This window comes from the organism of the source record quoted next, unplaced genomic scaffold, assembly GCF_019419815.1.
Source record: "Pyrus x bretschneideri cultivar Hongxiangsu unplaced genomic scaffold, Pyrus_bretschneideri_v1 Contig3, whole genome shotgun sequence".
Classification (NCBI taxonomy): Eukaryota; Viridiplantae; Streptophyta; class Magnoliopsida; order Rosales; family Rosaceae; genus Pyrus; species Pyrus x bretschneideri.
Window position 1 is genome coordinate 7049772 of NW_025999612.1, and position 141255 is coordinate 7191026.

Sequence of the window (141255 nt, forward strand, 5' to 3'; positions counted from 1 at the left end):
TATCCAAACTGAAGATGCTCGCCGGGTGCTTCCACAGTGCTGTTTATCCAAACTGAAGGTGTGTCGGCAGGAAAAGAAAAGGAAAAATCTCAAGGTGTTTGAGAGGTTTTGCGCAGGGCAATTGTATGCTGATTTGAAGGGACTTTTCTGTTGCATGATTTCTTGTATTTATAGCACCCCATTCCTTGAGACCAATTCGCATTCTGATTTGGATTGGGAGTCCTTGTCCCATTTTGACTCTAACTCGAACAAACCTACTCCCACTGGGATTCTGAATTTTCCTTCTTTTCGAGGCTTTATTCCTTGTCGGCCGAGAATCCTGGTTGCACCAGGACTTCCTCGACCTTTTCTATTTATCCGGACTACTTAGGATAGGATTTGGCCGACCCTGCCAAACTGGCCCGGGATTTATTATTCGGCCCACAGTATTTGTCATCACCTTGGGCCGAGCACATCCTGCTGCTCAGCCCAACAACAATATTTTGGGCCCAAACAACTCGTCACAAATGCATTTTTCTTTCTAATTATATAAAATTTGGAGTACCAAATGAGATTTTTAAAGTGCTAATGAAAACTCCCTTTATTATTGACGTTCAAGTTTATATTTTGCTTAACATTTGAACTAAGGTCAAGCAAGTTGAAGTTCTCAACATTTTTTTAACGGTTTACAAGCACATAGTATTATTTAATATGGGAAGTTTTTTTAGCATCCTCGCACACCTCTCCCTTTTTTCATAGTGACGAATTTTCAAACTTAAGAAGTGAACAATACTTAGTAATTATTGATTAACACTTGTACGTTTATATGAAGAAACAACATTGGATTTATCGTTTTAGTAATAATTTGTGTTTTTTAGGAGAAATTGAGTGAGACTGAGGAGAAAGATGGAGGAGTTGAACAAGGATGAAGATGCTCACGGGGTACAAATTGAGTGACGTGTAGCATGTGTGACTAGTAAGCTTCACACACAGAGCAATATGTTTTAATACATGAAGAAATTTGATATTTTACCATAAAATCAATTAACAATGTAATGAGTGGTTCAACTCCATATAAAAATATGAAAAGTTTAGTAAACTTTTGACGCGAGAGATTTCTTATATTGCTCACACAAGAACAATATGTTGCACTGATAAACGAAAATTAAAATTTATTTCAAGTGCTAAATATACCAAGAACAAAGTATCTCTTGACTACAAGTTCTTAAGTGAAAAAATTGGGACTAATTGTTGAAAAGGAAATTATCATTATTAAGAGAAAAATAATTTCCACACATTACTTTTTTATGCACCCTCATATTTATTTATAATATTTTGAATGAATTTAAGCAAATAAGAACCAATAAATAGAAATTTACACAACGAAGATTATAAACAAAATCACTTTTCATCTCAGAAATTACTACTCACGCCAGAATTTGTCAATTTATCGAGTTGCTCTTCTAGTAGCACATCAAAAATAAACAATGTCCATTAAAGACGAATATCCAGAAATAATTGCATTATCAAACCAAAAGCTAGGTCATGCACGCTACAGCGCGGTTGATTAGGAAGTGGACTTCGCGAGCATTACGGGGGGCCAGCGGCAGTTACTAGATCATTGCATAATGCAAAACAGTGCAAGAAAACTGTTAAACGCAGTGCCCCAATGTAAGGAGGGATTTTTCAGTGTGATCGTCATAGAGGATGGTACATTACGTGTCGTTATATAAATAATAAGATATATGTGTTAAAAACTTAATAACTTAAAAAAAAAAAATTTTCAACATTTACATAAAAACATGTGATGTATCACCCGTGTTTTCGTCACAACTAAAAATTTCTCTAATGGAAGTCATTGACTTTCTCCTTCTTAAAATAATGCAGAGAGAGAGAGAGAGAGAGATGTTGGAGTTTGTACCGTCTCGATTTTCTGTATATATATAAACAGACGCGTCTATGCAATTAAGCCTGACTGCCTCTGAGTTATCTAAAACATCCTTCTCTTCAATCCCAACGTCATATATCCTCTCTTCTTCGGTTCAGCTCTGTTATTGTGCAATCCAATCCTCCTCTTCCTTCTTCATCTTCTTTTGACCAGTTGCAGTCCTTTTCAAATCGTCTGCACTTTTCTGCTGTTTTGTTGCTCCGGTTTTGAACCTGGATCCTTCCTTTTTCACCATTCTTCCTTAAAGAAAACCTCAAAAAAATCATTCCCAGCATGTAATCCAGACTTTAAATCACATCCCACAAAACCCCTTTCTCAGAAAAACAAAAAACAAAAAAATTAGTTTGATTGCTTTTTGTATGAAAAACTAGAGTTATCCTTGTAGTGGGTACTCTGGATTTCTTCATTTCTTCTATCCCTTAACAAAAAAATTATAAAAAAAACCTTCGAAATATGTAACTTTCATCCTTCCAAAACCCAATTCCCAACCCAAAAAGCCAAAAAAACAAAAAAACAAATTAGGTAAATTTTATTTCAGTATGTACTATCCATAGCCATACTGTCGTCCCCCACTCTGGCCACTACCAAGATTCTCGTGTAGAATTTTTTTTATAAAAATCGTCAAATTATGTAACTCCGAGCTCTCATTCCCAGAACCCAATTCTCAAAAACCAAAAAAAAAAAAAAAAAAAAAATCTATTGTGTTTTATCCTTTTTCTTTGTCTTGATTTTGGAGGCTAGAAATGGCGGAATCTGAGCCGGTGACGCCGTCGGCGTCGGCGCCGGCGACACCTGGAACGCCACTGCCACTGTTTTCAGGGCCCAGAGTGGATTCGCTATCGTATGAGCGTAAGTCAATGCCGCGAACCAAGTGCTTCCCTGTGAATGCTACTGCGTGGGGTCACTCCCCCACGTGCTTCAACGAGTTCCCTACTCCGACTGTCTCCCTCACCCGCAAGGTATGCATTACATATTGCAACCCCCACAACCAATCCTTTTACTATGCACCATGTTTTTGACATTTGTGGCTGTCATATGATTGAGAGTTTTATTCGAGTTTAGGTTCGTTTGGTGTCCAGGATAGAACAAAGAGTAACCAATTGAAACAGACCTCTACCTTCGGTTTTTTGTTTAGTACATATAATTAAAAATTAAACCCCCACTTTAATACGATAAACCATCTAATTTAGTTCCTGTCAACCTTAATTTAGTCGGTTGCTAAGTTATACTTGAACGAATAATAGTATGAAAATAAAATTATAAGTGTCTCAATTTAAATATTGTCACCTCTATTGGTGTTTAAAACTTGACAAAATGAATTTCATATCGAAAGAAAATATTTTGATATTGCTTTGGTGCATTATTGTTGGTGCTTTAACAGTGACGTATTTACAGTTGCAGTCATGAAGTTGAAAATATTCAAAAAGCTGGATATATTATTATTTTGTTAGAAAAAGATAATAATTTGTCTATAAACTAATAAATAAACACATGCTTGGCCGAAAAAGATTTTGTCCGTACTCAATTATAAATAGAAGAAACAAATTGGTTAGGGTTTGATTCCTATATATTGATACACATTAAAAACGAAATCTTTTCACCTGCTTTACATATATTTTAGCAAAAACCGCCCTTTTAATCGATTTATTTTTTGGCCGTGGTCCTTAAGCAACTTGGTCGGTTCTTAACAAACCTCTATAATTTATCCCAAAAAAAAAAAAAAAAAAAAACTCTATAATTTGAGTAAAGTATGGGGATTAAAATAAATCCAGGACGGCTAGTCCGAAAGGATATACTTTTGAAGAAGTTAATTTATCCAACAAAAAAAAGAACTTAATTTCATATTAGGCGTGTGGTCTACCTTCTACCTGTATTTCTTTTTAAATAATAGGAAAAGAAGAAAAAGGCAAACTGCATATGTATAATATATGCCGTTCTCAATTGTCATCATCCTAATGTCAAACTTATTTTCTTTCCCGAAAATATGCATATAAGAATTCATGTGTAGGCTTTTCAACACGATCGATAATGCTACTCAAACACTTTCAATTGCTTTACGCTTTATTGCATGTCTATTAACTAATATCCATTCATTGTGCTTTGAGAACTTTTTAAGGTTTCAACAATTGAAAATGCATTTTTGATGGTGGGCATTAACTACCAAAGAAAGTTAAAAAGTATTCCCAACAAGAAAATCTCATCGGGCCAAAGCTTTGTGCGTTACACATTTAAAAAATGCATGCACTTTATTAGCCACTAGGGTTAGCTCAGTGGTGAGGATGGACCGCGTGATGAATAAATTTTGAAGATTTTAGAGTTGAATTAGCGGTTCATAATTAATCATATTTATATTGTCCACAAAAAGTTTCTATTCAATTAGAAGTGAAACTATGCAATATAAGTTGTAATTTATCTTGTGAAGTTTCAGAAAAAAAGATTCCATTATCCAACACATGAATTACGTTCAGAGTTCAAATTCCTCCGATGTAGCAAAGAAAATGTGTATGCTAAGTGAGGCACGTTAAATACTTTAGCATACCAATTTAGAAAAAAAACTCGTTGAACTGATAAAATTAGAGAAACCAGTCTAAACCAATTAACAATGAGTGGAGAAGTTCGTAGCGGTTAGTTATATACCGTTACACAAAACTTTAATTTCCTGATGTAGGATAATAACTAGTTTTGATCAACATTATGTAGCTTGGAGCTGAGTTCGTAGGAACCTTCATCTTGATGTTTGCAGCAAGTGCTGGACCAATCGTGAACCAAAAGTACAACGGAGCAGAGAGCTTGATCGGAAATGCAGCATGCGCAGGGCTTGGCGTGATGATCGTGATTCTCTCCACTGGCCACATCTCTGGTGCGCATCTGAACCCATCTCTCACCATTGCATTTGCCGCCCTGCGACACTTCCCGTGGGTCCAAGTCCCAGCCTACATCGCAGCTCAGGTTTCTGCCTCCATTTGCGCCTCGTTTGCTCTCAAAGGGATTTTCCATCCGTACATGTCCGGCGGAGTCACGGTGCCTACTGTGAGTACTGGCCAGGCTTTTGGACTTGAGTTCATCATCACTTTTAATCTGTTGTTCGTTGTCACTGCTGTTGCAACTGACACTCGAGCGGTATGTAAATATATCAACCTCACATAAATTTGATTGTTCATATCTCAGATTCTTCTTAACTAATTTCAAATATATTCTTTCTAATGCGCTTGGGATTTGATGACATGCAGTTGGGAGAGTTGGCTGGTTTAGCAGTTGGGGCTACTGTCATGCTAAACATTCTTATTGCAGGGTTAGTACTTCATATCTATCTCTCTCTCTCTCATTTTATCCTTACTGCTATTTATCTACTATTGGACTGCTTTGTGATTTAGTTATAATTAGGGAAAATAATTTAAGTTTTAATTTTATGTTCTCATTTAAAAAAAGAATAAAACTGAAAACGGAAGAAGAAAAAAAATTGCAAATGGCCTTTTATTATAGTGGTGGAAAGATGTTGAGTCTGACATGATGACGTGGATTCAAACGCCGTCGGTGGCTAATTTAACAAAATCTATCGTTTGACCCAAAAAAAAAAAAAATTGACAAAAATTGAGAGCTTGTTTAGTAAACGTTTTCAACTTTTTAAATTTTGTGAAAACTGAACAATTATCAACAAGATTTAAGTTTATCTATTTATACTTGTGCATATGATTCACTACTCGGCAAAATTCGACTTCTGACATCGAAGTATCTTGGTTGTGCAAAAGCGTTTTTTTTTTTTTTCCTACGAATTCAAACATATAATTGTGGGTGGGTGACTTTTTCTTATTTTTATCAAATTGTAATAATCGTCTGCAAAGTTTGTTATTTCTTATTTTCAATATAATGCTCCACATAATTACTCTTCTTTCGTGATAAGGTTAATGGTGTATGTGTATTAGATCAATTTGTCATTGTATTTGCCTATCTGCATCAAACTATATCTTCTTCGTAAATTGACGTGGTTTAAACTATCGTATTGTCTAAAAGATTATTTTGAGTATTCTCAATTATGCTCGAGTATCGTCAAATTAGCACCCTATAAGACAACAAAGTTTTCCCATCATTGACTAGCTGAAAAATAAAAGCAAACTAAAGAAATCCTTGTTTATGCTTAAATTTTTTGTCTTAATTTAATTATTATGTTTCCCAATTACAATGGGCATTTATTCAAAACAAATAAAATGGTAGACAAATAAATATAGACTTATCACAATGTACTTCGAAAAGTGACTCATCCCTACATAATAATAATGGAAATCATATCTAACGTATACACATATCCCTGATTCAAACAAAGTTAAGCTTGTCATTTGCTTGTTTTTGTTGGGTTGGAGGGTGGGCAAGTTGGTAGCTCCCACAGCAATCAATACAGTTTCATGTACAATCATCATCCTCATGTTGGCATAACGTCACATAATTGAAAGGGAAAAAAAACGATGGTGGTGTGCGGTTTTTGTTATCATCTTAGCATTTCCCTCCTACACGCAAAGTTTAAAGATAAAAGATTCCAAGCGGAATATAGTACTGAAAATTATGGTTTTGTTTTGGCGTTGGCAGGCCATCTAGCGGTGGTTCAATGAACCCGGTGCGCACTCTCGGTCCTGCTGTCGCCGCCGGAAACTATACGAAGTTGTGGATATACCTGGTGGCTCCTACCCTTGGAGCTCTCGCCGGGGCGGCCACCTACACAGCTGTGAAGCTCCGGGAAGATGAGGTGGATGCACCTGTGCGCGAGGCCAGGAGCTTCCGTCGCTAGAGCTATACAAAGGCATGAATACGTAGGACAATAATCTCTTGTCATACAGTTTTTCATGTTATGTTATTCAGTTATTAATTTAGATTATTAATAAGATGAAAATCTTATTAATTTTCTTTATTATGCAATAACAATATGATAACATAACATACGAAAACGATGGCAAAACATATTACCTTAAGTATGCTAGTCCCTTGCATGGTGTATACCATATGATATGACGTGATAAGATAGCTTAAGATAAGTTTGATAAAGAATAAGGGCAGTGCGGGAGATATATGTAAGATGTGATAGAAAGTCTTACGCCTGGCCCATTTGGCTTTTCACTGTAAAGAAGTGTGTGATATCATCTCTCGCAAGGTCATTGTCCGATCGGATGGTCCTGCGAGAAGACTTCGGATGGGATCTGTTTGTTTGATTTGTGTTCTTCTGTTTTCTTTTCTTTTCTGCGTTCGGAAAGTGACTTTATGTAAAACTGCATGCAGTATGACGAATGGTTTAATAAATAAATAAAAGTAAAGTATAAAAAACTACTTTAATTATTAATGTCACGATACTTTTATATTTTATCTTTTAAAATTAACAATGTCATACCTCATCTTTAGAATTTGTGTCAATGTTATACCTTTCGTTAGTTTGGCCATTTATTTCTCAATTAAATGTTGACGTGGCTTGATCCAGAATCCTTTTTTTAATAAAATATTATTAAAAACTAAAAAAATCATTTAATATTTTTTAAAATATTAAATAATAAGAAAAGTAAATAAAATAAAATAAAAAAAACTTAAGTCAGTTCGTCCTTCCCCCCTCCATCTTCCCCTCTCCTGCAACCCAAAAAAGAAGAAGAAGAAAAAAAAAAAAACCCAAACCAATCCATTGTCCCCTCCCCCCCAACAACCAAACCTGCAACCAGAAAGAAGAAGAGGGGGAAGAAGAAGAAGAAAAAAAAAAAAAAAAAAACCCAACCCAACCAGTTGCCCGCCCCCCCCCCCCCCAAAAACCAGAAAAAAGAAAAGAAGAAGAATTAAAAAAAAAAAAAAAAAAAAAAAAAAAGAACTAATTCGTCCCAGAAGAAGAAGAAGAAGAGGAAGAAGGAAAAAAAAAAAAACCCAGTTCATCCTCCCCCACACCCCCCCCCCCCAGCGCACCCACCCTCTTCCTTCTACACCCATTCCCCCAAGGTTCTCAACCTTCGGAATCAGCTTGGCGAAGGTTTTCTGATTCCACCTCAACGGGAAACCAGAAAGAAGGAAAGAAGAGGAAGAAGAAGAAGAAAAAAAAAAAACCCAACCCAACCCAGATCCAACACCCCTCCCCCAAGCCCAAAAGAAGAAGAAGAAGAATTTAAAAAAAAAAAAAAAAAAAAAAAAGGGAACCCAATTCGTCGAAAGAAGAAGAAGAAGAGAGAGAAGGAAAAAAAAAAAAAAAAAAAACCCAGTTCGTCCTCCCCCCCCGGCACACCCACCCTCTTCCCTCTACACCCATTCCCCCTAGGTTCTCAACCTTCGGAATCGGCCTAGCGAAGGTTTTCTAATTCCACCTCAACGAGATTTGGGTTTTTTTTCTTTTTGGGTTGCAGGTAGTGGGTGCGAGGTTGGGTGCAGAGGGTGGGTGCGAAGGTGGGGAGGTTAGGTGCGGGGAGAAGAGGGGGTGGGGAGCGGGGAAGACAAATTGGTTTTTTTTTTTTTTTTTCTATTCATTTTTCTGGGTTGCAGTTGCAAGAAGGGGGAAGAAGATGAAGATGGGGAGAAGAGAGAGAAAAGGGGGGGAGGCAAGGGGACGAACTGAGTGTTAGTTTTTTTTTAATTATTTTTAATTATTTTAATATTTAAAAAATATTAAATGATTTTTTTTTTAAATAATTTTTTAATAGAAAATGAGTCCCGGATCAAGCTACATTAGCATTTAACTGAGAAATTCACGCCAAGTTAACGGAAGGTATAACATTGACACAAATTCGTAAGATGAGGTATGCCATTGTCAATTTTAAAAGATGAGGTATGAAAGTGTCATGACACCAATAATTGAGATAATTTTTTGTAATTTACCCAATAAATAAAGTTTGTGTGATAAAATGGACTTTGATCTGCTGCGTAGTTTAATTTGGTACATGCATGGCTGGATCTGCCGACCATATCAATTATACTAATTTAGGTTACGTGGAGAGGTTTGGCGGTATACGCACCCGAGTATGAGAGAGATGCAGGTAACGTTACCAGATGAGGAAGTTTAATATTACAAGTGTATATAATCAAAAATAATTTTTAGAAGAGAATTCCAGAATGATGTGATTTAATATTATTCTAATTAAAGTTCAAGGCAAGTGCCTCTTTATTATAATGGTGGAAAATTGTTATGCCTTACATGAATTGCGTAAGTTCAAATCCCGTCGGTGATTAATTTAACATGTAACTTACTAACGCAATTGCTAGAATAAAACAAATAAAATTAAAATTCGAGAGGTCTTTTGTTGTTTGTCCAAGGGTGATCGTGGTTGACCGGTTAGTGAATGTGTTAAGGGTGATGGTGTTGGTACGGTGGAGTTGCTAGTAGAGATGGTAAATCAATTTATTAAGTTGTTTGTAGGTATTCATTAAGATTTATTTAATTTAATTTTATACTATTATCATCACTATCAATCTCATCTTTATTCTATAATGATATCAAATTAAACGAATCTTAACCAGTACTCATTAACAACCTAATAATTAATTTGCCACCTCTAGTTACTAGTGATAAAGTGATAGGATGGGGGTGATGGTGGTGTTTGCGGTCAATCATATGATTGTTTTTAATGCTATTATTATTATGTTTTTGTACTACAATTTTATACCATATTAGGTGACATCTGATATGGAAAGCCATATCATTTAAATTAATCAAAATTTAACTTCAATTAGAAACCATTTAATAAACCAATAATTAAGAAAAAACTGGCTAATTAAATGATAATTGTGATATTTTTCAATTATGATTCTTCCGCTAGTCATATCCACCACAATCTAAATCTATTCTCATACGGCTCCCTTACTTGAATTATTGGTAAGCATCTATCATTATTTTTTATTAAATTTCTTTTTTAAGTCTGTTTAATTCTTCTTCTTCTATCGATTACCAAAACCTTTTTTGTTCACAGAAAGAATGACAATGGGCATTGAAGAAGAACCCCATAAATTGAAGGACACAAAACACGTTATGATTATTAGAAGCGCAATTATTTTTATTAGAACAATTGTAAATTTGATTTTCCACGTCTGTTCATCATGTTCACATTGTGGTGTTATATATATATTCACTATTTGATGAGCTGTATACTTTTGTTGGGTTCATTTTTTAATATATTGATAAATTTTTCGGGTTCTTCTTTTATATATTAATATGTTATCCAAAGTTTTCATTGCCCTATGCAACTTAGTTCCTCAATAAAGCACTACATATCTTATCCATGGTAACCAAATCAAGAGATTTTTTTTATCACGTTCAGATTAAGCTTTTTATCACTTTCAAATTAGGCTTTTTGATCACTTTAAGTCAAATTAGGCTTTTTTTTAATCACTTTTAGATTAAGCAACAAACTTAATTAAAGTAAGTCTACTTGCCATGGAAAGCATTTTCCTAATACAAGAAGACAACTTCATCTGAACTTTATCCACCACATATTGAAAAGTTGCACTATTGACCCTTTTATGCAATAAAGGAACTCCAAGATACGTCCCAAGCGAGATAGCTACATTCGAGCGACATATCTGGTTGATTTTACGAGCCACTCTTCTCCTAGTATTCAGAGAAACAACAAACTTTGGCAAGTGGTCATTTATCACAGTGGTGGAAAGGTGTTGAGCTCTTGCATGATGACGTGAGTTTGAATTCCATCTGTGACTAATTTAACAAAATCTATTATCTGACAAAAAAAAAAAACTTTGACTTATCAAAATTTACCAATTCACCAGAAGAAGCGCATAACTTAGCAATGCACGAGTTGACAATCTTTGATGGTGAAACAGTAGCTTTAGTAAAAACAAGAAAATAATTTGCAAAAAACAGGTGGGAAATACGAGGACCTCTTCTTAAGACTTCTAGTAGGTTTCCATTTTTATTATTAACTTCATAGGTAATCAAATGACTTAGCTTCTTCATACAAAGAACAAAAAGGTAAGGAGAAAGAGGATGTCCCTATCTTATACCACACCCTAGTTGAAACGCATTAGTAAGTTCACCATTAAAGATAGCTCTGAAATTGATGGAATTTATACAACTCAAGATGAGCTCGAATAAACTTCCATTAATACCAATTTCAAAAAGAATACGATCAACAAAGCCCCACAATAATATGTTATAAGCATTAGACAAATCAATTTTTCAAGCCAAGAAGCCATTTTTTCCTTTAGCAAGCTTAAATTTATGTACAACTTCTTGAGCTAAAGCACCAACCAGAAACAAAATTGAATTGATTTGGGTAATAATTTTCTCCATTATAGGCCGCAACTTGCAAACCAGAAGTTTGGCAACTACTTTATACATTTTAGTACATAAACTGGTGGGCCTAATTTGATTCAAAAAAATTGGATTAGGAACTTTAGGTAATAAAGTGCTAAGCGTTTCCTATATGCCAGGAGGAATTTTGATATGCTGAAAAAAATATTGAACATAAGTGATAATGCCGTTAGCACTATGATCTCTAAACTTTAACAACTTGAGCATTAAGATCTCTAACTTCTTCCTCCAACAATGGAGGGAAAAAACTTAGGCATTACGATCTAACTTCTGTTAGTAAACAAATCTTTGAAATAATTAACCACCACAGCTTTCAGATCCTGTTGACCCTACACCAGAATCATTTTCAAGTCCTTTCAACCTGCTTTTCCTCCTTCTAAGATCATCTCCAATGGTGACCTAAAACCTAAAAATATTTAACTAGAAAAATTGTTTCAAAAAACCCAAAAAGAGTTGTTTTTGTGTCTTAGGGTACCTTCCAACACAATGATGAGGATTTGGTTTTAATTGCATGACTATTAAAGAATGTTGTAAACATAGCTGGAAGTTAATTTATGCTTTGGTTTATGCTTGGTTATGGTTATAGCTTATGAATTCACATGTAATTACAAAGAGAAAATCTGTTTTTGTAACATGCTTGAACAAAGGAACTTAAACTAAAGCTACATCCTTGTGAGACTTGAGCCTATAACGTTCTTTGGAGAGTATAAATCTGTGATTTCTTGTTTTCTAAAGTCATTGCATGATCTCATCATTCTTTGCTTGGTTGCTACTTGGAATGCATTTCATTATAGTTCCAAATACTAGAACTCATGCCCAATTCATTCAAAGCATGATATTGATTGCATAACATACAATAAGATGAAGTTGTTAGTCAAGCCAAAGCCAAAAAGCCTATCCCTTTTCACATGTATTGTAGGATTACCCCTTTTGAGCCTTTTCAAGATTATTTTCTTTGTTAACCACATTATCCTCACCTAGCCTAGATAAGGACTTTCCATACCCTTGTTCTTAAAGGATAGTGAAGCATGACTTAGAATGAACTCCTTTTGATCAATATATTGCAGAAAATAAGTGTGGGGGAAGATAATAGGGCACGGCCAAAGAATGAAATAAAAAAAAATAAAAAATAAAAAGAAAGAAAAAAAAAATTCGTGGAAAAATAAAAAGAAAATAGAAAAGTGTTGAAAAGAAAGAAAAAGAGTTGAAAAATAAGTGAGAATGATCTCACAAGTATTGGTTATTGAAGGAAGGGTCCAAAAGAGTGAATTTGACCCTAGTTGTTGCATGAATCTTCCCTTGTGTTTAAAAGTTGATTTCTGCCATTAAAAGTGAGTTTAAGTGTCAATTTCATTACTTCGCTTCCTATTACTTTAAGAACCTTTGTTTTACTTTACCTTTCTTTGTTAAACCATTACCCTTAGCCCCGTTACAACCCTCAACTTCTATCTTAATGTTATGTGTTCAATTTGTGGAGTTTGAATTTGGTATGAGCATATGGAATCACTGGTTCTCATTCTAAGTAGTAGCATTCCATTCATGAGATCATATTCATGTCATTGTCGTAAATCCAGAAAATGCTTTCTTTGATATAACATATGTGAGTGTTAGAATTCATATTTACATCAATCTCCTCACATATACCTAGTGTAGGGTGTGGAGTTAGAAAATCTGTGTGAAAATTGAGTGCATTCTAGTAAGGAATTGAGGGAATTCTCTAAGGCATGTTACTACATTCAAAATGTTGTTTTAATTGATTAAATGTGAAATAATAAGTGGTAACTATGATTAAGTGTTTGTTGAAGTGTAAAGTAAGCTAAATATCGTGGGAATGATGTTCTATATTGTGTCATGTTCGTTTGAAATCCCTGAGATACATGTTGGAAGGTTTAGATTGTGTTTTGTTTTTGGTTTCTTTTGTTTTGTTTTGCTCGAGGACTAGCAAAAGCTAAGTATGGGGGAATTTGATAGGAGCATATTTAGGCGACTTACTTAGCTTGTTTTCGTGCATTTATATTGTGAATTCAGAGTTGTTTTAGTAGTTTAAGCCATTTTCGTGTGTTTTTAGGTTCATATGGCTAAGGAAGCAAAAAGATGCATTTTGGAGCATTCTAGAGCACTTTTGGGCCAAGATTGGATAGTGCAAGCATGGAGGCATGAGGATGGACGAATTTGAAGGCTTGAATTCAGTTAGGGAGCTGCAAGGGGGCCTAAAAACCTTATTTCTAGAAGGCTTTATCTATTCACACATGGTGCCTAATTTTTGCCTAATTTCTGTATTGGAAGAACTAGCCGTCCTACCTTGTCTCCTAGCCATCCTAGCTTGTCACTAGCCGTCCTACCTTGTCTCCTAGCCGTCATAGCTTGTCAACTAGCCGTCCTACCTTGTCTCCTAGCCGTCCTAGCTTGTCACAAGCCGTCCTAGCTTGTCTCCTAGCCGTCCTACCTTGTCTCCTAACTTGTCACAAGCTCATATCTGATTACCCTAGGGTTTTAAGTGCTTATATATACTCATATTAACCCCTAGATCAGATCATTCCCATTCATACACAATTCACACACCATAAATTCATTGCCGTGTCTCCTTTACAATCCAAACACCATCCTTCCATTTCCACCACTCCCCAAACCATTCACACCATCACACAACCATTCCTTAGACCTTGTGCAGCAACAAAGAGGAAGAGAAGAGGGCCTAAACGTTCATACAATTCAAGTTTGAGTTGTTGGAATGTTTAGGTGTTTCTTTTCCTTTGATTTCAATGTTTAATTTCAATTCTCTTTGTTTTGTACGTATGAGGAACTAAACCCCCCCTTGGCTAGGGGGGATTCGAAATATATGTTTATGCTTGCAATATGATTTGATTACTTCTAATTACGTTTCATAAGTTGTGAATTCAATTTGTTTAACTGTTTGATTGATAACTTATTTATGTATGTTTATTGAGAGTGCACGCTTAATTTTCATGCATGAATATGACGCTAGAATATAAGTGAGTTTCACCTAATAGTTATGAACTTATATTCACAAGTAGTGGAGGTTGCTTATAAACAATCGCGTTAAATGAATTCTTGGCAAGAGTATCATGCATTCATAGTTACAATTGCCTCGTCAACACTTATAATTTTCATAGAGCATAATGATCTCTCATTGTATCTCTTCTATGCATTCATGTTGAGAACCATTGGAGAATGATTTGAATTGTCGCATGCATCATCCAATTCAATAACATAAGGAAAATTTGAGAGTTAATTAGTGCATCACGGTTAACTTGGGGTGTTGAGCATCATGGTTTATTGAAAAGCAATTGGAAATCGTTTTATATGCAAGTGTAACATGTGTGGAGATGAACCCCTTAGCTAGCCATCCCATCCATTCTATTCCATCAAATTCGTTTTACAATCTGTTTTGTTTCCAAGTTTCTGTTTTAATTTCAAATTCATCCAAAACCAATCCCCCTTTACTTTATTGTCCAAATTAGTTAGAAAATGTCTTAGTTTGTGTTTATAAGTGTTTTGATTCAATTTGGTGCACAAATTCGTCCAAATTCACCAAGGTGCTCAAAACTACCCAGAAAGTGTTTTTAAGGCAGTTTTGAGTGTTTTGGGTGATGTTTGAGTCTTTTGGTTTGTTTTAGTATTTTAAGCGTTTAGTTTCGCATTCTTTGAGTCTAGTTTAGTGTTTTAAACTTTATTTTACGTTTTTGAGTCAGTTTCCAAGTGATTTGCAATCCCTCCTAATGCCCGGTCCAGAACGATCCCTACTTACATACTTACTACAATTGATAAAAAGAGGGTTTAATTTGTGCGCGTATAATTCTCGCATCAGGTGATAGTCTTGAGATGAATCGTCATCTTGAAATATACTCCTTGTGGCATCCCTTCGTAAAATGTCCTTTTACTTACCACGTAAGTATTTCTTCCTCTCTAGAGTGTATTTGTCAAGGTCCTCCATCATCAAATTAATTTTGAATCTTTCTTGCTCCCTATCCCCTTGTTCCTTCATGGCCAAATGCATTTTGGCCGATTCTTCTTGCCGAGAGATATAGTTTTCATTCATTCTTACAATTTCACTAGCAATTGTGCACGTATTGGATCTTGGGACTTCTCTTTTCTCTTTGCTTCCTTTTGCTTATCTCTACCCAGGGGCCTTGCAAAAGAAGTTGGGGTCATTTGTTCAACACCTTCATTGTCGGCAAAATTCACACCTTCATTGACATCATTTGGGGGTGGGGCTTCACTATGAAATAATCTTCCCCATTGTTGGTTCGCATCAGTTCCCCACCTCGGACAATTCTTGAGGATGTTCTAAGCATGATGCAACTTAAAAGCTTGATTTTTTGGTGTAGTTCTTCTTGTCTTGTAAATTGACATTGCTTTGTCACCCTATGCAACAAATACATAAAAATAATTAGTTGCAAAATACTATTATGCACATGACAAATAAAATATCAACAAAGAAACTCACAATTTCTGAGGTACCCCTTCCACTAGGCATGTCAACCATGACTCTCTCCAATCTTCCCTTCCACAAAGTGCATGCTTTGTTGATAATCTTCCACCGATCATAAACACCAACTTCCCTTTGACCAGTGTTGGAGTTTTCATGGAACTTATCAACGATTTTACCCCACAAAACCTTTCTATTTTGATTCGTGCTGAAGGCACCATTTTCGCTAATAGAAATCCATGCCAAACATAAAGCATTACCTTCGTCAAAGGTCCAATTGCGACCTTTAACATGCTCTTTTGCCATCTTGAAAATTTTGGAAATGAGAAGAAATGGTAGAAAGAAAAATTGGAAGAATTGTAGGAGAAAAATGAGTTTTGTGTGGATGTTTGAACAAATACATAGGTATTATAGAGTTTATGGTTGAATTTTAAGTTAAATAATTTTTTAAAATTATTTTAGCCGTTGCATTTAAATTTGAACGGTTAGATATTTTTTTTTACCGTTAGATTTGATTATATTCGATCTAAGCCGTTGGATTAGATTTGATTATATTCGATCTAAGCCGTTGGATTCAATAAATATATAAATATAAAATAAAAAAAATTTGAACGTGGACTGTTGGATTAACCAACGGTCCAATTAAACTGGTCGTTGGATGAAGAAAAGTAGTTGTTGGGCTACAGTGATGCTGACACGCAAGGGGGATAGCCCCACGTGGGTGAGCCTCGGCTGGAAAAGTCTCTGGTGCGTTCAGTGCGTTGGGAGACTGGGTTTTGGGGTGTGGGCTTCACATCCCACCTTTTACTCTTATCCGTGGGTCTCACTTGAATTTGTGGGCTAAATTGTGGCCGGTATTTGCCTTCCTTTTGGGTTTTAGGTTTTAGGCTTAGTTTAGGTTTTGGGTTGGAGTGGATTTTTTGGGCCGGGGGGGGGGGGGGAGGGAGGTAAAATTTAGGTTTAGGTCACCATTGTAGATGGTTTAGGTCACCATTCTAGATGGTCTAATAGGAGTAGACAAATGAAAGAATTTGGTGTTTCTATGCCATCTTTAAGCTTACAAACTCTGGATATTTTTTAATTACAAAAACATGCTTCCTAATCATTTAAGATTAATAATCTTGAAACAACTCATCTTCTAAAGCAATGAGAAATTGAGAATTTTCCACATTCAAAGCTTTTTGGATACCTTGGATTTGAGCAAAAAAGAAAAATTTCTTATGAAAAAATATTCCCAAAGATCTCCTAATTCCACTTTTGAAGAACCTCTTTAAACGCATTGAGTTTGAAAGCAATATTATGGTTATTGGTATACCAATTAGCATGCACATGTTCTTCGAAACTCTCATGTTGCAGCAACATGGCCTCAAATCCAAAAGGTTTGAGAGTAGCTCAAGAAACTTTGTTTAATAACAACTGATTAATAGAGAATTGTGATCAGAGCTAAGCTTGGGTAAATGCTTCACAAAAGTATCAGGAAAAACAACTTTCCAAGAAGGATTACAAATAGCCTTGTCAATACGCTGAATAATAACCTCATTGAAATACCTCTTCTGACCTAAGTGTACTTACTGCCCATAAAACCCATATCAATCACACCAGCAAAAAAAGTCTGGCTACAAATTGGATTACCTCCATATCTTTCATCTACAGATAGAACATAGTTGAAATCTCCAGCTACTAACCAAGCAGTGTAGTATTATCATGGATAAGATCTAATGTTTTTCATAAATATTTCCCCTTAGAGATATCTAACTACCGTAAACAGTTAAGAAAATCTAAGAGTCTTAATTGAATGCACTCGAATTTCTAACGATTTTAATAAACTACCTGACATATGAGGCAATCATGTCATCAGCGCAGGCAATATTGCACCCATCATCAACCTAACCTTCACCAATCCGAACAATTGATGGGATCATCATGCTTGGAGGACAAAACCACCTCACTAACTTCCATATCTCCCTGGTCTAAACCTACATCCTGATCTCTTACCCCATCCAATAAAAAATCTCAAGGCAAAATGAAATTTTCAAGTGCCAGTATTAGAGAGAATGGCCCAGGTTTTAATCCAAAATATCAAATTTGGAACCCGCAGTTTCTCTGCAGCAGCTGTGAGTCAAGTGTGACCCTAACATTGATCAAGTAGGAAACTCCAACCCCATCCTCTACAGATCTCTTGTCGATGCTTAGTTCTTTCCTTTTCTTTGGTGTTCGGTTCTTTGACGGCGGTGGTGGTGGCGGCGGCGGCACATCTAGCGGCAAAGAGAGAGTTTATGTTGCAAGGGTTTGTTTTTCAATTTTGGGCTTTAATCTATGTATTGGGCTTTTTAATTTGCGGTTTGGTGGGTCTATTTTTCTGTGCTTAATATTGTAATTGGGCCACTTCTCGTACCTTTGAACAAAAAAGAACCACCAATTAATGGGCCGAGTGTAAATCTCTAACCTGAGATCCAGTTCCGTTATCCATGTCCAGTATGGGTAAGGGCGTTACCGCGTTAAAATAAGGAAACAAATTTTGGAGGGAAATGAAAAGCGGAAGACAAACGATTCTTCAATCTTTTTGGTCCTCTCCAAACTCCAATCCAGTCCAGCAACTCTGATTTTTTCCAATTTTCCAGATTTATTTCCATTGATATTCTTGCCATGGCAGATTCGTCATCCGATTACGGCCATGATTTTACCACCAATAACATCAGCGACGGAGGAGAAGTGAAACGGTGCCCTATTCACCGCAAGCGACCGAGACCGCCGAGAAGCAAAGCGACTACGGCTGTTTCGGTCCACGTGAAGCAGCTCGACTTGCCTCTCACGTGTCCGGCAACCGGTTCTCCGGTCGATTCAATTCGTCTCCACCCGGATCGCCCTTACACGATCGGGCGGAGCTATCGTGGTTGTCATTTCGTCTTCGCCGATCGCCGTGTGGGTAAGAAACATTGCCAGATTATTTATAATTCTTTTGATCGGAAACTGTATGTTATCGACGGCGCATTGATTTCGGTTCCTCAATTTAGGAATCGATTGGATTTGGAAGAGTGTTGTAATGTTAGGGTTTCTTTGAATGGGGTTTTTGTGAATGGGATTAGGGTTAGGGAAGGCGTGGCGGTGGAGTTGTCGGATGGAGACCGGGTCTCACTCGGTTGCTCAACTGAGAATTGTTGTAATCCGATTCGGATTGGATTTGTTGTTAATAAGATTGTTTGTGAGCACCAAATTGTACAGAGTTTTGATAACCCCAAAGGATCCGGTAAACCTTTATGTGTATCATGTCCAAGGGGACGTAAGAGGGTTTTTGCTTCCCGGGCTGAGGGTTCTCCATCTTCAATCGTTGGAAGAGCAAACTTTCTCTTAAGTGAGTGCAGGCACATTTTGCTTAGCAATGACCCTATATCGTATATTCGAAAATGTTGTGGATATTCTTTTGAGAATGGATTTATACAAAGTAATGATATAGGAGGATCTCCGGGTCTCGATACTGATAGGCTTCCGCTTAACAGGGAAAAATCATTGTTGTGTCAAACCTCACCCATAGATTGCAGTGTGAAAACTAAAATTTTGTTCACTTCAGTCATACCTCGGTGTGAAAATGTAGTGGCTTCAGAACCAAATGGTGACATCTTACATAGACAAGACAATGCTCAAGTTCCCTCTGAGACTGCTGTTGCTGATGGGAATCTTGAGACATCATCTTTCAAGTTTACGGGTAAGGAAGACCCTCCTAATTGTGATGGTATTGTCAAGAACAAAACCTGGTGCAGAAATGTTGCTTCACAACCTGGCAAGAACTTTTACTTGAATCGCCTTTCTTTTATGGGCCACAACTCTTCAACTTCAAGTCAAGATTCCGTTATTTCCTTGCCCGAGCTTCTTTATCCTGTGCAGAGTATTTCACAGATGTTTATTGCAACATTTACAAGTGACATTTTATGGTAGGTTAACCATATGTTTTGTCATACTTTATTGTTGGCATGCCTATCTACGAATTGTTTATGCATCCTCCTTGTAGTTTCTCATTCCATTTGGCTTTTCCATCTTATTATTTTATATTTAGCTCATATGTTTCACCGCCTCAAGTACTCTTTTCAATCCTAACTGTCCAAGGGTGGTGTATTGATAGGTTTTTGTCATCCTGTGAGATTCCTAGCCATCTGCCAGTTACAATTGCTTGTCATAATACTGAAAGATGTTGGAGTTCAAGCCCTGATAAAAGAACATCTTCATCTTATCCAGATTTTCCGAACTTACTTTTAGTGTGAGTAATTTTTCATTTATCTCATTCGTTAATGGGGCACTTGTATTGTGCACAAGACCTTTATTTTTATTTAACAATATTCATTTTTATGGTTTTCATTGTAATAGGCATCCCCCATTTCCCGAGGCCATAGCTTTTGGTAATGACCGCAAGAGACATGGAATTGCTTGCCATCATCCAAAATTGTTGGTCCTAAAAAGAGATGATAGTATTCGTGTCATCATTACCTCTGCAAATTTAGTGTCAACGCAGGTGCTTGTGTAGTTTGAAGTCCTGTTATTCGTATTCTACTCTATTTATGTTATTTACATTTCCTATTTGCAAAATGTCAATTCTAATTTATTTAAGAACTTTGGGAATAATGTAATTGCAACTTGGAATGCATGTACGATTGATTTGGATTAATGATGAAATGTCTGGAAAATTCTATGGAATATGCAAAGTTTTGTATCTTAATGATACAAAAGCTATTGATGATGGATAAGTACACACTCTTATATTTATTAACTGAACATTTTGTTACAATTTCTGCCATGTCATTTTCTGCACAGATTACTAATTGTTTCTTATAACTTAGCAGTGGAATGCAGTGACCAATACTGTTTGGTGGCAAGATTTCCCTCGGAGAAGCGCACCTGATTATACGTCCCTTTTTACTCAATTCCACGATGGGGAAACGAATCAAGACTCAAAAACAGATTTTGCTTCTCAGCTGGCTGGATTTATGGCAACACTACTGACTGATGTACCTAGTCAGGCCCAGTGGATTGTTGAGTTGGCAAAATATGATTTTGGAGGTGCAACTGGACATTTAGTTGCTTCTGTTCCTGGAGTTCATTCTTATAAAACTCCCTTTATGTTGGATTCCAGGCACTTTGGGCGTGTAAGTGCTTTCATTTGTGATGTGTGCAGTCCAACATCTATATATATATATATATATATGTTTTTTTTTTTTTTTTTTTTTTTTTTGAATAGGAAGGCTGATGTGCAAATGTCAACACCACCTTAACATTTTCTTATCCAGAACTATAGACATTTGTCTTTTTATATGATTATTCTCTTCGAATGTGACCCAGAAACTCAGTTGATCCATGGGCATTAGATAGTAATGTGTTTCAGTGTTTTTCTCTTAAGTCAAACTTCCACCTCTCCCTCCTAAAGTGAGTGCAAGCTCGTTTCTGTGATTTTCATTTTGTCTATGTCCAAATAATGAGTTTTCATAATTTATTTTACCCTATGGGCAGGGAATTCATTAAATGCCCACTTTCCAAACATTCAAAAAAGTTCTAAAAATTTTGGTGGTTGCATTTCATCAGTATCAATTGCAAAGACTTCATATGTTTTTTTCAATGGCTGCTTGGTCAAACTAGGTTTCTAATTCTGTCGCTAATTTTCATGTCAGGCTGATCATGGTGCGTCATCTGGTGCAAAATTCCTTGGATCTGTTGAAGCATCTGTAGTTGGTCTAAGCTACCTCTTTCGCAATGCAAAAGACTCAAATGGTGCAAAGCTTAAGAAACTGGCTTCATTCCTGAGGAAATCATGTGAACATGCAAAAGCGTTATCAATTGTTTTAACAAGAAACACAAATGTTCCTGCAGATGCAAATGCAGTGAATATTCTTGTTCCTGACTCCAATGAGGGAGGTAAATTCACATTGCTTTAAAAAAAGTCACTTTTAAGAATATCTTTATATACTTTTGATATCAGGTGTTTGCATAATATAATTATAAAATTGTGTGAATGGGGGTCGTTCCTCTCTTATTGCATGCAGGACGATTATTCTATTTGTCTGTTGTCAATCCTCTAAATATATGAATGTGGTTAAGTTGTGACCGTTAATGCTGTCAGTTACCTAAGTAGAGTAACTTCTTTGTTTGTTGCAGCAGACTCTGTTCAACTTGGCTTCTTGCCTAGACATGTTGCAAAGTGGGTCTCTCCACTGTGGGATATCGGACTCTTCAGCTTCTCTGGTTATATCTGTCCTAAAGAAGCTCTTGCAGCAGCTTTAGGAGGAGGAAACAACAAGAAAGTGCAACTGATACTGCATGTGTCACAGGTATTTTATTCTGCATTATTGAAATGATTTTTGGAGTCATGAATTGGAGCTTACTCTAAATGGTAGCATGAAGTGTGTATTTTGGAATGTGCATTTATTATAAACATAATGCTGCTTTTTGCAGGGACCGAAGTTTGAGGATATATCAAAGATAATAGAATCTCAACATATTTTTGCATTATGCTCTTTGATTGCTGCCATTCAAAGGTGCACAGGCCTCTGGCGACTTCAGGAGGTAACGGCTCTGATATTCTTAGTTGTCAAATTTCTGAATAGTTTATACTTTGTTGATTATGAATATATCGTATACTTCCTCACTAGATCTGTTTTGGACAAACAGTCAAAGTGACCCCAGCATTTCACTTGTTTATAACTGATGCTGTTCAGTGACTTTCTAGTTTATGTTGTTATTGCAGTATCTTACGGAATATTTCTTGTTATCAGGTTTTAGGTCAGTATAAATGGCCTGAATCACTTGACTCTGATTTTGTTTATGGTGAGTGTATCTTATCTTGCGCAATCTTAATCTATTTAAGAAATTGGAAGATATATATCATTAATGAAAAGAGGAACTCCAAAGACATGTTCTGATTTTTCAGTTGGATGTTTTTTTAAGGCGCATCCTCAATTGGGTCAATCAATGCCAAATTTTTAGCTGCATTTTCAGTAGCTGCAGGAAAGAAATCATTGGAATTCGAGTCTGAAGAGTCCGATCCAGAGGTAATTACACACTCTGTCCTTTTATAGAAATTCTCGAAGAGTTTATGTCATGTTTATTGATTTAACTCTGGAGTTATCTATACTCTTAACAGTGGGGCTGTTGGAGTGCTAGTCAAGAATCAAAAAGTCCATCCATTAAAATTGTTTTTCCAACCATAAAAAGAGTGAAGGATGCATGCAATGGAATCTTTCCTTCAAAACGCATTCTTTGCTTCTCTGAGGTATGGTGATCTTTCAGCTTCTTGCAATATCGTTTTTATCTTAGATTTCTGGATTATTATCTGCATTGGTTTAGCACTTTTTGTCTTCAAGTTTTGAATATTGTGAATCCTTAACTGTAGGTTGGGAATTTCTCTTTTTTCAGTGATAGGATTTAGCCCTTACATCGTATTATTTGTTGACAATGTAACAATTTTTTTATTTACGTAGAAAACATGGCAAAGGCTGAGGACTATAGACATACTTCATGATGCAATTCCTCACCCCTACGATAGAGTAGGACATCCAATGCACAGCAAGGTATGAATTTATTGCAAGAGGCATCTGGCATCTTGTCTTACACTGCCACATGGATAATATTGTAGCATCTTATCTGCATCACATTTCTAATATATGCAGGTGGCACGGAGACGCTTTCACTCAAAGATAGACGGATCTTCATTTGGTTGGGTTTATTGCGGTTCCCACAATTTCAGTGCAGCGGCCTGGGGACGACCAATCAATAGTCCATTTGGTTTAAACATGAACAGACTAGGGAAAGCCAACTCTACTTTGGGTCAGATGCTTCATATTTGCAATTATGAACTTGGGATCATTTTCACCTTTCCCCCAACGGAAACAGATGGTAGCGCCAACAAAAATAGCGTAAAATTGGATAATATTGTTTTGCCATTCGTTGTGCCTGCTCCAAAATACAGGCGAGGAGACAGGCCAGCAACGGGGAAGGCTATGAGGGAGGCATTAGCCGAACTTACTGAACAAGAGAGACAAAGACTTTTAGAAGAGGCTACAACTGAGCAAATTATGGAAGAGATTCCAGACGAGGATGAAGTAGTTGAGGCGGATGATTATGTTGCAGAAGAGAAGGAAGAGGAGAAGGCTTACGCCAAGATACTTTGGAGCCAAGTTGACTCATCCGAGAGCAGTTGAATCTCTATTTGGAGTGAAAGCTTTCACCCGGAGCAGAAAGAGTTAAGCACCGCAGCTGCTTATTTTTGCAAGATAGAAATCTTGCCGTGCATCTCTCATTAAGACATGCACTGTCCCATCGTCCTGCTTAAACCGTTGATCTCACGAAGTAGATTTGGTGCGTCATGTCTTCGGAGGAAATAAAAACAGAAACTCGCCAACTCAGCATCCTCCAAAGTGGTAACGACATCCATCCTCTAGCATTTTTTACCTTGATCAATTTGCTGCTGGCCTGCTAGTAACTTTATTTTCATGTCTTTTGTGTTTCAGGAGAAAAACTTGTGTGGGGCTTTACTTGCCACTGGACATTATTGAGTGGCACTACAATTCAATCAAAACTTACCACATGGCAAATCTTAAATATAATCTTTTATATTTAAAACTCTTATAATTATTTTTCCTACTAATTAATATATATGATAAAATTTAATTAGTGGTTCATTTTTTTTCCCTCTTCTCTCTCTTCTTTTAATTTCTTCCCAAACTTTCTCTATTGTCTTCTTTCCTACTTTGTGTTTTTTCTTTCTTCATAAAAATATGGTCACAAGGGCAACAAAATGGAGGCAGATGTTTATGCTTGAATCATAGCACAACGGATGTGGGATTTCATTTCTTACTATAAATGTAATAATTCGGTTTACTACGAAAGCATTTATACTTGAATAACAATATTTGAATCAAGTATTATGACAATAGCTAATTTAAGGAACATAACAAATACGAGTTATCAATTTCCAAATGTCTCGTTGAAATGCACTTTGGTCAAAATGATCGATGCTACAAAAAAAAAAGAAAAAAAGATTACATATCCATATTTTACACAAAATACTGTTTCACAACTATTTTGTTTTTTATCATTGTAAAGCAGACATCTAATTTAACTCCAGAATCGTGGAAACAGTATTTTGCCTCTTCTTGATGTTGTGGGAGACTGCCTAACTATGGTGCTTCTTCATAATTGATTGCTCCAAAAGATACTTGATTTATTACAAAAAACTCAGTTACTTAGCAGAGCGTTAAAAGGCATTCCAATTTAAACACTCAAATGCATATCTAAGAGGAAAAAAAAAATTAACTATTAGATTAATCTTATAGTGTATAATAATTAGTAAAAAAATAATTATGGGAGCTTTAAATATATAAAATATATAAGATTGGCCCTATGGTGAGTTTTGAGTGGGTTGTGGTGCCACTCAGGAAAGTCCAGTGGCAAGCAAAGCCCCGCATCAGTTTTTCTCGTGTTTCAGGCCCTGGAAAGTCAGCTGGATTATAAATGCAGCAGGGCTGCATTTTTCAGGGCTCAAAATTGATATGTAACAGAAATATATGTACAAACCAAACTTTTATATGATGGAAGGGAAGTTTGGCAAACTTAATCTCATGACATTTCCAATTCAACCCTAACCCAACGCAACAAAATCTGCATTCTTTGAGGGATGAAATTGGTATTTAGCAGGTCCCAGTGTATGAAATACAAGAACCAACCTTCGTAACATGCTGGAAAGGAGAGTTGGGCAAGTGTTTGTCCTTAATACGGAAAATTTTTAGGTGTACCGGGTACACCAAAAAAATTTGGTGTACCCTCACTCATTAGAATTTTTTTGGTATACAAAAAGTGAGGGTGCACCAAATTTTTTTGGTGTACCCTCACCATTATGAGTGAGGGTACACCGAAAAATTGCTCCCTTAATACAGACTGACCTCCACACATGCCCAATTGAAAAGAGAGATTTTGGTTGTGATCGTAACACCGTCACGTAAGTGGTGGATATCAACTTGTATTCTAATATATTTTGTTAACTAAAGGGGTGTAATATCTATACATTTCTTTTTCCTTCTCACATCCTTATAATTATCGATCATCGTATTAAGTGAATTGAAGAATATTAAATGATAGAAATTATATACCCTAAAGCATAAAGCTCATCATCTACCCATATATGGACATGTGGATAGTACTCCATGACGGTTTCATAGTCAAACAGACAGTTAATCCTGCATTTTAAAATTAAAATTGCTACGTAATAGTGTACGATTGACTTAAAATACACGTTCTTTTCTCTGGGTATGTATGTGCCAAGTCAGCCCCCGAAACTGTGAGAAAGAAAAATAAAAAACTGTAGTTGTTTTCTTTAATCCGGACAAAAGAAAGAGTCGTAGGAGGAGGATTAAAAGCAACAATCGCAACGTGTACAAAGAGCAAAGGTTGACGTGTCGGCCTATTCTACTCATACCTTTCGTCCCCCTTTCTCTTTCCTTTCCTTGGAGTCTCTCTCTCATCAAGGTTTAAACTTGAAACCTATTTACTTTTCTACTATTTTGCAAAAAAAATGGGAAGCAAGCGAAAAAATGGTACTTTTGGGGACTTGTCAAAAGTGGTTCTGTTCTGTCCTCACCCAATTTCCTTAACGTATTTGGCAATTGAACGGTGGAAGGTTCCGACTTCAAACTAAAACGTGACTTTGCTCTTCCAATCATGAGCTACTCTTTTGTTTTGGCCGGCAGGCAGGCAGCGTTCAAATGCTTACTTTCTAGTCAGCCGTATGTTCCCTTGTTCAAATTGGGTACACCGCACACATGTTAATTGACTCCTGAATTGGAATGATTTTTATGTACGACTAATCACATGCAAATGATAACTTAGGTGATCTTGGTTTTGTGTTTGATTATACAGATATTTGACCTGTGTCAGACATTAAAGTCTCTCATAATCTATGATAAGATTGATCAAATAAATTAAGGTAAAAATATTCTTGAGCTCATTTAGTCAAAACCACACTAGTATTCGAAATCTCCATACTCTTTTTCTTTGCAATTTGTTAGACTAGATACGTTCATAAATTTTAGTTTAAGATGCATTGATTAATGATTGGGAGAGAGTATAAAAATAAAAGAGAAGAAGGAAGAAGTCTTTGCTTTTGCTTGGAAATGAAGAGATCTCTTGGACGTGGTTAAACGATAGCATCAATCAAAACACCTTTCTTTCGTCTTCAGCTTAACAAATTTATCGTTTTATACGATTTTTTGATCCAATAATCCTCCATTTATTCTTTACACTATTTTTTCGAAGCAAACCCAAACCTTCCCACCTTCCTCTCTCTCTCTCTCTCTCTCTCTCTCTCTAGAAGTCAGAGCTCAGGAGAATGCAAGTGTCTTCGTCGTCCTCCTCCTCTGTGTTGATTCCTTCACTTCAATGGCGGACTCCATCTCTAAATTCTTCTACTTCTAATTGTTGCTGCACTCAATTCTTCCGTTATGATCGCAGAAGTAGCGGCGGCGGCAGCCAAGTCTTCTCTCTCTACCCAATTCGCCTCACCAACCCGTCACCACATTTTGCTTCTTCTTTCCTCTCCCCCTTCAAAGCTCGCACCTTTCCCACCGGCCCCACCGCCCGGCGAAAAATCAAGCTCCGGATCGTCGCCGCCGTCTTCGAGCGGTTTACGGAGCGAGCAATCAAAGCCGTCATCTTTTCCCAAAGAGAAGCCAGAGCTCTTGGCAGAAACATGGTGTTTACCCAGCACCTGCTTCTGGGTCTGATCGCCGAGGAGGAGCAGCACCGCCATCTTCATCCGAATTCCCACGGCTTTCTCGGCTCGGGCATCTCTATAGACCAGGCCCGGGAAGCTGTTGGCGCCATTTGGCACCACCATAATCAAAGTCAGACTTCTGCTTCTGCAGAAGTTGATCCTTCCAGCCGAGCTGCTTCTGCTTCCGCCACCGATGTCCCCTTCTCAATTAGCACAAAGCGGGTGCTTGAGGCGGCGTTGGAGTATTCGAGGGCTAGAGCTCACAATTTCATTGCGCCGGAGCACATTGCCATTGGTTTGTTCACCGCTGATGATGGAAGTGCTGGTCAGGTCCTCAAAAGGTACTTTTTTGTCCTCAATTTTGTTTTTCTAATCTTGGTAATTGGGTTGATAAGCTATGAATTTCCTTTGTTCGAAATGTAGTGTGGAACATATGATTTCAAAACTTTGGTAGAAAGAAATATGATGTGCCTATACTTGTTTACTATGCCTAGTCCTCTATATTCTCCATGTGTTCATGTTATGAATGGTGGGAATTGGTTATTTTCTTGTCGATAACTACGTTAAGCATTTTTCATGCTTCGACGAGTTTGCAATTGCATGGTACATAACCGGAAAGTTGTACCTTGTAATGAAATTGTGTGACCTGAGAGAGAGGGATAGAGAGCATATGACATCTGTACGGGCTGCATTTACATGATTTCATATATGGGGACGAGGTTTAAGGTGCGAAAGTGTATATGAGTTTCCATTCTGAAGCTAATAAATGAATGCGATTTCAGACTGGGGGTAGATGTAAACCAGTTGTTAGCCGAGGCAGCCTCGAGGCTTCAAGTAGAGCTTGTCAAAGATGGTAGAGAACCATCTGGGGGATTTCAAAAATCCCCTTCCAAAAAATCAACTGCTTCTGGGAAAAAGAAAGGTAAGAAGTAGGTTTGCTCGTCTCTATTGTTTAGTTTTTTGCTACAAAATCAGAGGGAATTGCCCTATAATTCCTCTGTCCTCTCAGACAAAAGTGCTTTGGACCAATTCTGCGTGGATCTTACTGCCCGTGCTAGTGAGGGACTCGTTGATCCTGTTATTGGCCGAGACACTGAAGTTCAGAGAATTATTCAGATACTTTGTCGCAGAAGTAAAAATAACCCCATTCTTCTCGGTGAAAGTGGGGTTGGAAAGACAGCCATTGTTGAAGGACTGGCGATTAGTATTGCACAGGCGGATGTCCCTGCTTTTCTCCTGGTGTGTTCTTACAAATGATTTATATTCCTCTAGCTCATCTAACTGATCTAGCTCATCTAGCTCTACACTCTCATCCCAATTCAGTTGCTTATACATAAAATAATGTAGCTGCATATTAATAATTTGATTAGCTTTATTTTTCCACAGGAAAAACGTGTAATGTCCTTGGATATAGCACTATTAATGGCTGGTTCAAAGGAGAGGGGAGAATTGGAGGCGCGTATTACCACATTGTTAAGTGACATACAAAAAGCAGGTGAGTAAACTTTTTTCAGTTATTTATATAAGAAAATAATCAATTCCTGTCTGCTCATTCATGATGTGCTTGCATTGCAGGAAACATTATTCTTTTTATTGATGAAGTACATACCCTTATTGAGTCTGGAACAGTTGGACAAAGAAATAAGGGGTCTAGTCTTGACATTGCCAATCTAATAAAACCTCCCCTTGGGAGGGGTCAATTACAGGTTATTTGTCTACTTCCCCTTCATTCAATCTTGTTCTGTATGTAATTTTAGTGACCGTCCTCATGTATTGGCATGGCATCTTGTCGTAAATTTTAAATATAGTTAGTGAAGGCATCACTGACACTTAATTGGAAGCCATTAGTCATCTATATGATCAGTTGTTAACTGGTCTTCGCAATATAGGACATTGACCTATGTTGTTATGCTTAGTGCTCAGACTTATGGGGTTATCTTAGTGCTGGACCCAGAGATCCTTTGAATAAATGTCTTAATGCACTGAAGAGAAAGTCTAAATTGTATGCTAGAAGGGATTTAGGCATGAGATTGCAAGATTGCTAAGAACTAATAGTGAGAGATAACTTGTTGATAATGATGCTTGCACCCAAAGCCAAGCAGATTTAAGCATTTGATTGACGCTAGTTCTTATTACCAAATATAATTACTAATGTTGAACTGAAGTCAAGTTCCTTTTCTCTTTGGATTATGATGTAATTGTCTTAACCTTCCCAAGTAGATATAATAATTCAAAGGTACATTTTCGTTTCTTGTTCTTATTTCAGTCAGTGATGTTGGAAAGTGACTCAGTACACTTTCTAAGTTTCTAGGGCTATTATCTCATTCATTCATGCATTATTGCTCTGAGTAGCTGAAGCTATTTTATCACATGAATCTTGTTATACAAAGATAGGAAGTCCAGATTTTTTGTGATCCCACCGTAGTTTTCTTTATTGTTACGTGGAAATGGAATCCAAATCAGTTATGTTGGAGCAATGCCCTGATTTTGTGTTTAAGATCTGTGCTTGTTTTCTAAGTTCTCTTAGTATAAGTTGCATTAACATTCTGTTGTTTGCAGTGTATTGCAGCCACAACTGCAGATGAATACAGGTTGCACCTTGAAAAGGATAAAGCATTTGCACGAAGATTACAACCTGTTTGGATTAATGAACCAAGCCAGGTATTTTTCAAAATGAATTTTCATCTTACTGTATGTGAAGTGATCGGTCATTACACAACCTGGAATTGAAATGATATAAATTTTTTTAGGATGATGCAGTTAGGATACTACTAGGTCTACGTGAGAAATATGAGGCCCATCACAACTGCAGATATGAACCAGAAGCCATTATTGCAGCTGTGTATCTATCAGCAAGATATATATCTGATAGATATCTACCTGATAAAGCTATTGATCTCATTGATGAAGCGGGAAGTAGAGCTCGTATGGATGCCTTTAAGAGGAAAAGAGAACAGCAAATTTGTATACTTTCAAAGTCACCTGATGACTATTGGCAAGAAATTCGGACAGTTCAGGCGATGCATGAAGTGGTACTGACATTGCTCCTGTTTTCTGTTATATACTTATTGTGTTTAGTGATCCTCGTATGTTGCTAATGTTGTGACTACAATATAAGCAGGTCCTAGCGACTGAACTGAAAAACGGCGACGCTTCTAGTGTGAATGATATCAGAGAACCCTCCTCTTCATCTTCCACATCTGATCATGAGTATGATCTTTGGCCCTGAAAACATATCTGGAGGATAATGCAGTTGGCCTTTCCTGAGGTCACAGAATGATTTTTAACTGGATTTCTTGCGAATGTATTTTTCAGACCTACAGTGGTGGGACCAGAGGATATAGCAGTAGTTGCCTCACTATGGTCAGGAGTCCCTCTTCAGCAGCTCACTGCTGATGACAGAATGCTTCTGGTCGGTCTTGATGAGAAGCTTAGGAAACGGGTTGTTGGTCAAGAAGAGGCTGTTGCTGCCATTTCTCGAGCTGTTAAGAGATCCCGGGTTGGACTGAAGGATCCTGACAGACCCATGGCAACGCTGCTCTTTTGTGGTCCGACCGGGGTTGGAAAAACTGAATTAACAAAAGCTTTGGCTGCATCTTATTTTGGATCGGTAAGTCTTCACTCTTTATAAGAGAAGGTACTCTTTCTGCATTGAGTAATTGCTAAGATTAAAAGTATAATGGAACCTTGATGCATTAGGAGCTCGATGAGGCATAGGCATACATCCAATCAAAATATTTTATGTGATTCTTGATGTTATTGTTACAGGAGGAAGCCATGCTACGGTTTGACATGAGTGAATATATGGAGCGCCATTCTGTTAGCAAATTAATAGGGTCACCCCCAGGTTATGTTGGCTATGGAGCTGGGGGCACTCTAACCGAAGCTATTAGAAGACGACCTTTTACAGTGGTTGTGTTTGATGAAATAGAGAAAGCCCATCCAGATATCTTCAACATCCTTCTCCAAATTTTTGAAGATGGCCACCTGACTGATGCTCAGGTTTGTTACCTTTGGCTTTAAGTTACTTGGGTACTTAGCTCTGTACAAGGAAACTGTCGCTTGGTTGCTCCATAGTATTTTTTTGGTTGCTCTAACTTTTTAAGTTTTGTGATCGCTTTCTTTCTTACTACAGTCTTTGATTATTGACTCATTTTGTCGACAATGTGGGTTTGATAGGGACGGAGAGTGTCATTTAAGAATGCGTTGGTAGTGATGACGTCTAATGTTGGGTCCACTATCATTGCTAAGGGCAGAGGAAGCTCCATTGGTTTCTTGCTTGCAGATGATGAGGTAACTTCATATGCCGGACTAAAAGCAACTGTAATGGAAGAACTCAAGACATATTTTCGTCCAGAGTTGCTGAATCGGATAGACGAAGTAGTTGTATTCCATCCCCTTCAAAGGGCTCAGGTATGCCATCTTACATTGATTTTAGGAATTCCAGTCCCTTAAAAGTAGAAATTCATCACCTTAATCCATCATCTCTCTAGGGTTAGGCGTTTCCATAACGCAGTTTGTCTCCTCAAACTCCGCATCTTTGAATTTTTGTAACCTCCGGTGTTGATCCTCACCGGCCTTGTAACCTCCTGCTTGATATTGTATTTACATTCTAATCTTTGTATCATTTTTTTACGCTAGATGCTCGAGATTGTAAACTTAATGCTACAAGAGCTGAAGAAGAGGCTAATGTCTCTGGGAATGGGACTGGAGGTGTCTGAATCAGTCAAGGGCCTCGTATGTGAGCAAGGCTACGACCGGTTTTATGGCGCCCGCCCGCTTAGGAGGGCGATTACGTCAATCATTGAAGATCCGTTGAGCGAAGCGCTTCTCGCCGGAGGTTACAAGCCCGGTGACACTGTCGTTATCGACGTGGATGCTACCGGAAACCCGTTCATAAGAAATGGATCAGATCAGAGTGTCCGGTTGTCTAATAGCAGTGTACAACATCCATCTTGTAGTTAATCAAAGTTTTGTTTAAGTTCTCAGGTGATTAATTAATTGTATATTGTAAATCATTAATTCTTGAAGCATTGGACTCAGATTAATTATTTTTAAATACAAATTGGCACGCTGCCGCCTTTAACTTTCTCACTTTAGTACAATTATTATTGCTTAATATTGTTTTAATATTAACAGTAATTAAGCAAAACAATTCAGGTTGGCCCACTGATAAATAGAAGGGGAAAAAAAAAAAAAAAAACACTGTATGGGCCTAACTGAGGCCAGCATGACACATTGGAGGATAATTCATGGTCGATTTTTAGTGCAAGTATGCTAGCATCAGTTGCGTTTGTGCACATGACCTTAGAGCAAGTTGATTCCTAAAAAAATGCTCCAGCATTTATCCTATTTAATTCACTTAGTGAATAGTGATAGATGCCAATGAACAGTAATAGATCAAATGCATCTCCATCCTTAACAAAAAAAATTATTAATTTTTGATATAATTAATAATATTTTTGGAGTCAAATGTCAATGCAGAGGAGGAGAAAAATTAGACCCTTTAAAAGTATAAATGCTACAAAAACCCAAAGAAGCTCGGAGAAGCTTGACGCCAAGCCCACCGTCCCCGTGTCAGAAAAGCTCGGAGAGCCCGGAATCAACCTCCTCAAGTAGTTCGCTAATGTCGACTGCTCCTACAATCTTAGCTGCGAGGAGCTCTGCACCAAGATCTAGCTTTGTGACGAGATCACCCGCAGGTGTCTGAATCCAAGGTCACCCGCAAGGTGTTTGAGTCCTCCGGCGGGAGGTTGAAGGTTGTGGGAAGAGCTGGCGTCGGCATTAACAACGTGGATGGCTCGGCTAACGTCAGATGGCCCGGTTGTTGGGTCTGTCAATTCTAGGCTGGTCTTTTGCCTGGCTTGAGCTGGGTGCCAGCCTATTAGGCTGGGGTGGAGTGATTTGCCTGGGGGCCAGCTGTTTTGGGTGCTGGGTGCTAGGCAATCCACTCCCGGTGGACTTGCTCTTGGCTCACCTATCAGTGAAAAAGACATGCTCTAGAGGTCACAACTATCAACGGCTAAGCTAGTGACAACGCTAAAATTAATGATTGATATGGCCTCTAAAATATACCACGTGACACTCGAAACTCGTTTTTGTCTCATTCCTCCAACCCTGTAAAAAATTCTGCTAAATCTCAAGTGGCAAGAGTTAACCTACGGATGTTGCTCATGTAAAATCTGCCTTTTTTTCCTTCATCTCCATTCAATTATCACGAACGTCCTTCCAATCAATCAAGATCTCAACTTTTTTTTAATCCATCTGTTAATTTATGATTTAGTAGATAAATTTGTTTGGTTTGATCTTACAAAATTTTCCTCTTTTGGATTTATTTACAAGTAGGTAAATTTTATACCTACCTCTACATTTTTCAAATCCTTATATTCTTATATATCTCTAAGATCGTATGCGGTCCAATATCTTAATGGATAGACTATTATATTTTTTACATGTCCCGATTTCAAAACTCCCTCTTCCCTAAATTAATATAAGACTTTTGAAATTTCCCCTCCACTTAATAATAGTAAATTTAAAATATATGTCTCAGATCAGGCAAATAAAATATCAGTGCCAAGGGATCAGAATTAAAAGTAAAATAAAAACCATGTGGGGTTTGAATTATGTACTTGTTGTGTTCTTATTTATGCACCTAATTTAATGTTGACTCTCCCTTAATTTAATTAGTATTAATCCTAATTTTTTGGTATATGTTTTTAGGAATTGTTATTGGCACTCCAAAAATCTCATTCTACACTCCAAATTTTCTATATTTGGAAAGAAAAATACACTTACGAGGAATGTAGAATGAGATTTTTGAAATGCCAATAACACTTCCCATGTTTTTAAGCCATCTGCACAAACGTTATTCCCTTTGTTTTTAAATGATGAGCTGCCCTGGAGTAGTTGGCCTTTGTCTCTATAATATTTTTTTTTTTGGGTCATGGGGGAAGAGTAAGGAGTATACATTGCACCTACACATTGAACAATCATCAATGAGTGAGGGAAAAAATATATATCATGTCCCTTGGCAATACGGCTTACAGGTGTTATCCTTTCACTTGTAAGTGAACAGTTTTAGATTCAACTCTTATGGATGATGAGTTTGATATTAAATTGTTATTACCAATGTTTAAAATATTTACGAAATTGTTAATATTTTTGTCGAAATATCTAAAAAATCAATGACTGATATGAAAAGGGGGCTAAAATGAAAACTTCAACCTATATCGACAAGATGTAAGAAAATACTGATTCACTATAGAAAATTTTTTCAAACCCATTACAGATTTTGAACTTCTAATTTTTTTTTTTGAGAAATTTTATCTCTAATTTTGACTAAATCTGAATGAGTTGATATACCCACCAATTGTAAATTTCCATAAATTCCGTCTAATGCAACCAATATCGATACTTTTATAAATTTGTATATCAATATTTCCACCTATATCGATTTTCAAACACATATTATGACCGATAGCTTACTTCAAACCCGCATCCTTTAGTGTACATTATCATTTTAATATCAAATGTTTATTAGCTATCTACGTATTATGCGTAGGGAGTGCCATATGGGCCTAAAACCAAGCTCAACGGGCCTCATGCAACCAATTACTTTAACATTCCACTTAGTCACAAGTCATCTGAAATATATATTTTAACACTGCCACTGCAAATATTTATCTTTGACTTTTGCAACTTTTATTTTTCTTTTGTCTCAAGTAAAACAAAATTGGGATAACAGATGTCATTTGCTTTCATATATGTTCACTGTTTGTTGTGATGAGGGTGAGTGGTATTTTTGTTTTGTTTTGTTGTTGATTTTATTACTGGTTTAAAAGTCTTCATCTAGTGCTATTTAAATTTCGCTTAGGCGCTAGACAGATGATTACTGCCATGATTAATCTTCAAACGTTTAAAAAACAAAAAAGAGCGTTTAGACTATTTAGGTGCCCGCCTAGACTACCTAGGTTGCAACTCTCACTTAGACAAAAAACAGATAATTTCTATTTTTCATTTTACTTTTTCAATAAATTGTAAGAGACTTGTTGGATACTTTGATGAACACTCATTATATGTTGGTTCCCCATGTTTTCAATATAATCTAGTACTTTATAATTTATATGTCATTCTATTTCGTAGTTTATGTATCTCAATACAATTTGTATTTTATAAATTATAAGTAGACATGTATTTATATGTTATATAATAAATTTAATTAAATTAAAAAAAAAGGCCTAAGCCTTTGCCTAAGCCCGGCTTAGATGTGTCACGCCCCGGACCCGGGATCGGCAATAAAAACTCAAACCCGAATCCGAAACGTGAGTTAAGTACAAAATTAAATAAAAGGAAAGTGAAACTGGGTGAGAAAATATGAAATTCGTCTTATAAAAATAATTCATGATTCCTTACAAGACTAAAATAAATAAACAAATTCTAGCCTCACAGTTAATCCGATCTCATCCTATCTACCCTTTTTGACTGTTTAGTTCATAAACCTGCATAACAACAGAGGGGTGAGCTTCAATAGCTCAGTAGGGACATAACCTTATCATCCCAATTTCCCCTTTTGTTAGTCATCTTGCCAAATTACCCTCAAAGAAACTGTGCGCTGTGGGCTCGCCTGAGACTTGGTACCTACTAAGAGTTTGGCTTAACTACACAAAAGATCATTTCCAATTCCTTCTCACCACTGAAACTCCAACCACACGACCAATTATGAATGATTCACAAATACTTTCATTTATCATTCACATATACCATAGTATATTCTCAACCAATAGCATTTCACCAATAATTCCATAACCAATAACAAGTAAACACGCAAGAGCAGTATTTGTCCAATTAGCAACCCAGATCACATTAATCAACCAACAAGATTGATAATAATAATATAATGCTTCACGAAATTTAATAAAGCCAATCTCCGTAAAGGTCTGCTGTATTTGCCCTACCTGGATTTCAAAGCATTGCTTTGAGATAATAACACAAGAAACCACAACTGTGATAAGCTCCTATTCACAAGTATAAGAAAATTACCAAATGCCTTATATGAATTTTAATACTAATCAACACACTTAAGACTCATTAGTTCCACGCCGCGCCACTCAATTCAAAAGTCATTTGGTTGACTATAATGTTGTACAAAATAGTTTCGTATATAGCAAACATGTATAGTGCTTATTCAAAAGTCTTTTGCCTTCAAAACCATTCAAGTAATATGTATAAATTAAACTGTACATAAAATCATTTACCAACATGCTTATTTATTTAACAATAGACATACATCCATACATATACATATATATGCAGTACATGCTTTGACTCTTCTCTTTACAATAGAGTAGCATCTAAGTCTCCTAAAGTTCAATGCCTTTCCAAGAATAGGAATCAACATGGTATTGTTATGTAACATGCGAAATACAGAACATAAGAGGCTATCACTAAAGAACAACATGACTAGAAAGACTTTTCTATAAAACTAATCAGTAGTATGAATGAATTCAAATACACATGCATAACGATGCCCAACAGCCCCTTTTTAGTTTAGATACAAACATTTATAATTTATTAATAACATACAGAGATATGAGACAAATAACTAAGACGAAAACCTAGAAAGGAAAACTCTTTAAACCTGAGAGAGAGTAGACCCCGATAGAAAACGTTTCATCTAGCCAACGAAAACCGAAGCAATAACATTCTATTTATAGGAGAGGAAAGTCGGCATAGAGGAAGGTGAGATTAGACCAAGCAAACTTACACCTGCCTAAAAGCTATTGATAAGAATGATGTAAAAGCCCTTTAATTGGCTATGGTTTTGGTCCAATTAGAATAGAACAAACAACTTAATAAAATAATGTCAAAAGGAAAGAAAATGAATAATATGAATATATAGTTCAAATACTACTGTAATGGTGTACTGAACTTATTTGGTTCAAAATAGTAGTAATTAGAGTATAGAAAAATGAAATAAAAGAATTAACGATTAAATAAGAAATAATACAAAACGATATGAAATTAATAAGTATATACAACACATAATTATATATAATTATTTTGGAAAATATAGGTCCTCACAAGACGCCTAAGTGCTAGCACCTACTTGCTGCTGGCTAGCGCTTAGGTCCTGCTTTTTCTTATATTATACTCTAAATTATTGTAACTTGGGTATAGAAGTGCAGGCAAACTAACCTATCCCATATTCACCAGATTCACGTTTGCTTTGAAAAGAAGTTTATAGATGAAGAAAATGTTAAAAAGAAAAAAGAGTGATTAGAGATAACTTGCTTGGATGTGGATTTTGCTCGGGGTAAAGAAGGGCGGGCACACTGACCTATCCCAGATATACTATTTTCACATTTTCTTTGAAAAGAGGTTTACATATAAAGAAAATGTGTAAAAAAAAATAAAAAATAAAATAAAATAAAGTGATTAAAGATAACTTTGGATGAGGATTTGGCTCGGGGTATAGAAGAGTGGATACTTTGACCTATCTCAAATTCACCAGACTCATGTTTGCTTTGAAAAGAGGTTTATAGATAAAGAAAACGTAAAAAAAAATAAATAAATAAAAAAAAATGAGTGACTAAAGATAACTTACGTGGATGAGAATTTGAGTTGGAGTATAAAAGGACGGACACATTGACCTATCCCAGATTCATGAGATTCACGTTTACCATAGAGGTTTATAGATAAAGAGAAAGTAAAAAAAAGAAAAAACAATGATTAAAGATTGTAACTTTCTCAGCACCATCCAGACTATTCTAATAGACATCACACAAGTCATAATATCAGAATTTGTAGTGTTAGTTGTTTACGCACACAAATGATAGGCAGCCATCGACTGTTACAAAATTTATAAAAGTCTCACACTAATAGATTATTAAAAGATTATTTCGTACTTGCGCGACTGATGGTAACAAAACTCGTAGATAGAATATACTTTCTTTGAAGTGGGAATGATTTGACCTACTCTATAAATAATATAAACATCACATGCATACACTCCAACCACTAAGCCACAGAAAGAAATGAAAGAAACAGAAAATAATTAACAACCCTATTGGACTCTTCTCTACACTGCCAGCCTTTCCTTCTTTGTTCTAAGCAAAGAAACACACCAAAATTGTCAGCCATAAAATTTCTTCCTCACAGAAACTCGTTTGGTTACTGAGAAAATGGGAACAAATGAGGCTGGAGGAGTTCATTACCACTCGGATACAGAGATCATCGATGGTAATGAAAAAATGGCGAATTACAGCGGTCCGCTGAGTGGACCTCTCAGCGGACCACTGAACAAAAAAAGATCAGGCACAAAGAAGAATGCCAAGTTCAACACACCGGAGCCAATCTCTGCTACCAAGCCTGGCATTAGTTCAAATGATGAAGAATCTTATGTCGAGGTCACTCTGGACGTCCGAGATGATTCTGTGGCGGTTCACAGCGTAAAACCTGCCGATCATCCTCATCATGAAGATCACGAAGATCATGTTGAGCTGCTGGGAAAAGGGTTGGAGAAGAGCCCATCTTCGCTTAGCTCCTCGGTTGTTCGAAATGCTTCATTTCATATCAAGCGCCTGGCCTCGTTTTCAAAACAAGCAGTAGTAGCAGCAGTGCCTCATCATCATCCGCGAAGGCGGTTTGATCGAACACAGTCAGCGGCTGCCCCTGCATTGAAGGGCCTCAAGTTCATCAGCAAGACTGATGGGAATGAGTGGCCTGAAGTTGAGAAGAGGTTCTGCAAGCTCACTGCTTCCACCAATGGCCTGCTTCCCCGTGCACTTTTCGGGGAATGTATAGGTACTGATAGCAGCTTTTCCTAATGCTACTTCAATTTCTGTTTACATTTCTTATGCTTGATGTTTTGGAAATCTCTACGTAGGAATGAACAAGGAATCGAAAGAGTTTGCAGGGAAGCTTTTTGATGCGCTTGCTCGAAAGCTCGACATCAAAGGCGATTCTATCAATGAGGATCAGCTGAAAGAGTTATGGGATCAAATCTCTGAGCAGGGATTTGACTCCAGGCTTCAAACTTTCTTTGACATGTAAATTACTTAATGCTCATCCCAGTTTTTTTTCTTTTCGAGAGTTCCTGAAGCAATCGCTAAAATTAAAAACTATAAACGGAATGGTTATCAAACGAACTCTGAATTTCTCTATTCTTTCTCATCTTTTAAACATGAAAAATTTCAGGGTTGATAAAGATGCAGATGGAAGAATCACCATAGAGGAAGTCAAAGAGGTATGGCAGAAAGAATCACCAAAAGTTAAATTAATTTCATGTGATTTTTGTGTCAGTCTCTCAGGACATTTTCGAAATTAATTTTTTTAATCCGAGATGCAGATTATTAGCTTCAGTGCTTCTGCCAACAAGCTCTCAAACATCCAAAAACAAGCAGATGAGTATGCAGCATTGATCATGGAAGAGTTAGATCCAGACAATCTCGGATACATCATGGTAAATAGTTTTTTCATTTTATTCACATTCTAATTATTCGAATCTTAACTGCCGAAGGGAGGATTCGAACTTAGGGACGGAGAGGGGAGCACACAACTCTAGCCAGAGTTCTTAATTTTAAAATTCTCAAGTCCTTGGTTCATTTGATGATGGTGATGAATGTGGGAACAGATAGACAGCCTCGAAACGCTCTTGTTGGAAGGACCGGAGGAGACTGCAGCTGCGGCAAGAGGAAAAGACAGCCGAAACCTAAGCAGAATGCTGAGCCAGAAGCTCAAGCCTACAAGAGAGCATCCACTAATAAGATGTTATAACAATACAAAATACTTCTTGCAAGACAATTGGAAGAGGGTTTGGGTAATGATCCTGTGGCTCGGAATCATGTTAGGCCTATTCGTGTACAAATTTATGCAGTATCGAAACAAGGCAGCGTACGAAGTAATGGGACACTGCGTCTGCATGGCGAAAGGTGCAGCGGAGACACTCAAATTCAACATGGCGCTCATTCTCCTCCCGGTCTGCCGGAACACCATAACCTTGCTCCGAAACAAGACCAAACTAGGAGGCGTTGTCCCCTTCGACGACAATCTCAATTTCCACAAGGTGATAGCTGTGGGGATTGGGATTGGAGTTGGGATACATGCAGTCTACCATATGGCCTGCGACTTCCCGAGGCTCATTCATGCGAACAGCGATGACTACGAGCTGATGAAGCCATTTTTCGGGGAGGTGCAGCCTTCAAGTTACTGGTATTTCGTGAAATCTTTGGAGGGAGTGAGTGGGATTGTCATGGTGGTTTTGATGGCGGTTGCATTCACATTGGCTGCTCCTTGTTTCAGAAGAGGTAAAGTTAACCTGCCTAAGCCTCTGAATAAGCTCGCTGGGTTCAATGCCTTTTGGTATTCCCACCACCTTTTCGTCATAGTCTATGTCCTGCTGATTATCCATGGAGTTCACCTGTATCTGACCAAGAAATGGTACCAGAAAACAGTAAGAAACCTTCTTAACTACCTCATGTTTCCAATAAAAACAACCCTGCAACGTTGATGTCACTGTGACAGTATCTCAAGCTAATCACGAACTGTCATGTGAGAACGTTAAACGTAATTAGTTTGGAATACCGTCACAGTGATATCACTGTTGTAGATAAGCTTCTCTCCATACTTCACCTTTTTACTGTTGTATCAATTTGTCCGATGACGTTCATACTGTAATAATTGGCGTTTTGCATAAAGAATTTCTAAATGATTAATGTATGATTTGTTTTGTTGTAACACTTATTTCACGATCATGGCATTGACAGACATGGATGTACCTAGCTGTTCCACTCACACTCTATGCTGGTGAAAGATTAGTTAGGGCACTCAGATCCAGCATCAAGCCTGTTCAGATTCTAAAGGTAAGCAACTTTATATATATTGGAGAAAATACCACCAAATGATTAACATAAAAATTAACAAAAATGATATTTATAGATCTGATTATTATTTGTTTAATTATGGTGAAGGTGGCTCTCTATCCTGGTAATGTCTTGGCACTTCATTTGTCCAAGCCTCAAGGCTTCAGATACCATAGTGGGCAATACATGTTTGTTAATTGTGCTGCTGTGTCGCCATTTGAATGGTAATTAACCTTAATCATTGTTTTAACATATGAATAAATTAAATTGTCATGCATATGATTGTGCCACATTTTTAATCATATAGCTACGAACTAAGTGGAATTAGGTTTACGATTTTGATTAATAGTCTGACAATATAACATTATGATCCTTACATGTCTTTTTCTCACGCACTTATCTATTTTCTTGTGTTGTTAATGTACAAAAGGCACCCGTTTTCCATCACCTCGGCCCCCGGAGATGACCACCTCAGTGTTCATATCCGGATCGTCGGAGATTGGACCCGACAACTTAAAACGGTGTTCTCACAGGTGCGTCTGCGATCACAAACTTAATTACATACATTGCAAGTGTAGCTAGATTTTCCTTAAAGAACAAATATTAACATGTATAACATAATTGTATATAGATATAACTAAGTCCCATATTCCAATTATTAATCTCATGGGATGTTAATCTTGTTGTGCTGATTTGTTTAGGTATGCCAACCACCTCCTAGTGGGAAAAGTGGACTTCTCACAGCTGACCACATGCAAGGAGCTGACAACTTGATGTGAGTAACAATAACTTTAAGGATTAATTAGCTGGTAATGCTCCACTAAATCATGAGTTTAGTAACATCTCTTAATGGGTAAAAGCAAGGTTGTCAAAATCGTTAGCCGCTACGCAGTAGTCGGGCTGCAGGCACAGGCCTAGCATCTAGGTAGCTTAAGTAGCTTAGATGGTTCTTTGAATTTTAATTTTCAAACGTCTAAAGATTAATCAAGGTCGTCATCAGCTGTCTAACCCCTAGGCGCAGCCTAGGAGGTATTAGGTGAAGATTTTTAGAACAATAGGTAAAAAGAAAGCAAAAAAAAAACTCTAGTAGGACAAATTGTAGGACAAATTTGGTCATTGGTAGACAAAATATTCACAATTGCATGTACTAGTAGGACAAATTGTAGGACAAAAGAAGAAAAAGTAGTTAATCTTGATTGGTTGTGCTTAAAGAAAATAAGATAAACGCCTAAACATGGACGTGGTCGATCATTTTCCCTGATCTGCTGTTCATACATTTTTTTACTTGTCACATACTGTATTAATTTTCAGACGTCAGATCAGATAAATTGAAAAATATCAAAAAATAAAAGTTAATAAGAGACGTGTGAGAAGTAAAATAAATGTGTATGAATAGCACACCGTCTCCCTAAAGTAGAAGACCAGGTGACTTAATTTTTCGTTCTTTTTTATTTCCTTTTCTCATGATAAAGTTGCTTTGTGTCTATTTTGACAACGACTAATAATGGAAAGAAAATTTGTCTACCTTATGGGATGCTGGTTGGCCTGTATCTTAAGCTAATTAGCACTATTGTCGTTGAAAAATGCCAAGAATATTCTTTCAAAGTTTAACGTTTTATGGACTCTGCCTCCTCACAGTTTAACATTAATTTTTGTATCAACATTTTAAAATACTATGCAAAAAACACGAGGTAGTAGAAAGTTCATAGGAAGTCATACTTTTGAAAAAGTCTTCTTAGCATTTCTCTTGTTTGTTTTAATTTTCTCATATGGGAAATGCTAAGGAGTCTCTCTCAAAAGTAGAACTCTCTATAGACTCTCTGGCAATTCATGTTTTTGGCACAATATTTTATAGTGTTAGCATGAGAACTGTATCACCACAATGTGCCAAAAACAAGAGTTGACGAAAAGTCAATAAAAAAACCTCACTTTAAAAAAAATCTTCTTAACATTTATCTTCTCATATTACACTATGCGATTAACTTTAGAATATCGCAACTTCACATTTTAAAGTAAAGTTCTAATAATGAGGCTCATTTTTCTTCTTTCTTGATGTTAGTGGGAAGTGATTGGTGTGATGATTTATTTTATTTTTTTTTTTAAAAACAGATTTCCAAGAGTGTTGATAGATGGACCCTATGGAGCACCAGCTCAGGAATACAAGACCTATGAAGTGGTGTTGTTGGTAGGGCTAGGGATTGGGGCGACCCCAATGATTAGCATTTTGAAGGACATAGTGAACAATATCAAGGCCATGGAGGAAGAGGAGGAGGACAATGCTTTAGAAAATGATGGTGGTGGTGGTGACGGTGGCACCAAGTTACCACACAAATCATCAAAAACACATACTGGATCGGCCTTTACGAGACATCATAATTTTCAGATCAAGAGGGCGTATTTTTATTGGGTGACACGGGAACAGGACTCCTTTGATTGGTTCAAAGGAGCGATGAATGAGGTGGCGGAATTGGACCACAACAGGGTGATTGAATTTCACAATTATTGCACTAGTGTGTATGAAGAAGGTGATGCACGTTCTGCCCTCATTGCCATGCTTCAGTCTTTGAGTCATGCAAAGAATGGTGTCGACATTGTCTCCGGCACACGTGTGAAATCGCACTTTGCCAAGCCAAACTGGCGTGAGGTCTACAAGCGGATTGCACTCGATCACACCGATGCTACAGTTGGTGAGTTCCCTTCCCCCTACCGCAAAACTTCATCACAAAACAAATTTTGAAAAAAAAAAAACAAATTTTAATTTCCCTAACATGGGAGGAATTTATGTCTCGTGTCATGAAAATTGTTTTTATAATATGATTTATAATTGTAGTGTCATAGTGACAGTATTTTAAATCAATAAGTTTTATACTTTCTCACGTAATAATACATAATTGACTTATAATGTTGTCACTATGACATCTAGTCATGTGGAAGTTATACTCCACTAAGAGCATCTCCAAATGAGATGTCAAATCCTAGGTGGAGATGCCACTGTCCATATTTGATATAAAAAAATCCTTCCAATCAAAGTGTTATTTGCTGACTGGATTTCAAGTCTTTGTGATTAGGAGTCAAATTTGACATCAACGTCAAATTTATTTTTAACTAATTTTAATGGTGGGTTCCTTATTCCACTAACATTTACAAATTTTGTTTAAACAGTTTTTTTAAAGATAACAATCATTTAAGGCTCTATATTAATAAGAAAATAGCATTTGACAACTCAGTTAGAGAAGTACAAAATTTGACATAAGACTTCAGATGGGATTTAGGAATGATTAATACACCAAATATTCCTCAGAAAATAACATATCAAAGTTACAAACTACATTAGTAACCACATCTTTTTATAGGATAAAGTTTCTCGTAAAGCATAACTTTTTTTAAGTGTGAATAACAGTTCTCTTTGTTTTAATGTGTTACACATGTTAGCTTTCCTAGCACCTTCTACTATCACATTTATGTCGTCGTTAAAGAAAGTCATTGGTTGGATAATATTCTAGGGGGTGGGGCTTTTGTTGTTGAGGATGATAGAACGTGGATGACCATCAACACTCAAAAACAATATCAATGTCTTAATCATGTTCAATTATTTAATCAAAAGGGGTTGTTTTTGTGTCGTGCAGGGGTGTTCTACTGCGGGCCACCGGCCCTTACCGAAAAGCTACGCCAGCTGTCCCTCGACTTCTCTCACAAAACCTCCACCCGATTTGAGTTCCACAAAGAAAACTTCTGATAACACAAGTCTGTCCACCACATTATATATATAATTATAATTATACAAGTTAATTACAGGTTGGATTGAAGAGATGTGCAAACCATGTTGTACAATGATGTAATCGTCGTAATTATCTCAACTCTTCTTTATGTCTCATTATCATGTGAGATGAGAGAGAATGAGAGAAGATAATATTTTGTAATAATAGAATCTCTCAGGTTTGAAGAGAAATTCTTGGGTACGGCTGACGCAGCAACACACTCATTAGGATTTGAGACTCACATGTAAGGTCACGTATTGTTAGGATGTTGCCGTGTGCAGCAGCCGCATCTTGAATTCTCCCGTGTTGTAGCATAAAGTTTGTATTCGAGTTATTTTCTTTTTCCTTAACTTCTACATAGAAGAGAATGCGGATGTATTTTTAAGTCATATATGATAATCATATAAGGTTGTGTTTGGTCAAGAAGATAATTTCCCAAGGGAACTTCTCAGTGTAATGGCAAGCTTGTAATTTCACAAGCTTCTGGTACTTATACGACTCACAAGTTTAAACGGCTAGTTTGGCGGTCATGTGTTATTTATGCTTCCTTTTTAGCCTCTGGAAATTTGGTTTCATTAGTTGGCTACCAGTTATGGGTTGGTTTGGAGCAGAAATAGGCTGGGATGGGATCAAAGGCCTCTTTACCTCAACAATCGGATTCTTTGTGCCGCCGGCATTGTTTGTGAGAATCGGAGACACTGATTCTCTTTTGAACTGTCTCGGCACCTCGAGTCTCTCTAGAATTCTTGATGTTTTCGCGTCAAGTTGCCGGTTACCATCTGGTGGCGATAGGACAGATTGATCTAGCTTCGGTTTGGAAGTGCAAACTGGAGAATGTAGCTCGGAGACTTCATTGACGATCAGCTTCTCCCACTCTTCTGTAATGCAAGCAGATGCTTTGTCTTCTATGGCTGTCGGATCAAAGTGTGAGGTTTCGTTTCTGATGATTGGAAGATCTATTGTTGAATTTGACTGTGCAACCACTTCTGGAAGTTTTGGTTCGGTTGCGTTTGACTCATAGGTTTTCTCTTCAAATCCAGGGGCTATTGACCTGAAATATTCACATCAAAAAGCAATTAACAGATGGAACTTTCACCATTAGTTCTTGTATAGGTGCTAAACAACCTGAATAACACTAGTGAATAGAAAATCAGTCCTAGACATGTGCCTAAATAACAATATCGATGAAAATGAGGCCATCCTTGTACACAAAAACCTTGAGTCGGATCATGAAAAGGTAGACCGTGACTAGATATCTCGAATGATAACAAAAGAAAAAACGAAACATTCATGCTGAGTAACAAAATCCATATTTTCAACATTCTCTTCCTCTACCGTTTATAAAACATGAAACGGGCGTGCTGAGTAACAAGAGCCAATTGATGCCTGTATATCTGTACGATTATTTCTATATGTTATGTAGGCTCAAGGTGGATGAAGAGAACAATCACCCCAACTGTAAGCTCTCCTGTACGAGCAAGTTTAAATTCTGATGGAAGCCCCTCTCGTGCAGCAGGGGATTATAGTCTCTAACATCAATCTGCAAAAATATTTGAGAATGAAGGGCAGAATCACTGCATCATGCAACAATCTAAGCATTGAAATGCATGCACATAACTCCATTTTATAGACGTTCTGTGATATAAAGTCACTAATCTAACTCATGAATCTGGTAAAATATATTGATCTCTTCACCAACACTCTGCATTAACATATTTAAGATATTGAAAACAACAAATAATTCCTGGGAAATTTTGGTTCAAATTGTAGCTTACAGCATGCAGTTCTTTGTGGTCTAGACTAATTGGGAAACTCGACAACCTTGTCAAACTAGTTATTTAAAGAAATTGATTCACATCGCTTACTCATGAGAAGGATTAAAAGAAAAGGATTCTCCCAGAATTTTCCAGAAGAATGCAAGCAGAAATATGGTTCATACCTTTGACAAAGATTCTTTAATTGAGTTGTCAATCTCCTTACGTACTGAAGAAATAGTTGTTAATTGGTTGAGATTGGGAATGTGCAAAACTTCCTCTGATCCGGCAATGCGCTGCAAATAATATAATAATGGTTAACAGAGATACAAGACATAGCAGAGTAGAGAAAATAAATGCACAATAATTAGCCAATGCATATAATCCATGCTACATGGAACTAAAACTAGACCAAGCTGGAAGCACAGAAACAATGACATAGACAGCACAAAGATAATTGTTGCGTAAAGAATTTTAGTATTTCAGGAACTTAAAGAGAGATATTCACTCTGAGAAGCATCGGCCCGTTGCCCGAAGGTTGAAGAATATAATAGCAGTGCAACGTGGCCTCTGTCATACTTTCTACATTACAATTTGAAGAGCATAACAGACACTGGTCCATTGAATGTAGTGCACTGCAAATCCCACGGAAAACTGCAAATTTGTAGCCTGGTTAGGAGAAAAGAACAAAATGTGAACATAGATAAGAGTTACTGATGCATTCAGAGAATCCCTGCAAGTCCTAGTATTGGACTTCCTCAAAGTCTCTGAATTAGGTTGTCCTGGATTAATGTTTCAGCAACTCTTACTGGTATACAAGCGACAAACCAAAAAAATCAAAGGAGGCCTTCAACGCACGTTGAGTATTCAATTCTGACTGATCAATTTCATCCGGACTAGTTTCTATCTCATGAAAAGTTGATGGAATCACAACATAGGAAGCTCCCATTATAACACCTGTGATAAAAAGCCCAAGAAAGGGGTAGTTAATCAATGCTGACACCAAAAACTGAAAGGACCGATCAATTCTTTAGTGACTCCTGGTAAGCTCAGAAGGAACTAATAAATGTCAGCTCCAAGCTTAACATTTACCTTCGCTTAGAGACCCCATGTTAGTCCTCTCAATGACATTGAAGTCAATTGGCGAAGAAGCACGCTTGAGCTTCATAGAGCTTGGGAATGAGGGCAGTAAAAGGATTGTTTTTACTCCAACTTTCACAGAATTTTCAATCACATCACATCTTCCAAGATTACAGCCTGTGACCGAACAAGAAAGTTCCTCGCTTCTATTTCTAACAGCATCTTCCAGCGAAATGCCATGACATCTGCATGTCTATAAGCAGTACACCTATAATCAAGATCTTAATTGTAGACGTAAATTGTGAAGTTGTAATAAATGAAAATAGAAGAACGGAGGAGTATATCATGTAACAAGAAAGCATGATGTCTTCCATATTGCTTCTATGCAGGGAGGATAGAGCAACTCTAAATTAAGTTAACTACTCAGATTTTAACCAAGCAGCTTTCTAATTAAGTGATAGAAGTTGCTTGGAATAACAAAACAAACCATACAGTGCAGATATCATTGTACCATGCTCACGATTTTACGACTATTAACACAATCTTCTTGAAGCAATAATAACCCACACATAATCAACCTAACATAATCCAGGACAGAAATTATAAATACGAACCAAATTCCTCTGTATCCATCATGACAGCTATTTCAGTTAGCTTTTGGATCTCTAGAAAATGAAAACCAGATATTACTCTACTTGTGAGAAATATCAGTGTCTCAGGCCAGATGATGATGCCGTAACAACTCTTAGCAGTTTTCACTTTAACACCGCAAATCATAACATAAGATTTTAAATGATGCTCACTAGTCAGTACATAAGTTATGATGGCAAATATGACCACAAAAATCCACCACCCACGAAGGTTTTTCAGCCAACATGGATGATTCACACGTAGAGGAACTACAAAGTTGACAGAGGAGTATTACATATGGTACCTGACAGGGATAGAAACCATCGATAATTGGATTGACAGATATATACAAGTTGCAGGATATCTGGTTCACAGAGCCCACAAGATTGTTCTTGAAGTTAAAACGAGCTTGCAGTGGTTCTTCAACGTCATCCTTTAAATCCTGTAACCATCGGTTTACCAGGCCATGCAATACTTTGACATCTGCAAGTTTTGTTATTAGTAAGCACAAACTAACCCCAGCTTTTGGCCTTGAACGGCTACAATGATTCCAGTCTCTTAGACTGTAACGACAACTATTAACATACATAGAGAGAATTAGTGAAATGGAAAGAGCACTTGAAGGAAGTAAATGGCCATCTGTTTATGCTCTCACGCACATGAAAGATTTTTTTTTCATTAATCAAAGTTGGCTGTCCTAGTATCCTACATACAGAGATGAAGGATAGGAGTGGAAAACCTGGGAGATATGCTTGAAATGAGCAATTATCAAGATCAGAGATACATGTTTGAAAATTGTTGATATTCTCTTTTGTATTGCTCAGATGGGATGATCTTTGCTCAAACAGCACAAAATCGACAGAAACACACTTTTCGGCCGCAGCCTGTGGAAAAAGAAGTCAACACCAAAAGAAAATCATGCCATGAGAAGCAAGGTGCAGAAGTAAGCACGGCGAAAAAAAAAGGGAAAACACTGAAGATAAGTAAGCAATGAAGGGCTAACCGTGAGAGTTTTTTGCATGACGAAGTCGACATCTCGAGGCAAGCAGGAGGTTATGACAATCACTTTTCTCATGATATCTTTACCTCCCCAGTGGTACAAAACTTGATCACTTAGGACACTGGAAAGTTTCACATCTGCAAAAAATTAAACAGAAATTAACAAAATGAGCGTGAAGAAGAAAACAATGGATGCCAGAGATTACCCGAATCGTCAATCTGAGGCCGAAATCCCTGTGCAGGCAAGTTGTTAACCGCATGGTGGAAGTCGCGGAGATTGAAGTTTCCGCTCGGACTCGGTGTATATACGATCTTCATCTGCAAAAACGATATATTCAATCGCTCTCAGCCTCTCGGCCTCTCATGGACAATAAAACAAACAGGTAGCCTGCATTACGAATTCACATACCTCATCGGACAAGGAAATCGGATTTTGAAAAACGTAGCACAGGCCAATCCGATCTCTGAGCGACTCCGATATGCCCCACGGCGCCGGCGATGAAATGGCGTACAAATTCGCAAGCTGCAACAGCGACTAGAAAAATTGACCGGAAAAACCCATGCGATTCGTGAGTCGATCGATTTCGAAACAGCAATTTGTATGGATAATTTGTACGAATTGTTGCAATTTGTAGAGAAATTAAACAGTGTTAATTGAACTGAATTGCTTCTTACCTGCTTCAAGTCTCTGAGAAACGGAGGCGGTAAGCTTCGCAGGTCCAGAACAAAGCACAACTCCACCATTGCGCTTCGTCGTCTTCGTCTTCGATCGGTCTCGGAAAGCTCGACAGGTTTGGCGCGAAATAGCTAACAAATGACTGTTTGGATTCTGGGAGTAGAAAATTGGGCCCCAAAATGCATGTGCTGTGGACTTAAGTAAACGACGTGCCGTGGAATGAGAAAGGTGCAAAATTGGCACCCAAAGCTAAGAAAAAATAGGTCAAAGTTCATTTAGACGTACGATTAGGGTTGGTTTGATAGGTGTTTCAAAAGATTGAAAGTGTTTTTTATTAATATATTTTTTAAACCAATTTTTAGTAAAAATGCAAAAAATCGTGGAAAAGCACTTGAAGTGCTTCTTGCAAGAATGACGTAGTAATAGGAAACACTTCAAGTATTTTTGGGTTAGCTTAAAGATTTTGAAGTCAGGGGCAGTGATGTTGTTTGGATCCATCGACGAAAATTGCTTGCTTTTCGGGCGGGGATGTAGGAAAAGTGTCAACTTATTAGGTTGTTAATAGATATCCATTAAACCCCGTTTAGTTTGATTTAGCTTTACACCACCATCACTACTATCAATCTCACATTTATATTACAATGATATCAAATTAAACGGGTCTTAATGGGTACCCATTAACAATTCAATGAGTTGATTTGTCACCTCCAGTTATCGGAATCCGCATAGCAGATTTTGGTGCAGAAACAGATGATAGATAGAAAATCAATCGAGCAGGAACAATATGAACTCATCTTGAGGGTGTGTGTGTATAGGTAATGTTTTTTGAAGTAAAAAAAAATTTGCAAGCTTAGAGTTCACTGCTGCATTTGAAATGGATTATGTTGTAAGAAGTGCATTTGCTTAAAGGACAATTATATTTTTGGTTTTCAACGAGGGGTCTGAGATATTTGCTTTTTAGCTCCTAGGTCGGCAGAGAACATTCCATCATGGACCCTACTCGGACAGAAATTTGAGACATAATCCTATGTTTGTTTGATGTGTTTCCTGAATCTGCACGTCTTCCTTGCTATTACAGGAAAGGGAAATGGCTGCACCAGTGCTTTAGACAGCGACATGGAGAAAATTTTGAAGAAAATATGTGCTGTGAATTATTAGCGGCTCTTTTTCCATTTGATGGGGCCCCGACAATGATATATAGAGCAATTTTCGTGTGAATATTTGGAGGAGTTCTTCGGTCCAAACGCCAGAAACAAGTGGTTGTCCGACCAATGACTCATCGGGTGGCACACGCTAGACATGGGTCATGTGATATACGGAGGAAGATTTTCTATCTTCCTAATTTCTCTACCCTTCCATGTCTTCTATTTGAACGGTCAAGGTTAAACTACGTCAACATCTTATATTAAATTTTTTATAAAAACAATAAGACAAAAAACAATGTGTGAGAGGAGGGGATGGAAGAGGATGGGAATAGGAGGATGGACAATCCTCCTCCGTGATATACACCCAGTTACGTGCTATAATTTGTCCTTGCCTTGCATTTCTAACATATAACCGGTTGTATATACATCTCGTTTTGTGAAATGTGCAATGTGATGAGAGACATACAAACAGGAAGATTTACAACCGATTACGCCCCAGAATTTCCCATCCTAAAGGGAGAATCTGTATAATAACCGATTTTGCATCCCGTTGCACCTAATCTCTGGCCATGATATGCAAGGGAGTATACAACCGAGGATAGCAAAGAATCTCTCCTCTCGTAGACCATACCTGTTAGGATCATACTCTGCTCTAAAAGTTCAAAGATATTTGCAAAGGATATTGGCACTTACTCTAGGAAGACAATTAAATCAAAAAAATTCAATAAACATCATCAACAATTGAAATCATGAGCAGTATCAATTACTTCAGTAGCAAGAAAACTGAATATTCGTGGATTTAGAATCCAAAATCCCCAGAGGAAAAATGATAAAAGGAGAGCTCCCCTTAGGATACTGCTTCTCTCTTAGCTGTTATTAGCATAAAATGCTTCTTCTTTTTCAGAGTTGTAGACATGACATGCCTCGGGTCAAGTACTAGGACCGGTGACAATTTCTGAGATCATCCTTATCAAGGAGCAGAGCCCGCCCAAGAAGTTATGGTCGATTACACCTTTCCCGTCGATCACATGAGCAAAATCAACAAGTTTCATTTGAGCACCTTGTTTCTTCCCTTGCAGCAACGATTCCTTGTCGTAAACCATCATAACTGAACAAGAGTAGAAATGGTAAATGGTCTGCTCCTCAAACCACGACTTCAGTACCAGCAACTGTGCCAATATCCCATTAGGACCACCATAGACAGTTGATGCAAAACAACAATCTGGTTTGATATCTGAATCGGTAGATGGGTTAGAAGATACAAATTTCCTAAGAGTTAACTTTGTCTCGTCAACACTACCCCTCTGAATAACCGTCCTGTCTGGCTTCCAAACTCCAGTTTCTTTGTTTCCATGCACTTGGAGTCCAGATATCCTGAACCCCAGTTCCAGGCTTGCAGTTTCTCTATCTTTCTTAAGACACCTTTGGAGATAATCTTCAGCAGCTTGTGGGTACCATGTTCTGGCACCAATTTTAGCGTCCAAAATACATGGATTGATCCGGCTTGAGACAATATCTTCCAAGGCCAGGTGAGGAGACAGGCCAGAACCATCAGACGCCTCTAAAAGCTTAGTGCCATGAAATACAGGGAAGAACTTGCGGATGTGGTCAGGAATCCTAGTGTCAGTAGAGAATGCTCTATAGAATGCTAACTCTTGGGATCCGCGCTGGTCACTTTGAAGAGGCTTGTAAAAGTGCCCTGAATCATCCACAAGAGGGCCAAGCTTTCCACCACCGGCTTGGTGGCCAGCAACTTGATGATCTGGGACCTTAAACATAGTCTAGAAAATGAAGAGAATTATCAGATACATTCAAATGTTTTTCTGCAGGCAATATTCAATTAACGTATAAGAATTTGCTGACGCTATAACATGCAGAATCAACATAGTGCCCTTGTGAATCAAAGAATTAAAACTTTATTGACAATTAAAAACAATGAGTATATCAATCACAAACTTCTCATCACCACGAATTGAGATGGCAAACTTCAATGCTCCTAAATAAAGTCAAGCAAATTTGTCTAAGTAGATGCCTGGCTTCAAAACAACAAAACAAGCAAATTCATTTGGGAATGCTTTCAAAATGGCTAAAAGCTCTTTTGATGAAAATGTTTTTGGAATCAATCCTTAGTAAAAATACAAGTAAATCTAGTGCTTCTGGAACCAAAAAACATTTTCTCTAAAAGCATTTTCAGTCATTTTAAAAGCACTTCCAAACGATCTCTAACTCAGCCAATATATGAGTTTTCCGTTGCGCTAAAACTCACCAACTTAGCACATTCAACTCAAGGATAACTAATACTTTCTTAGTTCCTATAGAAAAGTAAATTCAGAATGATAGCAAGATGTGTACCAGAGCCAATTAGAACCCCTGCGATTATAATCCAGTACCGCAAGTTTCTAGCAGATGGAACCAAAGCTTCTGACACCAAACACAAAAATAGCAACATCAAAAGGATTCCAAAAGCATTTAACATACAAAATACATCCAATTTCTAAGAAAATTTCAGATGGGTTTATACAAAAACCAATAAAAATACAGTCTTAAAGCAAAGAAAGCAAATTTAGAGTACCAAGAGCCAGATTTTGCTATGGAATCAGAGAAAACTGAGATGCATTGGAATATCTACAAATCTAATCCAAGATTGCAAACCAAAACCCTAAATTTTTCAGAGAAATTTGGACAGAAAAATTGTAGAGAGAAAGCAAGAGGAGAGATATACCTGGCTCTGGCTGTAATTGCTGTTGCCAGCGATGAATGCTTGGCAGAGAAGCCTTCACCTTGGACTCGCTTTTGATTGCTGTTGCCACTAGAGAGAAACCTCTCTCTTCAAAACAACGGAATAAAAAAAGGATGAACTATTCTGTTGACTTCAAAACGAAGCTAAAGGTAAAGGGGAAAGTGATTTTATTGGATCCAAAGCTCAAGTGAAAGGGGAAAGTGCTTTTATTGGACACTGGATTGGCTTCTTCATTTGGAAGAGAATCCTACCTTCTTCGAAATTACAATTTAATACGAATAAATGCTAGGCAGATTAATTTTTCAGATCAAATTTATGAATTGTGTATGTATTTGTGTACGTTGTTATGCAAATACGGATTTTTTTCTGGTGTGTCAATCGGCCCGGGCGACCTCCCGGGCCGCTCCACCACCATAGAATACTACCCCTCACGGTTTTTTTTTGCGAGCAACTTCAGGATCATGGGATTGTTTAGCCCCCTTCCGATTCGGAGTTCCATGGACCCAAGCAGTGAGCTCCCAAAAGGCCTCGTGCTAAAATTATAGGTCTCGTGCGATGTTGGATTCAAGGTGGGCTTATATATAAATTAACTAAAAAATTATATAATAATCAATATAAAAGAACAACAATATAATATAAACTATTCTCAAAATCATAATCCTAACCAATAAATTCAAGGACCATATAAATAATTAACCTACTAATTAAATCAAGAATAAGTAAATAAAGGGCTTAAGAACGTACCAAAGGTGACCTTCATTGGAAAATTGCACCGGAAAGTCAAGAATTGCGGAGATAGAGATTTAATTGTGTATTAGAAGAACTTTATTAATCTTTTCTTGAGTAAGAAGCACAGAAGCTAAATTACATAGAGTAAATGGTCTTTTTCTTTAAAGAATAGAATAAAGGACGACTGGAGATAGAACTAATTTATCATTTTTAGCAGAAAACGTATTATTTACTATCTCTCCTCTACTAAATATACATTAAATAATAATCTGTATTCAAATTAAGTAGGCTATAAGCATGAGTTTACAAAAGAATAGATCTATTCACAAACCCATTTTACTTTTAACATAGCCTTATTAATATTTTGTAGTGATCATCTTCAATTCATTCGATCCGAACAACCAGCAATTAAGAAAGGTGTGTAAGAAGTAAAAATGAGTGTATAAATAGCACTACCCTTATAGAAAACCTCCTTGGGCTACAACTCACCTTAGCCTTGTGGGTGGCTACACCATTACTTAAATAATAATTCAATTATCAACATTCACATTATATGAATTTTATACACCATTACTTAAATAATAATTCAATTATCAACATTCACATTATATGAATTGTAAAATTCGATTTAAATATCCATCTAACATGTGCAAAAAAAAAAACTCATAAAAAAATGCACACAAAAACGATGTACACACATGTCAAGGGACATTTTATTGTTTAACAAAAGAAAATAGTACTTTTATGAATATTGTAACACAATTCACGTGTTGTACCATTTGTGATAATAATGATGGACGATACTCTTAATATATCATATGACTAGAATATAGTAATTCAAAAATAAATACATATGTTATAATTTGAGTAGAATTATATAGTCTCTTGACGTGTTTCAGTTACATAAAAAAACTATTCTACATGTCAAACTTTAACTGGGGGAAACATTAGAGATTTATCCAAAGAAAGAAGCTTATTATCGTCCATGTTTATTTAACCATGCACCGATGCACCCCCATTTACCCACCCTATTTTCCGGAATAGGATCCTCTCTCGAGCAAATGCTCATGATCCTCATGACCAATCAACACGGGCTGTTGGATTTTGATCCAACGGTTACAAATAGGGGGCCCTTCTAAAAGTTATAATAATTGTAGCCGTTGGATCAAAATCTAACACCCCGTGTTGGTTGGTCATGAGGATCCCGAGCATTTGCTCAGGAGAGGATCCTATTCCCTATTTTCCCAATGCACAGTGTGAAAGTTGTCATAGCTAAACAACCTTACTAAAAATTGGGAATTACCTTTAGGGGGTCTATATAGAAAATGATTGGAATTATATTAAAAGAGAGGGTCACGTGGCTTTTTTAAAGAGAGAACATGTTCTTTTAATTGTCTTGGCGCAAAACTACGTCGTTTGGCCAAATCAATTAAAAATAAAACAAACTTCTTCTTCTTCATTATCTATCTGCAGTCTACATAGCCTGTAGCTGCCGTTGCATACCTCTCCTCTACCACATGCCTAGACTGTGGGGTGGTACTCGAAGGTCCTCACAGCCGCTTCTTCAAACTTTCAGAGGGTCTCGGGACCCACCAGGTCCCTGAATGGATCTGTCTCTATTCCCCGTATAAATTTCATAAACAAAACCGTCAATTTCTTAATATTTATTATAATATCATTCTCATAAAAATAAAATAAAAATCATTCGAATCGAAAGTTGTTTATTCATTCAAGTTTATCAAATAAATGAACATTCTTCAGGGAATCCTTTACCTTTCACTGGCCTTTTGATTTATGTAGGGAGAGAAACCTTTCTCTTTATTTGACTTGAAAACAAAGCTAAGGTTAAAATGCTTATTGGACATTGGATTGGCTTCTTCCTTTTGGAAGAGATTCCCACATTCGAAATCACAATCCAATATCAATATGTGCCAAAAAAAAAGTAAAAAAAATCGTAAAACAACCCTGATTAACTGTCAAATCAAATAAATTAGAGAGTTTTATGGCAAAGAAAGAACAAGAATGTATGAATAACACTTTACTTTATGAATATCGAAGCACAACTAACTTATTGTATTATTTATGATATTAATACAAAAACAAATACATGTATCATAATGACATGTTCAATTTCATAATCAAAACCGTTTAACTTCATAATCTTTATTAGAAGATCATTCTTACAAACAAAAAAATTATTCGAAGTGAAGTTCATTTGGTCATTAATGTATATGATAAATTTAAATGACCAAACGAACTATAATTAAAATGTTTTTGTAAGAAATTATCTTATAATGAAATTTAAGGATATTATAAGATATGATCTCAAAATGTTCTCCATATAAATTTATAAACATAATCTTTTTTTCTTTATCTTTATATATAAGATCATTCTTACAAGAAATCATTCGAATTGAGTTCGTTCATTCATTCAAGTTAATCAAATAAATGAACGGTTTTTCATGAATATGTTACTTAGTACTTACACCATTGATGTATATGATCAATTTGAATGACTTAACGAACCCTATTTTGAATTAATCTTTTGTAAGAATGATCTTATATTGAAGATTAAGAAATTAAATGGTTCCAATTATAAAATTTCTCCAAAAAAAAAATACGTTATTTAAAAATAGTAGACTGAACTCATACAACAATACATAATTGATTTAAAATACAAATTATATAATAATATTCTCGGTGTAGGCAAACTTCTTCAACAGCCACATGTTTTTCTGTAGTGGCTAAAAGAATAAACAGGGTAAAGCCCTCATCTTTTGTGCATTTTCAATCTTTGTTTAGTCCTTAACCTTTAAAAAAATATGGCTTAGTCCTTCAAAAAATATGCCATAGATGGTTTAAATCCGACGGCAACCTTGAAATATTCTTGGGTTGACTTCATTTTACACCACAAGTTTGGTGGTCATTTGTAAAATGATCCACGAAGTTTTGATTTTTGCATTTTACACTACATGATTTTTGAATTGTACTAACTTAACATTTTCTCTAATTTTATGTCTAATTGACATAGACCAGGCCTTGATTTTAACACTCTTTCACTGTTAATTTTAATGTTTTTGTACTTTACTCTTTTAATGCTTTTATAAAATTAATAGTCAATGTCTTAAATATGAATCAAATCTACGTTACATAGTACTTGGATGTTTAATTAGATAGTGATACTGAGAAATGTTAAACTGGTGAAATTACGTGGTGTAAAATGCAAAAATTGAAACCCCGTAACTCATTTTTTAAATGACCTAAAATATTGTGGTGTAAAGTGCAATTCTACGACTATTCATTCTTTTTGTTTGAACATTGAAGAGGGAGCGGTTAGTCAGCATCTTCATCTTATACAAAGTCAGCACAGCATGTGCGCAGGCACAGCACCAGAGTGATAGACCGGCCGTCGCCGTCCGCTCTGCCTGCAAATTTGAGCCTAGAAAAACGATATCACGGCAAGCTAGGAAAGAGACACTAAACCATGATGCTCAAGAACAAGTTTCTTCCATCAGTTAGGGGGTGGTGGCCCCACAGTGGCATCATCGCCGTCGTCGTGTTTGTAGTTCTCATCTGTTGCTGCCGCCCTGTAGCTACTTCAGATGTTAAAAATATGGTAACTCTCTCTCTCTCTTAAACCGTAGATATTCATCGTAAATACTTGGCGGTGACCGGTACCATCACTATTAATGCAACACAAATCTTGAATTTAAACTCATTTCGCGGTTATTATATTAACGCGGTGGTGATCGCCACTTAAGGATGGTGGGCGAAAATGAATGCTATCTTTTCTTGTGTTCTTAAGTTTTCTTTTTGTGTTTCCGACATTACTTTGGCACATATATCAAATTGTGATTTGCACAACGCGGGGACCAGATTCTCAACGTTCGTATTCATATGCATGTTTAATTGGGATATTTTTTTATTTCATTCGATTAGGAGAGTGATCACAAGGATGGTGTGTGTTGGACGAGAGTTGGTCAACCTTGCCCCCTCAAATGCGCATTTGAGTTGTTTGACACCAAATTCTTGAATAACACAAAGGTAATCACTTCTGGTGCATTTTATGGATTAGTAGAATTTTAGATTAGTTATCTTAATCATTACGTTTAAACCATTTTTTCTATACAATTTTAGATGCTGGAGATTGTGAGGGGTCAAAAGGAGTTTAACCTCCCCATAATCACAGCTAATAGAAAATTAGTTGCTTCTGAGGATGGAGGTTTGCGTAACCCGTCTTATTTGGTATTCAATTCTGGATGGGGCAGGGAACAGTCTCAGCATGCCACTAAAAAGTTCAATTATCCTTCTCTTTCCGGCATCAAAAAACCGAGAAGTGAAGAAGATATCGCCTTTATGAGTGTAAGTCTTTTGCTATTGGGCTGTCACAATGGCGGTATCCCAACCTAACCACACACTGCCGTGCGTTTTAACTTTCGTCACATATGGCAGTGAATGATTGACTTGAGATAGCGCCATTTTTGCATAGACACTAAAACGCATCTGTAACTTTGTGAGTGTTTTCAGGTTCTTGAATTAGGAGAGCTCATTAGAACAAAGCAAATTACGTCGAAGGAGCTTACGAGAATTTTTCTGAAAAGACTTAAAAGGTAACAGATCAGCTCTAAAAACACTTGCTTTGTTATAGTATTCAGGACCTGTCATTTTAACAATTCATCGTCGGAAAATTAGGTACAATCATGTTCTTGAGGCTGTGGTGACATATACAGAAGAGTTAGCATACAAGCAAGCAAAAGAGGCTGATCAATTGCTTGCCAAAGGAGTGTATTTGGGTATATACTTTTCTTGTTAGACCTCAAATGCTTGTACTCCGGATAGTTTGGTAAGGAACGCTACTCGGTTCCTTATAGTTACTGAAGTAACTTACAAAAACAGCTAAACGAAAAGTTTCTATACATGTATCAAACTGTGATATTGTCTGTGAGGAGCCGAGTATTTTTCTTTCGTTAAAGTTAATTTAGATAAGGCGTGTTCCCACCTTCGGGGCATCGCCTATTTTGTCCACACAAATGTCCTTGTACAAGAGTAGAGAGTTTACAATTGCTTTCTTTGCAGGTCCTCTGCATGGGATTCCTTATGGATTGAAGGATATAATTGCAGTACCGCACTACAAAACAACGTGGGGTTCCGGTAGTTTCAAAAATCAAGTTCTTGACATTGAAGCTTGGGTTTACAAGAGGTTGTGAAGAAGTATGAGCATTGTAGATTGCAGTAACTTAAATTGCATTTTGCTTATTGGTTGGTCTCTGCTGAATATAGGCTGAAGGCTGCAGGGGCAGTTCTCGTCGCGAAGCTTGTTTCCGGATCACTTGCATATGATGACATCTGGTTTGGTGGTCGAACAAGGAACCCTTGGAATATCGAGGAGTTCTCCACAGGTTCATCAGCCGGCCCTGCCGCCTGCACTTCAGCAGGTACAGCTCAAACTTTCTGCCCTCGGAATTTTCGTTCATTCCTTATGCACTTCTACTTTATTAAGGGTCTTTGCTTAGCTGAGTTAACTCATTCTTGAAAGAGTGGTGATTTTCGCACCATATTTTTAATAATCTGCACTTCAAAATTGTATATATACTAAATTCACGAGCCTTTCAAAATATGAGAGAATAACAAGAGATCCTTCACAGGTATGGTTCCATTCGCAATCGGATCAGAAACAGCTGGATCTGTGACCTACCCTGCTGCACGCTGTGGCGTGACAGCATTGCGCCCAACGTTTGGCACTACTGGGCGAACTGGTGTAATGAGCATATCGGAAAGCTTGGTACTTTAATCTTCTTTCTTCATGTCCTTCTGTGATGCAGTAAAGATAAATTGTGGAAATTATAGCTCTTATGTATTTAACAGGACAAGCTTGGACCTTTCTGTCGAAGCGCTGCAGACTGTGCCATTGTTCTGGATGCCATTAGAGGAAAGGACCCAGATGATCTTTCGTCGAGAGACATTCCTCTTGGCGATCCGTTTTCGGTTGACATTAAAAAACTTACAGTTGGATATTTAGAAGATGCTGAGATGGAGGTCAGTAAACTTAGTTGGATTTTAACAATAGACCGGCCCCTAACCCTCAATTATTAACATTAGGCTAGCGATTTTAACACTCCTCGTTTAACTTCCTGCATTTCACCTGTAAGTGCAAAAAATTGTAAAACATTCAGTTAGAAGTGCGGGTGGAGAAATAAGGACTACCAAAATCGCTAGCCTTAACATAATGTATCCGTTATCAGCTCCTGTTTTTTCAACTATTTTATGTGGAGCTTAAAATGGAGAGCGTTTTACAGGTTGTTCATATTCTTGCATCAGAAGGTGTAAAAATGATCCCTTTCAAGCTTAACTACACAGTTGATTCTGTTCAAGGCATCCTAAATTTTACCATGGACGTCGACATGTTGGCTCACTTTGATGAATGGCAACGCTCCCGCCATGATGATGTTTACGAAGCTCAAGAACAATGGCCTACTGAACTCCGCCGTGCACGTGTAATTCCTGCAGTTGATTATGTACAAGCTCAAAGAGCAAGGGGGATGTTAATCCGCGAAGTAAAAGAAAGTTTTACCGTGGATGCGTTCATTGGCAATGCAACTGATTGGGAGAGAGTTTGTTTGGGAAATCTTGTTGGTATACCTGTAATTGTTGTTCCAACAGGGTTTAAAAGCATATCAAATCCACCTCATAGCAACCATACTCGAAGAAGAACCACGATCACCACCGGCATTTATGCTCCTCCTGAGCGTGACCATATTGTAAGCTCGAATCAACTAAAATCTAAAAACAAAATGATCAAATGTGTCCTTAACTATTTGATAACATTTTTTTTGGTCATATGCAGGCTCTAGCACTAGCTATGGCTTTCCAATCCGTCACCAATCACCACAAGCAACGGCCTCCGATCGATAATCTTGGACCAAGTGATCCAATCCAATGTCTTCCCAAATGATTGCATCCCAAGGACAACTTTTCTGCAACGGATGCCATTGTAGCGAAATACCAAGAAAACCACGCATTGCCATGCCCCTGATCACCATAAGTGTGTGTGATTGTGTTAGAATAGCGTCACAATGACTCCCGTTGTAAGTAGGTTTCTCTCCGTCCTTAGAGGAACTGGAACTGCAGCCTCAGTACTATTCTGGTTATGTAATATTGAGTCGACATTCGATATATACGTGGACAATGAAATCGAGATTGAGATGTAAACAAAATGAACGGAACCCATACATTTCATGATATGCATAAGCAAATAAGATGTTACATAAGCTTGATATATTAAAGCTGGATCTGTGGTCTTCAGTTCAGGGTGTAGAGTAGGGCTACACGTACGTGTCGTTGCTCATTTCCTGACAGTTTAAGCTCGTCTACCCTCCACTTGTCGTTGCTCATTCCCTGACAGTTTAAACTTTGTCGCCGAGCGTGACAGCCTGCACGAGAAGATCTCGTTGTTCTTCGAGCAGGGAGCTCTTCTTGTTTTCGAGGGAGTGTATTTGATTCTGGTGAAAAAGCATACGATCTCGTATGAGAAATGGATCGATGGCAGGCATATGTTCCCAGAACGCACCTAGATTTTGCTCGTGTTGGAGCTTCTCATCTTCCACCTGCCCTATTTCTTGCTCAATTCTTCCAAGCCTGCCAGTAACCTCCATGGCTACTCAAAGCAGCACTTTCTTGCGTTGTTTTGCCGACTCAAATCCGTCCACAAACTTTCCTGTTGCCTTTTATGACTTGGTACCATATATCTGTATGCTGACGTATTTCAGCCGTTTATAAGCTTTAATTACACTACATCAGCAACTATTTTGTTTTTTGGGAAGGAGCTTATTAAACAATAATTTGAAGGCGTGGAGGATGCGCATGCACCCTTAATAGTGACGTGACTCGTCTAGAAGGAGAAATTTTTAGTTGTGATGGGAATACAAGTGGTACACCACATGTTTTAATAGGAATGGTGGGAAATTCTATTTTTTAAGTTATTAACTTTTTATCACACATATCCCACCATTTGTTTAGTGACGCGTGATGTATCACCCTGTGTACCGGTCACATTGAAAAATATCTTGTCTAGAAGAGAGTTTGGAGCGTCTTACAATTAATGTGGAGAAAAAAATAATCGAGAAAAGTATTGAGGTAACAAATGGATTCTTGGGTAAAAAAGATACAATCATCTTCGAGGGACATCAGAACTCCTACGCGTAAGCAGTGGATAATCACAACTCAATCAAGGTCAAAAGTAATCAAAATAGTTATTTATTCAAAACTTATTTCATCAATCTTCATCAAATTATCCCCACAAGGTAACCTTCAATTATTCATTCAAAATAGAATTAATTACCTAAATTAATTGATTAATTAATTTTCTAATTGATTACAAGATATTATTTTGACTTATTTCTTGCAATTACATGCAAAAACCACCATAAGTGGTCGGACCCCTTTTTCTCCAAATAGGGGCCGGCCACACCCTTATAAATACCACTTCATTTCTCCAAAAACCTAATTCCAACTCTCATGCAAAATTCTCCAAATTTCTCTAAACACCTTTCCCTCAAATTCTAACTTTGGCATTGGAGATTCTTCGGCTAAAGCCCCTCCCATTCATCGTGGGCGCATGAGGCTTTTGGCCTTGACCTAATGTGTTAATTGTTTTGCAAGTGCAATTCCGTCCAAGAAGAAGAAGACGGAAATTTGTATCCACAAATTGGTGCTTTCATTAAGAGCTTGAGTCACACACTCGCAAAAGATTCTTGCATTCAAGGTTTTTCGTTTTCTTGTTCATTTGTAGATTTTTCATACGTTTTTGTTCCTAGAATTTTTTTTCTTAAAAATTCTTCGAATAAACGTAAAAGAAGAGTACAATGACGAGAAATTTGAAAACCTTAACGAATGAAAATTCCAACGTTCAAGAATTAGGACCACGACGATCCACAAAGCTCAACACGACGATCAATGTAGCAGCACCACCCCCACGGGGCACCACCGTGGCAACCACCTCGGTGGCCACCATGGAAGCCACTGTCGGCAAAGTCCACTATGCCACAACCACGGCCTAAGCAGTGCCATTTAAGCCCACACAGGCTTGAGCCACTCAAGCCTAACACGAGCCCAACAGGTTGCCAAGCTGATCCCTAGCCTTGCACCCATGTGCGCTGCACGCCGAGTAGCCCATTCCTGTGACCTTCCAAGCAACCCAAAACGGTCCAAGACCAATCCAACCATCTCGACTCCAAGATCTCTACACATGCTGCCCTTTCCTGCGAGCAGCCCAAAATGTGTGGGGGCATTTGTGGAGCCAAAAATAATTGAGAAAAATATGGAGGCGACACATGGATTCTTGGGCAAAAAAGACAAAATTACCCTCGAGGGACACTGGAACTCTTACACGCAAGCAGCGGACAATCACGACTCAAACAAGGTCAAAAGTTATCAAAATATGTATTTATTCAAAACTTATTTCATCCATCCTCATCAAATCCTACCCACAAGGTAACCTTCAATTATTCATTCAAAATGGGATTAATTACCTAAACTAATTGATTAATTTCCTAATTGATTGCAAGATATTATTTTGACATAATATCTTTCAATTACATCCAAAAATCACCATAAGTGGCCAGACCCCTTTTCTCCAAATAGGGGTTAGCCACACCCCTATAAATACCACCTCATTTCTCCAAAAACCTAATTCCAACTCTCTTGCAAAATTCTCCAAATTTCTCTAAACACTTATCCTTCAAATTCTAACTTTGGCATCAGAGGTTTTTCGGCCAAAGCCGCCACCTACCCCCCACCCCCCCCCATCCAATTCATCGTGGGCACGTGAGGCTTTTAGCCTTGACTTAAAGTGTTAATTGTTTTGTAGGTGCAATTTCGTCCAAGAATAAGAAGTCAGAAATTTGCATCCACAATTAATATGAAAAAAGGAAGGAGAATTGAGAAAATAGAATTAGAAGGTCGTTAGCATCTTTATTATAGCAAGATGAAAATGAAGGATAAAAAAAATAGAATTAGAAGATTGTTAGCACATCTGTTACAGCAAGATGAAAATGGAGAATCGAAAAAATAGAATTAGAAGGTCATTAGCATCCCATTAATTGGATCATTTTGTTATGATTCTTGACTTAAGTATATGTTTAGTTTTTACTCCTGTTGTCATGAGTATTAAACTTTTTACGATTCCTAATTTCCTTTATGTTTGTTAATACAAGATATCGACAAATTAAATTAATTAGGGAAAGTAGTTGATGCAACTCATATTTCTGCTTTTGCCGCTTTCTTAATTTGAGTCTTTTTGTAAATAAGTAAACATGTTATTGACTAATCTGATTCTTTAACATTGCGATATTCTTTAACGATCTAATTTCTCCCTTAATGTAGAGAGGATTTTATTTGGAAGTGCTTTTACAATGACTAAAAGTGTTTTTGATGAAATATTTTTTAAACCAGTTCTCAGTAAAAAAAATCCAATGGATGTTGAAGAAGCATTTAAGTGCTTCTTGCAAGAAGCATATATCTGTTGCTTCTTCTAAAATCAATTTCACCAAAACGTTTTTAGTCATTTTGAAAGCACTTCCAAATAAGTCCTTAGTAATCGACTATCTCTAATATTTTTTAGCACAAAAACGGAAAAGAAAAAAAAACCAAATGTGCTGATGAAAAAAAAAAAAAACCAAATAGTAATCGACTATCTACCTATATAAAGGAAGAATGCAAAAATAGTGAAACATTCATAATTCCGAATTTGCCCTCTCCCATTAAATTTTCAAATAAAATAAGAAATTCACAAAACAACCCCACTACCTACCTAACTTTATTTTCATTTTTTAAATATATTATTATTTGTTTTTCTGTTTTTTGTTTTTTTCAAGTAAAAAATCAAAAGTGCTAATTGCCACACGCGTACACGTGTGGCAAAGGGCTAATCTACGCATGTGGTAAGAGGCTAGTCTTTTATACATATAAAGTAAAGCATTTGAAAATACCAAAATACCCTACACGTGTGAGAACCCAAATAGGTGAAACATTTGAAAATGCCAAAATTGCCCTCTCCCATTAAATTTTCAAATAAAATAAAAAATTCACAAAAAAAATGGTGAAACATTCAGTTAATTGTTCTTCACGAGTCGGAAACCCTCCCTATGTAAACTCCTTTTTTGCCCAATGCATGTATGCCACGGCCATCTCATGCGCTATCACTCCCCCTCTCCTCCAAGCTTTCAAATATGGTAACTCTCTCTCCCACTCTCTGTGTTTGTACTGTTGTTTCTGCTACTTGCAGAGTGAAAAGTGAAAAATACAAAATTAACTTTTACTTAAAGTAATTATCTGGACATTATATTTAAGTAATGAAGTTCTTTGGCCATAGGGAAAATAAATTTACCCTAATAGTGCATGGAAAAGTTAAAGATCATTTCCTTAATCCTATGCTCACGAAATAATATTTTTTTTCGTCCGTTTATTTTTAATTTAGTTAAATTTTCTTAAGTGCACAAATATTTTGTACTTGATTTAATTAGGATAGTGAGAAAGCTAGTTGGTTCTGTCAATGGAGGATTGCAGGACCCCTATGCTTTGGTTTTCATTTCGGATTGGGGCAATGAGAGATCATAGCCCTTGAGCTCAAAGTTTAATTATCCTTCTCTATCGGGCATTCAAAGACCACAAAGTGAAGAAGAAATTGCCTTCATGAATAATTAAGTTTGATTTCTTGTAGCTTTTGTTATGAAATGAGTGAACCGCGTTAAATTATTGTGTCATCGCGTGCCATTGTTTACTTTTCTGTTTGTGTTCATATGGGTTTGCACTTTTTCTTTAATTTAGTACTAGTTGTGTTTGATTGCTTAAGTTGTGTTCTCAATCGTGTTTATATCATATTGCACTTGATTGTAGTTGTTAGAATTTGAGTGAACCACATAAAATTCTTGTGTCGTTGTTTTCGTAATTGTAAGCTTTTGTGTTCTCTATCGTGTTTATATTGTCTTGCACTTATAGTTGTTGCTACAAAATTGAGTGAATCATGTCAAATCCTTATTGCGGGTGTGTGTTGTTTAGTTTTGTGTTCATGATCGCATTTCTATCGTTTTGCATTTGTAGCTATCCTTGTGTGAATTTGAGTAAACCACATCAAATTGTTGTGTCATTGCATCTGTGTGCTAAATTTTGTGTTCTTGATCGCATTTATATTGTTATGCACTTGTCTTTCTAGGAGATCAAGGACCAGCTATCTGAATAGTTGTTCCTCTTTGCTTCTGCCTCTCTCTCTCTCTCACAAACTTACACAATATGCATGATATATATCTTGAATTATGAGCATTTATCAGGTTCTTGAATTAGGAGAGCTAATAAAGTCGAAGAAAATTACGTCTTTGGAGCTTACTCAAATTTTTATACAAAGATTGAAGAGGTAATAAGAGTACTGAACTCTAATAAACTGATCTTTTTATGTTTATTGAAATACTCTAAACCTTTGTACATTGATACACTGTTGAAGGAAAACACCAGGTACAATCTTGTTCTTGAGGCTGTGGTTACCTATACTGGAGAATTAGCAAACCAACAAGTAAAAAAAGCCGATGAATTGCTTGCCCGAGGAGTTTACTTAGGTATGATTGTTTTTCTGAATACTTCAATTGCAAATTGTCATTTTTCCTGCCCTTTGAAATTTGATGTTTAGTTTAGAAAAATCACGTTGAATAATCTCAGAGTTCCAAGTAGCAATTGTTGAAGTCGTATCTCTGAGAAAAGAAGAGTGTAAATATCTAAACCTCACTTCAACTAATACCGATGTCTTTTGTGATAAAACCCCACGCCTGACGAATTGTACAAGGGTAATTACGAAATTGGGGACAATATCGGTGTTGTTGGAAGTGGAGCCTTCGACCTGTCTCTTTGATAATTCAACAACAATATTATTGCGGTTAACCATAATTACATATTGATTTCTTCTTTAGGTCATCTCCACAGGATTCCTTATGGATTGAAGGATATAATCTAAGTTCCCCACTACAAAACGACATGGGGTTCTAAAACTTTCAAAGATCAAGTTCTTGACACCGAAACCTGGGTGTACAAGAGGTGCTCAAACATTCAAAAATGAATCACATGCGAATTAAGTTTCGTTAAGTGGCATTTTACTTTTTTATTTCTGGCTATGTTTTGCATAGGTTGAAGTCTGCTGGAGCAGTTCTTGTTGCAAAGCTTGTTACTAGATCGCTAGCATATGATGGTATCTAGTTTGGTGGTAAGACCAGGAACTTGTGGAATATTGAGGAATTCACAACACGTTCATCATTTGGTCCTGCTGCTTGCACCTCAACATGTACGTTTCAAATTATGAGCTGCTACGATTTTTCATCCCCTTCATTTGTTCCCTGCAATTTTGTTTTTAATGATCTAAGCTTATTTAAGAAGCATCCAAGGGTGCTCTTGTTTGTAAACATAAACTGAAAAAGTTGGAAAAGTTTTGAGGAAACGTTTTTGGAATATGTTGCTTTAAACAAGAACCTTTTACATGTATGGTGCCATTTGCAATTGGATCTGAAATAGTTGCTTCCATGACTTTACCTGCAACTCATTGTGGCGTGGCAGCTTTGTGTGCAACATTTGGTTTTGTTGGTCGAACCTGCGTCATGAGCTTGTTAGAAAGCTTGGTATGCAACAATCATAAAATATTTAATCAAGTTTTTCTTCTTAAATTTGAAGTAGTTAATAATATATTTAGAACCTTTTTTTTCGTCATTTGGCGGGTTACAGAATTAAACCGAGTAATAAAATTTGATTTTAAATTTGTTTATCAGGATAAGCTTGGTCCTGTTTGTAGAAGTGTTGCAGATTGTGTGATTGTTTTGGATGCTATTAAAGGAAATGACCCGGATGACCTCTCATCAAGAGACATCCCCTTGAGGATCCTTTATCGGTGGACATAACAAAGCTTACTGTCGGATATGTTGATGATGTTGAGATGGAGGTTTGTGGTCCGATTCTAAATTGCATCATTAAGTTTTGATTAACTCATTTCACTTGATCGTTGTGTAAAATTGTTTTATGGTGTCTTTAGGTTGTTCATGTTCTTGAATCAAAACCTTTCAAACTCAACTACATTGTTGACTCTGTACAATGCATTGTAAATTTTACGATGGACGTGGATATGTTGTCTCACTTTGATGAGTAGCAGCGGTCCAGGAAGTATGATGATTATGAATCTCAAGCCGATGGTCTCTTGAACTGCGTCGTGCACGCATATTTCTAGCAGTTGACTATGTTCAGGTATTTTATCTACATATCATGACTAGAGTTGTTATGCTTAAGGTCATTCTAGTGTAATTCCAATCGTTAAACTTTATTACGACACTACGAAGAGCACTTTCTAGATTTGAGATAATTAACCGCTGCATAATGCTCAATGATTGTTTCTAGGCACAGAGGGCACGAGGAAGACTGATTCAGGAAGTGAGATAGTTTCTCTATTGATGCCTTCATTGGCAATGCAACCGATTAGGAGAGAGTCCGTATAGGGAACCTAGTAGGGATGCTTGTAATTGTTATTCTGGCAAGATTTACCAATATATCGGGTCCTCCTCGTAGTGACTGCCTTAGAAGAACAGCAATGACCACCAACATTTACACTCCGCCTCATTGCGATCACATTGTAAGTGTTTCCCATTATCTTGAATTTTGGGGTCCCAACTTCAAATGCATCATTTGCGATGCAACGTTAATTATTGGTAATATTTTTGTGTGTAGGCTCTAGCATTGATAATGGCATACCAATCTGTTGTTGGAACACAAGCAAGATGACTAAACCAAAACAATCACAAAGATATGAACAACGGAAGCTCACTTTATTAATCAATAAAGGATTACAAAAGAACTCACAATAAACTTCACAATAGTTCTCTTGCCTCTCAAGTCTCTCAAATTCACACACCCTAACATTAAGGTTTACACATATTTATACTAGACAACCTAGCCACAAACCTAATCCCAAACTAAGTTAGAATCCAAACACCACCTGGAAACTTGCGTCAAAGTTTCCTATACTCATTACAACTAGGATTCCTACTTTAGTTAGGAATAAAATTCTAATTTCATACCAAATCCAACAATCTCCACCTTGGTAAGAAATTCCATCATGCTTCCATTGCTCCACCATTGTCAAGTTTCAAACTTGTCTAACGTACACCAAATCCAAGCAATGCTTGAACTTTGATACACCAACTACCTTTGTTAACATATCAGCAGGATTATCAGCCGTAGCAATCTTCTTAACAAGAATCTCACCTTCAGCTATAACCTCTCGAACAAAATGATATCGCACGTTTATATGCTTGGTCCTCGCATGATGTACTTGATACTTTGCCAAGTAAATGGCACTTTGACTATCATAATACACATCCAACTTGTGTTGATTTACACCCAAATCTTCTATCAAACCAAGTGTCCAAATAGCCTCCTTAATAGCCTCAGCCATCGCCATAGATTCAGCTTCTGTGGTTGATAAAGCAACGGTTGGTTGTAGTATTGATCTTCAACATATAGGACCCTTCACCATAGTGAATACATACCCTGTGGTAGACCTTCTTTTGTCTAAATCACTAGCAAAATCAAAGTCCATATAACCAATGGAGAACTTATCAATTTCTCCGTCATTCTGTTCAAAACAAATTCCTGTATTCCTTGTTCCATGAAGATATCTCAGTATCCATTTAGCAACATCCCAATGTATTTTTCCAAGATTATGCATAAACCTACTTACAATTCCCACTGCATGAGCAATATCAATCCAAGTATATACCATAGCGTACATCAACCCTCCAACCAAACTGGAATAAGGAACATCTTTCATCTTAGCTTTTTCTTCATCACACTTAAGCCATAGTTGAGTGCTCAACTTAAAATGAGAAGCAAGAAGTGTACTCACTAGATTTGGTTTCTTCACTAATGCCAAACTTGTGTAGCAGTTTTTCCAAGTACTGTTTCTGCAATAAATACACCAGTCCTTCCATCCTGTTTAGAGTGATCTCCATCCCCAAAATCTTCCTTGCTTCACCAAGATATTTCATCTTAAACTCTTTCTACATCTGAGCTTTGTAATTTCGGTTATATCACTAGAGGCAATAAGCATATCATCCACATAAATCAATAAGTAGACATATGTACCTCCACTTAATTTCTTGTGATACACGAAATGGTCTTAATGACTTCTAGTGTAGTCATGATCCTTCATAAACTTATCAAACATCAAATACCATTGCCTCAGTGATTGCTTTAAACCATATAGTGACTTGTTGAGCTTGCAGACTAGACCCTCTTTTCCTTGTTCTTCATAACCTTCAGGTTGCCTTATGTAAATCTCTTCAGACAAATTTCCATGTAAAAAAGCAGTTTTTACTTCTAACTGGACTAACTCGAGATCAAATTGTGCCACTAATGCAAGTAGAATTTGGATGGATGAGTGTTTCACTACAGGAGAAAAGATTTCGTTATAATTTACTCATTCTTTCTGAGCATAACCTTTAGCCACTAGTCTGGCTTTGAACCTTACTGGACTTGCATGATCTATTCCATCATTCTTTGCATATACCCACTTGCACCCAATGGCCTTTCTTCCTCTAGGCAACTCCACCAATTCCCAGATTTTATTCTTCTTGAGTGACAACATCTCGTCATCCATAGCTTCATGCCAATGCTTTGCTTCTCCACTACTCACTGCTTTAGTAAAACTTGTAGGGATATCAACTTCGATTACTGGTAACACGTATGTCATACATGCAACACAATCTTTGAATCTAGCAAGAAGCACAACATCTCTTTTTCCTCTCCTCTTGGCAATGCACTTTTCTTGAGCTTGAATATCATCAACCATAGCTTATTCGTCTTGTCTTTCTTCTTGGTCGACACAATTTTGTTCGTCATTCTCGATGCTTGATTTTTGAGAATTATCTGTTGATAGCTTCACCTTATGGACAACATTCCTGTCCTTTCTAAGTTTTATATGGGATTCATTAAACGTCACATCTTTACTCACTACTACCTTCTTGAGTTCTGTGCTCCACAACCTGAATCCCTTGACATCACTATTAAACCCTAAAAAGATAGCTTTCCTTGCTCTCGGATCCAGTTTTCTTTCACGTGGTAGCAAGCATCACACCCAAAAACCCTCAGTCTTTCATAGTCTTGAGCTATTTTTCCTGATCATAATTCCATTGGAGTCTTACCATTTAAAGCTGCAAAAGGTAGACGATTCAAAATATGGCATGCATAATTTAATGCTTCTGCCCAAAATCTTTTATGCAATTTTGCTTGTGAAAGCATACATCTCACCTTTTCCAGCAATGTTCAATTTAACCTCTCTGCAATACCATTTTGTTGGGGAGTTTCTCAACACTAAAGTGACGAGTAATACCTTCCTTTTTGCATATCTTGAAGAAGGAATCAGAAGTATATTCCCCGCCATTATCACTTCTTAAGACTTTCAACTTCTTGCCAGTCTTCTTTTCAACCATGTTTTTCCATTCCAAAAAAATATTCAACACCTCATGTTTGTGCTTCATCATATAAATCCATGATCTTCGTGAATAATCATCAATAAGGGACACAAACCATCTCTTCCTTCCTAAAGATTCATTCTTTGCAGGTCCCCAGACATCTGAGTGTACATACTCCAATATACCCTCAGTTTGATGTATTGCAGTGCCAAATTTTACCCTTGTTTGTTTGCCAATAACGCAGTGTTCACCAAAATCTATTTTTCCACTTTTGGCTCCCTTTAAAATCCCTTGTTTAATCAACCCTTGCAGTGCTTTGTTTCCCTCATGCCCCAACCTTATATTTCATAGAGAAGATGTATCCTCTTGATCACCTTCTGCCACCATAGCCACCTATTTTTCCATGGTTTTGCCCTCCAACAAGTAAAGCAAACCTCTTTTTGGAGCCTTCATTATCACTAATGCCCCTCTAGCTACCTTAAGTATATTATTCTCAGAATAAAATTTGCAACCTTGGGATTCAAGGGTGCCTAAGGAAATTAAATTCTTCTTGAGGTCTGGAATATCTTACTCCTTGTAACTCACGAACTACACCATCATGATGCTTAATCATAACATTGTCAATCCCTAGCGTTGAACATGGATTATCGTCACCTATATACACAGTTCCAGTGATACTTTTGAAAGATAAGAACCAATGACGTCGGGAAGTCATATGATAAGTGCATCCAGTGTCAAGCACCCATTGATTTACATAGTCTATGCTTTCCGCTGCTGTTAGGGCACAAACAAAATCCTCATCATCAGCTTCAACAATGTTTACCTCTGAATCCTCATATTTTTTTTCCTTGTTTTTAGCCTTGATTTTAGGACAATCCTTCTTCCAATGTCCATTCTCATGGCAAAAAGCGCACCCATCTTTATCCAAGAATTTTCTGTTGCTTGAGTTACCTCTTGTGCGAGACTTGCTTTTCTTCATATTTGCAGACTTTCTTTCCTTTGATCTTCCTCTCACCATTAGTGCTTCAGAGTTGTTCCTCTCTTGTCTATCAAGATTTCGAACTTCATGATTCATCATAGCACTTGAGATCTCATCAAATTTAATAGTTTCTCTACCATAAATGCATGTCATAACAAATGATTCATAGGATTCAGGCAAAGAATTCATTAGGATCAACGTTTTGTCTTCATCCTTGATCGTCTCTTCTAAATTCAACAATTCAGCAATCATTTTCTTAAACTCTTCGAGATGATCAATCATCTTTGTTCTTTCCTTATATTGGAAACGGTAAAGCTTACTCTTAAGATAAAGTCTATTTTCTGCACTCTTTTTCAAATATTTGGACTCTAGTGTATCCCATAGTTCTTTGGCCGATGAAATATTCATCACACCATACTTTTGTGCCTTGCCAAGGCATAACCAAATTGTGGAACATGTATGCGCATTCAGCCGCTACCATTCCTCATTCTTCATCGACATAGGCATATCTTCAAGCACTACAAGTAGTCCTTGTTGTATCAACACATCCTTAACTTCGCACTGCCACATAGCGAAGTTATTGGTCCCAACGAACTTCTCGATCTCGAACCTAGTACTTTGCACTAATGTTTTGGTAACCTCAGTGCCCTCATCATCTCCACTCTTGCTGGAGTCATCAGGTGTTGTCATTGTTTTGGCTTAATCACTGAACCAAGCTCTAATACCACTTGTTGGAACACAAGCAAGATGACTAAACCAAAACAACCACAAAGATATGAACAACAAAAGCTCACTTTATTAATCAATAAAGGATTACAAAAGAACTCACAATAAACTTCACAATAGTTCTCCTGCCTCTCAAGTCTCTCAAATTCACACACCCTAACGTTAAGGTTTACACATATTTATACTAGACAACCTAGCCACAAACCTAATCCCAAACTAAGTTAGAATCCAAACACCACCTGGAAACTTGCGTCCAAGTTTCCTATACTCATTACAACTAGGATTCCTACTTTAGTTAGGAATACAATTCTAATTTCATACCAAATCCAACATTTGTGACCACCGGAAGAAAGTGACCTCCGATTGATAATCTTGGACTGAATGACACGATTCTGGATCCGGCCAAAGCTGCATGATCTCCCACGCTGTTGCATCTTTTGGTCACGTTTATCTTCATTCCTACTTTACAACTCATATGATGGGAAAAAAAGTTTCATAAAGCTGGGTTGATGTGTATAATCCAATATCAAGTGTATTTTAGGGCCTACCGGCCTATGTATTTGAGGGGAAGGACCCGCATGCATTATGCACCCCTTTGGATCGTTACTATGACTTCTCGGTTGGTTATCGACACAATGTCACGTGTAAGATATCTTTACATGAATATATCTTTGGTATAAGATGCAGTAGTTGCAGTGTACTAATGAGGTACACGTAAGTTGTAAGTTGTTCTTTAATAACTCTTTTGCATTTAAAATGTGATTCCTCGTAAATAAAAAGAAAACTTGTGTGTTTGGTGTAATTAAATTTCCACGTTTCTTCAGCTTTACTTTTTAATATAAATCTGAAACTGATTTAATTTGTGCATACTTCCCGAAAACAAATAACAGAAAACTAAAAATTGTCCCTTCCCATTTCCTCTTAGCTCTTGAAGAACCCTTTCAATTGTGGGTCACATTACATATCATAATAACAATAATAAAAAGTTCTACCTTGCTTTTTGTTCACACAAAAACAGAAGTGTATCTTTTTTGAATTCATGGAAAACTTAACAGCTTCCTAATTTTGGAATTAGACGCCTAATCAAAATTAAGCCAAAATATGACCCCATATGCAACAAAAAAAAAAGGCAAAAAAAGAAAGAAATTAAAAGTGTCAGAAAAGAAGTTTGCAGATTTGCATGTGTTGCTTAAAGCAAACAAGACTCAGTTGCGGAAGTGGCAGCAGCAGCAGAAGGCCACCACTGGAAAAGTACCGGTGCCGCTGTCATCAACTGTCTTTTACCGCCGCAGTAAAAAATTTCCCTCTTCCCCCCGTATCTAGTTCGCTAGATTTTAACCCAGAGTGGTAAAAAAGTTGGTACTGTGAGTCTACGTCAGTGTGCCTGTGAGTAGGCAGACTTTTTTTAATTAATTAATTGTAAATTAATTTTTAAACACTTAAGAGATGTATTATCTACATATTTTTTTTTACTTCTTACACATTTTTTACTAATTTCTATTATTTGATCTTGTTCAATCCTCAAATCCGACATTTGAAAATCAAAAAAGTATTTGAAAGTAAAAAAAAACGTGGAAATATCACACTCCAGAATTAAATGGGTATGGAACTTTGTTAGGCCTGCAGGATTAAAAAGTGGTAAAAAGGGGATTCGTTATTTTCATAGTACAAAAGTAGAAGTAAAGGTACAACTTTCATTTGCAAAAGATAATACCCTATTTTTTCTTGGATTTGTTGAAAGAAGGATTTGTACTTGTTGGGACAACAACTTTCAATGTAATTACAAGAGGAAAATGTTTCGAAAAGAGAAGTGAAGTTTGCACTTAATTCCCTCTCGCATTTGGATCGAATCAATCAAAAGATGAGATGTTATATTCACACATCTCAAATTATTTTTCTCATATTTTTTTAATTTTTTAATATTTTCTACACAATACTAACACTTGATAGAAAAATATTAAAAAAGTAAAAGAATGTGGAATAAGTAATTTAAAATGTGTGAATATAATCTCTTTCAAAAGATAATCACAGGCTGATAAAGCAACATGAGCGTGGCACAATGTTAAAAAGATTGTGGAAATCATCTCTCTTTAGAAAAGTTTAGGTCCTCTATCTACGTTTTTTATGATTATTTACGACAATGATTATATCTTTTACATGTGGTTTAATTTGGTCCTCATTTTAATGATTATGTCAAATTTTTCTGTTGCATTAACAACTTACGCGATTTGGCATAGAAGATTGAAGCGGGACTCATCACATATTTAACAGCAATCCGTTATTGCATATAGACATTTAAGTTATGTAAATTTAATACAGATGCAATCGTTATCGTTTAAAAAGAAAGGGAATCCTTAGATCTTTGGAATTCGTCGCATAGCTAGCGACAAAAGGCAGGATATTGTGTAAGAGTTTATTAATCAAACGAATCAAGATGACATTGTTGATCGTATAAATTGATCGAGTTCAGTTGAATTAACTCTTTTCAGAGTGTGACATAGAGGTTTAAAGTGGGACAAATGACGTTGTTGATCATATAAATTGGGAGGAAAATAATTAACGAATACTAGTCAGTTGAAGTAACTCTTCTTGGAGTGTGTCATAGTGAATTAAAGTGAGATAGATGACATATCTAAAAGCAATCAATTACAGGATAAAAAAGGTTAAAGTCACGTAAAGTTAATACTTAAACGACCATTATCTCTTAAAAGGAAATGAAATCAGATAAATTTTAGGTTTGTTTAGTTGCGTTGTATTCTTCTCTCAAGGAGGAAATATGAATACAACTACAATGACGTCTGGTATGTTTAATCCATATAATGTGTTAGAATTTATTCTTTAAACAAATCAGAATTACCAATCACGATATATAAAATGTTTGTTTCCATATGATGTAAAAAAAAAAAACCAAAAAAAAATCCTTGTAATTGCTTGTTAGTGCTTTGCCTTTTGCATTTTTGACCTTATATTACTTATTATTGTTTGTTGAGGATAGACATGAGAGTTGGTGATGTCTTTTATCGAGTAATCGGTTAAAATTAAACCCCGTGGAGAGAGGAAATCAAGACATGCCAGAAACATGACATCGTAAAAGTGTTGGCCGGTAAGTTGTCCTAATCCGTGTCAAAATCCTTTTGGGATTAGAACCTACATCCGGATGGATTTTGGGTCACCGGACAGACTGGTAATTTCATAATTCCCCATCTAAAAATAACCAATTTTCTGAAATAATCCCTATATGGAAAGGATATCCAAGCAAAGAATTTAAGACCACCATGGTATGTTGGGTAATTTCGAGCCAAAACGCGGGGTATAAATATAAACGAATTGCTGGATGCAGAGCTCTCCGTCGTCTATATACGCAACGCGTCTGAAAGCTTGCGAAATCTCTCTCTTTCCGTGTCGCTCTCGCTTTTGATTCCGCCGCTCGACGACGCTGTTTCGACGAACCTAGGGATCGGATAAACCTCGTCGGTCCGGATAGATCCGAATAGCCTGATCCGATCCAGCTTGGTAATCCCTCTATCTATTGCGTTCCTAGATCTCTCTGGGTTGAAAGTTTTGTCTCGGATCATTTAATCGGATTGTTATTGTTTGCATTAAGCGTAATTGAGATGAATTTGACTGAAAACTGTTTGGTTTTGCAATCTGCGGTGATTGATAGATCTTGTGATCCGAATGGTTAATTCTGCTGTTTTTTTACCATGTCGTATGGGATGTGTCGTTGTCGTATTGATTCACGTCGTTGTTGGTATGGAATTTGGATCTGAATGGTGTCGTTCTGATACGGATTTGGTTGGTGGTGTTTGTAAAGATTGTAGCTTTGCATGTTGGGTTGGAGAGATATTTAATGTTAATTGTGATTTGGTGATTAAAATTTAATTGGGTTGTGGCTTTTTTGAATTTTAATTGGGTTGTGTTGTTTGAAATTTAATTGGGTTTTTGTTGATGTGTTTTTTTTGGAATGTCGTGGTGTAGATCTCTGTCAAACTATAGAAGGCTGTTGAGATGGCATCATCAACAGCTTCCACAGGATGGTACAGAGGGAGAGTGAAGGCTGTGCCTTCAGGGGACTCCTTGGTCGTCATGGCCCTCACAGCCAACAAGGCCGGACCCCCACCGGAAAGAACCATCACTCTGTCATCGCTTATGGCTCCAAAACTGGTAAAACGATTAACATCCTTTGTGTTTCATCCACCTATGTATTTTTAATTTGGCGTTTGCATTGAATTGTTGTAAATTCTTGGTCTTTTCGTCCATTTGAGACTTATAATTACAGATGATGGTTCTGTTTTAGCTCAATTTTTTGCTATTGATCGCTGACATTTCTGAATGGCTTTTGCTATTGTGATTTTTTTTATTGCTAGGCTCGTAGAGATGGCCAGGATGAGCCATTTGCATGGGGCAGCAGGGAGTTTCTGAGGAAACTCTGCATAGGAAAGGTGCTTGTTTTAAATACTTGCTTGTGCTTTATTATCTCCATACTAGTCATCTTTGATAATAATGTCCATGATGCATCCACCTCATTATATTTTCCAAACAGGAGGTGGCTTTCAGAGTGGACTATGTTGTACAACAGATAGGGCGGGAATTCGGCTCAGTTTTCCTTGGTGACAAGAATCTTGCGATGCTGGTTGTTGCTGAAGGCTGGGCAAAGGTAGTTATCTTTTCAATTCTATTGGATGCTGATTGTTTATTTAATGTTTATTTCTAATGGCTGTAAGCTGAATCCTGTTTGTGCAGGTCAAGGAGGGTAAGCAAGGTCCACAGAAAGCAGAAGCGAGTCCTTACATTGCAGAGCTGCTACGTCTCCAAGAGCAAGCTAGGACCGAGGGCCTTGGTCTTCATAGCAAGGTTTGTACTTAAATTCTTTCCCTCCTTTGTTAAATTCTTTCCCTCCTTTTTTCTTATATTGTACATCTAACATGTTGCAGCATGTTGAAAGTTGACTTCAAACTTGTTATGTATTTGACGACATGAAACATGATTATTTTGTTCATAATTACAGGTTCCTGGTGCTGGTGAAGCATCCAAAAGGAATCTACCTCCCTCTGCTATCGGGAATGCTGGCAACTTAGATGCCGTGAGTCTGTTGGCTGAAAATAAGGGCAGGCCAATGGAATGTATTGTTGAGCAGGTTCGGGATGGAAGCACAGTTAGGGCCTACTTGCTTCCGGATTTTCAGTTTGTCCAAGTATTCGTTGCAGGAATTCAGGTATGTTTTCTTTCTTCAATCTGGACATGTATGCATAAGATTTTGTTCATATCTGACTTTTGTTCTGAAAGTAATAACATGTATATATAACATAATTTCTCTATTCCAATTAGGCCCCATCGGTGGGAAGGAGACCTATAACATCAGACATAGTTGCTGAACCAGAAACAACATCCAATAAAACAAATGGGGATGTTTCTTCTGAACCTCGAGCCCCTCTAACTTCTGCTCAAAGGATTCTAGCTTCAACAGCATCGTCTGTTGAAGTTGCCGCAGATCCATTTGCATTGGAAGCTAAACATTTTACAGAAATTCGTGTGTTGCATAGAGATGTAAGCAACTTTCTATTGCAGGTTATCTTGGACATTGTTATTACAATTTTATCAATATCGTGGTCGATTTATAGGTCCGCATCGTTCTGGAAGGCAATGACAAGTTCAGTAATTTGATTGGGTCAGTATATTACCCTGATGGGGACTCGGCGAAAGACTTGGCCCTGGAGCTTGTTGAAAATGTAAGAGCTTAAACTGTGCAGTGATTTCAAATTTAACATTATTGATGACTAATGTTTTCTTATCCCCGACTGTTGAAATATTTATGGCATGCTTTCAATCTTTCTGTGCAGCTTATTGCATGCTTTATTGTCAGATTGTAAATCTCTTATACCCTCCCTGAGACTCATATTTAGGGCGTACTGACAATCTTCAAACCTTTTGTTTAGGGTTATGCAAAATACGTTGAATGGAGTGCAAGCACGCTGGAAGACGATGTGAAGCGGCGGCTGAAGACTGCAGAGCTTCAAGCAAAGAAAAACAAGTTGAGGATTTGGACAAACTACACAGCCCCACCTACAAATTCAAAAGCAATTCATAACCAGAATTTCACAGGAAAGGTAGTATGTAATGAAAGTTATGGTTATGTATGTTTGTCACAACATTATGATTTGTCCTGTTATATGTACTCATGTAATTGATTTTCTTTCTTCCAGGTTGTGGAGGTTGTAAGTGGGGACTGTGTGATTGTCGCTGATGATTCTGTTCCATTTGGCAGTCCACTGGCGGAGAGGCGAGTTAATCTTTCAAGTATTAGGTGTCCGAAAATGGGCAATCCTCGTAGAGAAGAAAAGCCAGCTCCATATGCTCGTGAAGCCAAAGAGTTCCTGAGAACACGCCTCATTGGACGTCAAGTATGAGATCTAGTTTTGATTCAATGTTTTCTTCATGATAGAAGTCTCTCTTTTAGTTCCAAATAAATTTTAATATTTCCATTTGGCATGTTTTGTAGGTAAATGTTCAAATGGAGTATTCAAGGAAGGTCAGCCCCGGAGAGGGAGCTGCAGCTACTTCTGGACCTGCCGATTCCAGGGTAATGGATTTTGGAACAGTTTTGCTTGCATCTCCTACCAAGGCTGAGGGTGATGACACCCCAGCACCTGCTTCTTCTGCGACTGCCAGCCAGCAGGCTGGTGTGAATGTTGCTGAGATGGTGGTTTCACGTGGCTTTGGCACTGTTATTAAACATCGAGATTTTGAGGAGAGATCAAACTATTATGATGCCCTCATGTCAGCAGAAGCACGTGCTACTGCTGGAAAGAAAGGATTACATTCTGCCAAGGAATCTCCAGTCATGCACATTACAGACTTGACAGTGGTGAGTAATAAAATAATATGTCACTCATATCTTCCTCAATTGATGTGTCTAACAATCGGTATGTAATTTCACTCCTTCCTTAATTGGTGTTGTCTCTAACAGGCATCAGCAAAGAAAGCCAGGGACTTCTTTCCATTCTTACAGAAAAGGAGGAAAATTCCTGCCGTTGTGGAATATGTCCTCAGTGGGCATCGTTTTAAATTACTGATTCCCAAGGAAACATGCAGCATTGCCTTCGCATTCTCTGGTGTCAGATGTCCTGGGCGTGAGGAGCCATATTCAGAAGAAGCAATTGCGCTCATGAGACGAAGAATTATGCAGAGAGATGTTGAGGTAATCCCATTTAACATTAAATTCTTGTTGCCGCTTAGTTATGTTCTTGCTTTGATGAAATTATGTCTTTTACAGATTGAAGTCGAGACTGTTGATAGAACTGGGACCTTCTTGGGATCTTTATGGGAGTCAAAGACCAATGTGGCGGTTGCCCTCGTTGAAGCTGGCCTTGCAAAATATCAGAATTCCTTTGGCGGTGAAATCCCTGATGGGCACCTTCTTGAAAAAGCTGAGGAATCTGCAAAAAGGCAGAAACTGAAAGTATGTGAAGAAACATACCTACATTATTACAGCTGTCTTCCTGTTAACTATGTTAATTTACATTCTCTTTTTGCAGATTTGGGAGAACTACGTTGAAGGAGAGGAGGTTCCCAATGGTTCAGCTGTCGACAACACCAAACAGAAAGAAGTGCTAAAGGTACTTGGAATGCAATTGCATTTTATTATTGCCCATTCTACATGTTGTAAAATGTTAAGTAACATCTATCTTGTTCCTTACTTTCAGGTAGCGGTGACAGAGGTTTTGGGAAGTGGTAAATTTTATGTTCAGACAATTGGGGATCAGAAAATTGCCTCCATTCAGCAACAGCTTGCATCTTTGAACCTTCAAGAAGCTCCCGTAATTGGGGCTTATAATCCTAAGAAGGGTGACATTGTCCTTGCTCAGTTTAGTGCAGATAATTCTTGGAACAGAGCAATGGTGAGTTACAACCCTAAACATCAGTTTTATTTTCCGATTGTAATAAATTTTTAATCTTGAGTTATTTCAGTGCATTAGCATACATTTTTTCCCTTTCATCCCTTCCCTATTTAAAATAAATTGTTAATGTGTTATTTATATTCTTCTGCTAGCAATTTTTCCAAGAAAAAGAGTGGCCGGATGATAAAAACATAGCCAGTTGATAATCATATTCCCTTGATGAACACTATATTTACCTCAAGTCTTTTGTTTCCAGGAAAAGTGATGTTCTTATTATCTGGCATTAAATTATAGGTTTCTCTATATTCATAGAAGGCAAGTCTGTTGATGTTACACACATTTGACAGGAAGTGAACTATATGATGCAAATGAGATGAATTTCTTTATCTGTGAAATCTTTCTTCTTGTTTTACAATTGCTAGTTTTGATATAGTAAGTTTCACCAACGTTCATAAGCAGCATGATAGTTTACATTTTCCTTGCACTACAATTGCATCTGATTATGTGATTTGTACACTGAATGTTCTTCTATTCAGTCTTCAAAATTTTCAAATTTTTTAATATGTGTATGTCTTCATGCAAAGATTGTCAATGCACCTCGAGGAGCTGTGGAATCCCCTAAAGACAAGTTTGAAGTGTTCTATATAGATTATGGTAATCAAGAATTTGTCCCTTACAGCCAGATACGGCCTCTTGACCCATCAGTTTCCTCTGCACCCTGGTCTTGCTCAATTATGCAGCCTTGCATACGTTAAAGTCCCGGCCTTGGAGGAGGACTTTGGTCAAGAAGCAGCAGAGTATCTAAGTGAGCACACATTAAACAGTGCCAATGAATTTCGGGCCATGATTGAGGAAAGGGATCTTTCAGGGGGAAAAGTTAAGGGCCAGGGAACTGGACCAGTGCTTGTTGTGACTCTTGTTGCTGTGGATGCTGAGATCAGCGTGAACACCGCCATGCTTCAGGTTTGAGTTGTAGCCCTTTTTTCTAGTTATGGTAGCTTTAAATCTCATCTTTTAAATTCTTTTCTGCTGCCCTTCACAATCCTACCCGTGATACGCATACCACCGTTTTGCTCGAAATCAAAGGAAGGATTTATTAGTCTATTGTGTACTGATATCCATGCTTCAATCAAACAGAACCCTCATCATATATTAATATATATTGCTTGTTCCGAATCTTTCAAACTTTATTTTTTCGTAATGTCTTGCTGAATCTCATCAGTTCAAATTTGTGGAATTTTCAGGAAGGACTTGCAAGGCTAGAGAAAATGAAGAAACGTGAAACCAAGGAGAGGAAGACGGCAATTGAGAACTTGGAAAAGTTCCAGGAAGAAGCGAGGACCGATAGGCGGGGCATGTGGCGCTACGGAGACATCCAGTCCGACGATGAGGACGCTCCTTCCGTTAGGAAAGCCACAGCTGCTGGCAAGCGATGAATATACAGTAATACTGACGGAAGCTAAGTTACAAAAACAAGTATGGCGGAAGATGAGTTTAAGTTATAGGCATATATCATATGCTGTTTAGAGAAAGAAGAAAAAAGGAACCTTGTGTTGCAGTTAAGTTTTGTTTTCGGTCTTCGGATTGTCTGTTTTTTTCAGATGAGAGCGAACATTTTTTTTTTTTTAACAAAATTCGAATAAGGTAAACGTTTAATTAGACAATTTTGTCTGTCGATCAGAAAGCTTAACATTTAATTAGTGTTTTTCATTTATTTATATATCGGGCATAAATTTCCAAATTTTATGTTATAAAGATGATTTCTTAAAGGCTTTTTAGCAAAAATGGTTATTGAGATCGACATAGCTTCTTATTTTGGTTCTTAATATTGTTCACCGTCAATCATTTTGGTTTTTTTGTGAAAATTATCTGTTAAAATTGAGAAACCATTTGCTTGAACTGATGATTTCTTTAATTTAACGAAAATTTTTCACAGAATCACAGTCACGAAAATGATTGAGGGAGACAAAATCTCTAGAACCTTAGAAATCAAAGTAATGTGTTGTACAAATCTCAATGATCATTTTGGTTAAAAGCTAAAAGCTTTTATGCAGAGCAAACAGATTATCTATGATTCTGACTTCAAGTTTGGTTCTTATGTGTATACAGATGACGGGATGGCTCTATTGGCACTCAAAAATTTTTAACATCTTATTTCCTTCGCACGCAGAAGATCTTTAAAAACACAACAATTTTATTTTTTATAAAATTTGTGACTCGTGAGTTTTTAATCGGTTTTGCAGACTTCTGCATATAACGTCAAAGTCAAATTTGCAGCAGAAGTTAGCGGGTTTATTAGACTGGATCAGGATTCTTTTCTGAGCTAAGGATGAGGATCTTTTTGAGTAAATTTATCGGACCGTTAAAATTTTATTCAAAGGTTATAATTATTATAATTTTTAAAGAAGCTCTCTATTTATAGCCGTTAGATAAAATATGAACGGCCCGATGAGTTTGTTCAAGAGGATCCTCATCCTTCGTAATCCTATTAGACTTGGATTCTCCCCCTTCTTGTCCCTTTTTACTATAAACGGTTCAAAAGAACCTAATGGTTTAAAGTTGTGCCACATGTTTAATGAGCTTTATTTTATTTATTTTTTATTGCTTTTTTTTTAATAATCCTTTTTCTTCTACACTCGGCCCCACACCACTGTTTACCCTCCTACACGGAAAATTTTTAGGTGTACCGGGTACACCAAATTTTTTTGGTGTACTCTCACTCATTAGAATTTTTTTGGTGTACAAAAAGTGAGGGTGCACCAAATTTTTTTGGTGTACCCTCACCATTATGAGTGAGGGTACACCAAAAAAATTTGGTGTGCCAGGTACACCGAAAAATTACTCCTCCTACACACCAAATATAGTTTACGCCTCGGGTTGATTTTGACTCTATAGTAGAACTTGGCAGTTGAGCTGCTGGGAAAGTCAGAAGAAATTCTTGAATTGTATTGTCCTCATCAATTTGTTCAACAACCCTCATATGCGTTACATAATTATGAGGAGATGAAATGGAAGATACATAGGAGGGGAGATAATTATCCCCACTTCCTCCCTTTAATGTTGCATTTGTAGCTGAAGTTTTGTAAGAAAAAAGGTTCTAAAAAACGTTAGGCGCTAGTCGGGCGGGAGATTGGCGTCTAGCGCCTAGGCGGGGTCTAGACGACTTAGGCGGATTTAAGTAAATTTTTTATAGATCTTGTAAATAAGTATATACTGATACTTGCAAAAAATTATACTTGTAAGAAATCTCTGAATAAGATAGTAAGGGTGCATTTGTTGCACTGGACTATCTCGGACTGGACTAACTTCAGGGACTAAGCTGGATTGGCTTGGCTTGGACTAAGCAGTACTAAAATTGTGAAGCGTTTGATGCAGTACTAGACTAGCCAGGACTAAATTTTTATTTTTTATTTTTTATATTTAATTATGAAAACTTCCACTTTCTTGTTTAAAAAACATTTTTTTAAATAGATAAAAGATGCTTTATTGAAAATATCATTCATCTCACAAACAAAACGGGGAAAGGATTTTGCTTTTACATGAAAGTCTACATATTTTTTTCACCATCATGAGCTATCAATACATATACAAGTTGCAACTACTTGTGCTTAAACTTGAGTTCATTCACATATTCTTCAATGCCCTTCAACTAATTATGTAGATCTTGAGTGTTTCAATTGCAACCGCACAGGCTACGGGGTGTCCAGAATATGTAATCCCATGAGAAAAAGAACCAAGCTTGCTGCTCTAAGAGGATATGACATCTGAAACTTCTGGGCGCACAAGAATGATGATTGGCATATATTCAGAAGAAGAGCCTTTGCCACAGATACAAGGTCTAGTTTAAGGTGAGGGGGGCCTTTGGCGGCGAATGCAGTGCTTATCCGCCCACTCGAGTAGGCTTTTGGTGGCGAACGCAGAGTACGTGGCTAGAAACCCACAAGGGAGCAGAAGACGAGAAGGCGAAGGTGCGACGAGGAAGAAGAAGACGAAAGGGCGAAGGGGCGAAGGTACGAAGGAGAAGGGAGAGAGCGGGACTAGCAGTCCGCTCGTTCTGGAGGGTTCTCGCTAAGACCTTCTAGCGAAGGTTTTAGTCGACGCAAGTCTCGGTTAATACCATTAAACGTAGTCCTTGTTGCTAACAAACATGGGCTTGGACTAATTATTAGTTCAGTTCAGTCCAGTCTAGTGAGGCTTAATGAAGGTAAACAAACACACCCTAAAAAAATAATCAAATGCTTATCTAACAAGTCTAAAAAATCCATAGCACTTGATGCTATGAACTGATAGCCTAACAATCAATGTTTTTTTAATGAGAAAAAAGTTAATTTTTTGTAGATGGCAGCTAGTCTGCCCCTTGTCCAGGAAGAGATGAGTGCTCCATCGCTATCTACAAAAAATCCATAGCACTTGATGCCACAAAAAATTAATAGCTTGGCAGCCTTTTTTCTTTAAGAAGATAGAGAAACTAATTCTCTCATCTTCTTCTTCTTCGCGAACACAGACCAGAAGCATGAAGTCCAGAAAACCCAGAAGCATTCATCCTTTCTCAAGTTCGAACACGGAAAAAATTGAAATTCCTAGATTGCCTAGGCCACCTAGTCGCCTGCCTAGGCCGCCTCGGCCGCCCAAGGGCCGCTTAGGCCGCCTCGGCGCCTGTCTAATCCTTGTCCCGGTTTTGCTTCCGATTTTGCGTTAATCCTGGTGGTTGGCCACCGACGTCTGGGCCGATTTTTAGAACACCTTAAAACCCAGAAGACCCACCCAAACATGAGAATGTAGTCTCATTGAATTCATTTAGGTTTTGAGTTTCTTCAGTTTGGAGGGTTAGTATGTCAACAAAAGATGCTCCTCCTCATTGAAAAAACGTGAGCTATTTCAGCGGAAGGTTCCCGAAAACATTGAGGAGAAACCTTACATAATAAGGATTTGACCCAAACAGTGTCACATTTTTCTCACTAGATATCACTCGACCCCAAAGAAATTAAAAAAAAATAGAAAATACCATAAATAGTTTATGTTCTTGCAAGTAATTAGGGCTTGCATCAGATATTCTACTGCAAAATAAGACCAAGATATATGGATTTGTAAATATAAATAGCATGATTCAATAGAGGAAAAACAACATGTAAATAGCATGATTAAATAGAGGAAAAACAACATGTGGGTTAAGGTTGGATCCATATATGGCTAAGAGGAGAGTGCACCATCAACAACTTTTGCTAGGTCTTCCACAATTTTAGACCTGAAACTTTGGGTTTACTTCTAAATTGGAATCAAACTCACACAATTAACCGGAAAATTTGCGTCTTAACTCGAGAGTTTAATTGTTTAATGTATTATGCTGGTCTCATGAATATGATTATTGTATATCTGAAAAATCAAACTCAAATGAACCGTTGTGAAAACTACTGATATGGACAATCGTAATTGAATGTATAGCTAGTAATTAATATGAAAACATTTTTATCAATGTCAAATAAAATCCTTACTCCGTCACTTGTTGTGCAACACTAAATCAATCAGACAGGACATTTAACAATTTTTTCCATCCTCTCACTTTCCTCTTTTCTCTTTATAAGGATGTCATCCTTAAATGTTGACGTGCTTTAATCATGACCGTTCAAATAAAAAAAGATTAGAAGAGAGAAAGATTTGTAGATGAGAGAATCCTACTCTTCATATGTTTGGGGACAAAACTTTCCCGAAACCAGCCATCTTTTCGGTTCTCTTTTTTTTCAATTTATTTAGTTGTGTTTAATAAATAGACCACTTCCAAATGGTCAATTTTGGACATATCCAAATTTGGCCAAAACTCTATACCAATTTTACTATATTAGATTAAGATATTGCTCGAACAAAAAACAAAAGGTCATGCTGTAAAAGCAATTGTTTGTTTTGGTCATTGGAAACTTGAAAGGAACTATCACAGCTTAATTAATGAGTCATTTACACTCCTGATGCATTTAACTGTTTCAACACAAAAGGCTAAAAAACACAAACAAAAAAGAAAAGGAAAAATACTGCCAACAGTCATGAATAACCTACAAAAACAAAACTAGGCTCAAAATTTGAAGATAATGGAAGTGAAAATCGTCATCGGTAGCTTCCTCCCTCTTCTCCGCCTCAGTTTTCACGCCTGGTTGTCGTCCTTCTGCGAGGAGCAGCGGCTCCTTCCTTCTCACTCTCAGATGAAGTACCTTCCTTCTCCTTCTCGTCTTCCTTCGCAGCTGCACTGCTTGAAGCAGCAGTGGCTCCGGTGGTTTTCTTCTCAACTCTTGCCTGCACAAAGATAAAGCGACATTTAGCAACAAGCAACATCAGTAGCTACAACTACTTCTTTTGGTCTTTTTGAGGAGCTTCAGCACTCACAGGTTTCTTTCCGCCTAAGAGTAGCTTGACAAAGACAGTGAAGATGATCACCACAATCGCCATAAGGATGCCAAAGGTGAGATTTGGTTGTTCCTCTGCCTTCTCGATGAGATCCTGCACCAAACAAGCTTGGATTTTAGATTGCGTTCAGGAAAATCACCCTTGAAAGGGATAATAAACGAAAGACTTATGACTTACAACGATCTTAGGCTTGTGGGAACTCAAGAAGGGAAGATCTGCGACTGTGTATAGGAGGTCAAATATTTTCTTCTGCAGGAAATAGAAATACGATCATCAGTAACTGTACCAAGTAACCATCAAATAAATTCCATAAGGACAGCTGTATAGAATTGATAAGTTGCAAAACATTAACCTGGACGGTGGCAAGGAACCCATCTGTGCCTTGAACATCTTCCTCTTCCTTCGACTTCTCTTTCTCAACTTCAAATTTTGGTTTCCAGGCGGTCTCTCTGTATGTTTGTGCAACTTTCTCGTCCTTCGCTATCAAAATGTTGTCAAACAATATACCATCTTGCATCGTCCAGATCTCAATGCCGACAGCTGCAATAGGCTCAAAGTTTGGTTTGTCAGCTTCAAAGTAGCTGGGGTTTGGAATCTCCTGAGGCTTCCAGATACCCTTGTAACTGGGGTTATCGATAAGTGGGGCATGCCATTTTCCCTTGTAAGCTGGGTTCCTCTTCATTGGCTTCTTCCATTCACCGCAACCAGGGGCGGTCACACACTTCGGGTTCTCGATCCTTGGGGCTTCCCATTCACCATCCTCCTCATCATCCCAGTCTTCTGGTTTCGTGGAATCAGGATCATCTATCTCCTCAGGCTCATCATCCAACCATCCTTCAGGTTTCTCTGCTTCTTCATCTACAATTTCCATTGGGGCATCCTCATCCCAGTCCTCTGGCTTTACAGCATTTGGGTCTTGAATCTTGGCTCTCTCATCCCAATCCTCAGGCTTCTTATCCTCTGGATCAGGGATTGTCTTGGTAGGAATAAGAGGTGGCATGAAATCATCAGCCGATAGGAAATTTGCCTTCTTCTTCTCTTCCCCATCAACCAGAATTACCAACTCGTTATTGGGTTTAAGAATGGCAGTGTACACATGAGTAAGTTTGTCAGTTGGGACAGAGGGTGGAGTCGTCAAATGGTGTTCAACGTACTCTCCGCTCTTGGGGTTCTTGTGCTTGAAAATGAAGTGAACCTTGTTTGTGAGCCCACATTTGTCAGGTCCAAACATGATCGAATAAGGAGACTCATTGTCGAATATCTTAGGTTCCCATCCAGCCTCCTGAGGTCGAAGGTATTTCAGATAGGCACCACCACATTCAAGCCCGTTCTGGAGACGAGTCTCAAATTGGAGGACAATAGTTCCATCATTCAGACTCTCAGGCTTCTCAAGCTCCTTCACTATTGCGTACTTCTTGGCAGGCTCACTCACAAGAAGCCCGTAATCCTCATGTCCCTCACTCTTCGAGTGACTCCACACACCTAAACCCAAATTAGACATCCCCATAAGTTTGCAACTCAAAATACAGCAAGAAATGCACCCAAATCATGATCGATGAGCTAAAATTTATAAATTAGATAAGCTGGGGACATAAAATTCTATATTTCTGTTATGATTCCTGGCCACTATGATTCACAAAAATTATACGATGGCCCAATAACAAAATCCAAGCACACAATGAATATTTCCATTGAAACATAAAGACCCATCACTGCTAACTATCTCATTATAAATCTAGAGGAATCAAAAGGTGCAATTTTCGCTTCGAAACATTTGTATTGTTGTTTAACTCCACTTAAATCTATTAGCTTAACAATTTACAAAACAACATTCTAAACTACCATAACCTACGGAGGGAGGGGGATTCGAGCTCTGAGTGCAAGGGGAACTCAGACACAAGTGCAACGCGGCCACGGCATTACACACAATGAATAATTCCATTAAAACATACAGACTCATCACTGATAACTATCTCATTATACATCTGGAGGAATCAAATGGTGCAATTTTCGCATCGAAACATTTGTATCGTTGTTTAACTCCACTCAAATCTATTAGCTTAACAGTATACAAAACAACATTCTAAACTATTATAATCTAAGGGGGAGGGTGATCCGACCTCGGGTGCAAGGGGAACTCGAACACGAATGCAAAGCGGCCCAGGCACACTGCCCTAGTCAACTGACATAACCCACATCTACGTTAACGCAAATATTCAAGTTCAACATACATGGAAACCATTAATATCATTCAGATCGATGGATCGATCATACACCGATCCAATAACTACAAACAAATACAAACATTCACACAGATATAAGATATCATCTTTTTTTCTCTTAAATTAGAAAGAAAGAACGGACCTTGGTACTCTTCTTTGCTAGAAACGATCCATCGGCCCTCGAATGTGTCATCAAACGAATCGTAAAATACCTAAATTCACAAATTAATCGAATTTGGTAAGAATTTGGGATTCAAATCTGAGATTCAAATCATGAAATTGCAATTACAAATGAGATGATTCGAATTACCGTATCGTCGGAAGCAGATAACTGCTGAAATGCAAAGCAAGCTACCAGCACCAGCAGCACCGGAAGAACACCACCGCGAACCCTAACCATCTTTCTCTCTCTAAAACTCTCTCTCTCCTCTGTATCTCTCTCACTCTCTCTCGTCGAAGTTCTTAGACGAGTCCGCTCTCTCTGGGAAAGAGTTCTGAGCCTCGTACATATAGATCTGCACAACACTGCCTTCGACTTGCTTCGGCCAATCAAATCACGTGCCACGTTCAATGGACCAATGAGATCCCGCCACGTCAAAAACTTGACGCATCGTTGCGTCCCTTGCGAGTTACGACCAACCTTTTGGTTCTGTTCTTTCTCGTGACTGGGCCGGGTCAAAAGTCCAAATGAGTATTTGAAATTTCTCATTTCTTTTTTGGTTTTATTGTACGATGAAATTTCACTTATGCTTTTTTAGGTCTCTATCTATGGAATTGAATCCTCGCCGGATCCCCTCCTTGAGATCTAGAGATCAACGCACACGAATCGTTGATTAAAGATAGTGAGGTTACAATTTTTTTATTTTTTATATTTTTCATGCAAAACGAGGTTGTTTTACTTTTAAAAATATTTAATTGTAGACGCACTATTTTTTATCAACAATACGTGTGCGTTAATTCTTAGGATCCCCAGGAAGGGGATTCTGCGAGAATCCAATTCCTCTATCTATTAAGAGTTTGGGAGTCTTTTAATTTTGAGAAGAGAAATATTAATATATTAAAAATTACGTAATACATCAATATTTTTTGTTTGAAGTGATAATATGGTAACTAATTAGAGTAATAATACGAGTAATGCTTTTCTCACTAAAACGATAGAAATCGTAGGAGTACTAGAGAGATTCGAGATCGCTTCCCTTTTATTTATCAATAAAAAAATTCAAATAGATTACATTTTTCAACTATTTTAACTAATCATATGATTTGATAATTACATGCTAAGTAACTGTTCATCATAATAATTGATGTAATAAGTAACATCCAGTCACGTAATATGGCTAATTTATAATTCTAGATTCAGCAATAAGTAGAGATAGTAAAGGTAAGGAACATCAAATATGAACACAAGATGACTTGCTTCTCTAAAAAGCACTTTGTTGATGCACAAAATCGGCGAGTACTTTGGTACAACAGAGAGTGTCAAGTTTATGACATTCGTTAGATTGCTCTGGTCGTTAGTGTGGATAAGTATGTAAATGGATGTAGACAGGGAAGCAAACAACACAAGATGTACATGATTCACCCATATTGGCCACGTCCACGAAGTAGAGAAGTTCTCATTAGTTGTGAAGGGTTTACACAAATACATAGGTTCAAACTCTCATTTAGTGAGTTTTAGTGAATAATTTAGTACAAATGACATTTGGGATTATTGTGGGAGAATAATCCCATTTTATAGAAGAGAGTTTCTAGCTTTGTTCTGATATTGACACGTGTCACGCTGTGATTGGTCTCTGATATCAACACTTGTCGTGTTGTGATTGACCTCCTGTTGGAGGAAAACTGTTATGGATCTTTGACAGTATACTGTTGACTGGTGCCAGTAATTTCGGAATTGGTCTACGAACACACTTATTTCTTATGAGCGCTTTATCACTTGCTTCGCTCACACGGTAGTATTCGTTTGTTTTGTTTGGTTAGTGGCGGGCAACGAGCCTGCGATGCCGCAATGTCATTTCGAATCCTCGCACCAAAACCAAAACCAAAACGGCCGTCTCTGTTGGAAATTTACGACGGAGATCTCGACCCCAGACAGTTCTACCATCTCCTCTCCCACGCCGTTACTTCCGGCGTCTTCTCCACCGACTCCGTCCTCTCCAGCAAGCTCCTCCTCCGCTCCCTCTCCCACCGCCGCCTCGAATTTTCCCGTGCCATCTTCTCCCAGATTCAAAACCCAAATAACTTCGCCTGCAACTTCATCTTCAAAGCCTTCTGCCACAGCTCCTTCCCGCAAGAAGCGCTCTTTCACTACAATCTCGTGCGACGTCGTTTTCCCCATTTGCTGCCGGATAACTACTCCTTCCCTTTCCTCTTCAAAGCATGCGGTCGTCTCAGTCTTCCCCACAAGGGCCAAGAACTTCACTGTTTGGCAATCGCGCTCGGGCTCGAAACCGACGTCTTCGTTCAAAATGGCCTCGTTTCGATGTACTCCGGATGCGGAATGCTTCACTGTGCTCGTAAAGTCTTCGACTTGCTTCCTGTTTCAGTCCGCGACGTGGTGTCTTGGAACAGCATTGTTTCTGGGTACGTGCAGAGCAATCGGAACTGGGACGCACTCCAGATGTTCGACGAAATGCTTGCATTTACAAGGCCCGATAATGTGACGTTGGTCAGTGCTCTCACTGCTTGTGGGAAGATGGGTTGTCTTCATTTGGGGAGGCAAATTCATGGGTTAGTGTTGGCAAGGGGGTTCACTTTGGACGTCTTCTTGGGTTCGTCTTTGATCGACATGTATGCGAAATGTGGGCGCATGGATGAGGCTCGAAAGGTTTTCGATAGAATTAGGGACAAAAATGTGGTGTGCTGGACTTCTATGATCGCTGGTTATACTCAGTCACGTTCGTTCAAGGATGCGATTGAATTGTTTAGGGAAATGCAATTAGATGGAGTTGAAGCAGACGCCGCAATGGTTGCTTGTGTGATATCAGCCTGCGGGCGTTCGGGTGCATTAGGCCATGGAAGATGGGTGCATACATACTGCGAAAGAATCGGCTTTTACACCAACATCTCCGTGAAGAATGCCTTGATTGACATGTATACGAAGTGCGGAGACATTAAACGGGCTCTTGAAATTTTCCATGACATGAGCAATAGAGATGTATTTACATGGACTGCCATGATAACTGGTCTTGCTATGAACGGGGACTCCGTCGGAGCACTGGAAGTGTTTACACAAATGGAAGCGAGTGATGTGAGGCCGAACGAGGTCGCGTTCCTCGGCATCTTGTCAGCATGCAGTCATGGCGGGTTTGTGGATAAAGGATTTCACTATTTCAGAGCCATGGCTGGAATATATAACCTCACTCCTCGCATTGAACACTACGGATGCATGGTGGATCTTCTTGGTCGAGCTAATCTGTTAAATGAAGCAGAGAAGTTCATCGGAGCTATGCCAATCCAACCTGATGTGGTTATATGGCGATCTCTGCTTTTTGCATGTAGGACATATGGAAACATAGCATTGGCAGAGTTTATAGCCAAAAAGATTGAGGAATTAGAACCAAGAAAGTTTGAGTCTCGCGTTTTGTTATCGAATCTATATGCTTCGGCATCAAGGTGGCATGAAGTGAGCAGGATGAGGAAGGGTACGCCTCGTGAGGGTGCCCAGAAGCAGCCGGGTTGCTCTCTTATAGAAGTAGACGGTCTTGTTCATGAATTCATTGTTGCAGATTGTTCACATTGTCAAATTGATTCGATATTCGAGACGCTTAGAGGAATGAACAAAGTCATACGATCAGAAAGATTTGATTAGGGAGTTTGGATGGTACGCAATTCTTATTGGAAAGTTGGCAACCGAACAGAAAGATTTGAGGTATTGATGATTAGTTCAAGGTAGATGGCAGTGCCAAGAATGGCGGTAGTTGCTCGAATGCGAATCCTACTGTGTAATCCAGGATCATTAGGGAAAGAAGTAAGGGTTGCCTACTAAAGATTTGGTGGCTGAGAGGCGCCGCCGGAAGAAGATCAACGACCACGATGGGATTAAAACCCTGGGATAAGGTTCTTAGGTGTTCAAATTCACCACTTGAGATAACCTCAAGGATAACTTACCAGTAAGTTAACAGTTGGGATAACTTAAAAATCGAATTTAAGACTCTCACTTACAAGTGAAGAAAAATACTACTAGACCGTAGTACTAAATGATTCTAGTAAGTTGGAGTTGAAATTGCATTATTGCGCACTAAATATGGATGTAAGATTGCTTTACATTAGAATTTTGATTCGCTAAAGTTCCGATTGATAATTATTTCAGTTTTCATTTTACAACATTACAAACGGAAATCTTGTTTGATAACTTTTCAAAGTACCGAGTTACAGTAACAAACATCATCAGTACGCTACAGTCACGATAAAGACATAGAAGCAAAAAAGATAAATACAAGAAATTCACCCAAGTAAAAAACCAGAGAGTAAAAAAAAAAAAAAAAAAAACAAAAGAAAAAGGAAAAGGATAACTAAGCGTTGGGTTGGGCATGGACAGGGTCTACTCCGACGTCCTTGACAGTCTTGGCTCACGAACGGGGCGGGTCGGGTTTGTAAGCGAAAACATCTTTCTGGATCGGATCCTTAACGGCGTGATTGTAGTCGTCGAACTCCTGAACATGGGCCACCTTCCTGAAAAACGAATTTTTAACGAACTTGTCAGACTGCTCCACCACTCGCTCCGGCTCCACCACCTCCGGCAGCGTCTCTCTCCGTTCCTTCTTCACGTAGACTTGGGGATTGTGCTTCAGGTGCTGCTTGGCGGTATGGAGCCCCAGCCCCACCGACACCGCTATCATCCCGACCACAACGTAGACCGGCACGAAGTCGCCCCTCATAAACCTCTTGAAGTTGCTCTGTTGGGGCTTTTCGGTGGCACCGGCAGCCGGGGAGTATGGTTTCATCTTCGGGGAAGTCGAGGTGGCGTATCCGCGTAAGGCGGTGGACATTTGTTTCCAGTGATTCTGCAGCATTTGATGCTCTTGGTAAGTAAGTAAATCCTTAAAAAAAACAAAAAACAAAAAACAAAAACAAAAGTTGAACAAAAAGAACAAGATTTTACCATTGATCTGAAAGCCATGATCTTCTGCAGAAATGGATTTTTTCACTTGAACTAACTGCTGCTGGATTTTCCTTGCTTATAAGATGGATGCTGACAACAGAGCGCAGAGGGTTCTGGAACCACGTATCGCAATATAGAAGCAAGTGGGACACGTGTCGAGTTATAATAGAGCAAGAGTGTCAGAAGAACCCTCCTGAAGCTGCCACGTCAATTTTTTCTTTTACTTTTCTGAAACAAAACTTACTTATATATCATTTACTTTTACTTAACAGTAAAAACTTACCTACAAAACATATTACTGCGGATACTTGGCGTGTTTACGCAAGGGAATAGAATCGGGGAATGGGAATTGGACACGTTTCATGGCATGCGGGATTATGCAGGTTTCATGACCAAAATCAAAAGGGAAGAAAATATTGATAAATGTTATTTTTATTCTGATTCCTAACAATTTATTAAAGAATTTTAACATGAATATGATTTTGATTTCACCTTATTCAATTTTCTCTTTACTTTAATTCTTCTCAATCTGATTACAGATTAGTAAACAAGCCCTGAAGTTAATCATGCGTTCAAAACTAATCTTGCACTATCATTAACTTGAGGTACGCTACAATAATATTGACGCGATATGGAAGTTAGTATCTTACATGAATCATGCACTTTTAGCAATGCACCACAAACAGATTACACATTGTCATTGACTTGAGATAGCTACGATGTCAATCATGTTGTATGAAAGTTAATATTTTACGTCAATCAAGCATTGTCAATGGAGCATCTCTAACCATCACCTATTGTCATTAGTTTGAGATATCCTACGATAACATTCCGTTGCATAAAAGTTAATTTAAGTTAATTAGGCAAACTGCCAACGACGAATCCATAAACCAATCACACAATGTCATTAGCTAGATACACCCAAAATTTCAACTTTTGTTTAAGATTTGTGAAAATAAGGAATAAAAATTTGTTTTGGTTAACAGGCTTCGAACTGATGTTTCTGAAGACCATTCAAAACCAGATATATAGCCTCTGTCTTAGGATGCAAGCAATCCCCTGCAATGAACTCATGAGTGACTCCATCCAATCGAATCAAACTACAACCGCTGATCTTCTTCACCTTCTTAGCGTCTTTGATAGATTTTCTAACATTTACAACATCGTCCCATTTCTCTGCAGTCGCATAAACATTCGCCATGATCGAATACACTCCACCATCTTCAGGGTCCAACTCCATCACCTGCTCCGCTGCTTTCTTCGCCATTTCAACATCGCCGTGGATTCTGCAGCCTCCAAGCAACCCACCCCACACGAACACATCGCCCCCCATGGGCATCTTCGCAATCATCTCCATGGCTTCCTTGATAAGACCTGCCCTCCCGAGCAGATCAGCCATGCACCCATAATGCTTGAGCTCTTGAGGGACCCCGTAGACTGATTCCATTTCGTTGAAGAGCTTTCGGGCTTCAGATACAAAACCTGCATGACTGCACCCTACTAAAACTCCTAAGAAGCTCACCCCATCTGGTTTAACTCCAGCCTCTGTCATTTTGGAGAAGAAAGCGAGTGTCAGCTTGCCATGGCCGTGCATTGCAAGCCCGACAAGCATGGCATTCCATGTGAACACATTCTTATCTGGATTCGATTCGAATATCTCCATGGCGGTCTCAATGCACCCACATTTTGCATAAAAGTCCACTAATGCTGTTAGGAAGTAGGAACCCAGTCGAATCCTGTTTTGTTTTATGTAATCGTGGATCATTTTCCCTCGTTCCAAATCACCCAGCTGCGCACAAGCAGAAAGAGCAGAAACCAAAGAGACATCATCAGGCCTATTTCGTATACTGAGCATCTGATCAAACAGTTCAAGCACTTCCTCGCACCGATCCATCTGGGCACACCCGGCCAAAACAGTACCCCATGAGACGGAGTCTCGGACAGGCATTTCTTCAAACAGTTGGCGTGCTCTCGAAATCTCACCGGCCTTAACAAAGGCATCAAGCAAGGCATTGTAGGAGACAACATCCCTGTGGGAACTTTCGTCGAACACCTTGCACGCGTGGCTCAAATTATGGCAGATTGAGTAAACATGGATGAGGGTATTGGAAACGAACAAATGAGAGGCGAATCCGAACTTGAGGGATTGCGAGTGAAGGGTTTGGGAGACGGAGAATGCAGAAAACCCGAGATGGGCACAGGCCTTGAGGGCGAAAGGGAAGGTGTGGAAGTCAGGAGGGAGAGAGAGGCGGCGCATGCGGGCGAAGAAGCGGAGAGCGGAGAGAGGGGAGGAAAGGGCGGTGTGGGCTCTGATGATGTTGTTGAAGGAGAAGGTCGATGGTTTTTGGATGCGGTTGAAGAGAGCGACGGCATATCTGAGCGAAGCGGTTGCAGGGGGGAAGGAGGAGGGCGGGAGGAGATAGATGAAGGCGTGGAGGAGGGTGGGGATGATCAAATCGGGTGGAGTGAGAGAGGGGTTGGTGATGGTGCGGGCATGGAGTTGAAGGAGCTGTTTTTGGGTTTTGCAGTGTTTGATTGCGGCGGCGATGGTGGTGGCATTGGCGGCGTTCATTCACTTTGATTCGCTCTGGCGCTCATTCTGTTTTTGAAGTCAGAGAATCGAAGAACAAAAAAAGAAGGAAATGGCGGTAAAATATTTATTTAATAAAAAAGCGTGGACGGCAGGATTCGAACCTGCGCGGGCAGAGCCCACATGATTTCTAGTCATGCCCGATAACCACTCCGGCACGTCCACGTCTTTTGTACATTTGTGTGGGAAAGCGTTTGATGAACAGTGACAATTATACCACAACAAAAAATGGAGTTCCCGAGTTTGAAAATGGATTACCCGATAACGACCTGATTTGTTATCGTGTCAATTTAATAATTTGTTAATTTTGTATTGTGTCAGGTTAACAGATTGTGTCAGAAATTGTCTGACCTAGTCCAGTCCAACTTTAGCTCAAAATGAATCAATAAACGAAAACGAAGGATTAGAACTTAGAACTCTAGAACTTTTTTTAAAATGATAACATCACATATATCAAGTGCCAAGATAACGAAGTGTTTAGTGTTTACGATGTAGAGAAACTTACAAACAATAGGGATTGTAATTTTGGTGGTATTCTGTAATAATCACTCACTTGTCATGCGTTTAACTCTTTTAAATATTAGTGCATGATTGGTTTAAGATATCATTACACTGACATTCTTCCTGCATGAAAGTCTTTCTCGTATCACAGTGATCTCACTAATAAACTATAAGTAAACTAATCGGAGCTCATGCTCTATGTGACTTAAAATTGAAGGCAATTGGTGGGTTCATTTCCAATAGGCATATGCAAAGTGATGAACAACATGAGCTCATGCATCTTCTTTTCAATTTCTATTTTGTATGTAACTTATGCTGAATTTGATTAGGGACTTTTATTATTTAAAGACAAGGCCTACACAATTACACTTTGGAATTAAGAATAAGTCAAATATCCTCAATTATTGCACATAGCATAAATGTAGTGTAGAATGTGGCAAATACTAGTATATAAAGGGAACTAACGAGTGTCTAAAGTAAGATTAAAGTCTAATTGTTGCCTATTGATAAGCATTTAGCACTAGGTCTTCCTTATCTATAAGAAATATTAGCTTTGGTTTAGAGTTAAGTGGATTAGTGACTTTGGACATAGATTCTCACAAATGGATGGTGCAAGTCCACTCCCATAAAAAGAAAGACCAAATCTAATTCCAAATTTTCCTCTTGTGTTCCATTGTTATCTCATCTCGAGCGTTTCTCTCATGTGGACGGAATATGCGAACGATCCGTGTAGACGAAGATTCAATGGCTGTGATCAACCGAATTTATCGTTAGAATCGAGTTCTAAAGACCTGTATAATTTGCAAGTAAAAGCTGGTGAATCAAGGAAAGGGGAAGGAAGTTGCATCTAACCCAATAACACACCTCTGACCTACTCTGTTTGCCTAATCTACGAAGCACATTCAAAAGTTCACAATAATTAATTTATAAGTGTGAAAAATGTGAAGAAAAACAAAATATGCAACCGCTCGTGATTGCGTTTTCTATGATTTGGCAATGGGTATTCGTCGTTTGGATTATTAAATGACGTATACCCACTAATGTATAGTTAGAGTATGAATTTAAAATTAACAAATAATATTTTTACAAATGCAAAAAAATATTTTGGTCGCTTGGTATGTGATTGGGAATGCAATATCTTTGACGTGGTATGTTCAATATACCAAATCAGTGTCATGAACATAGTAATTGGCCATGGAGGTGCAATCAAGCAACAAATCATGAAACTTGTACATGTGTATCATATAACATGACAAGCACCTTACCCAATGTATCATTTTCGAAATTCTCCTGATGTGAAAATTAACTTGACACACAAATTAAATCCTATTTGTGACAATTGTAGTAGATATATAAGTAGGGATCGTTCTAGACCGGGGATTAACTAGGGATGGTAATCAATACAAATAAGACTCAAAAACACTAAACTAGACTCTATAGACTCAAAATTAACTTAAGACACTTAAAACAACAACCAACAATAAAAAAGACTCAATACTAGACCCAACAAGTGATTTGGACGAAAATAAAACTTAACTTGACTCAAAAGACTCAAAGAAAACAGATTTTGACTCGAATAACAAGATTAAATGAAAGGGGGATTGTGTTTGACGAATTTAAAACTTAAAACAGAAACTTTATGTAAAACACTTTGTAAAAACGACTTTGGGTGAATTAAATGGGTGAAAGGCTAGTTAGAGGGTCCTCCTCCACACATGATATATGCATATGAACCAATTTCCAGTTATTATTCTTTTAGACTATGAATGACAATACCCCAAGTTAATTGCATCGTACAATTAACCATCAGATTTTCCTTATTTCATTGAATTAGATGGAATACGCATCGCAACCAAATTATCTTTCTCAAGTTCCCTATATGAAACGCATGATAGAGATACATATCAAAAGTCATTAAGTTTTGTGAAAATCATAAGCATTGACAAGGCATTCATCACTATGAAACACATGAGACTCATACCACGGATTTACTTAACACGATTGTGACTAGCAACCTCCACTACTTATGAATATAAGTGAATAACTATTATGTGAAACTCCCTTATACTCTAGCATCAAATTCATGCATGCAAATTAAGTGTTGACCCCCAACCCACATACATAAACAAGTTTTAATAACTTAGATAAGCAAATCACATTCATGCCTTAAGAAACAATAACTGGATATAATCAATTCATATAAAACATATAATCATGGCTTCGAATTCACCTCTAACTAAAAAGAAATTAGTTCCACATGTTCATCATAATTGAAAACCAAATTAATATAAACATTGAACTAAAACTAAGGATAAAATACACCTAGAAACACTCCACACTCCAATGGCAGATTTCGAACCCTCATTGGATGGCAGATTGCACAAGTCCTCCTCTCCTTCCTTCCTTGCTTGCAGCACTAGGGTGATGTAGGGTGAATTGTGGTGTTTGATGGCTGAAAGTATGAATGAATGAATGAGTGAATGGATGATTTGAATGGTGCGGCATAGGGTTGTATTTATAGGCTAATTATGCACAATTTCTGAAGGAAAAGGATTGCACAATCCCATGGGAAAAGGGTTAAGTCTTGGTAGAAACCAAAGGGGAATGGGAGAGGGAGTACACGGCTAGGTTTTAGGGCCTTCTAGAAGGATAGGTGCGGCACACTTGTAAGGGGAAGATAAGGTGTTCCAGAAAGAGTGTTTAGGGAAAATTCCTAAACCTAAAGGGACAAGAACACACGGCATAGGTATAGAGGAAGGATTACAACTCCTAAACCTACAAGGAATGGCCTACATGCGGCATACAAAGGGTTTATGCTTCTAGAATCTGAATTAGGTGTTTAAATGTATAACTAATCCCCTCTAATTAGCTAGATTTAAGTCCTAACCTGATTTGGATAGGATAAGATAGGATAATGTTAGAGTTAGGAAATGATAAGGTTGGTTAGGATAGGATAAGATAAGGTTGGATAAGGTTCCTTATTTCTTGCTATTTCCTTATCTTCTTTGCATTAGGACTTCTTTCTCCAGATTTGTAGCCATTCCTAGCCCTTCTTGACTTCAATTTCGTCCATTCTCTTTGCTCCATAGTTAAGCTATCCAATCCATGCCCAAAACTGCTCCATTTAGCTTCAAAATGCCCTTTCTTGCTCCTTTTGCCATTAGGACCTAAAAACATACGAAAATAGCTTAAAAGACTAAAATATATAGTAATTAACTCACTAAATGCAAGGAAACAACATAACTAAGTAGCATAAATATGCTTCTATCATCTCCTATTTGATTTCAACTCGTAATCAACATTTTATGGTCATTTCTCTATGAGCACGGTTTAGTGAGTCCATGGTAAGTTCCAAAATATTTTTTTTATTTTTTATTTTTCTATAGTTGTATGAATTTTACATCTTACATAATATTTTATTCATTATGTAATACGTGGCACATTGTGATTCGTTTGATACAACTTTTCTCGAATATTGTGACATCAAAATGACGAGCACCTTGGCAGTGATTCCGTAAATATTTTTTTTGATATACATTTTTTAACTTATATTATATTTTATTGAAAGTTTACCCATTAATTAATGTGCAATTTACGATCCGGTTCCACCGATGACCTCAGCTTTTGTTGTGAGCCGTCCATATCAAATTCAACACGTCATTTGGCGAATAAAACTTAATTTTTATTACAAGCGATAATCCATACAAAAGATTCTCTCTCTCTAAGTGTTGAAAGACTAATGTTGTGATTGATGGAAAGCAGAGGAAGAATGATAATATTCTATATTCTAAGCAAAAGATAACCACACTTACCCGATTAGAGAATAATGCTCAAGAGGGACCATTACAGATGTGATTCTTTCTCTTGATGATCTGTTTCCTTTGTCTTCTTTGCTTTCCTCTTTTTCTCCTTTTTAACTTGTAAAATTCTGGATGCCACTGCCGAAGCCACCTACCTTGTTCAGAGCTTCATACAATACAAATTATATATACACTTGTACCTACAGATAACATCACACACACACACACACACACACACACACACTCACTCACTCTCTCTCTCTGTCTCTGGCAAAAACGCACTAGAAAATGTGGAGGAAGAAGAGGAAGAAGATGGTGAAGAATGTGAGTAGAAGAACTTCTTCTACATGCTTGATCAGTCCCACCCTCTTCCTCCCTTGATGGGATGTGAAGGGACAAAAGGCAAGTCAAAGAGGCAAAGGGGAGGCAAAGCCTTTCTTCCGGTTCGTTTTCGGCTAGCGATTTTAACAATCTTTCTGTAGCCTCTTGCACTCCTCTCGTCAATAGAGAGAAATTCAGTCTTAGTGCAGACGGCTAAAAGAGGAGCGTCATAATCGCAACCGTTATTTATTTTCCTTTTTTTTTTCTTAAACATGTCAACTCTTTATGTAATAGTAGAGTAAACAAGCATGCCATGTAATTTTGATAGTGTGTTTTCAAAATGATGGCAGTTTCTTCACTTCAGTTGTGGTCTTTGTTACTTCCATGGCTCAAATTTATATAGCTTTTCAGCATTGCAGTATTGCAGTTGTCAATTTGGAAAGAATTACTGCACTTTAAGCTTGTCCTAAGGATTAAATAAAACTCCTGTGTTGCAAGTTGTTCTTTATCTTTGATCTGTTCAACGACAGAGAAACTTCTCTGCATCTGGGATGCCATGTAGGCGGGTCGGTGTGCCAATGTTCAATCACGCAAACGAAGCCATGTAAGATTGTTAAAATATTAAGTAATAAATGTGACATGGCAATGCATGAATGGCTTGGGATACCAACTGGTGTCATCTCGGGTGTAGAGGAGCTTTTCACGTTCGTATGAGTTGCTTCTGCACAAAATCTTACAACCACCCACATCTAATTATTGAATAAAGTTGAGGTTCCACCGTAAAACCAATTGACAATATAAAAAGTAACCCCAACCTCTTATTAGTCCATGCAAGGTCTCTCCTCCTGTCAATGTAAGACTTATTCTCAACACGACCCCTCACATGTGACGAATTTTCAAGCCTAATACGTGAACAACAAAACAGGATGACGTGGAGCGCGTGTGGCCGTTTAGCATCACACGTGGGGCAACCTGCTTTCATACTATGAAGAAAGTTGAGATTCCACTGTAAAACCAATTGGCTATATGAGGAGTAGCCCAACCTCTTATAAGTCAATGGTTCATCCTCCCATCAATGTGGAACTCATTCTCAACAATTTTGTGCTGCTACTGCTGGGAGTTAGCAATGCCAGTTTGCACTTATAGACGTGTTCGAGTTTGTACGACTCCCTGGGCGCCAAAGACGACCAGTTGGAACTGGAAATGCGAGCAACCGTAAATCCATCACGGGCGATAGAGGCATTAGAGTTCACAGATCACAAACTCAAATTGCAGCATAACAGCAAGAAACACCATGCACTTGACATGTTACATCATGCAATGTCGATCGCCAAACGTATAGATATTAATGTTTACATGCTAAAATGCAACTACCTAAAGAACATACAAGGCCAAAGCAAGCAACCAAGAATTTTAGTTACAAACTACAGCATATCCAGCACAGGTTAGCAACAAGAGAACATGATTAAGTTACGAAATGACTGGACAATACTCATTCTAATGCACGATGTTAAACATCGTATGTTACGCCATCTAGTTATGATATTACATCCATGATCAAGCACATTACAACTTTACAGTGCAACAGTTAAACAGCTAACCGAAAGAACAGACATCTAAGATGTTGAGATCACAAAACATGAATTTTACAATTTACCTAAACATGATGTTTCAAAAATATGTTTTCGAGGCAACAATCCCAAGTGGTCGCTATTCCTAACTGAAGCAGATATTACACGCAATAAAATGACCGCAAGCAAGCACAGCAAGAGAATGGTCTTCGCACACAGCACGTATAGGCACAAATTAAAAGGACCTGTAATAGAAGATTAAAACAACAGCTTGCTTATCCTATAGATGCATCATGCCGAGGTACGTACAGAGGCAACTAGATATTATGGCTGAAATATCTACAGGTCACATATGAAACTCATGTAAATTTCACCACATGGATTAGTAGAGAAAATATCATCTAGTTCCGCCAAAATCTTGCTGTATATAGCACAAAAAATCTTGATGGCTGTAGGCAATAATTTAACAGATGGGGAAAATAGAAACTTAAAAACTTCCTGTGTTCATTAATGAGATAGCCTAACAAGCACACGTTTCCAAAGAAAGAGAGAGATACAGTCTTAATAAACACAGAAAAAGGAAGAAGATAATACCTATCACCTTTGCCATCAAATTCCAAATGTGCCTGTAACCTTGTTTCTCAATTGAAAGTTATGATAAATCCGGGAAAACAAATTTTCCGACTACAAAATTGAAAATCCTGTGCCCCGTATCCTGAAGTGGGATACCATCTGTCTTATAACAATCATATCCTCTACTTAACTACTAATCTCATTTCCTTTTCTTTTTCTTCATCATCAGCACCGTTACAATTTCTAACTACAAAGATCAATGTAGTTACCAACTTGCTACAGATCTAGTTTCTTTTTCATGGCTTCATATACCATATATGTAATGCTTGCAGCTGGAACAACTTTGAGAAGATTTGGAAACAATCCCTTGTAGAAACCTCTATAGCCTTCGTGTTGAAGGGTTCTCCAGAATACATCAGACATTCCTTTATATGCAGTAGCTGTATTAGAACGTTGAGCTTGCAATCTGGAAAGCAATAAATATATTAAACCCAACAGAAAATTCATCAGAATAGCAAAAATTAAGAAGTGAAAAATTCAAGTAGCTCGGATGTGCACTCTTCAATAAAAATAAACAACCACAGTAGTGGAAGACTTCAGCCATGAAATTGTACCTTGTTCGGATAACCTGCAATGGATAAACACATGTTGCTCCTAGAGCTCCAGATACTGTCCCACATCCCAGCTGAATAAGAGGACCAGGTTCTGGAAAAAAGTGAAGATTTTAAAAGGCAATTCAGTAAATGTTAGAAAGAGCGTTATCGAGATGAAAAGGATAAGGAAAGGAGAATTAAAAAAACAAAAAAACCAGAGAACTGTACCGCTATTATCGTGAAGAAAATATGTCTTTGACATATCTTTTAAGGTCTCATAGGTCGCAAGGTCGATGCCAGCGTAGGGGACAATCCCAAGAAGTGACGGACACAGACCTTTATAGAAGGCCCGAGGTCCCTCATGAATCCATATTTCTTTAGTTAAGGTCCTCAACCGAGGACTCTTTCCAGCTTCTGAAGTGCAAGTCTGTAACCGAGTTTTCACAAGATCCAAGGGATATATAGAAGTTTGTGCCACTGCACCTGCCATACCACCAGCCAAAAGTCTACCAGCAGTACCAATATCTCCCTCATCTGCCGCCATATTATCTCCAATGACTTTCTTTAACATTTCATAAGTATAGAACTTGATGGCACTTTCAGGTGCTACCTTCACAACATTTATTCCGTTACCTCGGAAAAACCCCAGAATACCGTCATCCTTCAGTATCTTCTTGATAGCTGGTACTACAGAAGCACGAGATGTCTGAACTTGCAAAACCACTTTCAAGCGATCAAGAGGAGCGGTGGCAGTACGAGAAGCGGCTCCAGCTACAGCCCCTGCAATAAAGTATCTGCTCCTATGAACATGCCTACCAATTCCTTCTGGAATAACAGCCTGCTCTCCAATATCCACAAGAAACACCCTTTCCCAGTGATGATATATGTTCTCAATTGTTGCTTCATGCGGATAAAGTAGAAGAAAATCTCTCCATTCTTCAAAAGTTATAATTCCATTGTTATCCTTATCAACATGCTCCACAAAACGCGCAAGTTCCTCATCATCCATTTCAATCCCTACAAATTAAAAACTGCCAGGGCTTATAAGATGGAAAATAAAGAAACTTCCCAATTAAAGTCTACGGAAAAGGAAACCCTCTCGCTTTTGTTTTCTCCGAAACAGTTTTGGGAAATAATACTAGTCATAGCTCTACATTCCCATCAAGCTCAATGTAGAACATGATGGTAACAATGCTCCCTAGTGGAAATTATATTACAATCAGAGCAATACTATAAACGATGCCTCAAAGCAAGAACCAATCCTCAATCTACAGACGAAACTATGAACTAGCATGTAAAAGTTAGCGAATTTTCACAATTTCGAAACAAAAGAAAGTATAGTTGGGCATACCAGCCTTGACAAGGGCATCCCAAAGCTCCTCGGGCAGAATGCAGCCGTTGTGCTCAACATCAATGGCCTGAAAAATGCGGTAGAGCTCGAGCTCCTTGTCATCCATGTACCGCCGGAACTCAAGATAATCGACCCTGCCATCTCTGTTAGCATCACAGACCTTCAGAAGATCATTGGCGTACTTGTATTCCGGCGGAATCTGAAGGGCCGACAATCCGGCCTCGATCTGAGAATAATCCAAATACCCAAGATCCTCAGCATCGAAGAAATTGAAAAGGCTTCGAATTCGGACCTCCCTGTCCTCCTTGGTCTCGCGCAAGGCTAGAAGAACGTGATCCATCGAAATGGGTCCGCTTTTCTTGACCGGATTGCAACATCCTTCGCCTTTGGCGATGGCGGTGGACTTGTTCGCATCCACGTTGGGGAAGCCGACATGCTCTGCCGCGGCCGGCTTTGCCCCTGACATAAGAACCCAATTCTTCTTTCCCCTTCTTCTTCAATTTTCTTCGAGCTTCTTCAATGGCGGATCAATCGATCACAACCCACAATAAAGGTATGAGATTTGCGGATTTTGGGCAAATGGGTTGGTGCGTTTTGGGTTGTTCGATCATAAATTCTTCAGCCATCACCATTCAGCAAAGATAGAAACAGGATAGAGGAAATGAGGGTTGGGAGAGATGGGACCTCATCTTCTTCTTCAATGTGAGAGATTGGGTGGATTGAAGAACGGATTTTTGGATTGAATGTAACGGTAATTAAGGAACGGTAACACAGAATATAACAGCCGAGTGGGTGTGTGTGTGTATATATATATATATATTATATCTGCCGTATATAAATACGAGACGAGGGAGGAGGGGAAGATTGTATGATATGAAACTGACGGAGAAGAATCGCTCTGGAATGGAAGTGGATATTCTTCCTCGTGTTTGGTCGCCCTTCACTCCTTCACTTGCCTTTTTTGATTTTATAATTTTTCGTCAAATGTTGAGCGGTGCAAACTTGGGTTGGATCAGTTCGAAATTAATCCCATTTTTAACGTTGATCGGTCGAATTAAGTTACATAAAACTCATCCAAATCAAGATCAATCTCAACTCGATTTTTATTAGGATTGGGTTAGGGTAAAACATTGTTCAATCTGACTCAAATCGAGTTCTAACCCGAATTAAATTTACATTAATATATTATCTCATTTGCTTGTCGAACCAATTTAGAAGCAAGAAACAATGTACATATTTTGAATTTTGACTACTATATTTGAATTGATTTAAACTTTAGAACAATATTTTTTTTTGTTTGAAGTCGTGGATCAATAGTGATTTAAATGTTTATGAACTGAAATTTAAGCTTGTATTTGAGATTGAGACCCAAATTTTACTTCTTGTTGGATTAAATTTTTTTTTTCAGTGAAATAGTATTTGTAAACCAAGTTGCAGTGCATATTGGGCAAACCAGAATTCAGGGGTCGAGTTCATATTTATTCTAACACGATGAAAGTCGAGTTCAACCTGTCCGACAGTCATATACGCTTAAAATTAGATTAAAATAAAAATTAAGTGCTGCTAGACTAAAAAGCCGTATACGCCATACACTATTCTTATTCCTTGCCAAAATAGGGAGTCTTAGTTTGATGCCATGCTCCCAAACCCATTTACTTGACAAGGTCATCGATCTTACCACAATACACAAATAAAAGGTGGGAAAGCTCTATTATGTATTGAACAGACTGAATTGAGCTTCAAAGTTCACCACATTTAACAAAACACTTGAAGATGAAGTTCAAATTATTGCCAAACCAACGGATACATTGGCTTTGTTATGTCTACATATCACAGCGCCGGGTGAGACGTAGAATCAACACGCTTTACATAACCCGAACGTAAAAGTTCATGACGCCATTGATGAAGGACGTGATCAGCTTTAGCTTATACGACTCGAAATCTGCAAGAACAAAACCATGTCAGTACATTAACGAATTTGAGTTCGGGCGATAAAGAATCCAGACGCCTTATTTAGACTCATTAACCTTAATGTTCAACGGTGCATCGCTCAAAGTGCAGTGTCGAAGCTAAGCACAGAGGAAGTTGGAAGGTAGTCAGCAACCAAAATGTAGAAGAGACCCATAACTCCGGTGTGCGTCTGAGTGCTGCTGTAATTAGATACTAGAGTCAGAGTCTCGCCATCGTTTATTCTGATTGAGCCCGGTCGAGGATAACAACTGGACATTCCTACAATATAACCAGCCTCATCTCCAGCTTCCTTCCCTTTTCCATAAATTGGTATTGACGAACACAGAACCCGTCCGTCCTAAAATAATCACAAGCAAGCACATTACTTGAAGACACATACTTTCAATACATGTGTGAGCTCAACAAGAAAGAGAGACAAGGAAGAGTACAATTTAGCCTGACACACGACGGAAACTCTTGACTTTATAAAAAGGGTGCAGTAAGAGATCATAATGCAGCGATTAAAGCTAAATCCTATATACAGTATGAAGGTCACATACTTGCAAATGCAAGGTGGGGGAAGATGCAAATTGTTGCAGTCTGGTTGCAAATATATTAAAGGGTAATGTATGCAAGCCGGTATATACTACTTACAGGAATTCTCAAAGGTTTTTGAGTTCTACCATATGCCGAAAGAAATTATTTTAAGGTTCGAAAAAACCAAATTGCTAAGAGTGGAAGAAAAGATCACCTCTCCATATAGAGTTGAACCGATCCCCCCCGTGTGCTGATGAGCTACACCATAGACGACATAACCACCAGTCGTCATAGTAGCCAATGACGATTGGCTGTCAAAGCACCCATCACTGGTCGCACTGCAAGACTCTTCGACATTATATTCAACCTGCACAAAAGAAAGATATAGCCTCAATCATAAAAAGAAACTGAGTTCATAAAAACTGCAAACGCCATTCGAGCGAATACTATTCCAACATATCATACGATGAGGTGAAACTCACTAACCCGGCACTCATGTTCAATAGCATGTCCGGCTGAATGATTCATTTTATCAGTGACATCAAAGATATAAATCTTGACAGGCACGATCGAATCAGACCAATCAACCCACTTCACAGTATATCTTAAGTAGAGGTTTCTCCTGACACCATTAAAGCCTTGTTTTACCCTGCACTGTACACCATCATAACAACAAAACAAACCTCCTATGTACCCTGGCCTCAAAGGCCGGCCTCGAGAATCCGTTGACACATTATAAAGATCACACCTGCACTCGGTGCATCCCAACCCATTCTCCGCTCCCCGTGTGTCAATCGCATGCACATTGAGCATCCATCTCTCCTCATAGCCAGCAGGAGTCACTGCTGGATTCCCAACTTCAATTCCAAAAGGATCCGGAACATGTGTATCTGTTTTCCGTGTTTCGGACCCAAGTCCAAAGTACTGTCCGAGAGTCCTCTGGCACACTCCACTGTTTCTCACAAAAATAAAATCCGACCTTTGAAGCTCCTCAGCACGGGTCCCCTCCGGCTCCACGGAACCTACGCGGCCATAATACCCCTCGACAACCCAATGATGGAGATAAGTTTCGTGAAGGGGAATCGGATTCCCTTCCTCGTCAATTACTTCAGCAGTGAAGCTCTTGATTGCAATATGACCTCTCGGGAAGTCGATGTCGTAGTAATACTTGTCTGCAACTGATCCAGGTCCCAACACAAACTTAGGGGAGACAAAAACACTAGTTCTTGTCTTAGTTTTGACAATCCTAAGAGCATGTGAGCATGGCGATCTTAATGCCAATACTACCATAGCCAACAAAACCACCCAACCCTGAAAACAGCTTGCCATTTTTTCTGCCAAAACAACCAAAATACTCACACACAAACTCAAAACTCAAATTCCACGCTCCGAATCATAACGAAGCAATGTTATTAGCGATCCAAAAACGTCATCGTACACTCATCCCATATAAAAATATAGGGAAAAACTGCACTTCGAAGTGAAACAGTGATATTTTTGAAGTGTCGATAACAGCTCTTCAAATTTAAAATTATTGACTATACAAATTTTCACACTCCAATCAAAACACTAAACAAAAAGTAAGGACTGCATGATTCTGCACAATTTTTTTCTTTTCACCGTCTCTTAATTTTTCTTTGATTTATTCCATTTAAACGCTAAAAACAAACATGAGTGGGTGAAAATCACTTTCTCTATCGAATTTGCGATTTTTTCATAAGGGTTAATCTACAAATCAACAAACGTATACGAAACATAAAGAGGAAAGGCTGAAGAGAGTACCAGAAGAAAAGACGAGTCTGAGATAAGAAGTTGGAGACTTATAATCCGTTTGATACAAATCAGACGTTACTTTTATAGCGTGGATTATGAGTGTATGGGCGAGTGTGCGCCCGCCCGGCCGTTCAAACCCTACAGATTTTAGAGAGAGAAAACTTGAGAGAGTGCTGTAAACGCGAGTGTGTTGACTCACTGTGTTACTTGGCGTCGCCCGCTGGACATATTACGGAAGCGATGACGTGTTGTGATATCTACGGCGTGTCGTGTTACTTCTGTAGTCGCTCCCTTTTATGGCACCTTTGCCATCCAGGAGAGCTCTTGTTGGATATTTTTGGGAAGATTCTGAAGATTCTTTAAATATATTCATTTATCGTACACGGTACGATTAGAAATAATTATACATTTTTTTATTTAAAATTAAATATAAACAGAATATGATAAAAAATAATCGTACAATGTACAATAAATATATGTAATTAGAGGTCCTGAAATCCTCACAAAGAGGATCCTCTCTCCTTTGCCTTTACCATATTTTCCTTCACACCAGATATAACACAGGGCAGAAATAATACCAAAAATGGTAATATCAGGGAAACTACATTTTTATATTTGAGTTAATAGTTGATTTTTTTTAAATTATTAAAAGTGAAATTTATTTATCAGCCACTAAAAAAAAATAAAAATTAATGATTAATTTATTATTTAAATATTAATAAACGTACTTATTTTTATTAATGACATACCATTTAAAATATGATTTCTTCGTCATGATGCATAAGAATTAATTATAAAAGTTTGACCATCTTTTTATTTAGGCAAGTGATTTTGTGTGTGTGTATATATATATATATATTTTATTTCTTTACACATATATATTTTCTATTTTTAACTATTAAATTGAATAAATCAATTGAAATTACTAAATATTAAACCCAATCTCTTGTGTGTAAAAACCTAAAACACGTGTGTGGTGTTTATCATTTGCTTAGTTTTTTTTTTGAAACCCATCATTTGCTTAGTTTTGTATGGAGGTCCGAGTTCCAGCATGGCTAGATCACTAGTTCTTATCCTTATTTTGGCATACGAAGCATCCCCGCATATTTATTGCGGAAACCAACCCATGACTTGGTGTACACAAAGGTTGGATTCTAGTTAATGAATACTTCGGACATCCCAAAACCATAGAATGGTTTTAATCTACCGCGCATTTTTGCTTATTATCTTCAAAATTTAAATTCATTCAACAATGATGAATATGATGATTTTAAGTTAAAGTACAATTTTGCAGACCCTCAAAATTTAAATTCCTAAGTTATATCATTTTCAAATAAAATAATGTTGTGAAATCTTTCACAGCATGATATTGCATTATTAAATTAGAACATCACGTGACAATGAACTTGTCTCCTCTTATATTAAATTTAAAATACGAGAAAGAGAACTTGCCGCCACTCTCCAAAATATGTAGGCCCAAAAAAAAAAAAAATGCCATATTTGCCAATTAATATGCAGCTTAGTTCAATTTTAGGTAACAAATGACATCTATTTGTCTTTCAATTAGAAAGTCTTTTGTTTAACCAATGTCAACGTAGTGCACTTGTGGTTTTCTAATACAGGAAATCCTAGGCAAATCCACTATTTAGATTAAATTTATAAATAGTATAATGTGGTTGTGATGGTTAGATTATTAATTAATTATTGATTAACGTGTTTATTTCATATTAATTATTGGTAACACATCACATGATTGAGAAATACTAAGGGGACTTTTCAAAAGTGGCTCTCTATGAACTATCTGCCACTTCATAGTTTGTCAATTCTAATAATATATTACAAAATATTGTGTAAAAAATACAAGGTAACAGAGAGTCTACAAAAGATCTAACTTTTGAAGGAGTCCCACTTAGATTGAAGTCCTTGGTACTTAAAAGTCCCTATAAACCTTGACTAAGTATGATAAGTACAAAACAAGCCGAACCTAAGAAGATCCCTTCATCGACAACAAAATAATTTCATATCACAAAAATTTGGACTATAGTAAATAAACACTTTCGGACCTTGTTCAGATGGGCTAAGGTATTTTTGTGTGATTTATTTTTTTTATTTAGGCATGGACCTTACTTTTTATTTTTATATTATATAAGAAATGGTGTTGTAAATTATTTAATATTAATTGATTGAAAAATTGGTTGTTTTTACCGTCAATCGGTGCAATTGGTTTTGTTTTGTTGTTTCAATTGGAGTTATATATTCGTAATCAAGACTTTGCAACAAATTGTTCATTGTTAGGAGCGAAATTCTGTCTTTAGAACAGAACATTACCTTAATCTCTAAGTTTTTGAGTTTTTTTAGTAACCTTGCTTGTTAATTATGTTGCTATTTGTTTTAGATAAATTTGTCGTTATAACTACTGCTACAATACTTTGTTTGATATAACATATATAATTTTGATATTTGTTGACGCTACTCGAACAATATGATTGATGAGAAGTAGTAATCGAATTTAACAAACGGAGTACACATGAGTAAATATTTTTAATCAACTCATCTTCAAGTTGTCAAGTTTCTTTACAGGCATCAACTTGTTTACTACTCAAGAAAAAATTTACTTAACGAGAATATCAGATAATATTTACTAATAGAATGTCAAAAGTCAATTTTGGTGTCTCTAAGTACCAAATAACTACCGCATGCCACAAATACCAGTATTTACAAATTTAGAGATAATGAATCATGAGTTCATTCCACGTTTTTCAAGAGGTGAATACAATTCTCCAATTTTCTCATCCGGTTCTGACATCGAATTTTCCCGTTGTTTTCTCTCACCAACCCATAAACTCTCCTCCTCCTCCGACCGCCGTTAGGGTTTTGTGGTCGGACGGTGACGGACTCCGAGGATGATATGCACGACGCCAAAGACATCGAGTCCATGGAATACGACAACGGCTTCTAAAGCGACCAGGATGCCTTGGACTACTACGGCAGCGACAACGACGAGGTTGCTTGTGTGCCACTCTTGTGGATGACTACAACAAATGTTTTATTTTGAATTCGAAATTTCTATGATTGACCACCCCTGACCACCCCCAATCCCTCTCTAATTGATTAGAATTACAAATAATGTATGAACAGAAGTGAAAAGTTTTGCTTCAGTAAAACATAAAAAGTTAAAAACTTAGTGAAAACAATTGAAGCCTGAACAATCACATGAATATTTATGCCAATCTTTCAATTTATTAAGCAGAATCGAGCTTTTATTCATCACACATTCACCAAACACATGAACATGATCGTACAAAGATCAAATTGTTAAATACAAAAAGAGAAGATATAATCAAGATGCCCTACATAACGCGTACATATATATACCAATAATGGGAATATTTTTGTTCACCACCATATTTATGACGTTAGATAAGTTTAAATTTCGAGATCTGTATAGCAGATAAACACAAATCTCAAAATTTACACTTATCTATCGATAATAAACAGAGCGGTCCATAACGTATAGTAGTCAAAGTGTTTCGGCAACCAAAATGTAGAAGAGACCCATGACTCCACTGTGCATCTGAGTGCTGTTGTAACTAGAAACTAGAGTCAGAGACTCCGCATTTTTTATCTTGACTGAGCCTGGCCAAGGGTAACAAGTCGTCATTCCTACAATATAACCGGCCTCATTTCCTGCTTTCGTTCCATTTCCATACATTGGTGTGGACGAACACAAAACCCTTCCGTCCTAAAGTAATCACCATCACAAATTAATAATTAACAAGAATATTAGTCAACTGATTAGTTAATGACACTGTCTAATTATTAATTTGATTAACAACCAAATTAAAAGCACCTGTCCATAGAGTGTTGAACCAAGCGCCCCTTTGTGCTGATGGGCTACACCATAGATGACATAACCACCAGTTGGCATTGTAATCTTTGCCCATTTGTTGTCTAAGCAAACACCGGTTGCATTGCAAGACTTTGCAACATCATATTCGACCTGTACAAATGAAAGAAATATAAATATAGATATTGGATCGTAAATGAAGTATAACCATAAAAAAAATGCAACGCACATGCTAACTTTTTGTTACTAGAATTATATAGGTTGTCAGATTGCAAATATGAACCACACATACTAGCACAAATTAACATTTAAACATCATAATAAAGACCAAATTCACAATCTGACAACGTATCTTATGTTAATTCCTTGACAAATTTAGCAACTTAAACAATATAGAGAAACTATATTTGATAAGAGAACAAATTGTCGTATATACAACGACATATCATAGGATGTTATGCATAATTAAGTTCATTAATTAATTACCTGGCAATTGTGTTTAGATGCAGCAGGTGCCGAAGAATTCATGATATCAGTGGCATCAAAGATATAAATCTTGGCAGGCAGAAGAAACTCAGACCAGTCAACCCACTTCACAGTATATCTCAAGTAGTGGTTTATCTTTTCACCATCAAACCCTTGTTTCAGTCTGCACTTTGCACCATCAGTGCAACATAACAAACCCCCGGTGTACCCAGCCGGCAGAGGCTGGCCACTTGGATCCCTAGACACGTTATACAAATCACACCGGCACTCAGTGCAACCCAAGTTATCTTCCACTCCTCTTGTATCAATTGCATGCACGTTGACCATCCATCTCTCTTCAAACCCATCAGGAAGTCCTTTACCATCCCCAACTTCAATTGCATAACGGCCTGGAACATGTGTGGCTGTTTTCCGTGTTTCGGACCCTAGCCCGTAATATTGTCCAAGAGAACCAGACTGGCACACGCCACTGTTCTCCACCCAAATAACATCTGATTCCGAGAGCTGAAAGGGAGACTGCTGCTTTGGCTCCACGTAACTTTTGCGAGCGTAATATCTTAACACAACCCAGTGATGGAGGTAGGTTTCATTTAGAGGAGTAGATCTCCCTTCTGCATCAACTACTTCAGCATTGAAACTCTTTATGCCAATGTGACCTTTTGGGAATTGAATGTTGTAGAAGTATTTGTTGGAACTTAATCCTGGTTCCAACACAAACTTAGGGGAGAGGTAAACGTCAGTCTTGGTCTTAAATTTCTTGTGTTTCAGATATGCTTGTGAACATGGAGTGCTCAATGCCAATACTAGCACGGCTAACAAAAATACCCAACCTTGGGAACAACCTGCCATTTTCCTGCTAATAACAAGATAGTAACCTCTAGTTAAACAAAATACTCACACAACAAAGCTTAATAGATCTCTTATGGACAATACGTTCCTCTTTATGTTAGGACGAAAGTCTTCCTTCCACGCTAACGTGATCCCCTTTTATTATATAAATATCATAATCGAAATAGTTCATTCTCTATGTTCGACACATATATATGGATGACCAAACGATCTTCAACTCAAATCATGATTTTTTTTTTCTTTCTAGATATGATCCTTAGATGATGATAAAATGGTTCAAATTACGACATTTGCATGCTAAAATAATATCACGTTCTAACATGGGGATTAATGACAGAGCTCAGTTTTATTAAGTCAATTTTATTTGTCTAAATAGCATTGTTGATAAGTACAACTTTCCTCAACTTAATGAACAAGAAAAGACCTAAACAAGAAAAACCCAAGACTTAAGTGTAATTGGTAAACTGTTCCACCTTAACTGAATCTAAAAACCCCATAAAAATGAAAGCATGAGAGAATAGAAAGATTAAAAGTAGAGAGCGTACTCCGAAATGGAAGTCTGGAAGAGGAAGCTCTCAGGCTCTCAGCCACCGCAAGAGTATGAGTTTCTTTTTTTTGGTGGTCAACAGCAAGATTCTGAGTTGAAGATAAACACCGTGGTAGATATAAATCCAACACCTACCCATCCTATATATACACACATATATGTAACCGTGTCAAACATAAATAATGAAAATAAAACTGGTCAATGTGTACGTGTACTTTTATTGGTCATCGCATAAAGCATTGAACTCAATCCATTGATACTGAGGGAGGGTTATATCGCCGTTGTTTCTCTGTCCCTTCAGAAAAGCGAATTAGTCGTAAATGGTGTAACTTCAGAAAAGAGAGATAGTTTTCTTTCTGCCCAAGCCAAAGAGGGGACAAAGTGGTTAGACCAAGGGTGTGTGGATAGGAGTAACTTCAGAAAAGTCAGAGAGAGTGTTCTTTCTGCCCAAGCCAAAGAGGGACAAATGGTTAGACTAAGGGTGTGTGGATAGAAGTAACTTCAGAGAGATAGTGTTCTTTCTACCCAAGCCAAAGAGGGACAAAATGGTTAGACTAAGGGTGTGTGGATAGGAGTAACTTCAGAAAAGTCAGAGAGATGGTGTTCTTTCTGCCCAAGCCAAAGAGGGACAAAATGACAAGCCAAAGAGGGTCAAAATGACAAGCCAAAGAGGGTCAAAATGGTTGGACCAAGGGTGTGTGGATAGGAGTAACTTCAGAAAAGTCAGAGAGATAGTGTTCTTTCTGCCCAAGCTAAAGAGGGACAAAATGGTTAGACTAAGGGCTGGTTTGGTATTGCTGTGTTTTAAAAAAAGCTGCTTCTGCTGTGCTATGAGAATAAGCAGCTGTGAAATAAAGTAGTAGAGTGTTTGGTAAACTTTTTTGTAAAAGTGCTTTTGGAAAAAAAAAGCAGTATTATAGTGTTTGAATAGAAAACTTACCAAAATTTTATGTAAAATAGATGTGAAAAAAAGCCGGTTTTTCAAAGCTGGGTTTTGCAGCTTCTTGTTTTTGGCTTTTTTTCACCCAAAACTGTGAAAAAAGCTGAAGCTAAGCCAAAGAGGGACAAAATGGTTAGACTAAGGGTGGTGCTATCCACACACCCGTTTTTACCTCTTACTCACATCTCTTAATTTCCAGTCGTCAGATTAAGTAGGAACCATCCCCGCACATCCGAAGCGAGTAATTCAATTGAAGCCTAATCTCCTCATTGGCCAATGATACATCCTGTAACACCGTTGGGTAAAAAGCTCGTTGTGTGAGAATGAATTGAAGAAAATGAATGGACAAAAACTAACAAAGATGTATGAGAGGCAAAATAAGTGTAAATATCACTATCCTAGATTAATAAGTGGCCTCAGCCATGACCTCAGCCATGACGATATTAATTAAGAACCTTAAGAATTACTAAGAAAATATGATTGCATTTAGTTTAATCTTAACATTATTAATTGGATCGACAATTCAAACCTTTCAGAATAAAAGATTGCAACTCGACGAGGCATGGTGAGGGGTGAATGGTGCCGGGCTTTTGAATTTTGCTTACAAAACTACAAAAGTCAATTACCATATATGTTTTTAATATCTTGGGGGCAACGTTGTTTCTAGAAAAATGTCATAAAAGTCGATCCAATCTAGATGGGATTGTAGGCATCATAGTTTAAATTTTAGAAAACTTCACTTTAATCCTTGGAAGATGACTTTTAGATTAAAACTATGAGTAAGATTAAAATCTAATTTTAGTCATTAATAACCTCATTTATTAATTATATTTTGATTTTTTAATTATTTCTCTTTTTCTTCCTAATTTTTAATGTATTAATTTTATTTCATTATAATTTTCATTTTCATTTCATTTATCGTAATATATTTTGTTGTAAACATTTAGATAAATTAATTTTTGTTATACAATATATTTCGATGTACTTTGTCTTTTTCATTTATGTACATTAAATTCATTATAATACATATACATTTAGGTACACACATTTCTGTACATAGATTTCGATACAAACATTTAGGTACATTAATTCAATATGATACATCTCGGTACTAAAATTTAGAATTACTAAGAAAATATGATTTCATTTAGTTTAATCTTAACATTATTAATTGGATCGACAATTCAAACCTTTCAGAATAAAAGATTGCAACTCGACGAGGCATAGTGAGGGGTGAATGGTGCCGGGCTTTTGAATTTTGCTTACAAAACTACAAAAGTCAATTACCATATATGTTTTAAATATCTTGGGGGCAACGTTGTTTCTAGAAAAATGTCATAAAAGTCGATCCAATCTAGATGGGATTGTAGGCATCATAGTTTAAATTTTAGAAAACTTCATTTTAATTCTTGGAAGATGACTTTTAGATTAAAACTATGAGTAAGATCAAAATCTAATTTTAGTCATTAATAACCTCATTTATTAATTATATTTTAATTTTTTAATTATTTCTCTTATTCTTCCTAATTTTTAATGTATTAATTTTACGTCATTATAATTTTCATTTTCATTTCATTTATCGTAATATATTTTGTTGTAAACATTTAGATAAATTAATTTTTGTTATACAATATATTTCGATGTACTTTGTCTTCTTCATTTAGGTACATTAAATTCATTATAATACATATACATTTAGGTACACACATTTCCGTATATAGATTTCGATACAAACATTTAGGTACATTAATTCAATATGATACATCTCGGTACTAAAATTTAGGTGCTTACATTTCAATACACATATTTAGGTACATTAATTTAATATAATACATTTCGGTGCATATATGACACATCCTGACCTGGAATGTCCCCCTGGACTTTGAATTGATCTGTGTTGGTCGACACCCGAAGGGTGACGAAGCCATAAAGTGTAGTGATGTGAAAAATGTGAATAAATTTAAACCTAAAAGTGCCTAAGTATAAGAGTGCGCTGGTGAGCGAGAATGAACCCATTTCACACGTGATGTCAGAGCATAAGTAAAGTACAGTAAAGTAGGATGAGAATTATATCATTGAAGGTAATCTCTAATACCAAGATTTGCCAAGAATCTTCGTCGACACGAAAGCTTAGCACTAAAACCTGGAGGGGCGAAAAATAAGGATGAGTGGGTCTAAAAATAAAGTTTTGTAAAAAAACCTTTTTGAAAACATAACAACCCCTCGCCGTAAAACAAGTAAGTTTCCAAATTATACATACTACGTATAGTAAGAAAATACTTACCGTAGCCTGCAATATCCCAAAAATTCAATATGACACAATATTTCGTAAGTAAACACATGACGTCTGTAATCACATAATCTCGCATAAGCAAACATATCATATCAAGTGCTTATTGACACATGCTGACAGACAAGTTCATGCAAAGATATTCTGACATGAACATGACTGGGTGTAACAATGATATACGCTCTAGTACTACAATCACGTGAAGACTAGCGCTATGCATAGCACACACGAGTCCTAATTGCCTATAGCAATCTAGGACAGGACTGACACCTACAATATATCCAAAGCGAGTGTATGGTGCGATGTGCACATACACGTGAAACACCGGTGTAGCAAATGATAAGCAGATAACATAAATATAATCATGCCATAGTGATCCCATAATACGCATACCTGTGCATCTCGTAGGACATAGCATAACTTCATGATTTTTATCAATGCACTAAATCTTATAAATGTCACGCTAATCTAGGCGTATTGTAGAAAACTCTTTATGAAATGTATAAATGGAAACTAACAATTATATATATACTACATAAAAGAAAAGACCTACTCACAGATACTTGCAAGATCACAGCTGCTCGAATTAGGAAAGCTGGAGTCTTTGACAACAATCGCACCTAAACATAATATTGGGTACCATCAGTAAAACTCAACTAAAATGATTAAATTTGGAAAAACGGAGTGCGGATTTGGAATCAGTGCGTCGAATATGCTAAGAAGGGTCCTAGGCAATTTTCGTAAAAAGTCAACAGTCAACCCTAAAAAGTCAACCGAGACGCCTCGGTGGTCAACTACGTTAAAACTTTGGAATTTCACTAAATGGATGTCAAAAAGGGACCCGGGATGTCGAAATTAGCCTAAAAGGGTTTTCGAGAAAATTTCCAAAAAGTCAACACAAGAAATGACACACCTTGACCTAGAATGCCCACTTTGACTCCGGATTGAGCTTTGTTGGCCGACACTTGGAAGGTGACAAAACCATAGAGTGTAGTGTAGTGGAAAATGTGAATCAATTTAAACATAAAAGTGCCTAAATATAAGGGTGTGCTGGTGAGCGGGAATGAACCTATTTCACACGTGATGTTAGAGCATAAATATAGTACAGTAAAGTAGGATGAGAATTATACCATTGAAGGTAATCTCCAATACCAATATTTGCCATGAATCCTCGTTGATACGAAAGCTTAGCTACTAAAACCTGGAAGGGCAAAAAACAAGGGTGAGTGGGCCTGAAAATAAAGTTTTAATAAAACCTTTTTGAAAACATTATAACCCTTCGCTGTAAAACAAGTATAGTTTCCAAAATATACATACTACGTATAGTAAGAAAATACCTACCATAGCCTGCAAAATCTCAAGAATTCAATACGGCCCAATAATTCGTAATTAAGTGTATGACGTTCGTAATCGTATATTCTCGCATAAGAAACCATAGCATATTGAGTGCTAATCGACACATGCTAACACAAAATTTCATGCAGAGATATTATGACATGAATAGGACTGGGTGTAATAATAATATACGCTTTAGTACTACAATCACGTGAAGATTGGCGCTATGCGCAACACATACGAGTCCTAATTGCTATAGCAATCTAGGATAGAATTGGCACCTACAATGGATCCAAAGTGAGCAGACGGTGCGATGTGCACATACACGTGAAAGCGTGGCCTTAGCCTGGGCTAGTACTAACATCGATACAGCAAACGATGAGCAGATAACATAAATATAATCATGCCATAGTGATTCAATAATTCTAATCAGCATTATTACTGGCGACCGTAAATATAATTAAGGCTTCCCACGCATACCTGTGCATCCCGCAAGATTCAGAATAATTTCGTAATTTATGTCATTTCACTAATTCTTGTAAACATTAGTCTAATCTAGGCATACGTAGTAAATTTTTTTTCAAATGTATAAATGGAAACTAACACATATATATATACTATACAACAGAAAAGACCCACTCATAGTTACTTGTGAGGTCATAACCGTTTAAACTAGGCTAGCTGAAGTCTCCAATAGTAATCACACCTAAGCATAATATTGGAACCCATTAGTAAAACTCTATCAAAACATTTGAATTTGGAGAAACGGGCGGCGGATTCGAAATCAGCATGTTGAAATACGCTAAGAAGGGTCCCAAGCAATTTTTTGTAAAAGTCAACGAAAAGTTAACGGTCAACCCTAAAAAAAGTCAACTGAGATGCGTCGATGGTCAACCACGTTAAAACTTTGGAATTTCACTAAATTGGCGTAAAAAACGGACTCGAGACGTCAAAATTAGCCTAGGAAGGTTTCTGAGAATTTTCCGGAAAGTCAACATAAAGAATATTCCAAGAATATTCTTGGCCCATTTTGGAATTGAGGTGGGCTGGATCAGTGGCCCAAAGGTTTGGGCTTCGGCCCTTTTTATTTTTTTATTTTTTATTTTATTTCTTTTCTTCTTCTTTTCCGGCCGGTTGCCACTGCAACCGCCGGATTCTACCCCAGTTCCGACCACCCTAAAACTCCACCAAACCTAGCCTTCCAATATATCAAATTGAAGCCTAAGAAACAAGGAATCGAAATATACCATTGGGTTCCTCGACCGTGGTTGGAGTTGGCAGGAAAAAGGCTCCGGATCTTTGTCAGAAAACTAGGAAGTATTTCCCCGAGGTGTTTTCTGAGTCCAAAACATCATGTATACAACTCAAAAATCAAATCAAAACATCAAAAAGGGAGAGATCGAAGGTATTTCGAGTCTTACCTTGCCAGAAAAATTTGAGAACTCGCGGGAGTTCTCTATCCTTTGTTTCTCCAGTGCAAGGTCTGAAAGTTGTTGGAGTTCGAGTTCTAGGCTTGGGAATAGAGAGATGGGAAAAGTTGGGGGTGATGGCGATGTAGCTTGCAGGCAAGGTGTGGTGGTGGAATATCTTTGCACTTGCAGAGAGAGAGCACGGGCGAGAGAGTTGAGGGATAGATGAAAGCGGTGAGGGATAAAGGAATTGTCACAAGAAATATTCCAAGAATATTTCAAGAATATTCCAAACCCATTTCATAATGGACTGGGCCAGATCCTAGGTTTAGGTCCTGATCTAGGCTTTTTTTTCGGATCTAGCCACTGGTTCTTGTGAAAGAGAAAGTCGGAAGTTCACCGCCTTCGATTGATTCCACAACTCAACCAACACTAGCAACCTAATATACCAAATTGAAGCTTGAAGGATGAGGGATCGAAGTATGCCATTACAACTCCTGGCCGTGCCCAGAAAATACTTGTAAGTCTCTCGGGTTCGCCGGAAAAATCTGGGAAAGATTCCTGATGTGGTTTCTGGGTTCAAAACACACCAAACCGCTTCAAAAACAACCTAATCGTACTTCTAAGCACCATCTACAAATATTTGTGGTGGTTATTGAACTTACCCATGTTGGAGACGGTGAAAATTCGTAAGAGAGAGAAATCGTCCTGAAAGCTTAGGGTTTGCGAGTCTGACTTCGGTGGGGAAAAGTTAGTGAATGTGGTGGTGCGGTGGTCGCCGGGGTAAAGAGGCTAGTGATGCCTTGGTGGTTCTCGGTGAAAGATGCAGAGAAGAGAAAGGGAGAAATAGAGAGAGAGTTAGAGTGAGAAAGAGCTGAGAGGGTTAGAGGGAAAGAGGTGAGGTGGTAGCCAAAGAATGGAGGAGTGATGTGAGGGAGATTTGAAAAAAGTGAGAGATTGTCCCTAGAGATAGGGAGACACGGGAGTGAGGGAAAAAGTGGGGTGAGGGCCCCACATGGCACACAGCTCAAAGTCACCAATAAAAAATGCAGAAAAATATCTCTCGTAACATGAATTTACCAAAATGCCCATTACGCTCCGTAGTTTGTAAAATCTTCGTCGTAGCTCCAAATTCTGTTTCGCTTACACCTATACGTTCATACCGTTGAGTACTACAAGGATACGCTAAAAGAATATTTCGTACATCTCGTTATACGCTGGTCAATCAACAATCTCTCTTCTAAGGGAATTTTGGTCAACTCACACTTTTAAAATTACTAACATCGTAAAATTAGGGACAGGTTGTCACATATATTTCGGTACATACATTTCAGTACTAAAATTTAAATACATTAGTTCAATATAATACCAGTGTTCTAAAAATTGGCCTAGGTGACCGCCTAGGTGGTGGGCGGTGGCCAGCTGTTCCAATTACGGTCAAATGAATTGATAAGTCGGAAAATCCATTCGGCGGTGCCTAAGTGAGGGTCTAGGCAGGCTAGGCGGAGCAGGCAAGGTTGGGCAGATGAAAATGAATTGCATCCAGAACGAAAAACGGGAAGTCTGGTAACCAATGACAAGAAGATGCATTAGTAGGAGTAGCGGGTGTGAAGATGAAGATGATGTATAGTTTAAATGACCTATACTATACGTCGTCGTTTGCTATAGCCTATTTAAGTGGATCCGCAACTTCCCGTTTTCCAAAGCTAAATGGACTTTAAAATTTAATGGCCTTCTTGACTTAACCAAAAACGTCCAAAACAACAATATAACAAACGAAAATGAATGGACATTTTCATTTCTAGTTTTTTATTAGACTTAGTGGACCTACATTAAGTTTTTAATATTTGAAAATTTCAAGTATAAGAATGTAATTATTCATATGTTTCATAGTAACTTTAATGTCATCTAATACTAGCATAGGTTTTTTTTTTTCTAAGTAAAAATGGACACTATTTATATGATGTATAATAATTTACTCAAATTCGTCTAGCTTGCCTAGGCCCCCCATCTAGACGCCTAGGCGCTAGGCCCCAATTCGCTGTCCGACTATCGCCTAGCGTCTTTTAGTTACTTGTATAATACATTTTGGTACACAAATTTTGTATAACAATCCGTCCCCAATTATTATGATTTTTATATTTTTAAAAAGGTGAATTTACGAAAATACTCCCTCAAGGCAAAGTGTTGACTTTTGTTGACTGTCGTGTCGTGTTATGTAAGGTTCATTTTCTTGGCGTATCCTCGTAATACTCGTCGCTACGAATGCATGAGCGCAAATGGATCATGATTTGGGGTTATAACGAAGGAGATATTAACGTTTAAAGTTGGGGCATTTTAGTAAATTAATTAAATTTAAGAAAGCTCCAGAATTTTAGAGCAAAATCTGGAAGCCACGTGTGTAGCCCAGATTAAAAGGAAGATAAGATGGTTGGTGGAAATGGAGTATAAAGGAGAGAAAGGAGGGAGGAACCGGACCAATGAGGAAAAGAGGGAAAAGGGGAGTGACCAATAGGAGAGAGAAGAAAGGAAGGGAAAAGGGAGAGTGAGGAGATACCGGATCACCCTTGACCTGGTTACACCCACCATTTTCGACAGGTTTCCCTCAAATTTCTTGTTTTCTTCAACCTCCCATCATTACCAAACCTTACCAAAACATCCCCAACACCTAATTCTCATCAAAACCTGACAATTTCTAGGTAGATGTCGTGAGAAAACCCACCGACGGGTTCGGGTGGTTCTCGGCCTTGAACCACCATTTCTGAAATGATTCCTCTCAATTACCACCACCACTAGACTTCCCTTGAGGCTTGGAACAAAGCCAAATCAGTTTTAGGGGCGGCGGAACATCGATGAAGGAGAATTGAAAAACAACTATTTCAAGGGTTTCCGGCGGATCGAGGTGGATTTCAGGTGTTTTCCGGCCAAATTGGCCTTAGTCATAGGTATGAAAGTTGTTCTAGTCACTGAGATCTTCATTTATGTGAAGTTTGAGAATTTTTAGAAATAGTTGAATTTTCTGACGAGTCGAGGCGGCCAACCGCCACCTGCGGCGGTGCGTGGGCCGAGACATCCCTTGACCTTTCTAGGCTAAATTTGAATACCCTGATTCCATTGGTAAAGTCCGATTGACGAATTTTCGTCGTTTGAACTTAGTTCCATAAGGTCCGCCACTTGATTATTATAGCAATTGACGATCCGACCGTTGGATCGTCACTAAACTTTGATACGTTATAATACGTAATATTTGAGGATATTAGAAACTTACAGATCGGGAATCTGACGTATGAATCTTCCCGAATAGGATATGTAAGTTATATGTTCTATTGATAAGAATTCTAAGTCATGATTTGATAATTGTTCTAGACGCCGATCGTTCGTGATGCCTTGATGTTGTGCTAGGGAGTTGTAGCGCCTCCAGGTGAGTGGGCTTTTGGTTATCTATATATATATGTATATATGTTTTTCATTTTCCCATAAATGGTTTTAAATGGAATTACATTTTTAAATACCATGTCAATTGCATTACATTTTAGTATATGCATTAGTATAGATATGCATATTATTGCATGATGTTGCGGATGCCCAGGTAAGTTTCAAGTGAGAACTGTATGAGGTTAGTGGTTGCATTGGTTATGGTTATATGTAGAGTCATGTAGAGCTTATTATCCTGCACCCTGGTGTTAGTGCTCCTGCCCATGGCTAGGGCACAGTCCTTCATGTGATGTTCACCCCCCCATACCGCACGCTCACCTTGGATCCAAGTTTGGTGCACAACCCTATCGTACAGACCATAATAGATGGTTTCGACTTGTGGGTGACCCGCGATTATTCACACAGCCTTCACATGATTGTAGCACTTGATCATACTTATTTACACCCAACCCTGTCGTATAGACCACATTAGGTGGTTCCGACTCGTGTGCAGGAATTGGTTAATGAGCTATAGGTTCAGTCGTACAGGTCACGTTAGGTGACTTCGGCTGGCATATCAGTTTACATTGATTTATTTCACCTGACTTACTTATTTTATTGCTGAGATACTTGACATGGCATATACTCGGTTTTCACTACTCTCGAGCATGATTTCTATATACATATGTATTATTATTTTATGGGAAATTATACGGGTTTTACGGCAAGGGGTTGTAACGTTTTCAAAAGGTTTTTATTAAAAACTTTATTTTTAGGCCGACTCACCCTTGTTTTTGCGCCCTTCCAGGTTTTAGCTGCTGAAAGTCTGTATCGACGAGGATTCTTGGCAAATCTCAGTATAGGTGGCTACCTCCGAGGGTATGATCCTTACCCACACTACTATACTTTACTTATGCTCTAACGTCGCGTGTGAAATGGGTTCATCCCCGCTCACAACGCACTCTTGTCTTTAGATACTTTTAGGTTTAAATTTATTCACATTTTCCACATCACTACACTTTATGGCTTCGTCACCCTCCGGCTGTCGACTAACATAGCTTGATTTGGAGTCCTAGTGGACATCCTGGGTCGAGGTTGTCATTTCGGTACTAACATTTAGGTACATTAATCGAGTCTTTCAAGTTTGAAAAATGTTAAATAAAATTAATAAATAAAAAAACTCTTTTTGGGTCAAAAAATAAATTAAAATTTGTATATTAATAAATTTAAATATTTAATGGGAGATATTAAATAAAATGCACATTAATTATTTTGAATTAAGGACACATCAAGGGATTATAATCAATGTGTAATCTAACACCAAGTTTATTTTAAATTTCAATCTTCCTAAAGGATTAAAGTTAAAAATCCCTTTTAAATTTTAAAGAGGTCTCTTTCACTTGATAATCTTCAACTAGTATTTTTTTATTTTATTTTTTATTTTTTTAAACTTGTTTGATAATTATTCATTTTTAAATTTTTAACTAAACTTAAAAACTCATTTGGTAACTGTTGGAGTAGTAATCTATATAAGGAACAATATTACCAATGAAACAAAGGAATGCAAGTGTCTTACGACAACGTCGCTTTCTATAAGACGTTTTGCGGCTTTACCCAAGTTATGCATGCATATTCAATGCCTCGCGTCCCTAAGATAAAACAGCCCAGAATTCCGTCTGTCTAGACCCTCCCTTGCAAAAAGGAAGATCCGAAAGCAATCACCCTTTTTGTTACTTAGAAAACTCAAGTATTCGCGGCAAATGTTTCTTAGTTTTTTTATGCGAAACACTAACGTAAAACCCTAATATATATATATATATATATATACCAAATGGGACGGAACTAACAACAGCAGGCGGCAAAGCCGTCCATAGAATTTAGAGTGCGGAAGTAAAACATATAAATACAGAGTAGCATATCAATATATTGAATTAAAAAGAACTCTAACAGCAGCAGGCGGCAAAGCCGTCCATTAAATTAATTATAGAAGATAATTCCATGAAAATAATGAATTAAATGTAATGATGCGAATATATTTTGAAAATAAGTTTTATTGAAAACTTACTGCAATGCAGAATACAAACAGATGTTGCCTAATGGCAGATGAAACAAGTAAACAAGGTGGAGCTCGCAGGCATCCTGAATAATATAGATATTACAAGTGTTTGAATAATCTCTGTCCTTTGTGGATAAGCAGAGAGATGATATTGAACTGAGCTATTGAGTTTAAAAACCCGTCCCCTTCTTCTGAAGATGAATTCCTCTTTTATAGAAGGAGGAGAATGATTGAGGACTGCAAATTTAATCCGGGAATCCCGCTGGCATGAGGAGAAAGCTGGCAAAGCTGGCTGACTGAAGAATCCTTACTATGGAGTCACGTTGTTTTTCTTCCAAAAGTTGAGTGAATAGTGAAGATGCTTTGATTCTTTTACAAAAGTTAAATGAATAGTGAAGATGCTTTGATTCTTTTACAAAAGCTGGATGAATAGTGACCTTTTGTTTTTCACTATTGGAGAATAATGCTTTGTCTTTTACGGAAGAGATGATAGCAGCTAATGCTGATGATGATGTTGGGCTGACACAATCACGTGGGCAAATAAAGCAGTTTCATAAATCAAACGGATCTTGTGAGTCTTGAAGGTCCACCTAATCAGCCCAATTGGCGGGAGGTTGAGATCCTGCATCAGAAGCGTCTGATGCGAGATTTATACGCACACAAATTAAACCCTCTTTTTGTCAATTGTAGTATAAGTATAAGTAGGGATCGTTCTGGACCGGGGATTAGGAGGGATTGTTAATCACTTGGAAAAAACGTAAAAACAAGTTTAAAACACTATTTAATGCGAAGAATGCAAAACTAAAAGTAAGAAAGATTAAGACTAAAACTTAAACAAAATAAAGGGGGATTGGATTTGGACGAAAATTGAAATAAAATGGATACTTGGAAACAAAATAGATTGTAAAGATGAATGTGACGGAAATGAATGGATGGGAAGCTAGCTAAGGGGTTCATCTCCACATATGTTATACTTACATACAAAACGATGTCTAATTGCTTTTCAATAAATTATGAATTCTCAACGCTCCGGGTTAATTAGGTCCGCTTAAATTAACCGTCAAGTTTTCCTTAAGTTAATGAATTGGATGATTGCATACGACAATCCAAAGCATTCCTCACAAGTTCCCTACATGAATTGCATAATAGAGATACAAGCAAGAATCATTAAGCATCATGAAAACTATAAGTGTTGACGAGGCATTCGTTACTATGATTGCATGAAACTTATGCCAAGAATATGTTTAACACGATTGTTTATAAGCAACCTCCACTACTTGTGAATATAAGTTCATAACTATTACGTGAAACTCACTTATATTCTAGCGTCAAATTCATGCATGAAAATTAAGCGTTCATTCTTAATAAACATACATAAATAGGTTATCAATCAAATAGTTAAACAAATTGAATTCACAACTTATGAAACGTAATTAAAAGTAATCAAATCATATTACAAACATAAACATAGTTTTGAATTACCCCCTAGCTAAAGGGGGTTTAGTTCCTCATAACTTTGAAATCAAAGAAACACCTAAACATTCCAACAACTCAAAACTTTGAATTGTATGAACGTTTAAGCACTCTTTTCTTCCATTTCTCATACGTACAAAACAAAGAGAATTAAAATGAAACTTTGAAATCAAAGAAACACCTAAACATTCCAACAACTCAAAACTTGAATTGTATGAACGTTTAGGCACTCTTCTCTTCCTCGTTGTTGTAGCACAAGGTTTAAGGATAGGTTGGTTGGGGGGATGGAAGTGTTGGGGAATTATGGAAATGGATGAGGATTGGTGGAAATGGAAGATGGTTTTTGGATTCTAAGGGAGAAAGGAATGTGTTTGTGGTGTGTTGTTGTGTTGTGAATGAGATGATTTTTGAATGAATGAATGCAAGGGTATTTATAGGAGGAGTGGAGATGTATATGGCTATTTGTTTAAGGTGTTTGTGGTTGCAATGATGAAGAATTGCATGTGGAAATAAAAGGGAAAATGTGGTGAAATGATGAAGTAGGAAGGTGGAAATGCATGTGAGATGTTGGAAAGGAAATAGGAATATGAGTAGGCCATGGCATGTGAGTTGTTTTGTTGGTGTAAATGTGCCATGGTTGCAATGATGAAGAATAAAGGGTGCATGTGGGGTGGAATTGAATGAATGCAAAGTGAATGAATAATGAAATGAGTTAAAGAGGGAGAATGTGGTGAAATGATGAAGTAGGAAGGTGGAAATGCATGTGACTTGTTTGTGGAATAAAGAATGAATGGTGGAATGATGAAGAGTTGCATAAAGAATGCATGTAGGGTTAGCTAGGTTGGCTTTGTTTGGGTGCATGTGTGTTAATGGTGGTTTTGCATGTGAATTGATGGATTGTTTTTGATGGAATGGATGGTTCTTTGCATGGCTTTTGAAGTGATTGTGGGCTTTGGAATTGGAAGGAAATGCATGGCCTTGGGGTTGGTTTAAGAGAGAATGGGCTAGGCCCTTTGTTTTATGTCCAAAATGAATACAAGGCCTTCAAATTCGTCCAACACTTTGGCTCCAATCATATGCTATCCATTCCAAGCCCAATTTTGCTCCAAAATGCTCCAAAATGCATCTTTTTGCTTCCTTAGCCATATGAACCTAAAAACACACGAAAATGGCTTAAACTACTAAAACAACTATGAATTAACAACATAGATGCACGAAAACAAGCTAAGTAAGTCGCCTAAATATGCTCCTATCAGCGTCAGAGTCCGAATCGGAACCTTTCTTTTTCTGGAGCATTGCTGCTTCGGCCATGGGCAGTTGGGTGATAGGAGCATATTCATGCGACTTAATTAGCTTGTTCTCGTGCATTTACGTTGTGTTTACTTTGTTGTTTTAGTGTTTAAGGCCACTTTTGTGTATTTTCAGATTATAAGGCCAAAGTGTGCAAAAAGATGCAAATTGGAGCCTTTTGGAGCGAAAGAGGAATGAATGAGTTGAAGACGTGAAGAAACGACGAATTCCTACTCCAACGATGAATTCTTACCAAAACGAGGAATCCTACTCAAACAAGGTTTCCTACTTTAGGAAAGTTAACCCAAAGTTTCCCGTTTTGGTAACCTTTCCTAATCTTAAACGTCCATATTTTCTAGCCACTTTGAAGTCCTTGTAGGCGCTTTAGGACACAAAACGAAGGCCCTAGCCGCACCCTTCCACAATCTCCCTTGAAGCCGTAGCCTCCATAACCCTTTTTCTCCATTTTCAGCCGTCACCACCATCCCATAATTCCCACCTAGCCGTGACTACACACATACATTCATTCCATTTTTTTAATTCCACCATATCATTTTTTTATTCTTCTCATCTTCACATATTAACCCGTGCCTTCCCCATTACTTTCAAGGGACTTCATCATTCACACTAATCAGCCCATTATCCCATTCTTTTTTTGTCTTTAAGCCGCAGCCACATTCCCATTATTCAACCATTAAGCCGTTATCTCCCATTCACCCTAATATTCTATCCTAAGCCGTGGCTCCCATTTAATTAATCACCCTAATTCCTCCATTCTCTCCCATTTTCTTTCTTTTGTGCCGTAGCCATTATCACCTAGATTCAATAATCATTCAGCGGGGACTCCACTCATTCACCATAAAAAAAAACTCTTGTTTATTCACATTTTTTTAACCTATTGCCGCAGCCACTAATTTCCCATCAATCCGTGCACTACCAAAAACAACCTACAATTAATCAGCCACCATCCCATTTTTAATTCTTATTCCCTAAGCCATTATCTCCCATTTCCTCTCCATAATTCGTGCACTTCCACATATATATACCTATCACTCACTCATGATTCCTCTGGAATCCGCACCATAACCCTAATAATTCATCCAGCCGCAAATCCCATTCAGCCATTCTCCCATTATCACAAACAGCCGCAGCCACTTCCACATTAATTCCTTCTCTGCCGTGCTTGTCCCCAGCCATTGCAGCCAATTCCCATTATTGCCGTGCTTTCCTCCATTTCCTCCATTTCCACTCCATTCCACACTTACATCCCCCCAACCAACCTATCCTTAAACCTTGTGCTACAACAATGAGGAAGAGAAGAGTGCCTAAACGTTCATACAATTCAAGTTTTGAGTTGTTGGAATGTTTAGGTGTTTCTTTGATTTCAAAGTTATGAGGAACTAAACCCCCTTTAGCTAGGGGGTGATTCGAAACTATGTTTATATTTGCAATATGAATTGATTAACTTTCGTTGGAATTTCATAAGTTGTGGATTCAATTTGTTTAACCGTTTGATTGATAACTTATTTATGAATGTTTATTAAGAATGCGCGCTTAATTTTCATGCATAAATATGACGCTAGAATATAAGTGAATTTCACCTAATCGTTGTGAACTTATATTCACAAGTAGTGGAGGTTGCTTATAAACAATCGCGTTAAATGAATTCTTGGCACGAGTTTCATGCTCATCATAGTAATGAATGCCTCGTCAACACTTATAGTTTTCATAATGCTTAATGATCTTTGATTGTATCTTTATTGTGCTGTTCACGTAAAGAACTTTTGGAGAATGTTGTGAATTGCGTTGCGCAAACCCATCCAATTCATTAACTTAAGGAAAACTTGACGGTTAATTTAAGCGGACCTAATTAATCCGGAGTTTTGAGTTTCATAATTTATCGAAAGACCAACTGAGAATCAATCTTGTATGCAAGTATAACATGTGTGGAGAAGAACCCCTTAGCTAGCCTTCATTCCATTCATTCCATCACAAAGTCATATTTACATTCCGCTTAGTTTATTAACTTGTTTTGTTATTTCAATTTTCGTCAAATCAAAACTTTCCCCCCCCTTTACTTTCTTGTTCTTTAGTGCTTAGAATCTGTTTAGTTTATGTTTTAAAGTATTTTGAATCAAGCCATAATCTTAAATTCGTCCAAAATTAGTTTTGAGTCTTTTGGTTTGTCTCAATGTTTTAAATTTTAGTTTTGCATTCTTTGAGTCTAGTTTAGTATTTTATATTGTTTTTACGTTTTTAAGTCAATTTAGAAGGTTTTAGCAAGCCCTCCTAATCCCCGGTCTAGAACGATCCCTCACTTATCCATTCTACTACAATTGTCAAACGAGGGTTTAATTTGAGTGTCAAGTAAATCTCGCATCAAATTTTGGCGCCGTTGCCGGGGATTAGCAACTTTGCTAGTCCCTTGTCTTTATTTTTAATTTTTTTTTTTTTCGTGCATTCTTATTTCAGATTCTTAGTTTGTTTGTTTTCTTGTTTTTCAGGTACTGTGTATGACTCGTAGCTCTCGGCCTATTATAGAGAACATCTCCGACTTTGACGGTGATTTTGAACGCACTTTGAGGAGAACAAGGAGTCAACAAGAGCCACCACAACCTCCACCACAACCTGGGCTTGAAGAGGACGAAGTAGGTGTAGAAGAAAAGCCCACTGATCAGATTTTTGAAGAAGAACAAGCCATGGCAGCAGATAATAGAACCATCAAGGAGCTTTCGGCCTCGGGTTTGGATAATGCATTGCCTCTTTGTATCCAATACCCCACGGCTGCAGAGGGGACGACTGAGGTGTTTGAACTCAAATCCAGTTTGTTACACCATATTCCGAAGTTCCATGGCTTGTCTATGAAAGACCCCAACAAACACTTGAAGGAGTTCGAGGTGGTTTGTTCGAGCATGACCCCCGTCACTGTGGATGGGAGTATATTGAAGATGAAGGCCTTTCCATTTTCACTTATGGACAAGGCCAAAGATTGGCTCTACGAACTAGCCCCGGGAACTGTGACTTCGTGGGAGAGTATGAAGCGTGCGTTCTTGGAGAAATTCTTCCCTACTTCGAGAGTGATTCTCCTACGGAAGAAAATTAGTGGTATTCAACAGAATCATGGTGAGACATTCCCGGCTTATTATGAGCGCTTCAAGGGCCTTGTAGCTTCATGTCCTCAACATCAAATGAAGGAGGAACTTCTCCTTCAATATTTCTATGAGGGCCTCCTTCCTATTGAACGTCAAATGCTTGATGCCTCAGCGGGAGGAGCATTGGTGGACAAAACACCAAGGGATGCCAAGATTCTCATAGCCAACCGAGCGCTCAACGCTCAACAATATGAAGGAGTGGGCCAAAGGGAAGCCCCACGGCAACAAAGTGTAAATGAGGTGAGTGCTATTTCTGAAATTCAATCACAACTTGCTAATCTTACTTCTCTTGTTTCTCAGGTTGTGATTGGTCCAAAAGCACAAGAACACCAAGTTTGTGGCGTGTGCTCAATTCAAGGGCATCCATCCGACAAGTGCCCTCAACTAATCGAGAATGGTGGGTGGGAATCTGCCAATGCAATTGGTTTCCAAGGACAAAATCAAAACAACCCATACTCGAACACTTACAATGCCGGATGGAGGAACCATCCAAACTTCAAATGGAGGAAGCCACAACAAGCTGCCCAACAAGGAGGATTTAGGCCAAACCCCCCTGGTTTTTATTCCAAGCCGTATGCAACCCAACAATCCCAACAACCTTCGGCATCATCTCATTCAGGTACGTCCTTGGAAAGTAATCAAGCTATGCAATTACTAACCTCTATTTCGCAGGGGTTGCAAAATCAAAACAACCGGATAGAAAATAACGAGAATGAGATGATGGATATGAAGAAACAAATAGGGCAGATTTCTGAGTTCCTTGGACAGATTAGAGAGCAAGGAAAGCTTCCTAGCTCAACCACAGTCAATCCAAAGGGAGGATTCGAATCCGCCAAGGCCATCACCCTAAGGGGTGGAAAAGAAGTTGGGACCGAGCCAAACAATCCCAAATCTGCCCAGAAAGTAGATGAAGAGACGGCACAACCTGAGGAAGTGTCTAGCTCACCCACGGAAAGAGTGAAAAACCCAATGCCGCAGGCCCCCAATCACCCTAACTCGGCCAAATCAGGTAATTTAAGTTCAAATTCATGTACTTCACGTCCTAATCTGCCCAATGTACCTTTTCCTTGCAGGTTCATGCAAGAAAAAAAGGAAGAAAGCGAGAAGGACATTCTTGAAACGTTTCGGAAGGTGCAAGTGAACATACCGCTTCTCGATGCAATCAAACAGGTTCCAAAGTATGCTAAATTCCTCAAGGACCTATGCAATACAAAGAGAAGAAGGGCAAACAAAGAGGTAGTGAAGGTAAGCGAGAATGTGTCCGCTGTTTTGCAACGTAAACTACCTACCAAGTGCAAAGACCCCGGTAGTTTCACGATTCCTTGTGTGATTGGACATAATCGTTTTGAACATGCCATGCTTGATTTAGGTGCATCCATAAATGTCATGCCTTATTCCATTTATGCATCAATGAACCTTGGTGAGTTAAAACAAGATGGCGTTATAATTCAATTGGCCGATCGTTCTAACGCTTATCCCAAGGGAGTCCTTGAGGATGTTTTAGTGCAGGTCAATCACCTTATTTTCCTCGTAGATTTCTATGTTTTAGACATGGAGGATTCAAGCCATGCTCCATCATTGCCAATCTTGCTAGGCCGTCCCTTCATGAAAACAGCAAGAACAAAGATTGATGTGTATACGGGAACATTGACCATGGAGTTTGATGGGGACATTATTCATTTTAATCTTTCTGAAACCATTAAACATCCAATTGAGGACCATTCTTGTTTTGCTATTGATATTGTTGATTCTTTGGCACAGGTGCATTTGGATCAAATGAACGAAGATGCACTTGAAGTAGCCTTAGTCCACGGCATAGGAACAAGAAATAAGTGTGAGGGAGTCTTGGCAACCCACGGCATGCAATCTGACCATATTGCCGTGCCCCCTTGTGATGAAGTACTTGAAATGGTCGCTGCCCTCGAGTCATTGCCCTCCCACTATGGTAAGTCTCCAATCTCACTTTTAGATTCGGTTTTGACTAACAAGTTACTTCCATCAACTGTGCAGCCACCTACACTTGAGTTAAAGCCATTACCTAGTCACTTGAAGTATGTGTTCTTGGGCCAAGATCAAACGCTACCCGTCATCATTTCAAACTTACTCACGGCTCAAGAAGAAGACAAGTTAATAAGGGTGTTAAAAGAGCACAAATCTGCCATTGGATGGACTTTGGCGGATATCAAAGGCATTAGTCCTACCACGTGCATGCATCGCATCCTTTTGGAGGAGGAAGCCAAGCCATCTCGTGAAGCTCAACGTCGCCTTAATCCACCTATGTTGGAAGTAGTGAAAAAGGAGGTTATAAAATTACTTGATTGTGGTGTTATATATCCTATTTCTGATAGTTGTTGGGTGTCACCTGTGCAGGTTGTTCCAAAGAAGTCTGGCGTCACAGTGGTGAAGAATGAAGAACAAGAGCTTGTCCCCACTCGTGTTGTGACTGGTTGGCGTGTTTGCATTGATTACAGGAAGTTAAATGCCATGACAAGGAAGGATCACTTTCCATTACCATTCCTCGACCAAATGTTGGAAAGGTTAGCCGGTTATGAATTTTATTGCTTTCTTGATGGATATTCCGGATATAACCAGATTGTGATCGCTCCGGAGGACCAAGAGAAGACAACATTTACGTGCCCTTTTGGCACTTTTGCATATAGACGCATGCCATTTGGCTTGTGCAATGCTCCGGCGACGTTTCAACGATGCATGGTGAGTATATTCTCTGATTATGTGGAGAAGATTATTGAGATATTCATGGATGATTTTAGCGTGTTTGGCAATTCATTTGATCATTGCTTGAATAATCTGACTTTAATCTTGAAACGTTGTGTTGAAACGAATCTTGTACTTAATTGGGAAAAATGCCACTTCATGGTTAAGCAAGGTATTGTTCTAGGCCATATCATTTCCGAAAAAGGCATTGAAGTAGATAAATCTAAAGTAGACCTTGTTCGCCACTTACCCTTTCCAACTTCGGTTAGAGAGGTATGTTCGTTTCTTGGCCATGCAGGGTTCTATAGGCGTTTTATCAAGGACTTCTCCAAGATGTCCAACCCTCTTTGCCGATTGCTTCAAAAAGATGTGCCATTCAAGTTTGATGAAGAGTGTAATTCGGCATTTAACCAACTCAAGGAGAAGCTAGTCTCGGCCCCCATTATTGTACCTCCAGATTGGAGCCTTCCGTTCGAGCTCATGTGCGATGCATCCGACTATGCATTAAGAGCTGTTCTAGGACAAAGAAGAGACAAGCGACCGCATGTCATATACTATGCCTCTCGGACTCTCAATGATGCCCAATTGAACTACTCCACGACTGAAAAAGAACTTCTAGCTGTGGTTTTTGCTTTAGATAAATTCCGTTCATATTTAATTGGTACTAAAGTAATCGTTTATTCTGATCATGCAGCTTTGAGGTACTTGCTCACGAAAAAGGAAGCAAAGCCGAGGCTTATCCGTTGGATTCTTCTTCTTCAAGAATTTGATATTGAAATCAGGGATAAGAAAGGAAGCGAGAATGTAGTGGCTGACCATTTAAGCCGAATGATCCACGAGGAGCATGAACATGCCGTACCTATCCCTGAAACTTTTCCCGATGAGCAGCTGCTATCCATTGAGGTAAGTGAACCATGGTATGCAGATTTAGTGAATTACTTGGTGGCTAAACAATTTCCAAATGAGCTCAATAGGCACCAACGTGACAAACTTAGGCATGATGCACGGTTTTATGTATGGGATGATCCGTACTTATGGAAATTTTGTCCCGATCAGATTATACGTCGTTGTGTGCATGATTCTGAATGTCATTCAATTTTGAGTTTTTGTCATACATATGCATGTGGAGGGCACTTTGGCACACAACGCACGGCCCTTAAAGTGTTACAATGTGGATTTTATTGGCCTAGTATTTTTAAGGATGCTAGAACGTTTTGCCTAACATGTGATAAATGCCAAAGAATGGGTGGTATTAGTGCAAGAGACCAAATGCCGCAGGTTTCTATCCTAAATGTTGAAATTTTTGATGTTTGGGGTATTGACTTTATGGGTCCCTTTCCATCATCTTATGGTTTCACTTATATCTTGCTAGCCGTTGATTATGTTTCTAAATGGGTGGAAGCAAAAGCCACCCATACTAACGATTCTAAGGTGGTTGCAGATTTCGTGAAAACTAACATTTTTGCTAGGTTTGGAATGCCGAGAGTAATCATAAGTGATGGAGGGTCTCATTTTTGCAACCGGACCATTGAGGCATTATTGAGGAAATACAGTGTCAACCATAGGGTTTCTACACCTTACCATCCTCAAACAAATGGCCAAGCCGAGGTTTCCAACCGAGAGATCAAGCAAATCCTAGAAAAGACCGTTGGGCCAACAAGAAAGGATTGGAGTTTACGGTTAAATGATGCACTTTGGGCGTATCGTACGGCATACAAAACCCCCATTGGGATGTCCCCTTTTCGACTTGTCTATGGCAAGGCGTGCCATCTTCCCGTGGAGTTGGAGCATAAAGCTCTTTGGGCCGTCAAGAAGTTCAACATGCACTTAGATGAAGCAGGAAGCCATAGGAAATTCCAATTGAATGAGCTTGATGAAATACGGCATGATGCGTACGAGAATGCAAGCATTTACAAGCAAAAGACCAAAGCTTTCCATGATAACATGATCCGTGGGAAATCCTTCTCCATTGGGCAGAAAGTGCTATTGTTCAATTCCCGTTTACGTTTGTTTCCCGGTAAGTTACGTTCTAAGTGGATTGGACCGTTTGTTATTACTAATGTTTTTGTTCATGGTGCAGTCCAAATCCAGAGCTTGAAAACGGGACATGAATTTAAGGTGAACGGGCATCGTTTGAAGGCCTATTATGAGAACTTTGTGGAGCACACCGTGGATGACACCCCCTTGGGTACCGTGGGCTCCAGTTTGGAGTAAATGGGTTCTTCGTCCGGCTGCAAGACGTAAAAGAAAGCGCTACTTGGGAGGCAACCCAATACAGTGAATAAAGCTTGTTTATTGATTTCCGAGTGATTACCAAAAAAAAAAAAAAAAAAAAAAAAAAAAAAAATGGTAGAAAGATGGAGTCTTCACAAAGGTTGTGTACTTGAGGCCCCACTATGTGGCAACACTCTCGGAACAGGAGGCATCGGAACAGGAGGTATCGGAGCAAGAGGCATCGGAGCGGAAGGCATCGGAATGGGAGGCACCGAAGATAGATCATTCAAGGCCCCAAACCTTGGTGGAACGCTGGATGACCCAGGAAAGAGGTGCCTCTGGAAGAAAGCTGCAAACCGTTGACGGTCATCAAGCTCATCAAGCTTCCTCTTCATGCCTGTCGAATAATTGTTGGCAAGCACGTGCAAACTTCGGTTCTCGTACTTAAGCTGTTTGATCTCCTGCTTAAGACTCTCCACCTCCGCCATCAAGGATTCAACCTGACGGGAGCGAGCAAGAAGGCGTTGACCCATGTTGGACACAAAGCCAGCGCACTGAACACTCAGAGCCAGGGATTCTTGAACGGCCAACTCATCGGACCGTCCTGAAAGCAGCTGACTGTCTTTGGGAGTGAGGAGGTTCCGAGCCACTATCGTAGCCGTTGTGGGATCCGTCATCACAGAGTCCTCATCTGTAAGAGGGCCATGGGAAGATAAGAAAGACGGGCACCATACCTTACCCTGACGAGGCGCAACAGGATCACTGCTTAGACTCAAATCTAAGCAAAGGTTCGATGGGTTGGATGAGCTAGCCATTGTTCACGAAGTTAAAAGAGAAGGGGTGGACGGAGTAGATTTTCAAAGGGCCGGAGATGAGTTTCAAGAATGGGAAAGCTTCAGAATGTGTAAGTTGGCGGTGATCGATAGCTCTATAAAAAGCCAAGACAACGTGTCTACCGATTCAAAAAGCCGGAAGTTTAACACGTGGAGGCCATCATCGCAACTACACGTCTTTAGCCGACAAGCGCAAAGTTCGGCGACGCTTTATCTGCTTTTCAGAAAACGCGTGCAGCTTTATCGAAGAGCCGTTTTCAAAGATCGAAGAGGCGTCTTCAAAGATCAAAGAGTCGTCACTATTCCAAAAAGCCGGATTTGCGGGATCAAAATGTTTGTCGACAATGGTAAAAGAACAGTATCACCACTTGCTATTAAATTCCCTATATATGTCGACCTTCATCTTTTATGGCAAGACAGAACTGAAGAAAATGCCCAACTCTTTCTCACCTCTGAGGGCGCACTCCCAGCAAAGCCTTTCGAAATACTCCATTCTTTCTTCTTCCCCAAAGATGTTACCAGATGCCTGGAGTACAGATGACCCAGGAGGAAACAGCACCACAAATACATGTGCTGATTCATTCACCGCTTCTTCAAAAGCAAAGGTATCTCATATCATCAAGGGCAAAAGCAAAGGTATCTCATATCATGCTCTTTCCCTGTCTTTTCCTTTGTCCTTGATATTACTTGCATGGCAAAGTGAAAGAAGCAATCAACCGGCACTTGGAGTCTATCTGGACTCTATTCCCTGGTTGCTTACCTAGCTTTGCTGAGCTATCCTCTAACCCTCTTCAATACGAATTGGAGAGATTGAACAAAGAAACAGATAAGAGGAGGAAGCTCAGACCTTCGGGGGAGACCAAAGGAAGCCTGCGGCCCAGTTCAAGAGTAGCACAAAGGAAAATCAACGATGGGAGCAGCGCATTTCAAGAGTAAGCCTGTGGAATCACTCAAGATGAAGCCTCACTGCAATCACCAAGGAGAAGATGGAATTTACACTCCATAACCAGATTTGCATCTCTAAAACTCTTCTCTTTGTTAGATACATTCTGCCATGTTTAGTATGTTTAGTTGCAGTTTTATATGTTTTCTTTTGTTTGGTGTGTTTTAAGCTTAAAACATTGAGGACAATGTTTGATTTAAGTGTGGGGGGGGGGGGGGGGGGGGTAACTAAGTATGTTGATGCAAATTTGTTGGATTTTATCACCCATAACTTCAAGTGTTGTTCCTTGCTGTTTTAAAATGTTTTTAAACTGTTTTAGTGTGT

At 37.9% G+C, this 141255-nt stretch overlaps 15 protein-coding genes, 1 non-coding gene and 1 pseudogene across 28 annotated transcripts; 8 read left to right on the plus strand and 9 right to left on the minus strand.

The window, feature by feature from the left end:
- The first annotated feature begins 1934 nt into the window (after positions 1 to 1934).
- Positions 1935 to 7263, plus strand: LOC103950753 (probable aquaporin NIP5-1). The gene is made up of 4 exons (XM_009361985.3): positions 1935 to 2886; positions 4628 to 5047; positions 5158 to 5219; positions 6509 to 7263. The coding sequence occupies exons 1-4, from the start codon at positions 2671 to 2673 to the stop codon at positions 6705 to 6707; spliced, it is 897 nt and encodes a 298-aa protein (XP_009360260.1). The 5' UTR covers positions 1935 to 2670; the 3' UTR covers positions 6708 to 7263.
- Positions 7264 to 18172: 10909 nt separating this feature from the next.
- Positions 18173 to 25268, plus strand: LOC103950786. 4 transcript variants are annotated; one of them, XM_048589948.1, is made up of 13 exons: positions 18173 to 19580; positions 19769 to 19903; positions 20011 to 20155; positions 20484 to 20786; positions 21306 to 21549; positions 21790 to 21962; positions 22087 to 22197; positions 22407 to 22458; positions 22579 to 22682; positions 22775 to 22903; positions 23112 to 23201; positions 23301 to 24050; positions 25118 to 25268. In XM_048589948.1, the coding sequence occupies exons 1-12, from the start codon at positions 18298 to 18300 to the stop codon at positions 23829 to 23831; spliced, it is 3300 nt and encodes a 1099-aa protein (XP_048445905.1). In that variant the 5' UTR covers positions 18173 to 18297; the 3' UTR covers positions 23832 to 24050; positions 25118 to 25268. The 4 variants fall into 4 exon arrangements, with proteins under 4 accessions (XP_048445905.1, XP_048445906.1, XP_009360302.2 ...); XM_048589949.1 differs by lacking the exon at positions 25118 to 25268 and adding an exon at positions 24141 to 24660; XM_048589950.1 differs by having other exon boundaries at positions 18174 to 19580; positions 21793 to 21962.
- Positions 25269 to 26998: 1730 nt separating this feature from the next.
- LOC103950785 (chaperone protein ClpD, chloroplastic) lies at positions 26999 to 32487 on the plus strand. Its single transcript, XM_018648298.2, has 12 exons — positions 26999 to 27738; positions 28180 to 28319; positions 28407 to 28636; positions 28784 to 28892; positions 28973 to 29103; positions 29957 to 30058; positions 30148 to 30429; positions 30516 to 30607; positions 30713 to 31007; positions 31166 to 31399; positions 31577 to 31810; positions 32039 to 32487. The coding sequence occupies exons 1-12, from the start codon at positions 27014 to 27016 to the stop codon at positions 32360 to 32362; spliced, it is 2898 nt and encodes a 965-aa protein (XP_018503814.2). The 5' UTR covers positions 26999 to 27013; the 3' UTR covers positions 32363 to 32487.
- Positions 32488 to 38404: 5917 nt separating this feature from the next.
- Positions 38405 to 45364, plus strand: LOC103950760 (respiratory burst oxidase homolog protein C). The gene is made up of 11 exons (XM_009361992.3): positions 38405 to 39199; positions 39282 to 39444; positions 39593 to 39641; positions 39744 to 39857; positions 40029 to 40847; positions 41161 to 41256; positions 41365 to 41480; positions 41687 to 41789; positions 41958 to 42031; positions 43366 to 43943; positions 44883 to 45364. The coding sequence occupies exons 1-11, from the start codon at positions 38578 to 38580 to the stop codon at positions 44990 to 44992; spliced, it is 2844 nt and encodes a 947-aa protein (XP_009360267.1). The 5' UTR covers positions 38405 to 38577; the 3' UTR covers positions 44993 to 45364.
- LOC103950759 lies at positions 45244 to 50352 on the minus strand. The gene is made up of 12 exons (XM_048589497.1): positions 50153 to 50352; positions 49887 to 50012; positions 49684 to 49795; positions 49482 to 49615; positions 49218 to 49362; positions 48783 to 48961; positions 47861 to 48101; positions 47627 to 47725; positions 47277 to 47422; positions 46954 to 47064; positions 46466 to 46554; positions 45244 to 46065 (listed from the first exon to the last, which is right to left on the minus strand). The coding sequence occupies exons 1-12, from the start codon at positions 50219 to 50221 to the stop codon at positions 45549 to 45551; spliced, it is 1968 nt and encodes a 655-aa protein (XP_048445454.1). The 5' UTR covers positions 50222 to 50352; the 3' UTR covers positions 45244 to 45548.
- Positions 50353 to 52018: 1666 nt separating this feature from the next.
- LOC103950782 (inositol polyphosphate multikinase beta) lies at positions 52019 to 54201 on the minus strand. 5 transcript variants are annotated; one of them, XM_009362023.3, is made up of 3 exons: positions 54021 to 54200; positions 53651 to 53716; positions 52019 to 53079 (listed from the first exon to the last, which is right to left on the minus strand). In XM_009362023.3, exon 3 carries the CDS (start codon positions 53074 to 53076, stop codon positions 52228 to 52230), a length of 849 nt encoding a protein of 282 aa, XP_009360298.1. In that variant the 5' UTR covers positions 53077 to 53079; positions 53651 to 53716; positions 54021 to 54200; the 3' UTR covers positions 52019 to 52227. The 5 variants fall into 5 exon arrangements, with proteins under 5 accessions (XP_009360298.1, XP_009360297.1, XP_048445908.1 ...); XM_009362022.3 differs by having other exon boundaries at positions 53651 to 53719; positions 54021 to 54199; XM_048589951.1 differs by lacking the exon at positions 54021 to 54200 and adding an exon at positions 53871 to 54014 and having other exon boundaries at positions 53651 to 53719.
- A 3900-nt stretch (positions 54202 to 58101) lies between these two features.
- LOC103950763 (glutamyl-tRNA(Gln) amidotransferase subunit A) lies at positions 58102 to 62056 on the plus strand. 4 transcript variants are annotated; one of them, XM_009361996.3, is made up of 11 exons: positions 58102 to 58383; positions 58707 to 58811; positions 58905 to 59129; positions 59295 to 59377; positions 59460 to 59560; positions 59844 to 59967; positions 60048 to 60202; positions 60413 to 60549; positions 60633 to 60803; positions 61064 to 61525; positions 61612 to 62056. In XM_009361996.3, the coding sequence occupies exons 1-11, from the start codon at positions 58252 to 58254 to the stop codon at positions 61717 to 61719; spliced, it is 1803 nt and encodes a 600-aa protein (XP_009360271.1). In that variant the 5' UTR covers positions 58102 to 58251; the 3' UTR covers positions 61720 to 62056. The 4 variants fall into 4 exon arrangements, with proteins under 4 accessions (XP_009360271.1, XP_048445931.1, XP_048445932.1 ...); XM_048589974.1 differs by having other exon boundaries at positions 59043 to 59129; XM_048589975.1 differs by lacking the exon at positions 58905 to 59129.
- A 361-nt stretch (positions 62057 to 62417) lies between these two features.
- Positions 62418 to 69566, plus strand: LOC103950803 (annotated as a pseudogene).
- A 7747-nt stretch (positions 69567 to 77313) lies between these two features.
- Positions 77314 to 83579, plus strand: LOC103950764 (ribonuclease TUDOR 2). Its single transcript, XM_009361998.3, is given in 18 exon segments — positions 77314 to 77474; positions 77940 to 78125; positions 78329 to 78403; positions 78505 to 78618; positions 78705 to 78815; positions 78970 to 79176; positions 79290 to 79508; positions 79583 to 79690; positions 79898 to 80068; positions 80165 to 80362; positions 80461 to 80826; positions 80929 to 81159; positions 81235 to 81420; positions 81497 to 81577; positions 81665 to 81859; positions 82444 to 82575; positions 82577 to 82822; positions 83104 to 83579. Coding segments are annotated over 17 exon segments (2988 nt in total). The 5' UTR covers positions 77314 to 77474; positions 77940 to 77969; the 3' UTR covers positions 83296 to 83579.
- A 4193-nt stretch (positions 83580 to 87772) lies between these two features.
- Positions 87773 to 90998, minus strand: LOC103950778 (calnexin homolog). Its single transcript, XM_009362017.3, is given in 7 exon segments — positions 87773 to 88141; positions 88232 to 88345; positions 88430 to 88501; positions 88605 to 89734; positions 90617 to 90686; positions 90785 to 90916; positions 90918 to 90998. Coding segments are annotated over 7 exon segments (1740 nt in total). The 5' UTR covers positions 90984 to 90998; the 3' UTR covers positions 87773 to 87985.
- A 1374-nt stretch (positions 90999 to 92372) lies between these two features.
- LOC103950802 (pentatricopeptide repeat-containing protein At1g08070, chloroplastic-like) lies at positions 92373 to 94748 on the plus strand. Its single transcript, XM_009362039.3, has one exon. The coding sequence runs from the start codon at positions 92483 to 92485 to the stop codon at positions 94283 to 94285; it is 1803 nt and encodes a 600-aa protein (XP_009360314.2). The 5' UTR covers positions 92373 to 92482; the 3' UTR covers positions 94286 to 94748.
- A 59-nt stretch (positions 94749 to 94807) lies between these two features.
- On the minus strand, positions 94808 to 95720 carry LOC103950766. Its single transcript, XM_009362000.3, has 2 exons — positions 95579 to 95720; positions 94808 to 95480 (listed from the first exon to the last, which is right to left on the minus strand). Exons 1-2 carry the CDS (start codon positions 95594 to 95596, stop codon positions 95046 to 95048), a joined length of 453 nt encoding a protein of 150 aa, XP_009360275.1. The 5' UTR covers positions 95597 to 95720; the 3' UTR covers positions 94808 to 95045.
- A 707-nt stretch (positions 95721 to 96427) lies between these two features.
- LOC103950767 (pentatricopeptide repeat-containing protein At5g61800) lies at positions 96428 to 98261 on the minus strand. The gene has a single exon (XM_009362001.3). The coding sequence runs from the start codon at positions 98148 to 98150 to the stop codon at positions 96558 to 96560; it is 1593 nt and encodes a 530-aa protein (XP_009360276.1). The 5' UTR covers positions 98151 to 98261; the 3' UTR covers positions 96428 to 96557.
- On the minus strand, positions 98252 to 98333 carry TRNAS-AGA. The gene has a single exon. It is a non-coding gene; the product is annotated as a tRNA-Ser (tRNA).
- A 6611-nt stretch (positions 98334 to 104944) lies between these two features.
- On the minus strand, positions 104945 to 107865 carry LOC103950771 (calcium-dependent mitochondrial ATP-magnesium/phosphate carrier protein 2). 2 transcript variants are annotated; one of them, XM_009362006.3, is made up of 4 exons: positions 106879 to 107865; positions 105756 to 106544; positions 105549 to 105639; positions 104945 to 105400 (listed from the first exon to the last, which is right to left on the minus strand). In XM_009362006.3, the coding sequence occupies exons 1-4, from the start codon at positions 107342 to 107344 to the stop codon at positions 105211 to 105213; spliced, it is 1536 nt and encodes a 511-aa protein (XP_009360281.2). In that variant the 5' UTR covers positions 107345 to 107865; the 3' UTR covers positions 104945 to 105210. The 2 variants fall into 2 exon arrangements, with proteins under 2 accessions (XP_009360281.2, XP_009360282.2); XM_009362007.2 differs by having other exon boundaries at positions 105756 to 106558; positions 106879 to 107016.
- A 592-nt stretch (positions 107866 to 108457) lies between these two features.
- On the minus strand, positions 108458 to 111320 carry LOC103950769. Its single transcript, XM_009362004.3, has 5 exons — positions 111148 to 111320; positions 109852 to 110699; positions 109580 to 109732; positions 108906 to 109186; positions 108458 to 108820 (listed from the first exon to the last, which is right to left on the minus strand). The coding sequence occupies exons 2-4, from the start codon at positions 110692 to 110694 to the stop codon at positions 108929 to 108931; spliced, it is 1254 nt and encodes a 417-aa protein (XP_009360279.2). The 5' UTR covers positions 110695 to 110699; positions 111148 to 111320; the 3' UTR covers positions 108458 to 108820; positions 108906 to 108928.
- A 3027-nt stretch (positions 111321 to 114347) lies between these two features.
- Positions 114348 to 117022, minus strand: LOC103950768. Of its 2 annotated transcripts, none has more exons than XM_009362003.3 (4): positions 116866 to 117022; positions 115472 to 116324; positions 114989 to 115138; positions 114348 to 114880 (listed from the first exon to the last, which is right to left on the minus strand). In XM_009362003.3, exons 2-4 carry the CDS (start codon positions 116318 to 116320, stop codon positions 114659 to 114661), a joined length of 1221 nt encoding a protein of 406 aa, XP_009360278.2. In that variant the 5' UTR covers positions 116321 to 116324; positions 116866 to 117022; the 3' UTR covers positions 114348 to 114658. The 2 variants fall into 2 exon arrangements, with proteins under 2 accessions (XP_009360278.2, XP_009360277.2); XM_009362002.3 differs by having other exon boundaries at positions 115472 to 116327; positions 116866 to 117012.
- Positions 117023 to 141255: the final 24233 nt, after the last annotated feature.

Bases quoted from the DNA above. Each gene is read 5' to 3' on its own strand.
- LOC103950785 (XM_018648298.2), top strand. From the start codon at position 27,014: ATGCAAGTGTCTTCGTCGTCCTCCTCCTCTGTGTTGATTCCTTCACTT. The intron at 28,320-28,406 runs GTAAGAAGTAGG...CTGTCCTCTCAG, and splicing joins TGCTTCTGGGAAAAAGAAAG to ACAAAAGTGCTTTGGACCAA. The intron at 28,893-28,972 runs GTGAGTAAACTT...CTTGCATTGCAG, and splicing joins AAGTGACATACAAAAAGCAG to GAAACATTATTCTTTTTATT.
- LOC103950753 (XM_009361985.3), top strand. From the start codon at position 2,671: ATGGCGGAATCTGAGCCGGTGACGCCGTCGGCGTCGGCGCCGGCGACA. The intron at 2,887-4,627 runs GTATGCATTACA...AACATTATGTAG, and splicing joins CTGTCTCCCTCACCCGCAAG to CTTGGAGCTGAGTTCGTAGG. The intron at 5,220-6,508 runs GTTAGTACTTCA...TGGCGTTGGCAG, and splicing joins CTAAACATTCTTATTGCAGG to GCCATCTAGCGGTGGTTCAA.
- LOC103950769 (XM_009362004.3), bottom strand. From the start codon at position 110,694: ATGGCAAGCTGTTTTCAGGGTTGGGTGGTTTTGTTGGCTATGGTAGTA. The intron at 109,733-109,851 runs GTTAGTGAGTTT...TCTTTTGTGCAG, and splicing joins CTATTGAACATGAGTGCCGG to GTTGAATATAATGTCGAAGA. The intron at 109,187-109,579 runs GTGATCTTTTCT...TGATTATTTTAG, and splicing joins GTTCAACTCTATATGGAGAG to GACGGACGGGTTCTGTGTTC.
- LOC103950767 (XM_009362001.3), bottom strand. From the start codon at position 98,150: ATGAACGCCGCCAATGCCACCACCATCGCCGCCGCAATCAAACACTGC.
- LOC103950759 (XM_048589497.1), bottom strand. From the start codon at position 50,221: ATGGTGGAGTTGTGCTTTGTTCTGGACCTGCGAAGCTTACCGCCTCCG. The intron at 49,363-49,481 runs GTTAGCCCTTCA...CTTTTTCCACAG, and splicing joins TCATGCAAAAAACTCTCACG to GCTGCGGCCGAAAAGTGTGT. The intron at 46,066-46,465 runs GTGATTGTTCTC...TGAATATTTCAG, and splicing joins CAGGAGAGCTTACAGTTGGG to GTCAATAGCCCCTGGATTTG.
- LOC103950760 (XM_009361992.3), top strand. From the start codon at position 38,578: ATGGGAACAAATGAGGCTGGAGGAGTTCATTACCACTCGGATACAGAG. The intron at 39,200-39,281 runs GTACTGATAGCA...ATCTCTACGTAG, and splicing joins ACTTTTCGGGGAATGTATAG to GAATGAACAAGGAATCGAAA. The intron at 39,858-40,028 runs GTAAATAGTTTT...ATGTGGGAACAG, and splicing joins ACAATCTCGGATACATCATG to ATAGACAGCCTCGAAACGCT.
- LOC103950782 (XM_009362020.3), bottom strand. From the start codon at position 53,076: ATGTTTAAGGTCCCAGATCATCAAGTTGCTGGCCACCAAGCCGGTGGT.
- LOC103950786 (XM_048589948.1), top strand. From the start codon at position 18,298: ATGGCAGATTCGTCATCCGATTACGGCCATGATTTTACCACCAATAAC. The intron at 20,156-20,483 runs GTGCTTGTGTAG...ATAACTTAGCAG, and splicing joins CAAATTTAGTGTCAACGCAG to TGGAATGCAGTGACCAATAC. The intron at 21,550-21,789 runs GTAAATTCACAT...TGTTTGTTGCAG, and splicing joins TCCTGACTCCAATGAGGGAG to CAGACTCTGTTCAACTTGGC.
- LOC103950768 (XM_009362003.3), bottom strand. From the start codon at position 116,320: ATGGCAGGTTGTTCCCAAGGTTGGGTATTTTTGTTAGCCGTGCTAGTA. The intron at 115,139-115,471 runs GTAATTAATTAA...TCATTTGTACAG, and splicing joins CATCTAAACACAATTGCCAG to GTCGAATATGATGTTGCAAA. The intron at 114,881-114,988 runs GTGCTTTTAATT...TGATTACTTTAG, and splicing joins GTTCAACACTCTATGGACAG to GACGGAAGGGTTTTGTGTTC.
- LOC103950771 (XM_009362006.3), bottom strand. From the start codon at position 107,344: ATGTCAGGGGCAAAGCCGGCCGCGGCAGAGCATGTCGGCTTCCCCAAC. The intron at 106,545-106,878 runs GTATGCCCAACT...TTTAATTTGTAG, and splicing joins GGATGCCCTTGTCAAGGCTG to GGATTGAAATGGATGATGAG. The intron at 105,640-105,755 runs GTACAGTTCTCT...ACTTTTTTCCAG, and splicing joins TTTTCTTCACGATAATAGCG to AACCTGGTCCTCTTATTCAG.
- LOC103950763 (XM_009361996.3), top strand. From the start codon at position 58,252: ATGATGCTCAAGAACAAGTTTCTTCCATCAGTTAGGGGGTGGTGGCCC. The intron at 58,384-58,706 runs GTAACTCTCTCT...TCATTCGATTAG, and splicing joins CTTCAGATGTTAAAAATATG to GAGAGTGATCACAAGGATGG. The intron at 59,968-60,047 runs GTTGTGAAGAAG...TGCTGAATATAG, and splicing joins GAAGCTTGGGTTTACAAGAG to GCTGAAGGCTGCAGGGGCAG.
- LOC103950802 (XM_009362039.3), top strand. From the start codon at position 92,483: ATGTCATTTCGAATCCTCGCACCAAAACCAAAACCAAAACGGCCGTCT.